This window comes from Salvelinus namaycush, chromosome 19 (assembly GCF_016432855.1).
Source record: "Salvelinus namaycush isolate Seneca chromosome 19, SaNama_1.0, whole genome shotgun sequence".
Classification (NCBI taxonomy): Eukaryota; Metazoa; Chordata; class Actinopteri; order Salmoniformes; family Salmonidae; genus Salvelinus; species Salvelinus namaycush.
Genome location: NC_052325.1, coordinates 26,396,304 through 26,540,482, shown reverse-complemented (window position 1 = coordinate 26,540,482; position 144,179 = coordinate 26,396,304). Strand labels below are relative to the sequence as shown.

The 144,179-nt window shown below is 43.7% G+C and overlaps 2 protein-coding genes across 3 annotated transcripts; one reads left to right on the top strand and one right to left on the bottom strand.

Annotated features, from left to right (window-relative positions):
• Window positions 1–25,744: 25,744 nt before the first annotated feature.
• On the top strand, window positions 25,745–33,095 carry LOC120063777 (stress-associated endoplasmic reticulum protein 2). The gene is made up of 3 exons (XM_039014072.1): window positions 25,745–25,905; window positions 32,357–32,429; window positions 32,634–33,095. The coding sequence occupies exons 1-3, from the start codon at window positions 25,822–25,824 to the stop codon at window positions 32,672–32,674; spliced, it is 198 nt and encodes a 65-aa protein (XP_038870000.1). The 5' UTR covers window positions 25,745–25,821; the 3' UTR covers window positions 32,675–33,095.
• An 8,268-nt stretch (window positions 33,096–41,363) lies between these two features.
• Window positions 41,364–129,676, bottom strand: LOC120064262 (TSC22 domain family protein 1-like). 2 transcript variants are annotated; one of them, XM_039014698.1, is made up of 3 exons: window positions 126,360–129,676; window positions 44,307–44,358; window positions 41,364–42,985 (listed from the first exon to the last, which is right to left on the bottom strand). In XM_039014698.1, exons 1-3 carry the CDS (start codon window positions 128,987–128,989, stop codon window positions 42,710–42,712), a joined length of 2,958 nt encoding a protein of 985 aa, XP_038870626.1. In that variant the 5' UTR covers window positions 128,990–129,676; the 3' UTR covers window positions 41,364–42,709. The 2 variants fall into 2 exon arrangements, with proteins under 2 accessions (XP_038870626.1, XP_038870628.1); XM_039014700.1 differs by lacking the exon at window positions 126,360–129,676 and adding an exon at window positions 44,898–45,257.
• Between the last annotated feature and the right edge of the window lie 14,503 nt (window positions 129,677–144,179).

Genomic DNA, 144,179 nt, shown 5'->3' with positions numbered 1-144,179 from the left:
TTGGCCAAGTGGGACGCTACCGTCCCACATATCCCAGAGAAGTTGAACAAATTCTTATTTACAATGACGGCCTACAGGGGAACAGTGGGTTTACTGCCTTGTTCAGAGGCAGAACAACAGATTTTTACCTTGTCAGCTCTGGGATTCGGTCCAGCAACCTTTCGGTTACAGGCCCAACGCTCTAACCACTAAGCTACCTGCCGCCCCGTGCCGTCCCATGTATGGCATTCCAGGAGCTGGCATGCAGGAGTGGGGAGGGGAGTGTCACATACCTTTGTCATGTCCCATTTACACACATTGGTGCACCGTGTATGGTTCCCCTCTCACACCCCAATGAGGAATGGCCAGTTCAAACATTTCAAACACACACACACACACATCAAGAGTGAGAGTGACAGAATCTGGTATGAGCCAGCCGGTGATCACAACCATCCTAACCATCTCATGACATCATCACGATGTAATATTGTTTCCGAAATGTTTCCGACAGAAGGCACAGTGTTGAGAGGGTCTAAGTCAGTTCTGTGTTTATGTTAGACTTGATTCAGGGAAGGTAAGCTGATCCTAGATCTGCCCCTGCATCTACAGGCAACTTATATCTAGTGCTGTCCGGCATGAAAGATCTGGTCGACTGGTCCAGCAGACAGGATGGTGTGTGTTTTTAAAACAGTCTGAGAAGTGAGGAAGTTAAGTCTTGGTTCAGTCTCTGTGTTACTGAGAATCCTTGAATGCAGGGTTAATAAGGGATATCTTTGGAATCAGCTTCCCTTTGTGTGTCCTATTTTGAAACCCCTCAGAGTCACAGTCTCTGGACTGTCTGCTTGGAGACAGAGTGAGAAACCATGAGAGTATCTAGTATCCATCTCACCTTGGCCTCATGTGCAGCAACATACACATGGCATTAGGGGTCCGAGTGTGTGCTCCATTCTGCCATAAAATATGAAATAAATAAATTGTATAATTTTGAAATAAACACATCATCTCTCCATGACAACTTCATTGGATGGACATCACCCACTACACACAAAACAGGAAGAATTTCTGCACCTCACGCGTGCAAGACAAGTGTGAATGTGTGTGTGTTTAGCCTGTCAGAGCTCGACCCAGTTCCCTTGCTGTGGGTTGGCACCAATGGTCAGCACTAACAGAGGGACAGCGGGTCATTCACCAAGGCTGGCACACACGCATGTGTGTTGTGGAAACCTGCCTGGTGTGTGTGTGTTGACCTTGGCTGCTTGTAAGAGATCCAGCTGCCTTTGAACAGGCCTCAGCATTTTACAGCAGGGCAGAGCCACGGAGGGAAGTCATTTACCAGTCTGTTTACCTAAAACACACCGACACACACAGGGACTCATTGTAATTCTATTTCTCCAATCTGATGCTAATTTTGTTATTGCTGCTATTTCTGTCTGGTAGAGAGGCTGCCTGTCTGATGTGTCTCTGAGCAAATCTAGGTATCTGATCATGGTGGGTTTGTGTGTACTGCCTCATGGCTGCAGAATGATAAGCAGGGTCTTTGAAAACACACACACGGTGACAAACTCAGACATGGTCACACACCTCCAGACGCACACATGCACACATAGAGATTCACTCAGATTTACACACACACACACACACACACACACACACACACACACACACACACACACACACACACACACACACACACACACACACACACACACACACACACACACACACACACACACACACACACACAGCGTGACAGGATACCATTGCAGAAATAATGATATTGCAGACTGCAAGAGAGGGGAGGGAGGTCTGTGTTGAGCTGTTACATATTCATAAGGTCATTAAACCTAGACCAGTTAACCCAGGAGGGCAGTGTAATATCTCAATCAAAGCTTGTTCCTTTACCAGTCATGCCAACTAGGCATATTTGATACAATAAAAGTGTTATTATTGTTAAGAGAAGGAATGTTAAACTGAACTCAGTGGTTGGATACTACTACAGGAGAGAAGGGGATGGGGTAGAGGGAGGGACAGAGATAAGGGGCGGGGTAGAGGGAGGGACAAAGATAAGGGGTGGGGTAGAGGGAGGGACAGAGAGAAGGGGGCGGGGTCGAGGGAGGGACAGAGAGAAGGGGGCGGGGTAGAGGGAGGAACAGAGAGAAGGGGGCGGGGTAGAGGGAGGGACAGAGAGAAGTGGGTGGGGTAGAGAGAGAGGGACAGAGAGAAGGGGCGGGGTAGAGGGAGGGACAGAGAGAAGTGGGCGGGGTAGAGGGAGGGACAGAGAGAAGGGGGCGGGGTAGAGAGAGAGGGACAATTCTTTCTTTCTTTCTCTCTCTTGGAGGACCTGAGCCCTAGGACCATGCCTCAGGACTACCTGGCATGATGACTCCTTGCTGTCCCCAGTCCACCTGGCCGTGCTGCTGCTCCAGTTTCAACTGTTCTGTCTGCGGCTATGGAACCCTGACCTGTTCACCGGACGTGCTACCTGTCCCAGACCTGCTGTTTTCAACTCTCTAGAGACAACAGGAGCGGTAGAGATACTCTCAATGATCGGCTATGAAAAGCCAACTGACATTTACTCCTGAGGTGCTGACTTGTTGCACCCTCGACAACTAGTGTGATTATTATTATGTGACCATGCTGGTCATTTATGAACATTTGAACATCTTGGCCATGTTCTGTTATAATCTCCACCCGGCACAGCCAGAAGAGGACTGGCCACCCCTCATAGCCTGGTTCCTCTCTAGGTTTCTTCCTAGGTTTTGGCCTTTCTAGGGAGTTTTTCCTAGCCACCGTGCTTCTACACCTGCATTGCTTGCTGTTTGGAGTTTTAGGCTGGGTTTCTGTACAGCACTTTGAGATATCAGCTGATGTAAGAAGGGCTATATAAATACATTTGATTTGATTTGATTTGACAGAGAGACGGGGCGGTAGAGGGAGGGACAGAGAGAAGGGATGGGGTAGAGAGTGGGAAAGAGAGAAGGGATGGGGTAGAGGGAGGGACAGAGAGAAGGGATGGGGTAGAGGGAGGGACAGAGAGAAGGGATGGGGTAGAGGGAGGGACAGAGAGAAGGGATGGGGTAGAGAGAGGGACAGAGAGAAGGGATGGGGTAGAGGGAGGGACAGAGAGAAGGGATGGGGTAGAGGGAGGGACAGAGAGAAGGGATGGGGTAGAGGGAGGGACAGAGAGAAGGGATGGGGTAGAGAGAGGGACAGAGAGAATGGATGAGGTAGAGGGAGGGACAGAGAGAAGGGATGGGGTAGAGGGAGGGACAGAGAGAAGGGATGGGGTAGAGGGAGGGACAGAGAGAAGGGACGGGGTAGAGGGAGGGACAGAGAGAATGGATGGGGTAGAGGGAGTGACAGAGAGAAGGGATGGGGTAGAGGGAGGGACAGAGAGAAGGGATGGGGTAGAGGGCGGGACAGAGAGAAGGGATGGGGTAGAGGGAGGGACAGAGAGAAGGGATGGGGTAGAGGGAGGGACAGAGAGAAGGGATGGGGTAGAGGGAGGGACAGAGAGAAGGGATGGGGTAGAGGGAGTGACAGAGAGAAGGGATGGGGTAGAGGGAGGAACAGACATAAGAGGCGCGGTAGAGGGAGGGACAGAGAGAAGGGATGGGGTAGAGGGAGGGACAGAGAGAATGGATGGGGTAGATAGAGGGACAGAGAGAAGGGATGGGGTAGAGGCAGGGACAGAGAGAAGGGATGGGGTAGAGGGAGGGACAGAGTGAAGGGATGGGGTAGAGGGAGGGACAGAGAGAAGGGATGGGGTAGAGAGAGGGACAGAGAGAAGGGATGGGGTAGAGAGAGGGACAGAGAGAAGGGATGGGGTAGAGAGAGGGACAGAGTGAAGGGATGGGGTAGAGGGAGGGACAGAGAGAAGGGATGGGGTAGAGGGAGGGACAGAGAGAAGGGATGGGGTAGAGGGAGGGACAGAGAGAAGGGATGGGGTAGAGGGAGGGACAGAGAGACTGGATGGGGTAGAGGGAGGGACAGAGAGAAGGGATGGGGTAGAGGGAGGGACAGAGAGAAGGGATGGGGTAGAGGGAGGGACAGAGAGAAGGGATGGGGTAGAGGGAGGGACAGAGAGAAGGGATGGGGTAGAGGGAGGGACAGAGAGAAGGGATGGGGTAGAGAGAGGGACATAGAGAAGGGATGAGGTAGAGGGAGGGACAGAGAGAAGGGATGGGGTAGAGGGAGGGACAGAGAGAAGGGATGGGGTAGAGGGAGGGACAGAGAGAAGGGATGGGGTAGAGGGAGGGACAGAGTGAAGGGATGGGGTAGAGGGAGGGACAGAGACAAGGGATGGGGTAGAGGGAGGGACAGAGAGAAGGGATGGGGTAGAGGGAGGGACAGAGAGAAGGGATAGGGTAGAGGGAGGGACAGAGAGAAGGGATGGGGTAGAGGGAGGGACAGAGAGACTGGATGGGGTAGAGGCAGGGACAGAGATAAGGGATGGGGTAGAGAGAGGGACAGAGAGAAGGGATGGGGTAGAGGGAGGGACAGAGAGAAGGGATGGGGTAGAGGGAGGGACAGAGAGACTGGATGGGGTAGAGGCAGGGACAGAGATAAGGGATGGGGTAGAGAGAGGGACAGAGAGAAGGGATGGGGTAGAGGGAGGGACAGAGAGAAGGGATGGGGTAGAGAGAGGGACAGAGAGAAGGGATGGGGTAGAGGGAGGGACAGAGAGAAGGGATAGGGTAGAGGCAGGGACAGAGAGAAGGGATGGGGTAGAGGGAGGGACAGAGAGAAGGGATGTGGTACAGGGAGGAACAGAGAGAAGGGATGGGGTAGAGAAAGGAACAGAGAGAAGGGATGGGGTAGAGAGAGGGACAGAGAGAAGGGATGGGGTAGAGAGAGGGACAGAGAGAAGGGATGGGGTAGAGGGAGGGACAGAGAGAAGGGATGGGGTAGAGGGAGGGACAGAGAGAAGGGATGGGGTAGAGGGAGGGACAGAGAGAAGGGATGGGGTAGAGGGAGGGACAGAGAGAAGGGATGGGGTAGAGAGAGGGACAGAGAGAAGGGATGGGGTAGAGAGAGGGACATAGAGAAGGGATGAGGTAGAGGGAGGGACAGAGAGAAGGGATGGGGTAGAGGGAGGGACAGAGAGAAGGGATGGGGTAGAGGGAGGGACAGAGAGAAGGGATGGGGTAGAGGGAGGGACAGAGTGAAGGGATGGGGTAGAGGGAGGGACAGAGACAAGGGATGGGGTAGAGGGAGGGACAGAGAGAAGGGATGGGGTAGAGGGAGGGACAGAGAGAAGGGATGGGGTAGAGGGAGGGACAGAGAGAAGGGATGGGGTAGAGGGAGGGACAGAGAGAAGGGATGGGGTAGAGAGAGGGACAGACAGAAGGGATGGGGTAGAGAGAGGGACAGAGAGAAGGGATGGGGTAGAGGGAGGGACAGAGAGAAGGGATGGGGTAGAGGGAGTGACAGAGAGAAGGGATGGGGTAGAGGGAGGGACAGAGAGAAGGGATGGGGTAGAGGCAGGGACAGAGAGAAGGGATGGGGTAGAGGGAGGGACATAGAGAAGGGATGGGGTAGAGGGAGGGACAGAGAGAAGGGATGGGGTAGAGGGAGGGACAGAGTGAAGGGATGGGGTAGAGGGAGGGACAGAGACAAGGGATGGGGTAGAGGGAGGGACAGAGAGAAGGGATGGGGTAGAGGGAGGGACAGAGAGAAGGGATAGGGTAGAGGGAGGGACAGAGAGAAGGGATGGGGTAGAGGGAGGGACAGAGAGACTGGATGGGGTAGAGGCAGGGACAGAGATAAGGGATGGGGTAGAGAGAGGGACAGAGAGAAGGGATGGGGTAGAGGGAGGGACAGAGAGAAGGGATGGGGTAGAGGGAGGGACAGAGAGAAGGGATGGGGTAGAGGGAGGGACAGAGAGACTGGATGGGGTAGAGGCAGGGACAGAGATAAGGGATGGGGTAGAGAGAGGGACAGAGAGAAGGGATGGGGTAGAGAGAGGGACAGAGAGAGGGGATGGGGTAGAGGGAGGGACAGAGAGAAGGGATGGGGTAGAGGGAGGGACAGAGAGAAGGGATGGGGTAGAGGGAGGGACAGAAAGAAGGGATGGGATAGAGTGAGGGACAGAAAGAAGGGATGGGGTAGAGAGAGGGACAGAGAGAAGGGATGGGGTAGAGGGAGGGACAGAGAGAAGGGATGGGGTAGAGGGAGGGACAGAGAGAAGGGATGGGGTAGAGGGAGGGACAGAGAGAAGGGATGGGGTAGAGGGAGGGACAGAGAGAAGGGATGGGGTAGAGGGAGGGACAGAGAGAAGGGATGGGGTAGAGGGAGGGACAGAGAGAAGGGATGGGGTAGAGGGAGGGACAGAAAGAAGGGATGGGATAGAGTGAGGGACAGAAAGAAGGGATGGGGTAGAGAGAGGGACAGAGAGAAGGGATGGGGTAGAGGGAGGGACAGAGAGAAGGGATGGGGTAGAGGGAGGGACAGAGAGACTGGATGGGGTAGAGGCAGGGACAGAGAGAAGGGATGGGGTAGAGAGAGGGACAGAGAGAAGGGATGGGGTAGAGGGAGGGACAGAGAGAAGGGATGGGGTAGAGGGAGGGACAGAGAGACTGGATGGGGTAGAGGCAGGGACAGAGAGAAGGGATGGGGTAGAGGGAGGGACAGAGAGAAGGGATGGGGTAGAGGGAGGGACAGAGAGAAGGGATGGGGTAGAGGGAGGGACAGAGAGAAGGGATGGGGTAGAGAGAGGGACAGAGAGAAGGGATGGGGTAGAGGGAGGGACAGAGAGAAGGGATGGGGTAGAGAGAGGGACAGAGAGAAGGGATGGGGTAGAGGGAGGGACAGAGAGAAGGGATGGGGTAGAGGGAGGGACAGAGAGACTGGATGGGGTAGAGGCAGGGACAGAGAGAAGGGATGGGGTAGAGGGAGGGACAGAGAGAAGGGATGGGGTAGAGGGAGGGACAGAGAGAAGGGATGGGGTAGAGGGAGGGACAGAGAGAAGGGATGGGGTAGAGAGAGGGACAGAGAGAAGGGATGGGGTAGAGGCAGGGACAGAGAGAAGGGATGGGGTAGAGGGAGGGACAGAGAGAAGGGATGGGGTAGAGGGAGGGACAGAGAGAAGGGATGGGGTAGAGAGAGGGACAGAGAGAAGGGATGGGGTAGAGGGAGGGACAGAGAGAAGGGATAGGGTAGAGGCAGGGACAGAGAGAAGGGATGGGGTAGAGGGAGGGACAGAGAGAAGGGATGTGGTAGAGGGAGGAACAGAGAGAAGGGATGGGGTAGAGAGAGGAACAGAGAGAAGGGATGGGGTAGAGAGAGGGACAGAGAGAAGGGATGGGGTAGAGAGAGGGACAGAGAGAAGGGATGGGGTAGAGGGAGGGACAGAGAGAAGGGATGGGGTAGAGGGAGGGACAGAGAGAAGGGATGGGGTAGAGGGAGGGACAGAGAGAAGGGATGGGGTAGAGGGAGGGACAGAGAGAAGGGATGGGGTAGAGGGAGGGACAGAGAGAAGGGATGGGGTAGAGAGAGGGACAGAGAGAATGGATAGGGTAGAGGGAGGGACAGAGAGAAGGGATGGGGTAGAGGGAGGGACAGAGAGAAGGGATGGGGTAGAGGGAGGGACAGAGAGAAGGGATGGGGTAGAGGCAGTGAAAACAACGAGAGGAATGCTGTTGTGAATACAGGTACAAAAGAGGCCATGTCTCGTCTTACTGAGGGAGGAACATCAAAGTAGCAGACAGCCTCCCAGTTTATACTGGCACACACCATGGATAGAGGGGGAGAAAGACAGGGTGAGAAACGCACACAGTAATGGCAAGCTTCATCCTTCCATACAATGCTGCGTGCAAGCGTTTCAGCATTTGAGTGTGTGTGTGTGTATGTCACATCTTGCTGAACTTAGATATCCATGTGTGTGTGTGTGTGTGTGTGTGTGTGTGTGTGTGTGTGTGTGTGTGTGTGTGTGTGTGTGTGTGTGTGTGTGTGTGTGTGTGTGTGTGTGTGTGTGTGTGTGTGTAAATCTGAGTGTAAATCTGAGTGTCTACACACACATAAAATCCGCAAAAAAGCACTGTGGTAAATACTACAGTAATGTCAGAAAAAACACTACACCTTTTTAAATATAGAAAATTCTACAGTATTTAATTTGCATACACATCCTGCCCATTTCCCTCCCCCAAATCACAAATTGTGCCACCCATAAGTGAGAAACCTACATGCCAAGTATACACCATATATTCTGTTACTTACAGGTTATAGAAAAGAGCAAAAGCACTGAACTATCTGTTCAGACCCCAGTCTATGGTCTCTGTCTCTGTCTCTGTCTCTGTCTCTGTCTCTCTCGCTCTCTATTAGCTGATTATAGTATCTGAGCCCCTGTTGCTGCTCACATGGAAGACTGTTGCTGCTGCACATATGAAGATGCTACTGATGCTAACCACTTTTTCTCACCCTCATCTCTCCTCCTCTCGCTCTCTCTCTCTTTCTCTTTCTCTCTCTTTAAGTGGAAGTTTAAAATCTGTCAGTTGTTCTGAGTAGCAGCTGAGGCAGTTTTCTCGCCTGTTATTAAATATTCATTCCAGACATGTGTGTGTGTTTTATGATCCACTGTGGTTTCACATGGATCATTACAAGCCTGTCTTTACTCAGATAAGTGAAGAGAGAGAGAAAGGGGGAGAGACAGAGGGAGAGGGAGAGACAGAGACAGAGGGAGAGACAGAGACAGAGGGAGACAGAGACAGCGAGAGAGGGAGACAGAGACAGCGAGAGAGGGAGACAGAGGGAGAGGGAGAGACAAAGGGAGAGGGAGAGGGAGAGGGAGAGGGAGAGGGAGAGGGAGACAGAGACAGAGGGAGAGGGAGACACATAGACAGAGGGAGAGGGAGAGGGAGACACATAGACAGAGGGAGAGACAGAGGGAGACAGAGACAGAGGGAGAGGGAGAGACAGAGACATAGGGAGACACAGAGACAGAGACAGAGGGAGAGACAGAGGGAGAGGGAGACAGAGGGAGAGGGAGACAGAAGGAGAGGGAGACAGGGGGAGAGACAGAGGGAGAGGGAGAGACAGAGACATAGGGAGAGACAGAGAGAGAGGGAGAGGGAGACACATAGACAGAGACAGAGGGAGAGGGAGACACATAGACAGAGACAGAGACAAAGGGAGACACAGAGACAGAGGGAGAGGGAGAGACAGAGACATAGGGAGAGACAGAGAGAGAGGGAGAGGGAGACACATAGACAGAGACAGAGGGAGAGGGAGACACATAGACAGAGACAGAGACAGAGGGAGACACAGAGACAGAGGGAGAGGGAGAGACAGAGGGAGAGGGAGAGGGAGAGGGAGACACAGAGACAGAGGGAGAGACAGAGACAGAGGGAGAGGGAGACACAGAGACAGAGACAGAGACAGAGGGAGAGGGAGAGGGAGAGGAGAGGAGAGGGAGAGGGAGAGGGAGAGGGAGAGGGAGAGGGAGAGGGAGAGGGAGAGGGAGAGGGAGACAGAGGGAGAGGGAGAGGGAGAGGGAGAGGGAGAGGGAGACATAGGGAGAGACAGAGAGAGAGAGGGAGAGGGAGAGACAGAGACATAGGGAGAGACAGAGAGAGAGAGGGAGAGGGAGACACATAGACAGAGACAGAGGGAGAGACAGAGGGAGAGGGAGAGACAGAGACAGAGACAGAGACAGAGGGAGAGGGAGAGGGAGACACAGAGGGAGAGACAGAGACAGAGACAGAGACAGAGACAGAGGGAGAGGGAGACACATAGACAGAGACAGAGACAGAGGGAGACACAGAGACAGAGGGAGAGGGAGAGACAGAGACATAGGGAGAGACAGAGAGAGAGGGAGAGGGAGACACATAGACAGAGACAGAGGGAGAGGGAGACACATAGACAGAGACAGAGACAGAGGGAGACACAGAGACAGAGGGAGAGGGAGAGGGAGAGGGAGAGGGAGAGGGAGAGGGAGAGGGAGAGGGAGAGGGAGACAGAGGGAGAGGGAGAGGGAGAGGGAGACAGAGACATAGGGAGAGACAGAGAGAGAGAGGGAGAGACAGAGACATAGGGAGAGACAGAGAGAGAGAGGGAGAGGGAGACACATAGACAGAGACAGAGGGAGAGACAGAGGGAGAGGGAGAGACAGAGAGAGAGAGGGAGAGGGAGACACATAGACAGAGACAGAGGGAGAGACAGAGGGAGAGGGAGAGGGAGACGGAGAGGGAGAGACAGAGACAGAGACAGAGGGAGAGGGAGACACAGAGGGAGAGACAGAGACAGAGACAGAGACAGAGACAGAGGGAGAGGGAGAGGGAGAGGGAGAGGGAGAGGGAGAGGGAGAGGGAGAGGGAGAGGGAGACTTACGTTCCCCAGTTTCTGTGTTGTAGTTTGTATTTGAGTGTGTGTGTTTCAGGAGATGGCTTCCTGAAATTCTCCCCAAGCAGCTGATTGGTCGGCCCCAATTGATGATTGGAGAGCTGACCCCGCCCCCTCGTCAGGACGCAGCTGTCTCGAATTACCAATGCCTTCTGAAGCTATAAAAGCCAGTGTTCTGTTGTTAAGGGGAGAGAGATTTTTGCTGAGAGAGAATGCAGAGAGAGGGAATGCAGAGAGAATTTGATTGTGATATAGGGAATTCAATTGCTGAGAACTGGGTTGGTTGTTTTTCAGGGAGCTGAGGGTTATATAGTGTTGGTTGTTTCTCAGTAAGTGATTTGGTATGTACTGTGTTAATTTGTTGCATTATCAGATAGAGCTTATTTGATGTCCTTGGTTTCTTAGTTTGTTTGAGTAATTGTTTGATATTCTGTTTCATTTGTTCCCAGGGGGGAAGGGGAAGGCACCTAGGGAGTGCTTAGGCAAGAGGCCCGTGGGCATACATATACCCGTAGTATATTCAATGTCTAGGCACACTAGGTAAGACCTGGGCGGACCACCCCCTGTATTTTGGTTAGCGCACCAGGTGGTGCTAAGTTAGGTAAGTAGTGGGTAGGCAGGTTAGATAGGGGAGGGGGGGCTTTGACATTTACTTTCTTTGCTTTGGTTCCGTCCAGCCCCTTTTCCCCATATTAGCGTGTAAAGGAATAAAATCCTAGTAAACGGTCAATTCTGCCTTTTGTCGTCCTTACTCACACCTACAGTCCATACCTCTTTCACTTCACGGGGAGTTGAGTGAGTTGTAGCAGGGTGTTACGTTCCCTCTTCACAGAGGCGTGCGTAACAGAGACAGAGACAGAGGGAGAGGGAGAGGGAGAGACAGAGACATAGGGAGAGGGAGACAGAGACAGAGGGAGACAGAGACAGAGGGAGAGACAGAGACATAGGGAAAGACAGAGAGGGAGAGGGAGACACATAGACAGAGACAGAGGGAGACAGAGACAGAGGGAGAGACAGAGACAGAGACAGAGACAAAGGGAGAGAGAGGGAGAGGGAGAGACATAGACAGAGGGAGAGGGAGAGGGAGACAGAGACAGAGACAGAGGGAGAGGGAGATACATAGACAGAGACAGAGGGAGAGACAGAGAGAGAGGGAGACACAGAGACAGAGACAGAGGGAGAGGGAGACACATAGACAGAGACAGAGACAGAGGGAGAGACAGAGAGGGAGAGACAGAGACATAGGGAGACAGAGAGAGAGGGAGACACATAGACAGAGACAGAGACAGAGAGAGAGGGAGAGGGAGACACAGAGACAGAGACAGAGGGAGAGGGAGACACATAGACAGAGACAGAGACAGAGGGAGAGACAGAGAGAGAGGGAGAGACAGAGACATAGGGAGACAGAGAGAGAGGGAGACACATAGACAGAGACAGAGACAGAGAGAGAGGGAGAGGGAGACACATAGACAGAGGGAGAGGGAGACAGAGACAGAGGGAGAGGGAGACAGAGGGAGAGGGAGAGACAGAGGGAGAGGGAGAGGGAGACACATAGACAGAGACAGAGGGAGAGACAGAGAGAGAGGGAGACACAGAGACAGAGACAGAGGGAGAGGGAGACACATAGACAGAGACAGAGGGAGAGACAGAGAGAGAGGGAGAGACAGAGACATAGGGAGACGGAGAGACAGAGAGAGAGGGAGAGGGAGACACATAGACAGAGACAGAGAGAGAGGGAGAGGGAGACACATAGACAGAGACAGAGAAAGAGGGAGACACATAGACAGAGACAGAGGGAGAGACAGAGAGAGGGAGAGGGAGACACATAGACAGAGACAGAGACAGAGAGAGAGGGAGAGGGAGACACATAGATAGAGACAGAGACACAGGGAGAGACAGAGAGAGAGGGAGAGGGAGAGACATAGACAGAGACAGAGGGAGAGACAGAGACAGAGAGAGAGAGAGAGGGAGAGGGAGAGACAGAGACAGAGGGAGACACAGAGACAGAGACAGAGACAAATGGAGAGACAGAGAGAGAGGGAGAGGGAGAGACATAGACAGAGACAGAGACAGAGGGAGAGACAGAGACAGAGGGAGACACAGAGACAGAGACAAAGGGAGAGACAGAGAGAGAGGGAGAGGGAGAGACATAGACAGAGACAGAGGGAGAGACATAGACAGAGACAGAGGGAGAGACAGACTAGCCCATCTGGTTGTGGCTCCAGAAGGAACCTGTTTGATTCAGCCTCTGACTGAGGGAAGATAGTGAATCAGTAACTAATGAATAAGTAACTGAATCTACTAGAACACTGATCTCCTCTACCCTGCTGGCCTCTGTAACGCTGACCTCAATCACCCTCCTAAACATCCCATCCCTCTCTCGCCTCTTTCTCTCTCCCCCTTGTCACCTGCCCGAGGCCTTGTTTTCTGTACCCTCCTTAGTCTTTACCCCATATTCGGTTTTTCTTTCTTTTTCCTACCCTTTTTCTCCTCGCTCATGTACCTGTGTGACTGGTATGTGAAGTGAGCTTCAGTCAAAACGTCTGGGGCCACTGGAGGGTGTGTATGCATGCCTGTGTATGATCCACATGTACCCTCTTTTAAGATTAGCCGCATTCCGCTCTGTCACCCAGACAGCCTTAACAACTCATCATCGACGGCTTCAGCTATCATAACAATAACATTCACTAGCAAACCCTCTATTAACTAGGACTGACTGTCCTGTCTGTCAGCTGCCATATGTACATGTAGAAAGCTTTGTGTTTGTGGTTGCAGCCCCAGCTCCATCTCCAGTCACAGCACTAGCTCTAGTCCAGTCAATCACCTGTAGCCAAACAAGCCCATTCCAGGTCCTAGTACAGGACATGGTGCACGTGTACCATCAGCCTGTCAGCTTTCTATTAAGCCCCTAATGGCCATAAGAGAGAATAATCCACAGTGGATAGACACCCAAGGGAGGGGTGGGAGGGGGTCTGATGGAAACACTTGGCCCACTTTCCACTTCTGACCTAAATATCTGCTGCATCTGCTTGTCTTCTCTTTACTAGCCTGCTGCGTCCCAGATGTAACTGCCAAGAGACAATGGGAGAGAGACTGTGGATTCTCTCTGGATATTTGGCTATGCCCCTTACAAAAAAAATAATGTGAATTTTTCATGTGAGAAAAAATACATGTGGTTTTCAGACACGTGTGGAGTTTCAAGTGGATTTTTCGCATGTTCATGTTTTCATGTGTACGTTTTTAACATGAGAAAAAATACATGTGGTTTTCAGACACGTGAAGTAAGGGAGCAGAAAGGTTTGTAAGGGAGCAGAAAGGTTTCTAGTTTTCAAGTTAGATGAATATTCAATCAAAGGATGGTGCCACAGTGGATGGCTGTGCCTGCAGGCACAGAGAGGTTAGAAGTGGTGGTCTAGCTCAGGATATTGTTGAGTGCCTTATGAAAAGGGATAATGACAAGTTGTGTCCTGTTGAGAAACACTGTACATGAAGAGAGCTGTAGAACTTCAAAAGTAGGCCAAAACAGTCACTAGCTTATGTCATACCTGACACACATACGTTGTTATTTTATTCATTCTCCCCTTACCTCCCTCTCTCTCTGTAGTTCTCTTCAATGCTTCCATGGGGTTAACTCAGTTCTCAATTCAGAAAAACATCGGAAAATGCACTTAATTAATAACAAAAAATGTGGCATAGTGGGATGCAGAGCCAGTGTGGCAGGTTGAACCCAGGACACGAGAGTACTGAGAGACAGAATAGAACAGCAGCACGTAAAAGCTGGAGCTGCATTTATGTCATCTCTTATTCATCACTAGAGCAGAGTAGCCTTCCATACAGGGTCTGGGGAGAGCAGCACACAGAGACATGATGAAGAAGATTAGCTCAAACAATACAGCAGGCAGAAGCTGAGAAAGCCTTTCTTCCTTCCCAATTACAATGCTGGATAGGAATTGGGAAAGTGAAGGAGAAAAAAACTACATTATTTCTCTCAGATCATCATATAGCATGTGTGTAGGTGTGTGTGTGTGTGTGTGTCTGTGTGTGTGTGTGTGTGTGTGTGTGTGTGTGTGTGTGTGTGTGTGTGTGTGTGTGTGTGTGTAGGTGTGTGTGTGTGTGTGTGTGTGTGTGTGTGTGTGTGTGTGTGTGTGTGTGTGTGTGTGTGTGTGTGTGTGTGTGTGTGTGTGTGTGTGTCTGTGTGTCTGTGTGTGTGTGTCTGTGTGTGTGTGTGTGTGTGTGTGTGTGTGTGTGTGTGTGTGTGTGTGTGTGTGTGTGTGTGTGTGTGTGTGTAGGTGTGTGTGTGTGTGTCTGTCTGTCTGTGTGTGTGTGTGTGTGTGTGTGTGTGTGTGTGTGTGTGTGTGTGTGTGTGTGTGTGTGTGTGTGTGTGTGTGTGTGTGTGTGTGTGTGTGTGTGTGTGTGACATTTAAAATGTAATCTGAGTCACTGGGGGTATTATATGATCCCCAAGCAATTACTGTAGCATTTAGCCCTGGAAAGAGGGACAGTGTGTGTGCGTGTGTGTGTGTGTGTGTGTGTGTGTGTGTGTGTGTGTGTGTGTGTGTGTGTGTGTGTGTGTGTGTGTGCGTGTGCGTGTGCGTGTGCGTGTGCGTGTGCGTGTGAGGGTGAGGGTGTGGGTGTGGGTGTGGGTGTGTGTGTGTGCGTGTGCGTGTGCGTGTGTGTGTGGGTGAGGGTGAGGGTGTGGGTGTGGGTGTGTGTGTGTGACTACTCAGAGACCTAGCTATTCTGTACATCTGACACCTTCACCCCTTACCATCCTGTCACACACAAACACACATATACACACAAGCACACACACACACCCACACCCACACACACACACACACACACACACATATCCTCCATATCTGCCTAACATTACCTGGATTCCTCTCCTGTTTCAGGCCTGTGTTTAGCTAGCAGCAGCTGCTATTTACCTTCCTCTCTGATCCTGTAGTAAAAACATAAACACTTGTTAAATCCACTTCCATCAGTGTAGATGATGGGGAGGAGACATGGATTGTGTATGTGTGCCATTCAGAGGATGAACAAGCAAGACAAAATATTAAAGTGCCTTTAAACGGGGTATGGTAGTGCAAGGCTTGTGTCAAGACCTGCAACGCTGCTGGGTTTTTCATGCTCAACAGCTTTCTATGTGTATCAAAAATGGTCCACCACCCAAAGGACACATAGCCAACTTGACACAACTGTGGGAAGCAGTGGAGTCAACATGGGCCAGCTTTCGACACCTTGTAAAGTCCATGCCCCGACAAATTGAGGCTATTCAGCGGGCAAAAGGAAGGTGTTCTTAATGTTTAGTACACTCAGTGTACATATGCTGTGCATACATATACACAGATGTCTGTAGAATGGGGGAGCAACAGCAGCATAATTAGGGGGTAAATTGTAGGTAAACTGGTCTGAAAGTGGGTCAGGTATTCTCTCTGTTTCACTGCAGAAATAGATGGTGTACTATAGAGGGTGGAGTTGTCTTACAATGACAGGGTTTTACTGTCACAAAGGATGGGGTTGAACTGTATAGTGTGTTATTAGCTCTGCATGTCAACATTCCTGTGTGCGTGTGTGTGTGTGTGTGTGTGTGTGTGTGTGTGTGTGTGTGTGTGTGTGTGTGTGTGTGTGTGTGTGTGTGTGTGTGTGTGTGTGTGTGTGTGTGTGTGTGTGTGTGTGTGTGTGTGTGTGTGTGTGTGTGTGTGTGTGTGTGCGTTGGCCTCATTCCATAGTGTTAGAGGGGTTAGAATGGGATTTAAGCAGTCATATAGTAAATAAAAGGTCTGACAGCCATCGATCAGAGACAACAAAGGCTACAGGGAACTACAGGTTGAAAGACGACTCCACTGACTACTTATAGAACTGTCACAAAATCAGGGTTGAGTTTCTGTTGGCCAACATACCATCAAGCATTAACAATGTTCAGACTGCCAATGAGATGATTTCCACAGGCAATGACTCTACTCTATTATGTGAGTCTGTTAAACCAGGTGAGAGGGTCCTACTAGCACAATAACAACACAGTATGTTGCTGTGAAATCCATCCTCATTCCCATTGATTAGAGCCCTGGGACACAGATATAATGACTTCCCGCCAAAGCATGTTGAATTCATATGGTTCAAACACACAAGGTAAACTCACAGGGGTCACATTCAGCCTCTCTGTACATGAGAGGAGTCATTGGCATGCTCCTCATTGCTGAGGTAGGCTGGGACATGCCTGAGTAGAATAACCAATATAGTAATGGATCCCCAATAGGAGCAGGCATGTAGGACCTCAATCTCCAATCTGTCTCTCTCTCTCTCTCTCTCTCTCTCTCTCTCTCTCTCTCTCTCTCTCTCTCTCTCTCTCTCTCTCTCTCTCTCTCTCTCTCTCTCTCTCTCTCTCTCTCTCTCTCTTTCTCTCTTTCTCTCTCTCTCTATTTATGTCTCTCTCTCTCTCCCTCTATCTTTATGTCTCTCTCTCTCGCTCTTTCTCGCTTTCTCTCTCATCTCTCAGTGCGGCCTTTTATCCTCTACCTTTCCTTGCTCCCTCCTCTCCTCTCCTCCCCTCTCCTCTTTCTTCCCCTCCCTCCTTTCCCCTGATCTCCTCACCTCGTCTGCTGCTCTCCTCTCCTTTAACCCTGTCCTCTGCTTTCCGTGTGTCCTTGGGCTGGGCTGGGCTGAGACTGCCCTCCACATACAGAAGCAAGGTAGACCACACACACTCACTGCATAGTCACAATAATCACACAACAACACATCTAAGTGTGTCAAAGCTGAGTTCTTCCTATTGGAGGTTGTTGCGCTGCAATTTGTCTGAATATAGGCCCAGATACTGTGGGGAAGAGGAGACAAACTGTTGTTGCAAAGTCAACTGATGCATTTGACTTAACAATGTTCAGTTGTGCAACACCAGAACAACACGATTAATAAAACAGAGTCCACATTATACACTGTGAACACAGAACACACAATTCATTGGTTGAAATTACTGGAAATCTTACATAGGCTGTAACAGACTTTTAATAGACAAAACAATGTTATTAGACGTTTATTAATTGTATATAAATAAAGTAAAGTAAATAGAATGGAATCCATCCATGGGTTGAGCTATGTCTGAAGTCCTCCCTGCCCAGGCACAGTGCTGCTGTGAAACCCTGGCTGGCCCACCCCTAGATGCAGTTGCTAGGCAACCACTCATTAGCACCATGGGTCCCATTGTAGCACTGCTGACTACACTGACATTTTATTTGTCACATGCGCCGAATACAACAGGTGTAGACCTGACCGTGAAATGCTTACTTACAAGCCCTTAACCAACAATGCAGTTCAAGAAATAGACTTAAGAAAATATTCACTAACTAAATGAAAGTAAAAAATAAAATAAAAATGAATCTAAAGGTAACACAAGAAAATGACATAACAATAATGAGGCTATATACAGGGGGTACGGTACCGAGTCAATGTGCGGGGGTACAGTTTAGTCGAGGTCATTTGGGGGGGGTCAATGTAAATAGTCTGTGTGGCCATTTGATTAATTGTTCAGCAGTCATATGGCTTGGGGATAGAAGCTGTTAAGGAGCCTTTTGGTCCTAGACTTGGTGCTCCGGTACTGCTTGCCGTGCGGTAGAAGAGAGAACAGTCTTTGACTTGGGTGACTGGCGTGTGAGGAAGCTTGGCCCCAGTGATGTACACGGCCGTACACACTACCATCTGTAGCGCCTTACGGTCAGTTGCTAAGCAGTTCCCATACGAGGCAGTGATGCAACCGGTCAGGATGCTCTCGATGGTGCAGCTGTATAACTTTCTGAAATCTATTCAGTCTCCTGAGGGGGAAAAGGTGTTGTCGTGTCCTCGTTCAAACTGTCTTGGCGTGTTTGGACCATGATAGATTGTTGGTGACGCGGACACCAAGGAACTTGAAACTCTGGACCCGCTCCACTTCAGGACTGTCGATGTTAATGGGGGCCTGTTCGTCCCCCTTTTCCTTTAGTCCACGATCAGCTCCTTTGTCTTGCTCACATTGAGGGAGAGGTTGTTGTCCTGGCACCACACGACCAGGTCTCTGACCTCCTCCCTATAGGCTGTCTTATCGTTGTCGGTGATCAGGCCTACCACTATTGTGTCAACAGCAAACTTAATGATGGTGTTGGAGTCGTGCTTGGCCACAGAGTTGTGGGTGAACAGGGAGTACAGGAGGGGACTAAGCACGCACCCCTGAGGGGCTCCCGTGTTGAGGATCAGCATGGCAGATGTGTTGTTGCCTACCCTTACCACCTGGGGCGGCCCATCAGGAAGTCCAGGATCCAGTTGCAGAGGGAGGTGTTTAGTCCCAGGGTCCTTAGCTTAGTGATGAGCTTTGTGGGCACTATGGTGTTGAACGCTGAGCTGTAGTCAGTGAACAGCATGCTCACACAGGTGTTATTTATGTCCAGTTGGGAAAGGGCAGTGTGGACTGCAATTGAGATTATGTCATCTGTGGATCTGTTGGGGTGGTATGCGAATTGGAGTGGGTCTAGGGTTTCTGGCATGATGGTGTTGAAGTGAGCCATGACCAGCCTTTCAAAGCACTTCAAGGCTACCGACGTGAGTGCTACGGGGTGGTAATCATTTAGACAGGTTACCTTTGCTTTCTTGGGCACAGGGACTATGGTGGTCTGTTTGAAACATGTAAGTATTACAACCTTGGTCAGGGAGAGGTTGAAAATGTCAGTGAAGACACTTGCCAGTTGGTCCGCGCATGCTTTGAGTACACGTCCTGGTAATCCATCTGGCCCCGTGGCTTTGTGAATGTTGACCTGTTTAAAGGTCTTGCTCACATTGGCTATGCATGGTCACACATTCGTCCGGAACAGCTGGTGCTCTCATGCATGCTTCAATGTTGCTTGCCTCGAAGCGAGCATAAATGGCATTTTGCTAATTTGGTAGGCTCGCGGCACTGGGCAGCTCGGGGCTGGGTTTCCCGTTGTAGTCTGTAATATTTTTCAAGCCTTGCCACATCGGACGAGAGTCAGAGCCGGTGTAGTAGGATTCAATCTTAGTCCTGTATTGACGCTTTGGCTGTTTGATGGTTCGTCTGAGGGCATAGCAGGATTTCTTATAAGAGTCAGATTAGTGTCCCGCTCCTTGAAAGTGGCAGCTCTAGCCTTTAGCTCGGTGCGGATGTTGCCTGTAATCCATGGTTTCTGGTTGAGAAATGTACGTTCGGTCACTGTGGGGACGACGTCGTCGATGCACTTATTGATGAAGCCAGTGACTAAGGTGGTACTCTCCTCGATGCCATTGGATGAATCGTGGAACATATTCCAGTCTGTGCTAGTAAAACAGTCCTGTAGCTCAGCATCCGTGTCATCTGACCACTTTCGTATTGAGCGAGTCACTGGTACTTCCTGATTTAGTTTTTGCTTGTAAGCAGGAATCAGGAGACACGCCTCCGCCCCTCATTTTACCAGACATAGCTGCTCTGTCCTGCCGATGCACGAATAAGCCAGACAGCTCTACATTATCGGTGTCGTCGTTCAGGCACCTCTCGTTGAAACATAAGATATTACAGTTTTTTTATGTCCCAATGGTAGGATAGTCTTAAAACTTCTTTGGGCTAGGGGGCAGTATTTTGACGTCTGGATGACAAGCGTGCCCAAAGTAAACTGCTTGTTACTAAGGCCCAGAAGCTAGGATATGCATATGATTGGTAGATTTGGATAGAAAACACTCTGACGTTTCTGAAACTGTTCAAATAATGTCTGTGAGTATAACAGAACTGATATGGCAGGCAAAAACCCGAGGAAAATCCATCCAGGAAGTGGGATTTTTTTTTATGTGAGTGGGTTTTCCATTGAATGCCTATTGACTATGTAATGGGTTAGGGCCCAGATTGCAGTTCCTATGGCTTCCACTAGATGTCAACAGTCTTTAGACATGGTTTCAGGCTTGTTTTCTGAAAAATTAAGAAGAATGAGACCTTTTGGTCAGGGGACTATGGAATCATGCAGTACAGGTTTGCGCACGTAACTGTATGCGCACTCTTCGTTGTTTTTCCTTTCTATTGAATACGCTATTGTCCGGTTTAAATATTATCGATTATTTAGATATTGACACCCTGAGGATTACTTATAAACATCGTTTGACATGTTATGACGAACTTTACCGGTACTATTAAGATGTATTCGTCTGCATGTTTTGACCGCCTTTTAGCCAGTGGATTACTGAACAAAACGCGCCAACAAAACTGAGTTTTGGGATATAAACAGGGACTTTATCGAACAAAACAACCATTTATTGTGTAACTGGGACCCTTGTGATTGCAACCAGATGAAGATCTTCAACGGTAAGTGATTAATTTTATCGCTATTTCTGACTTTCGTGACTCCTCTACTTGGTTGGAAATGTTTGTATGCTTTTGTATGCTTTTGTAAGCGGGGCACTGTCCTCAGATAATCGAATGGTATGCTTTCGCCGTAAAGCCTTTTTGAAATCTGAAAAAGCGTCTGGATTAACAAGAAGTTTATCTTTTAACCGATGTATAACACTTGTATTTTCATGAATGTTTATTATTACTATTTCTGTAATTTGAATTTGGCGCTCTGCAATTTCACCGGATGTTGGCCAGATGGGACACTAGCGTCCCACCTTGCCCAAAGAGGTTTTAATCGTAGATTGTGCAGTTTGTTTTCCAATGATTGCACGTTGGCCAATAATACGCAGGGAAGTGGTGATTTACCTACTCGTCTGCAAATTCTTACAAGGCACCCCACCCTCCTTCTCCTTTTCCTTTTCCGTCTGTTCTTCACGCTGATGATGGAGATTTGGGCCTTGTCTTGACAAAGCAGTATATCCTTCGCGTCGGACTCATTAAATAAAAATCTTCTTCCAGTTCGAGGTGTGTAATCTCTGTTCTGATATCAAGAAGCTCTTTTCGGTCATAAGAGACGGTAGCAGCAACATTATGTACAAAATAAGTTATAAACAATGCGAAAAAACAATCAAAATAGCACAGTTGGTTAAGAGCCCTTAAAACATCAGCCATCCCTTCTGGCACCATTATATCTTCTCTGCTCTCATCTTCTTCTTCTCTCTCCTCTCTTTCTCAGTACTTAAGCAAATTGTTACCTTTCCTGCCAGAACAATGTTTTTTAAATTATTATTATTTTCAGTCAATAAAGTCCTCTGAACTTGTCCTGTCCTGTCTATACAGTAGTCTATACAGTCCATATTCCCTAAAAGCACATGGAGCGGTGGGTAGCACGTTTTATTTATTTTAACTTTACTAGGCAAGTCAGTTAAGAACAAATTCTTATTATCAATGACGGCCTAGGAAAAGTGGGTTAACTGCCTTGTCAGCTCAGGGATTCGATCTGGCAACCTTTTGGTTGCTAGTCCAACACTCTAACCACTAGGCTACCTGTCACCCCAAAGGCTGTTGGTTTCAGGTGAGGATACCTAGAGAAAGGAAGGCAAGTCAGTGGTTCCAGTACCTAGCAGTCCACTGTGGGGCTTGCACATGTAGTTCCAGTGTGAATGCAGGACCACTATTTATCTCTCCTGAAAAGGAAAAAGGTTAGCACTTGCAACTTACAACAACTGTTATATTTCAAAAATGTTTCCTTCTGTTTACAAAAATACCTGTCTTTCTTCCCATACAAAATAACACAGTTCCCAAAACATGGCCCACGTCTCAATGCATAGAATATAAAACAGTCAGAATTTACAGACTCACATACTTCAGGGGGTTTGAGGTCCCAGTCCCAATGACAACGTTCTGTGGTAGTGGCTAAGATATTCTGTGGAATGGCATTAAATCTTTTGACTTGCCTGTCAGATTGCCGTCTGAAAGGGGTTGTGAGAGTCTTCTCGATTCCTAACAGTTCACGCATTCTTTGGAAGACTTCAGATTCGAAGTTGGAACCTTGGTCGCTGTGGAGTGTCTGTGGGGCTCCATAGCGACACACCCATTCAGCTGTCAGAACTTCTGCCACTGTTGCAGCTTGATAGTTGGGTAGAGGGTAGGCTTCCACCCACTTTGTGAAATAGTCTTGAACCACCAATATGTAGCGATTCTAGCGTTCTGTCTTGTTCATGGGGCAATCCTCTCCATAGGTACTCCCACGAGAACAGTGCCCATAGGTGGTTGGGGCTTCGTCAAAGGTCTGGCTTTAGCGGCACAGCTGGTACATGTACGACACCATAGTGTGACATCCTCTCTCATTCGGTACCAGTAGTATCTTGTCTGCAGCCGGGCAAGTGTGCGTTCCACGCCAAAGTGACTGGTTACTGGGCCGTCATGCATCTGCTTCATTCTGTCCGTCCGGAACACACGAGGTAGGAGTATCTGTCTGTAAAACACTGCACCTTCGATACAGTAGAAGCGCCGTAAGAGAATGCCATCCTTGACATACAGTCTCTTCCACTGGCTCCAATAGGCATTAGTCGCTGGCCCCAAAGGCGACACATCCCCCCACGATTGGCGTTCCTGTCCTTTCTCAAGCCACCTCTTGATGGGGCCCATGTCAGAGTCAGCCATCTACCCCCACTGAGTGGAGCTTCATAGAAGTAGCTTTGATCATATTACTCCAGTGCTAGCCTCTCTACACTGGCTTCCTGTTAAGGCTAGGGCTGATTTTAAAGTTTTACTGCTAACCTACAAAGCATTACATGGGTTTGCTCCTACCCATCTCTCCGATTTGGTCCTGCCATACATACCTACACATATGCTACGGTCACAAGACGCAGGCCTCCTTATTGTCCCTAGAATTTCTAAGCAAACAGCTGGAGGCAGGGCTTTCTCCCGTAGAGATCCATTTTTATGGAATGGTCTGCCTATTTATGAGAGACCCAGACTCGGTCTCAAGCTTTAAGTCTTTATTGAAGACCCATCTCTTCAGTAGGTCCTATGATTGAGTGTAGTCTGTACCAGGGGTGTAAAGGTGAAAGGAAAGGCACTCGAGCGACGAACCGCCCTTCCTGTCTATGCCTGGCCAGTTTCCCTCTCTCCACCAGGATTCTCTGCCTCTAACCTATTATGGGTGCTGAGTCACTGGTGCTCTTCCATGCCGTCCCTAGGAGGGGTGTGCCACTTGAGTGGGTTGAGTCACTGACGTGATCTTCTTGTCTGGGTTGGCACCCCCTCGGGTTCGTGCCGAGGGGGGGATCTTCCTGGGCTATACTCAGCCTTGTCTCAGGGTAGTAAGTTGGTGGTTTGAAGATATCCCTCTAATGGTGTGGGGGCTGTGCTTTGGCAAAGTGGGTGGGGTTATATCCTGCCTGGTTGGCCCTGTCCAGTTTCCACTATTCTGCCTGCAGCTATGGAACCCTGACCTGTTCACCGGACGTGCTACCTTGTCCCGTACCTGCTGTTTTCGACTCTCTCTCTCTACCGCACCTGCTGTCTCTAACTCTAAATGCTCGGCTATGAAAAGTCAACTGATATTTACTCCTGAGGTGCTGACCTGTTGCACCCTCTACAACCACTGTGATTATTATTATTATTTAAGCCTGCTGGTCATCTATGAACGTTTGAACATCTTGGCCATGTACCATTATAATCTCATCTCAGCACAGCCAGAAGAGGACTGGCCACCCCTCAGAGCCTGGGTCCTCTCTAGGTTTCTTCCTAGGTTCATGCCTTTCTAGGGAGTGTTTCCTAGCCACGTGCTTCTACACCTGCATTGCTTGCTGTATGGGGTTTTAGGCTGGGTTTATGTATAGCACTTTGTGGCATCGGCTGATGTAAAAAATAACTTTATAAATACATTTGATTGATTGATTCCACAGCGTAATCAGTTATGCTGGGGCCCGAAGTCACACTGCACTTCCTGGTGCCTGCAATGGTCATTGTTCTGGGTTTGGTCCAGTACAGTGCAGGGGCAAGTCTGGCGGCATCACGCAGAGAGGCAACGTTGCAAAGACCCTGGTGAGGCGATGCTTTTCTTCAGGCTGTGTGGGTTCCATCATCAGACGAAGGAGGTGCAAGCATGATGACACCGATTCAGTTCATCGTCACTTAGAATGGCATCATTTCAATAAATGTGACCCATCCATTTCATAATGATAAATTATTAATTGTGTATCTGTATCTGATGTTGTTATGTTATGGCTCAAATTGGCTATCGATAACGCCGCTCATCTCTCTCGTCACATCAGACTCGGCATGTTGTATGTAAAAAGGGCTTTGATGTAAAAAGGGCTTTATAAATACATTTGATTGATTGATTCCACAGTGTAATCAGCTATGCTGGGGCCGAGGCCACACTGCACTTCCTGGTGCCTGAAACAGTCATTGTTCTGGGTTTGGTCCTGTATAGTGCAGGGGCAAGTCTGGCGGCAGGGCCTCCTGAACAGGACTTTAGCATTTTCGTGGTGGCGTCCTGGACGATGTAAGTTATACTACCCAAACTTCTTGAGCCACTTCGCCAGTTGACCTTCTGGTTCCTTCATCCTGGACGAGCCCCCAGTGTTACCTTTCCTGCCTCGCCTCCTGACCGCAGTCGAGACGGCTCAGGGGAGCCTTCACTTGCTAGCTCCAGGGCCAGAGCAATTCACAGATGCTCTGGGGTAATTCCCACCTTTGTGGATCTTATCCGCTGCTAATGACGAGTTAGTCTGGAATTCCACTTAAGTGTTGACATTTATTAAACTTGTACACCATGTGAGGAAGTCTGAATGACAAAATAAAATAGTGGGCAAACGGAGCAAAAAGCGCGTAGCTCACAGTTTGGTTACATCTCCACCACCACAACAACTGGGTCAAAACTAAAGTTAAATTACTACGTTGCCCATAATGCACTTCGGTGTTTTAAAGCTGTACCCCTACTTTACCAACATAATCACATCTAAAGATATGATATCATTTTGTGAGTATTAAAAAAACAGAAGCTGTTAGTTATATGTTAGTTATAAGTGGTGAAGAGGGTTGAAATTCAGACTTAAACTATTGTGTATTTAAAATAAAAGAAACAGGTCACTTAAATGTTTCTAACCTAATTTTGCATCATTTTCTAGACCACCATAGTCACTGTCCTGTACTGTATGTAAGGTTTGTCAAATAAACACATGATGCTCTTTCTCCAGACACCCCAGGCATGTGCAGCTCAAAGGCAAGGCCCTGACAACAGCTTCTGTCTGAGAAAGGTAGAAGAACTTAATAGACCACTGATTGTGCATTGGTGACAACTGCGATGAGGATAGCCGTAAGGTGAGCCTCGAGTCCATAACAAACTGATGAGGATAGCCGTCAAATCTGACAGTTAAACGTGTTTTTCTCTGGCAAATGGCAAAACTATTAATCCATTACATTTTTCAACAATAAATAGTTTGACTAAATGGCTGATTAGCTTGAGAGGTGAGGCAGAAAAAAAATAGTTTAGCAGCGCGCGCGCGCCCAGCTCCATGGAAGCGCACTTCCGTCCACGCGCACGTCAGCAGGTGCAGACAGAGAGAAGTGAGGTCTCGTGGCTTCATCATCACTGCATCAAAATAACGCCGGTATATAATACTTTTACATCAATATAACATTCTCAGAAGATGGTAGCAAAACAAAGGATCCGTATGGCAAACGAAAAGCACAGCAAAAACATCACGCAGAGAGGCAACGTTGCAAAGACCCTGGTGAGGCGCCGCTTTTCTTCAGGCTGTGTGGGTTCCGTCGTCAGACGAAGGGGGTGCAAGCATGATGACACCGATTCAGTTCATCGTCACTTAGAATGGCATCATTTCAATAAATGTGACCCATCCATTTCATAATGATAAATTATTAATTGTGTATCTGATGTTATGTTATGGCTCAAATTGGCTATCGATAACGCCGCTCATGTCTCTCGTCACATTAGACTCGGCATGTTGTATTTCATATGACTAATTTTAAATGGTTCTGATCAATCACAAACCACAGGGCCCAATAAACGTGAGTTTAAGCCCTTCTCCATGTATTGTTATTCATGGGCCATAGGTTAACGTGTTGGTTTGTTGATCATTGATGGCTGTATGTTTCCTTTATGGTCTGGTGGTCTTCATGCTCAAACCGGAGGTTTGCCACACGGTTTACAGCCCGGGATTCTCCTGATCAATAATTTCTGCGAAATCAATGCCACGTAGATAACCGTCTAGATTGTCAATATGGATGGTGTCATCATCTGGATGTTCAGTCCATAAAGAGAGCCTGAGGTTGTTGATGAACTCTATGGTCCATCTGTATCCTGACCAGGTCCCCCCCACAGACACACACACACACACACACAGACACACACACACACATACATACATACATACATACATACATACATACATACATACATACATACGGGCACACACAAAGGATATATGACAGATAGTGATACTGATTATTATGTAACCCTGGAATGTAGGTTTCCCTTCCTGATATGAATAGGTTACACTGTCCTGTATTAGTTTAGATAGAGATACTGTACACTTGTTAAATTGTGTGCTGTAATAGCCTATAGCCTTAGGGAAATGGGAGGTGTGAGTCATTTTATTACGTTGTCATTAGGGATGCACCGATAGGACATTTTTGGCTGATACCGATGTCCGATATTTTCCTTGACAAAAAAACCCTGATATCGATACCCGACATTGAAAATTTTAGTGGCCTTTTAAGCATTCTAGTACAGTTAAATAGTTAACACACACATGGACGCAGCGGAATAAGGCACTGCATCTCAGTGCAAGAGCCTACAGTCCCTGGTTCAAATCCAGGCTGTATCACATCTGGCCGTGATTGGGAGTCCCATAGGGCGGCGCACATTTGGCCCAACTTTGTCTGGGTTTGGCCGGGGTAGGCCTTCATTGTAAATAAGAATTTGTTCTTAACTGACTTGCCTAGTTAAATAAAGGTTACGCACACACCCACACACACACCACACCGACAAAAAAGTTATTTTGTTGTCATTTACGTATGTCCCCATTACCAGTAAAACATCATCAAAACCTATTTATTTCACTTACTTGCTGTTTCGTTGTTCATTTGTTCAGTCGTTTCATTCTCAACCAGGATTTCATCATAAATGTCAAGCAGTGAAGTTTCAGCTCTGTCTGTCTGTGGCCTCTCTTCCTCGGTGCGCACTGTCACCGTGTCTGTTTCCATCTTGTCCAGCTGTGTATGTAACATTTCACGTAAACCCTGTTTCTTGTCTGCATCGAAGTAGCGGTCCTTGTACCTAGCATCCAGCATGGTGGCGACACAGTAAAGAGGCTCAGAGAGAATGCCACCGAATCGCTTGTTCACAGCCTCAAGTACTTTTGTATGTTTTAACCCCACGGTCTGTCTGCAGTTTTGTTGAGCAGGTGTTTCAATGCCATGACAGAGGATATCAGGTCTGCTGCAGACGTAGTTGATTAGCTTATTTCTCCAGTCAGTTGTTCGAATGGCGCTAGGAGTGTGTTCATGTTTCCAAGTTTCAAACATGTTCTCAAATGCCACTGAAATGGCAGCAGCGGTATGAGAACCAGCACATTCTTGAGCATGCAATATGGCTTTCCTCAGTATGAAATCCTCGTCGACCCACTGCGATGTCAGACTCAGCATGCTCATGGGGCTGACATCGCTGGTCCAAATGTCAGTCGTGAAGCTAATAACAGTTACGCCCATAGCAAGTAGCTCATAGATGTACGTTTCAACAATACTGTGTAACTCCGGTAGGGCAACATCTGAAAAATAGTGTATGCCGGGGATCGACCAGTCGGCAAAAGCCAGCATCATCCACGACAGAGGACGGTTGATTGTCAAGGGCAATGAATTCCATTATCTTGGCGTTAGTGGATTTCGCCTTTGAGTTGTCTCGCTGAAATGTTCTTACTCTTTCAAATGACTGCTGGACTTGAACTTGTTAAGTTGTTGGAAGTGTGCGCCTAGTATTTTTCTGCTTTTGTTCTGTGTAGCGCTGTATTTTTCGTGGCGTCATTACATCATCTACCTACGTTATAGAGGTATGCACGTTTGCTTTGACATCGGTTTTGCAGATCTGCGTTAAACTAGACATTGGGCCATATATCGTGGGATATATCGTGCATCCCTAATTGTCATAACTGCTGAATATAAAGTTACAGTATTTGGTTCCCAATCTATCCACCCTCTAACATTCCTTTTAAGGCTGGCTGATTTGTTCTATTGGTGCTCCTTGAGATACCTGCTTTTCTTCTGTCAACATTGAATTAGGAAACTATACCAGAAATCTTTACCTGCCGTCAACATGACTGCATTGTGTAAGGTGACACTGTATGGAATAGCTGGCTCACTGTGGGATACAGATTGTTGTCATTGTGTGTATTAGAATGAAGGAATACCTGGGGTTTACACTGTATATTCTAGATAGCTATTGTGTCATCCACAATAATACCTCACCACCATCACAAAGCACATGAGTGCTGTCCAACTGTATGACATCATCCAGACCAGACCTTGTAATAGTTTATGTTGGCGAGTCATGTGCTACAGGTCTAGACAGCCATGCTAACTCTGCATAACTCAGATTATTATTAGATCCACTCAGGCCTATTCTGGTGTGACTGTGTAAAAAACACCTACACAGTGATGAGTGCAGGGTTTATAACCTGGTCGGAAACTTGCCCTATTCAGCACTTGCTCTTGATGTAAGTCTAGAGATAATAACATTGTAAGAACCTTCCTCCCTTGGATGTTTGTTCAACCTGGTTGGTCTTCCTCCACCAAGTTCTGTTTCCTGCAGGGCCATATTCTGCCATGATTTGACCGCCCTTAAACAACGTCTGGCCTTGATCGTCATACTAACTTTAACCTTATGTCCGACCTTGTGTTTGGTGTGTGTGGCCAACATTAACCAACATTTTGGGGTTTTTAAACAACTAATTAAACAACTAATTGACTGACGTAGGTTCAATTATTTGAATTCCATTTTTATTTTATTTTTTCTATGAGCGCAATGTGCACATTGCACAGTTTCTCTAGAGATAAATCAGATCATGCCCAACTGAATTGTAGTTTCCAACAGGCCAATATTCTACATAGTTTAGCACAGAAAACGTGGTAATTAACTACAATGACCATAATCCATTGCGCGCCTACTGGCCAGTCTGTGGGCGAGTTCATCATTGCAGCCGACTTTAAAGGCGAATTGAGACTGATTGATCTACAAATCACCTTGCATCGTAAATAACTACTCAATATTATTTGTAGATTAGTCAGTCTGTCACAATTTACCCATGATACGCCACAGTTTAGAAGCTATCGAACGCGTCCCATGTGTTTCTTTTATGCCTGCTACATTCGGTTAGTGTGGGGAAGACACGGAGGGAGAGGAGATAGAAGAAAGTGGGATTGAGAGCTGTTGTTTTGCGAGGCGTCTACCTGAAAATACATGATCTAAGTGATTGATAGTTGGTATTCAGCCGTCATAAAAGTATGCCTTATTTACTTCGAATAACTCCTAAAATAGTGATTTTGTCAGACAGCGTAGGCAGCCTCTCTATAGAGATGAGATGATGACTTGGAATTAAATAATAAAGTCATCAAATAAAACACATGTAATAGAACACAACATAAATATTTTTTCAAAGTAATGTGAATAACTGATGGTCAATAAGTGACAAGGAGTAATGGTCAGATTTTCTACAGCAGTGTTGTCGCGAGTGTAGTGAGCTATTCCATTGTGTGCTGGAAAGGAAATTTAGCCAAGGAGGACTTAAACAAGCTTGACAAAATCATCAAGAAAGCCAGTGCTACAATTTGCTGCAGCCTGGAATCAATGCAGGACATGTCCATAAAAAGGCTGCAAGTAAAAACACACATGATCATGGACAATGACACACACCCACTCCACAGCAGTCTAATGACACACACCCACTCCACAGCAGTCTAATGACACACACCCACTCCACAGCAGTCTAATGACACACACCCACTCCACAGCAGTCTAATGACACACACCCACTCCATAGCACTCTAATGACACACACCCACTCCATAGCACTCTAATGACACACACCCACTCCACAGCACTCTAATGACACACACCCACTCCACAGCAGTCTAATGACACACACCCACTCCACAGCAGTCTAATGACACACCCACTCCACAGCACTCTAATGACACACACCCACTCCACAGCACTCTAATGACACACACCCACTCCACAGCAGTCTAATGACACACACCCACTCCACAGCAGTCTAATGACACACACCCACTCCACAGCAGTCTAATGACACACACCCACTCCACAGCAGTCTAATGACACACACCCACTCCACAGTACTCTAATGACACACACCCACTCCACAGCAGTCTAATGACACACACCCACTCCACAGCAGTCTAATGACACACACCCACTCCACAGCAGTCTAATGACACACACCCACTCCACAGCAGTCTAATGACACACACCCACTCCACAGCACTCTAATGACACACACCCACTCCACAGCACTCTAATGACACACACCCACTCCACAGCAGTCTAATGACACACCCACTCCACAGCAGTCTAATGACACACACCCACTCCACAGCAGTCTAATGACACACACCCACTCCACAGCAGTCTAATGACACACACCCACTCCACAGCAGTCTAATGACACACACCCACTCCACAGCAGTCTAATGACACACACCCACTCCACAGCACTCTAATGACACACACCCACTCCATAGCACTCTAATGACACACACCCACTCCATAGCACTCTAATGACACACACCCACTCCACAGCAGTCTAATGACACACACCCACTCCACAGCACTCTAATGACACACACCCACTCCACAGCAGTCTAATGACACACACCCACTCCACAGCAGTCTAATGACACACCCACTCCACAGCACTCTAATGACACACACCCACTCCACAGCACTCTAATGACACACACCCACTCCACAGCAGTCTAATGACACACACCCACTCCACAGCAGTCTAATGACACACCCACTCCACAGCACTCTAATGACACACACCCACTCCACAGCAGTCTAATGACACACACCCACTCCACAGCAGTCTAATGACACACACCCACTCCACAGCAGTCTAATGACACACACCCACTCCACAGCAGTCTAATGACACACACCCACTCCACAGCAGTCTAATGACACACACCCACTCCACAGCACTCTAATGACACACACCCACTCCACAGCAGTCTAATGACACACACCCACTCCACAGCAGTCTAATGACACACACCCACTCCACAGCAGTCTAATGACACACACCCACTCCACAGCAGTCTAATGACACACACCCACTCCACAGCAGTCTAATGACACACACCCACTCCACAGCACTCTAATGACACACACCCACTCCACAGCACTCTAATGACACACACCCACTCCACAGCAGTCTAATGACACACACCCACTCCACAGCAGTCTAATGACACACACCCACTCCACAGCAGTCTAATGACACACACCCACTCCACAGCACTCGTAACGCAACACAGGATAAGCTTCAGTAGCAGGTTCATCCTGCCCAGAAGTTCCACAGAGGTTAAGATGGCCATTTTTACCCACAGCCATGAGGCTTTATAACGAGTGTAATTGATTAACAGTTTGATGTCTTCCTATTGTGAGCGGTGTGTTTGCTTGTTTTTCCTCCTGAGTAAGATAGAAAACAGCACTTGAAATGGACTTTATTATTTTACAGATACTGAGGTGCATATACCTTCATGTGTCAATGTGTTTTTTTATGTGTCCGTCATTGTTACGTGTCCTGTCCTTGTAAGTTATTGATGATGCATGCTGTGATAAAACAATTTCCCAAGTTGGGATTAATAAATGAATACCCTACTCTACCGTCATGGACTTTTATTAATAGTTTTATTCTGTGTTGTTACAGCATTCAACCCACATAATGCATTTAATGTTTAAAACAATTATTGAAACAAATCGAAAAACCGTGCTAATTTGCAATAATCTAAACTGAACCGACCTCAAATGGCACTAATCGCTCAGCACCAAAGACAACACATATCACATAGTGAAGTTTTAATGACATTTGACCTATATGTCTCAGTGGTTGAACATTGTTGTTTTCTCTCCCCACTGCCTCTCAGCGACCTCAGGAGGAGAAGTATCCCGTGGGGCCGTGGCTCCTGGCTCTGTTCGTCTTCGTCGTCTGTGGATCAGGTAATGCCCAGATTCTGTGGAGATGTATGAGAGAGCTGTGGAAACTCATTCATTCAATCAGGAGTTCAACTTTCTGTTTCACATTAGCCTTGATATTACTCACATAGGGAACTAACCAGATTTCAGGGTCTCTTCAGTTTTCTTCTCAGTGACTTCACCTGACTGGATGTTGTTCTGTGTAACAACAGCCACTTTCTCTCTCAGCCATTTTTCAGATCATCCAGAGCATCAGGATGGGAATGTGATCCAGAGGCCCCACCAGACTCCCCTTTCCCCCTCACACCCCTTCACCAGACCTGGGGCTGCTCGCCACCCTACGTCCCTAACACCTCCAGGAGGCCTGACTCAGGACAGCTCTTTGTCCATCAGGGAAGGCCTGGGAGAGGAATGGACCACCCCCTTTTGCCCCTGCCGTCCTCGATCACGTTTACAGAGTTCCAGGGCAGGAAGATGAAAGCTTTTCTACTGACAGTTTGAACCACAACAACTGGCTGGATGAACCTTGTACAGTGTGTCTTCTAACTGCTCATATGTGTGAGTGTATGTGTGTGTGAGAGAGTGTGTGCAGTCCAAGATGTGACTGGCTGCTGACAATGTGCCATACTGCTGTGTTTCTATATTTATCTGTGTTGCGTGAGAACCTTTTTTTAAATAAATGTGACTTTGTTTGGGAAATGTCTGGTTTCAGTTCCACTTTGGCTGCTCCTATCCCAGTGCATGTTGTCCGCAAATTAAGCCTATTTACAGTGTGGTTAATTTGGGGATTCCTAGCTATTTGTTTCCTGGTGTGTGTACAGTACGTGTGTTATATACAGTGCAATCGGAAAGTATTCAGACCCCTCGACTTTTTCCACATTGTTACGTTACAGCCTTATTCTAAAATTGATTTTTTTTTTTATCCTCAGCAATCTACACATAATACCCCATAATGACAAAGCGAAAATTGGTTTTAATTCAAATAAAAAACAGAAATACCTTATTTACAAAAGTATTCAGACCCTTTACTATGAGACTCGAAATTGAGCGCAAATGCATCCTGTTTCCATTGATCATCCATGAGATGTTTCTACAACTTGATTGGAGTCAACCTGTGGTAAATTCAATTGATTGGACATTATTTGGAAGGGCACACACCTGTCTATATAAGGTCACACAGTTGACAGTGCATGTCAGAGCAAAAACCAAGCCATGAGATCGAAGGAATTGTCCGTAGAGCTCTGAGACAGGATTGTGTCGAGGCACAGATCTGGGGAAGGGTGCCGGAAAATTTCTGCAGCATTGAAGGTCCCCAAGAACACAGTGGTCTCTAAATGGAAGAAGTTTGGAACTATCAAGACTCTTCCTAGAGCTGGCCACCTGGCCAAACTGAGCAATCGGGGGAGAAGGGCCTTGGGCAGGGAGATGACCAAGAACCTGATGGTCACCCTGACAGACCTCCAGAGTTCCACTGTGGAAATGGGAGAACCTTCCAGAAAGACAACCATCTCTGCAGCACTTCACCAATCAGGCCTTTATGGTAGAGTGGCCAGACAGAAGCCATTCCTCAGTAAAAGGCACATGAAAACCCACTTAGTTTGCCAAATGGCACCTAAAGGACTCAGACCATGAGAAACAAGATTCTCTGGTCTGATAAAACCAAGATTGAACTCTTTGGCCTTAATGCCAAGCGTCACGTCTGGAGGAAACCTGGCATCATCCCTTCGGTGAAGCATGGTGGTGGCAGCATCATGCTGTGGGGATGTTTTTCAGGGACTGGGAGACTAGTCAGGATTGAGGGAAAGATTAACGGAGCAAAGTGCAAAGAGATCCTTGATGAAAACCTGCTCCAGAGCGCTCAGGACCTCAGACTGGGATGAAGGTTCACCTTCGTACAGGACAACGACCCTAAGCACACAGCTAAGACAACGCAGGAGAGGCTTTGGAACAAGTCTCTTAATGTCCTTTAGTGGCCCAGCCAGAGCCCAGACTTGAACCCAATTGAACATCTCTGGAGAGACCTGAATATAGCTGTGCAGCGACGCTCCTCATCCAACCTGACAGAGCTTGAGAGGATCTGCAGAGAAGAATGGGAGAATCTCCCCAAATACAGGTGTGCCATGCTTCTAGCATCATACGCAATTAGACTCTAGGCTATAATTGCTGCCAAAGGTGCGTCAACAAAGTACTGAGTAAAGGGTCTACTTTACTTAATGTAAATGTGATATTTCAGTTTTGTATTAATACATTTGCTAAAATGTCTAAAAACCCGTTTTTGCTTTGTCATTATGGGGTATCATGTGTAGATTTATGAGGGGGGAAAACAACAATTGAAACCATTTTAGAATAAGGCTGTAACGTAACAAAATGTGGAAAAAGTCAAGGTGTCTGAATACTTTCCGAATGCACTGTAACTTATCATCATGGAACCACACCCTTGCGGAATGCAGGTGTCTAAATTCCAGGTGCTAAATTACCATGACTAATTACCAGGATTCTAATGTCATGCCCTTTCTCCAACTAACATACAGTATCTGTATGAAACGGGTATGTCTTATTACTCAGCTTCTCAACCTTATGTCTCCTTCTGGGGTGGAAAAAGTACCGAATTGTCATACTTGAGTAAAAGTACAGATACCTTAATAAAAACAACTCAAGTAAAAGTGAGTCACCGAAGTAAAATATTACTTGAATAAAAGTTTTGAAGTATTTGGTTTTTGATACTTAAGTATATTTTAGCAATTACATTTACTTTTGATACGTAAGTTTATGTCATTGCTAAAATATACTTAAGTATCAAAGGTAAAAGTATAGGTCATTTTAAATTCCTTATATCAAGCAAGCCAGACTGCACAATTATCTTTTAATTTAAAAAAAAATTACGGATAGCCAGGGGCACACGCCAACACTCAGACATAATTTACAAAGGAAGCGTTTGTGTTTAGTGAGTCCACCAGATCAGAGGCAGTAGCGATGACCAGGGATGTCCTCTTGATAATTGTGTGAATTGGACCATTTTCCTGTCCTGATAAGCATTAAAAATGTAACTAGTACTTTTGGATGTCAGGGAAAATGAATGGAGTAAAAAGTACATTATTGTCTTTAGGAATGTAGTGAAGTAAAATTAAAAGTTGTGAAAAATATAAATAGTAAAGTACAGATACCCCAAAAATCTACTTAAGTAGTACTTTAAAGTATTTTTACTTAAGTACTTTACACAATTGGTCTCCCCAAACCATCCTACTTCAAGGCAGGTGGCAGATCTTCATTTGAATGGAATGCTGTTCAGTGAGGTGTGGAGTTATACAATCGCTGTTTGTTCACATGAATCATCAGCCTGAGCAAGGCGCTTTTCATTCCCAGTTGTTCGGAAGTTGGGGTGATTTGTGGACCATGTAATCTATGCAGCTGCTAGCTAAGGCCGACCCTGGTGAAAAGCAGGAAGCAAGGAAGAGCTCAACCAATAGCTCGCAGTATACAGGCAGTGCAGCAGTCTGTTTCATATATTCTTTCTTCAGTGTACAGTAGGATGATGTTGCTCTAGTCCAGACACTGATCTAAGGCCAGTTTTACATTTTCCCTCCATAATGGTTAAAGGGTGACTTCCTGATTTGGCCTCGTTTTAGATTTGGTTCATGCTAGTGGCCATGACTGAATTCAAACACGAGTTAGTTTCGGGGTGTGGTTTGATGCGGGTGTCTTGTGTGTGTTCGCAGCTGGGAATAGTTAACCAAATCATTTCGCCAATTAGCTTCAACCAGGCTGGTGTGCGACCGTGGAAAAGTTGGTGTGACTTTGGCAGGGTTGGGTAGGTTACTTTCTAAATGTAATCCGTTACAGTTACTAGTTACCTGTACAAAATTGTAATCAGTAACGTAGCATTTGGATTACCCAAAATCAGTAACAATCTGATTACATTTAGTTACTTTTAGATTACTTTCCACATAAGAAGCACTAGAAGAAGACAAATATGTATGTTACCAAGTGAACAACATCTATTGCAGGATAAATCAATGTTAAAGTTTACATAGCTGGCCATATATGGATGATACATTTTAATTTATGGGTTGGTTATATAGACTTCTTCTAACCCATCGCTTTCTACTACATATAATAATACGATTAAATGATATCTTTACAATAAAAACCTAAGATCTTCAAGACTAGGATTTGGAATATGGAAGCATAGATAGGCCAAATTATTTTACCTGAGCATAACCCCAAAACGAAGGACTTATTAGCCAGCTCTACTCTTGTTTATGATTTTGTTGTCATAGAGGACTGATTGGGCTCATTGCTTAGAGTTCAAAAATAAATGCTGCGCTTATGGAATGGCATGCGCTGAGCACTACGGAAATTTTATATGTGAAATAATGATTTTACATGTGAAAAATGAATGACATATGCTGCATTTGCTATAGGCCTATTGTTGACCTTTTTGTTGGTGACACTTTGATATCTTGATAATATGCAGCTATTTAAAGGGCAAATCCAGATGGAGCAATAACAAAATGGGCATCCCGCCTCTGAGGGATGGCCCTGGAGAAATGTAACCACTCTCAGATTAATAGACAGAGCTATGGATGCAAGGACTGACCATCCATGATATCAAAATGATTGTTTTAACCATGTTATGCTACACAGTGTTTGTTTACATTTACAATGTTTACAAACATTGGAGAAAAACAAGGTTATATTTTGGGTTCTCGTGGAGTGTGACAGTTCAACTAAGCATGATGCATTTATAAATTATATTCTTCAAGAATCAATGGATATATATATAATTTATAAGTCCAAAAATGGATGTAGCAACTACAGATTGCCCCTTTAAGTCTATAAAAAGTGTGCAATTTTGAGTATGTGTCCATTAGGCCTATGGATTCATTTATTTTATCAGCATGAATTAGATTGAGCAATAAAAGCCCCACTTTTATTCCATAGGCTGGGATCCGCACTGTCATGACGTTGGCCTGGGGGTAGGTTTATGACAGTCATAAATACCTCTTTCCCCCCTCCCCCGTTCCTCTTCCCTACTGATGTGACATAAGAAAACCCCTTGGTTAACATAGAGATTCTGGGAACATCAGAAGTTGGGGGGAAATGAACGATATTCTGGTAATCCGACCAACTGAACATATGCGGTGGTACTTAAGGTATATTATGTCAGTTCGGTTGCCCTCTGACACATTCTCATCAATGATAGAATGACATAAACTCTACTGTGGAAAGTCTAAACATCAGAGGTATCGGATTCACATGGAATTGTTGTTTAATTCAAATGTTTGAATATGAAATTATTTGTGAAGAGATGAAATGTAATTTTAGCTTCCAAATGAGAGATTTGGGTTTTCATAAGTTTGGGCCTCTGCTCAACCAGTGGCCCGGCCCTGTGAAGAGACATGGGTAATAAACTTTTCAGACACACCCCTCTCCCTCCACTATATAAAGCCATTGACAAAAATATAACTTTCTGTTCCGGGTACATTAGGATGACGATCCGATGTCAGAATGGTTCAGATAATAACTACAGAACTAAGCCAACATCAGCATGGACTTTGGTTGTGAATGGTATGAACTTTGAACTCGTATTCACTACAGAAGTGATACCTCCTAGCCGTTGAGTTAGCAACAGCTGCTACAAACGCAGGTTAGGAAGGACAGTCAGAGTATCCCGTCTACTACACAACGACGTTACTACGACAGTGACCACCAGAGACATTCTTCAAAGGACAGAGGACTCGGTTTGGTAACCCGGTCTTCCATCTACCACCAACCTACTGAAGCGCAGCTCAGAGTAAATATTTATTGCATTTTCCTTTTCCAAATGGGCGGTAATTTAGAATGCATAAGATACTGTATTTACGAGAGCACAGCTTCGCCTCTGTTCCAGTCTCCCGCTCTTTCACTAAAATCCCGCCCCTTTCCTTTGTGTAACAAGCTGTCATATCTGTTCCGCCCGCTAGGGACGTTTTCCTTTATGACGGCAATTTGTAATCAAGTTATGATTTAATTGTGTATGTGTGATTCTGTGTGATTAGTTAGGTATTTAGTAAATAAATAATTAAACCCAATTTTGTATTGCTGATTCAACTTGTTAGCCAGGATTCTTGCAGATAACCAAGAATTTACAACTTTCAGAATATGAGACTGAAGTAAGATGACGATTAATATTGACGGCTATGGATGTAAAATATTACTAAATCTTTAAGAGTTTATTCGGAAGATAACAGCTCTATAAATATTCTTTCGTGGTGTCCCTCTCTAGTTAATTACATTTACATGATTAGTTCAATCAGGTGATATTAATTACGGAGAAATTATTTTATAGAATAGCATGTCATAGCAATGAATCTGGCATAGCCAAAGACACGACTGCACTATGCTGGTTTCAAAAACAACGATTGATAGGCAGATTAAACTTCTTGAATTCAACCATTATTGGGTTCAAATACACATTTAGATGTGTGAACAGCCATCCACAACAACCACAATCCCTAAGGCGCAAATAGTTAAATGAGAGAGCAGCAGTGTGATTCACATCAATGCGCTATGTGGTTACAGTTGAAGTCGGAAGTTTACATACACTTAGGTTGGAGTCATTAAAACTCATTTTTCAACCACTCCACAAATTTCTTGTTAACAAACTATAGTTTTGGCAAGTCAATTAGGACATCTACTTTGTGCATGACACAAGTAATTTTTCCAACAATTGTTTACAGACAGATTATTTAACTTGGCTTTAGAAGATCCTGATTTGAGTCAATTGGAGGTGTACCTGTGGATGTACTTCAAGGCTGACCTTCAAACTCAGTGCCTCTTTGCTTGACATCATGGGAAAATCTAAATTAATCAGCCAAGACCTCATAAAAAAAATTGTAGACCTCCACAAGTCTGGTTCATCCTTGGGAGCAATTTCTAAACACCTGAAGGTACCAAGTTCATCTGTACAAACAACAGTACGCAAGTATAAACACCATGGGACCACTCAGGAAGGAGACGCGTTCTGTCTCCTAGAGATGAACGTACTTTGGTGCGAAAAGTGCAAATCAATCCCAGAACAGCAGCAAAGGACCTTGTGAAGATGCTGGAGGAAACGGGTACAAAAGTATCTATATCCACAGTAAAACGAGTCCTATATCGACATAACTTGAAAGACCGTTCAGCAAGGAAGAAGCCACTGCTCCAAAACCGCCATAAAAAAAGCCAGACTACGTTTTGCAACTGCACATGGGGACAAAGATCATACTTTTTGGAGAAATGTCCTCTGGTCTGATGAAACAAAAATAGAACTGTTTGGCCATAATGACCATCGTTATGTTTGGAGGAAAAAGGGAGATGCTTGCAAGCCGAAGAACACCATCCCAACCGTGAAGCACGGGGGTGGCAGCATCATGTTGTGGGGGAGCTTTGCTGCAGGAGGGACTCGTGCACTTTACAAAATAGATGGCATTATGAGGCAGGAAAATTATGTGGATATATTGAAGCAACATCTCAAGACCTCAGTCAGGAAGTTAAAGCTTGGTCGCAAATGGGTCTTCCAAATGAACAATGCATACTTCCAAAGTTGTGGCAAAATGGCTTAAGGACAACAAAGTCAAGGTATTGGAGTGGCCATCACAAAGTCCTGACATCAATCCTATAGGAAATTAGTGGGAAGAACTTAAGGGTGTGTGAGCAAGGAAACCTTCAAACCTGACTCAGTTACACCAGCTCTGTCAGGAGAAACGGGCCAAAATTCACCCAACTTATTGTGGGAAGCTTGTGGATGGCTACCCGAAACGTTTGACCCAAGTTAAACAATTTAAAGGCAATGCTACCAAATACTAATTGAGTGTATGTAAACTTCTGAACCCATGGGAATGGGATGAAATAAATGAAATCTGAAATAAATCATTCTCTCCACTATTATTCTGACATTTCACATTCTTAAAATAAAGTGGTGATCCTAACTGACCTAAGACAGGGAATCTTTACTGGGATAAAATGTCAGGAATTGTGAAAAACAGTTTAAATGTATTTGGCTAAGGTGTATGTAAACTTCCGACTTCAACTATTTATCCGTATCGCAGTAGACTACACCACTGCATAATCTTTGGATGCTGACAGCAGTCACACAATTGGAAGATATAGCTTGGACTGTAGCCTACAAAAGCCTATTCGTTCTCTTTTCCCGCAAATGATCATAGTAGTCTCTGACTTGTGGTCAGACACGCAAACATCCTTTCTGAATTTAAAAGTAATCCTCTCAGTACTCATCTAGGTTTTCAAAAGTATCTGGAATCTGATTACAATATTTTTTGCTGGTAACAGATTACAGTTCCTGTTTTTTTGTAAACCTTTACATGTAATCCGTTACATGTAATCCGTTACATGTAAGGGTTTACAAATAAACAGTAACTGTTATCCATTACCAGCAAAAATATCCAACCCTGGACTTTGGATAGCCCCTCTCTAGGGATAGTTAGGGACCGTCAATACATTACACAATGTAAAATGGGACAATATTTTCATGTTGCACATCTTTTAGTTGTTTCACTAAACACTTTCAATATTTGGATAAGAATTTCTACAATTTATAGTTGGTTTGATATTTTTAAGTCATTGAAATTTGGCGATTTTGACCTTTTAAAATATTGTCCCATGTAAATTGTGTAATTTACTGCTGGTTCCTAACTAGCCCCATAGGGATATCGAATGTCCAACCAAATTGACCATGGGCATTTCCATCGGCTGCGCTCCTAATTGATTACGTGGGTGCTGCAAGCTGTGGGCAGGAATAAAATACTCACAAAAAAATGACTTTTTTTTTTCATCCTCTCGCAAATCTCACGAGACAGACTTTGACAAAATATATCCTACAGATTAAATAAGGTAAATTATTTAAACTACATATGTAAATTAAGGTTATCTATTTAACTATAGAAGCATGAATCGCAAGAAGAGACATGAACAAGTGGATTCTGATTCCTTTAACATTTTTATTGAAAGTTGTGAAGTGCAACTGTAATTGTGTTATGTATGTTTACAATACCTCATCTGGTTTGAGGAAACATGCACAGACCATGAGCTTACAACTTATACATAGAAAGCAAAAAATCAATTTGTTTTTCTTTATGATATTCAGAGTATGGTGTTTGTTAAGTTAAAGAGTTGATCAGGAAGTACTTCACTGTCAAAAAATGAAATCAATTGAAATAAAACTTCACGAGGGGTGCAATACTTCAAGTGAACAATGGTTTACAGTAACCGTTAATGTTGTAACCCAGGATATGAATAGTGGATACAGTCATCTGTCTGTTAAATAACCTCCACAGCTCGCCATACTCCTGAATTACAGCATTATAAAGAGACTGCACAAATCTTCAGGCCAGCCCATTACTAGCTCCCTCTTCATTTGTACTTCACCTACATAGCATCTGGTCTTCTCTCCTTATATCACTATATTACACAGTACTTACACTAAATATACAGAGATATACATCATGTAGAAAGGCCATCAACTCATCTTTGAAAATGCAGCTTAGCCTAACATCTCAACCCCTTAGCTTCATTACATGAATAGAGAATCCACCAAAATAACAGGGTGCAGGGCTGAGGGGCTCAAACTTAAATACAGGGAAAAACCCTCATTATCATCATCCCTCCTTTAATAAGCAAATGTAGGCTACAACTCCCTTCAACCTCACAGTTAAAATGATGACGTCAATGAAAGTGTTGTGTTCTCCCTCTAGACCTCCTCTCCTCTCGCCCCATGCCAGATGGGGACTATTACACGATGATAAATCCTCAGAGATTATTGAAGTTGTCACAATGAGAGATGCTCTATTCTCTGTCTGTCCCTCTCTGTATCGCACAGAAAAAAAGAGAACAGCTGCATTTATTTACATTATTAGGATTCAGCGAAGCACGGTGACTCCCATCACTATTTCCCTCCATTTTTACCACTGAAGTCGACATCACCTAAAATCCATTGATACAGGCACAGTGATTCTTTGAGTCATGTTCACTTTTACTTCCATGTATTTTTGGACAATGTTCATTCTCCTATAACAGCCTCCTTTTCTCCTCTCCTAGGTAGATTGTCTTTGATAGTGTGTTTTAAAGCGCCTTGAAACGACGACACCACCCGTCGCCGCTCCCAGAGTTAAATATGTGCAAATTCTTGTCTTAACAGCGTAGCCTCCTGCAGTGGAGGCCTGGTTGTTCTGCAGTGTTAGAACAGAATATGTCTGAGGACAGTCAGTCAGACCCTGGTTGGTTGATAGGTTGCGTCATTCACCCCTCTCCCGGGGTAGGCGGTGATGCTATGCGGAGGGTCCAAAGTTGTGTGAGGTTGGCTGCAGTTGGGTTGGGGGTAGGGCTGGTGCCTGGGTCTGGGCCGGTGGCTGTGTGGAGGTGGGAGGGGAGCCCGCCTGGGTCTGGGCCTGGAACTGAGCCATCTGCTCTGGGCTGGCCAGGGTCTTTAGAAGGCTGTTCTCCTGCTCAAGCTGAGAGTTCCTCTCAATCAGCTCCTTGATCTGCTCCTTCAGAACCTCCACTTCCTCCCTCACTGCATACATCAGGTGGCTCTTCACCAGGTCCTAAAGGCACAGAGAGGAACAGAGAACACAGAGTTTAACATGGCAATAATTACACACACAAAAAAATACAAAGGCCCTGTATGGCTCAGTTGGTAGGGAATGTCACTTTATAACACCAGGATTATGGGTTTGATTCCTGGGGCCACCCATACATGAAATGCATAATGTGACCATAATTACAAACTCACATTTTTTTTTTTAGTTTGTGTTTTTTTTTTCAAATGACCTAAAACCTATATCATACTCTTGATATGATGATAAAAATGTAAGCATAGCATTACTACTGCCCTTTCTATGAGAATTACTATGTAATACAACATATTGTGTATTATTGTAGCTAGCTTCTGTGGTCTGTTTTAATATAAGAAGTGAGTCTGATGTTAACACAATCTGTTGAACATGTGGTGAAAATCAAAAGAAAGATTCTGTAGATTATAAAACAAATAGTCCTAGGGTCTAAACCTCCCCTTCCTCTAAGCCAGGACGCAACGTCACCAAACACACAAAATGGCCGGCCCACATATAGGCTTTAGCCAATCGGAGCCCGCGATATTTATACCCAGGCGTCAAAGACTTTGTTTGCCTAGCAACAACGGCATGCCAAGCACGGGATGGCGTGAGAGAGAGAGCGTCCTCAGCAGGCGGGGATCCAGGGACAATAAAACACTAGAACCATGAAGAACTGAAAATAAGTCTGCACGCACGCACGCTCATCTCCCTGTGTCAACGAGTTTATTCAAATAAATGGTAGCTTCAGGTAGAAATCGAAACTGAATGTTTTACAGAACTGAATCCTTGCTAAAGATTACCAAAATTTAAATAAAGTGATTGTGCTACCACGGTAAACTGGATGGTAAAAGTGCATGTCATCTTGATACGACTTTCAATGATGATACCTGGCTAACGTTAATGCCCCCATAGATACACTTTGGCAAACGACGTATTAAACTGACGTCAAGGCACATAACACCATATGCTGCTACATAGTTGCCAGAGCATCAAGGTATTCACGAGCCATCCACTATGTAACAGCGTCAAAAAATTGGTTACAAAGAAACGAGGAAATCAAGAGCGACATGTTTTAACTGCAGTAGTACGCATATTGTAAAGAGAATCAGCAATACGTCTGTATTTTGCGTGACTTCCCAGTTCTGGTCGGTTACTGGTTATGTAATCCATTCATTAAACTGATTGATGCAACGTTTTCTTCTGAACTGATCATTCTCCGCATGTGTTCTTCGAAAAACGTTATATATGCATGTGATTTATGTAGTATAGATAGCAGACAAGAAAGTTGAGTTAATATAATATATCAACTTACCATAGCCTGTTCGATTTTGTTGTCTATGGCCACCACACTGGCTCCTGACGAACTGGAAGAATGAAAAGAAAAAAGTCTTAACACACTGCATCGGTAAGAATGAATGATTAAAAGGTAGGCATACTGTCGATGTTGCAGATCTAATACCAGCCATTTCAATACACAGTGGAATACAGTATAAATATCCTTATACAGGTGACCACTTCCGCTAAAGACCATTCTGGAGCAAAGTGTTCAGGGTGTACTGAAATGACCGTAGACAATATTCCTCCTAAATAATACAAATATGTTATTTCATTGTCATCCATGTAAAAATTAACAATGGGTGATGTGTACATTTAAGGTACAGCATCTCCCGAGGCAACAGTAAGCGAAGCCAACCCGGTAATGCATCAGGACGACAAGTCACATTCTCTCTCTTACTGAACCCAATAAAAAAATGGCAGCATCATTAGGCTATACTTGTATTTCAATGATAAAGTTCTCTATAATAGATTGACTCAGTGTATAAACGAGGGTTTCTTTCAGCATACAGACTATAAACTGCCCACACTAGGCATCCTCCTTGCAGCAAGTCACTGCTATATTTACCTATTGTCGAGCCTGACAGGCGAACTATCCGCGCTCAGCAACGAAGATAAAAACGAAATAGAAAAATTCCTTAGCTGGCAAACACCGAGATCCATCGCCACTGTTGTATAGCACGGAGTATTCATGCTATATCACAGATAAACTAAGCTTTAACCAACGGAAAACTCGACGATTATCGTGTATCACATTCTCTACTTCCGTGGTTCGGAGAGGCGGTATTAGGCACTTTGTGTCCCGTCAGAAAATCATCCTATCCCGGGGAGTCTGTACATCTACCGCTGCACGACAAAGAATCTCCAAGGTCAGTTCATCTCAGCTCCGCAGAAAATCTGCAGCCTGAGATATTTGCATAATTTATCTAAGAAAAACAGGGCTCCGATGCACCCCATTGGTGGAGGGATACTGATATTAGCATAATATATGTAGGAACGCCCCTACCTGCGGCTCAGCCGATACATTATCATAAATTATTCAGAGATGCGCCCTCACCCGCAGAAACTGGGAAAAACCGGATGAGATGAGAAACACAACAGTCCCTCCAAGACACAAAGGGATGTTTACTTGTCAAGAATTAGGCTACCAACAATTGGCTGAATACCATGAATTACTGGCAGCCACAACACGAGAAAGGTGACAATGAACGGATGTATTTTGTGCATTTACAACAACCAAAATGACTGTAAACCCGATGAAAGTGGATATTATAAACAAAAACTAAGAACTCATTTACATATAGTAGAAAATAACATTTCAAGACCTTTGGAGGTGCAAAAACAAAAAAAGACTTCAATGTTAACACACCACCCCCTGGCGGTTACTATGAGAACAAGAGTCCCACACAAGACAAGGATCAAGTCAAATTGTGTCACATGTGCTGAACCCAACAGGTGTAGACTTTACTGTGAAATGGTTACTCATGAGCCCTTTCCCAACAATGCAGAGTTCAAATGTATGAAAAAGATAACACTCCAGTGACAGTCCACACAGGGTTTACTCCAACCAATTAACAAAATACCAATAACAACAAGTAAACAGATTCATTCAGATCTCTTCCAGCACAAGTTGTGTATGTCTGCCTGGTACACAGGATTGCCAGACTGACTACAGATGAGTCAGACACTAACTCAATTCACGTGAGGGAAGCCCTCCATCCATCATGCCTCAAATTACTGAGACAAGCCAGAGACGCATGTGCTACATTTTTTAGTGCTTCAGAAATTAGGAGAAGAGATGTCGTGCGTCAGTCTCCAAACAAAAACAATGTAGCCTCACAAAATACCTGTTGACTGTGAGCAAAACACTAAGAAGTGGGTAAGTGACTTGACTGGCAAGATGGATAGTGGATAACTTTATTAATGTTCTGGAGAAAAAAGTAGAAACTGAACCAGTGTTTTCCAAACATCTCATTGAGCACCCCGAGCCTGTACACTTATTTTCTGTATTCCAGAACTAGCAAAGTTGATCCAAAGTGGTCACCTAATCGTCAATCACATCATTCGATAAATTAGCCATGTACAGTACATCACAGGGTTTTTTTCTGGAACAAAAAGCTTAGGTGGCGGGTGTGGCAGGCTGAATTTTACAGAACATCTCTCCATGGAGCTGAGATGAATTGTTTACGTTTTAAAGCAAATTACCTGCAATTCTACACATTTTGCCATACAGCTGAGAGAAAATGTTGCAATTTTAAAACATTTCATGCAATTCTACAAATGGAGCTGAGAGAACATTTAGCAGTTTTAAATCAAATTTCTGTTTCTCTGCTCACTTCCTCATATTTACAGACTCAGAAACTATGTTATAGGCTAGTGCCTGTGGCTTCTCCCTGACCCCAAGCTATAGCTAGCCTTTAGATATTTTCAGTCTAAAGTAAGAGATGTCCATTAACTCAATTAAGGGGTTGGTTTTAAATAGCACTTGTTCAGATGCGCCAAGCACTTTTTATTGTATGGGGCAAAGAAACACACCTCAGTGTAGCAAGCAACTGGGTGATGTCATGGTAGCCATAATACAACTGGTTGTTTGGATCCTGGATGCTGATTGGACAAGCAGCGTTTCAAGCCGTGGTGTATTGGCCATCACAGGCACCTATGCCTGCTAACAGTTCCATCTGAAAATGATCACTGCGCCTCCATAAGAATATCATGTTAATGTTGCTGTCTGAATCATCTCTTGTATTTATCTCAACTTGCACATTATTTCCCCTTGCTTCCAGCCTAGCTTTTAGTTTGGTACAGCGGAGGTAATATAAGCCTCACTATCTGCCTGTCCGACCTCGGAAACAATGTTTCACTTTTGAATTTAGATCTCTGTAGTACCATACAGAGTGAACGGTGCCAGACAACTTTTTCTGAGCCATTCGAAATTACACATCGTCATTATCATGGGACATATCCAAATAAATGCCAACAGAAAAAAAACTCAAACGGAAATGCAGCTAGTGCATACCGACATCCCAGGTTAAATTTGACCTGACTGAGTTAGCGGAATTTGGCTGGCTAGCTAGCAAGTGACAAGAACGATATCCAGCCTGCATACCATTTTGTTTAGAACGGACGACCAGTCTTTTTGCACATCAACTATGCAAAAATAATCAGCGACTGGGTCGCATCTGTAGCAACCTGACCGAAAGAACTAAGGACCAGATTTTTGTCCATACTATATCTTCTGGTGAAAGAATTAAACATTATTAGCTAATTTACTTATCAAAATACCATTTTAATGAAAATACGCAATTCACTGTTATTTAATATGTTGGTAACAGTTCAATTAAAGCAATAAGACTATCACGTTGGGCTGAATAACGCCAATTACCTGTGATTGTATTGATGATACAGCATTGCCTCGTGCCTTATTGCTTAATTTTACGCCAGAGAAAGCTCATCACACATCAGCCATCATAGGATAATATCTGTTCAGTGCTGCTGATACAGTGGATTCTTAACTACACCAAACTATAGAAATATACACTCAGTGGCCAGTTTATTAGGTACACCACCCCGTTCACGAAAATGGTTTCTACAGACAGTGAGTCACGTGGACGTGGCTTGCTATATAAAGTTGGCCGACAGGCATTGAGGCAATTCAGTTATTGTTCAATTGAACGTTAGAATGGGCAAAACGAGTGACCTAAGCAACTTTGAGCGTTGTATGATTGTTGGTGCCAGGCGGGCCGAATCCAGCATCTCTCAGAAACGGCCGGTCTCCTGGGCTTTTCACACACAACAGTGTCTAGGATTTACAAACAAAAAATATCCCGTCAGCGGCAGTCCTGTGGGCAAAAACAGCTAGTTGATGAGAGGTCGAAGGAGAATGGCAAGAATCGTGCAAGCCACAAACAGGCAAATAACGGCACAGTATAACAGTAGTGTGCAGAACGGCATCTCAGGAAACACAACTCGTCAGTCTTTGTCATTGATGGGCTATTGCGGCAGACGACCACACTGGGTTCAACTCCTATCAGCTAAAAACAAGAAGAAGCTGCTCCAGTGGGCACGTGATCACCAACACTGGACAATTGAGGAGTGGAAAAACATTGCCTGGTCCGACGAATCCCGGTTCTTGTTGCGTCAGGACTTGACGTAAGCAGTATGATTCCATGGCCCCATCCTGCCTGGTGTCAATGGTACAGGCTGGTGGCAGTGGCATGGGGAATGTTTTCCTGGCGCACGTTAGGTCCCTGGATACCAATTGAGCAACATGTCCATGCCCCAAAGAATTCAGGCTGTGTTGGAGGCAAAGGTGGGTTCGACCTGGTACTAGATGGGTGTACCTCAAACTGGCCACTGAGTGCAAGTCAAATAAATATACGTTTTCTTGTTATATAACTTCAGTACTAGGATGTGCAGAATACACATGGACACGCCTTGCTCGTCACAGAAGTTACAGTAAAGGCCTAAAGGTTGTCTTTAAATATGAAATTTGTGGTAATCCATCTACAGTAACTGTCAGTAAAATAGCCTGGAGTTAGTCAAAGAAAAAGCTTCTCTTTGTTTGCTAAAAGTTTTGGCTGAGAAAATGATTGAGTGAACCATACAACTGTAGTGTAGAAATCCTAGTTTCTATATTCATTTGAATGTAATCCAAACTATAAAATGAGAATGATGTGGATGAGCATTATGGCTGGCCTACATATGTGCAGCAGAAAAGGCTTTCAAGGCTTGAGTATTGCCATCTTAACACTACTGGGGGGGAAGAAAAATTAAGTATTTTTTCCAACAATGGTTTACAGACAGACCTTTTCACTTACAATTCCAGTGGGTCAGAAGTTGACTGTCCCTTTAAACAGCTTGAAAAATTCCAGAAAATGATGTCATGGCTTTAGAAGCTTCTGAAAGGCTAATTTACATAATTTGAGTCAAATGGAGGTGTACCTGTGGATGTATTTCAAGGCCTACCTTCAAACTCAGTGCCTCTTTGCTTGACATCATGGGAAAATCAAAAGACATCAGCCAAGACCTCAGAAAAAAATTGTAGACCTCCACAAGTCTGGTTCATCCTTGTGAGCAACTTCCAAACGCCTGAAGGTACCACGTTCATCTGTACAAACAATAGTACACAAGTATAAACACCATGGGACCACGCAGCCGTCACACCGCTCAGGAAGTAAACGCGTTCTGTCTCCTAGAGATTAATGTACTTTGGTGCGAAAAGTGCAAATCAATCCCAGAACAACAGCAAAAGACCTTGTGAAGATGCTGGAAAAAACAGGTACAAAAGTATCTATATCCACAGTAAAATGAGTCCTATATCGACATAACCTGAAAGGCCGCTCAGCAAGGAAGGAGCCACTGCTCCAAAACCCCCATAAAAAAAGCCAAACTACGGTTTGCTACTGCACATGGGGACAAAGATCGTAATTTTTGGGAGAAATGTCCTCAGGTCTGATGAAACAAAAATAGAACTGTTTGGCCATAATGACCATCGTTATGTTTGGAGGAAAAAGCGGGAGTCTTGCAAGCCGAAGAACACCATCCCAACCGTGAAGCACAGGGGTGGCAGCATCATGTTGTGGGGGTGCTTTGCTGCAGGAGGGACTCGTGCACTTCACAAAATAGATGGCATTATGAGGCAGGAAAATTATGTGGATATATTGAAGCAACATCTCAAGACATCAGTCAGGAAGTTAAAGCTTGGTCGCAAATGGGTCTTCCAAATGGACAATGACCCCAAGCATACTTCCAAAGCTGTGGCAAATTGGCTTAAGGAGAACAAAGTCAAGGTATTGGAGTGGCCATAACAAAGCCCTGACCTCAAACCTATAGAACATTTGTGGGCAGAACTGAAAAAGTGTGTGCGAGTACACTGACTCAGTTACACCAGCTCTGTCAGGAGGAATAGGCCAACATTCACCCAACTTATTGTGGGAAGCTTGTGGAAGGCTACCCGAAACGTTTGACACAAGCTGAACAATTTAAAGGCAATGCTACCAAATACTAATTGAGTGTATGTAAACTGACCCACTGGGAATGTGATGAAAGAAATAAAAGCTGAAATAAATCACTCTACTATTATTCTGACATTTCACATTCTTAAAATAAAGTGGTGATCCTAACTGACCCAAAACAGGGAATTTTTACTGGGATTAAATGTCAGGAATTGTGAAAACTGAGTTGACATGTATTTGTCTAAGGTGTATGTAAACTTCAGACTTCAACTGTACCTCAAAAACACACATTACCCCTACATGCAGCCATAACACTTCTCATACATAGATTCCATTCACACCTCAACCCAACCCACCTCTTACATTCCACACACAAGAAATCTGACCTCGCTGTGTATAGGCGGAGCTGGGGTGATTTATTGATGCCCTCTTTTACACACCCTACCTGGGAGGAAAGGAGGGAGAGAGTAAAGGTGGGGTACAGGGAGGGAAAGGTATTGCTGCTATTGAAGAATGGTCAATCCTTCCAGCAGGGTGTAGGGATTAATACCAGAGACACAGAGTTACAGGCACACTAGAGCCAGAGTCTTGCACACAGAGAATAGAATGTAGGGTCGTATGGTTTCATAGGAAAGACAAAGGCTCAAGTGTGTTTGGGCATGCACAGAAGTGGTGCAATATCATCACAGGATATAAAAAGGTCCAATACAGCAATTTTGATCTCAACATCAAATAATTTCAGGGTAACAATTAAGTACATTACTGTGATTTTCTTTTTTACCATACTAATTGAAAACAAAAATAGCTTTTTAGCAAAGATACATTTTTAAGCAATAATGTTAGTAGAAATTTCTGGGAGTGGTCTGGAGGAGAAAAGTGAAAACTAGCTGTTGTTGGCAGAGGGGTTTGGAACGCTCTTTGTTATTTGGTCTATTAACTAATTTACCCTCGCCAAAACTCCATCCCACCATAGTACATTATCATTTTAACAGTATTATTTCAACCCCAGTGTGGAAATATATATAAAGAACACAGGACAATCAAGTTTTTTTACTGCACTAAGATCCAATACTAAATGTACAAAACAGGCTACTACATAGTAAGGCCACCATTTCATCCAGTTATTCACAGATCTATCACATCACATTTTATTTGTCACATGTGCCGAATACAACAGGTGTAGACCTTACAGTGAAATGCTTACTTACAATCCCTTAACCAACAACGCAGTTAAGAAAATACCTAAAACAAATATTTAAAGACAGCAGTAATATAACAATAGTGGGGCTATATACAGTGGGTACTGGTACAGAGTTGATGTGTGGGGGCACCGGTGTCGAGCTAATTGAGGTAATAAACTCAGCAAAAAAAGAAACGTCCCTTTTTCAGGACCCTGTCTTTCAAAGATAATTAGTAAAAATCCAAATAACTTCACAGATCTTCATTGTAAAGGGTTTAAACACAGTTTCCCATGCTTGTTCAATGAACCATAAACAATTAATGAACATGTACCTCTAACGGTTGTTAAGACACTAACAGCATACAGACGGTAGGCAATTAAGGTCACAGTTATGAAAACGTAGGACACTGAAAAGCCTTTCTACTGACTCTGAAAAACACCAAAAGAAAGATGCCCAGGGTCCCTGTTCATCTGCGTGAACGTGCCTTAGGAATGCTGCAAGGAAGCATGAGGAATGCAGATGTGGCCAGGGCAATAAATTGCAATGTCCGTACTGTGAGACGCCAAAGACAGCGCTACAGAGAGGCAGGACGGACAGCTGATAGTCCTCACAGTGGCAGACCACATGTAACAACACCTGCACAGGATCGGTACATCCAAACATCACACCTGCGGGACAGGTACAGGATGGCAACAACAACTGCCCAAGTTACACCAGGAATGTACAATCCCTCCATCAGTGCTCAGACTGTCCGCAATAGGCTGAGAGGCGCTAGATTGAGGGCTTGTAGGCCTGTTGTAAGGCAGGTCCCCACCAGACATCACCAGCAACAATGTCACCTATGGGCACAAACCCACCGTCGCTGGACCAGACAGGACTGGCAAAAACTGCTGTTCACTGTTGAGTCACGGTTTTGTCTCACCAGGGGTGATGGTCGGATTCGCGTTTATCATCAAAGGACTGAGCGTTACACCGAGGCCTGTACTCTGGAGCGGGATCGATTTGGAGGTGGAGGGTCCGTCATGGTCTGGGGCAGTGTGTCAAAGCGTCATCGGACTGAGCCTGTTGTCATTGCAGGCAATATCTATGCTGTGCGTTACAGGGAAGACATCCTCCTCCCTCATGTGGTACCCTTCCTGCAGGCTCATCCTGACATGACCCTCCAGCATGACAATGCCACCAGCCATACTGCTCGTTCTGTGCGTGATTTCCTGCAAGGCAGGAATGTCAGTGTTCTGCCATGGCCAGCAAAGAGCCCAGATTTCAATCCCATTGAGCACGTCTGGGACCTGTTGGATCGGAGGGTGAGGGCTAGGGCCATTCCCCCCAGAAATGTCCAGAAACTTGCAGGTGCCTTGGTGGAAGAGTGGGGTAACATCTCACAGCAAGAACTGGTAAATCTGGTGCAGTCCATGAGGAGGAGATGCACTGCAGTACTTAATGCAGCTGGTGGCCACACCAGATACTGACTGTTACTTTTGATTTTGACCCCCCCTTTGTTCAGGGACACATTATTCCATTTCTGTTAGTCACATGTCTGTGGAACTTGTTCAGTTTATGTCTCAGGTGTTGAATCTTGTTATGTTCATACAAATATTTACACGTTAAGTTTGCTGAAAATAAACACAGTTGATAGTGAGAGGACGTTTCTTTTTTGCTGAGTATATGTACATGTAGGTAGAGCTATTAAAGTGACTATGCCTAGGTAATAACAGAGTAGCAGCAGCATAGGGGGAGGGGGGCAATGCAAATAGTCTGGGTAGCCATTTGACTAGATGTTCAGGAGTCTTATGGCTTGGGGGTAGAAGCTGTTTAGAAGCCTCTTGTCCCTAGACTTGGCGCTCCGATACCGCTTGCCGTGCGGTAGCAGAGAGAACAGTCTATGTCTAGGGTGGCTGGAGTCTGACAATTTTTAGGGCCTTCCTCTGACACTGCCTGGTATAGAGGTCCTGGATGGCAGGAAGCTTGGCCCCGGTGATGTACTGGGCCGTACGCACTAATCTCTGTAGTGCCTTGCGGTCGGAGGCCGAGCAGTTGCCATACCAGGCAGTGATGCAACCCGTCAGGATACTCTCGATGGTGCAGCTGTAAAACCTTTTGAGGATCTGAGGACCCATGCCAAATCTTTTCAGTCTCCTGAGGGGAATAGATTTTGTCGTGCCCTCTTCAGTCATAGGAAAGGCGTCCATCTTTACACACAATTTAACAAAACCTTATCTAGTTCAGCAGAACTTGGCTTGTGGTTAGCCTGAGGTGCCCAGTACTGTACTGAGTCCATCCAACAGTGATCCTAATTACAGCAGCACTGTTCCCACTGAGGCCCTGCAGCTCAGTAAGAGGCTCAATGCGCTGTTCTCTCTTCCTGTCCTCTTTGACTGGAGGTGGCTTTAACCTATTACACAGACCCAAATATATACCTGGGAAGTGCTCAGCCTGACCTCAGTCCACACACACACAGCGACCAAAGCTACTTCGCCCTGAGCTATACTGGGCTCCATTCATAAAGCACTAGGGCCATACTAGGACAGGCTTCCAGGAAGCTGTGCTTAACCAATGTTCTGTTCACTGACCTGTAGGTCCCCAGCCAATGACAAGCAACATATAATGGAGGTCGGCTGTAACTACCTGGTCCCAGCATTTTCCAATCACAGAAGTGCTTTTTTCTACCTGGGGCAGCAGTTAGCCTAGTGGTTAGAGCATTGTGCCGGAAAGGTTGCTGGATCGAATCCCAGAGCAGACGAGGTAAAAATCTGTCATTCTGCCCCTGAACAAGGCAGTTAACTCACTGTTCCCTGGTAGGTCGTCACTGTAAATAAGAATTTGTTCTTAACTGACTTGCCAGATCAGATCCTTAAATAAAGGTAAAAAATACAGTTGAAGTCAGAAGTTTACATACACTTAGGTTGGAGTCATTAAAACTTGTTTTTCGACCACTCCACAAATTTCTTATTAACAAACTATAGTTTTGGCAAGTCGGTTAAGACATCTTCTTTGTGCATGACAAGTAATTTTTCCAACAATTGTTTACAGACAGATTATTTCACTTATAATTCACTATATCACAATTCCAGTGGGTCAGACGTTTACATACACTAAGTTGGCTGTGCCTTTAAACAGCTTGGAAAATTCCAGAAAATTATGGCATGGCTTTAGAAGCTTCTGATAGGCTAATTGACATAATTTCAGTCAATTGGAGGTGTACCAGTGGATGTATTTCAAGGCCTACCTTCAAACTCAGTGCCTCTTTGCTTGACATCATGGGAAAATCAAAAGTAAACAGCCAAGACCTCAGAAAAAATATTGTAGACCTCCACAAGTCTCATCCTTGGGAGCAATTTCCAAACGCCTGAAGGTACCACTTTCATCTCTACAAACAATAGTACGCAAGTATAAACACCATGGGACCACGCAGCCGTCATACCGCTCAGGAAGGAGACTCGTTCGATCTCCTCGTACTTTGGTGTGTGAAAAGTGCAAATCAATCCCAGAACAGCAGCAAAGGACCTTGTGAAGTTGCTGGAGGAAACGGGTACAAAAATATCTATATCCACAGTAAAACGAGTCCTATATCAACATAGCCTGAAAGGCCGCCCAGCAAGGAAGAAGCCACTACTCCAAAACCGCCATAAAAAAAGCCAGACTACGGTTTGCAACTGCACATGGGGACAAAGATCATACTTTTTGGAGAAATGTCCTCAGGTCTGATGAAACAAAAAATAGAACTGTTTGGCCATAATGACCATCGTTATGTTTGGAGGAAAAAGCGAGAGGCTTGCAAGCCGATGAACACCATCCCAACTGTGAAGCACGGGGGTGGCAGCATCATGCTGTGGGGGTGCTTTGCTGCAGGAGGGACTGGTGCACTTCAAAATAGATGGCATCATGAGGCAGGAAAATTATGTGGATATATTGAAGCAACATCTCAAGACATCAGTCAGGAAGTTAAAGTTTGGTCGCAAATGGGTCTTCCAAATGGACAATGACCCCAAGCATACTTTGAAGTTGTGGCAAAATGGCTTAAGGACAACAAAGTGAAGGTATTGGAGTGGCCATCACAAAGCCCTGACCTCAATCCCATAGAAAATTTGTGGGCAGAACTGAAAAAGTGTGTGCGAGCTAGGAGGCCTACAAACCTGACTCAGTTACACCAGCTCTGTCAGGAGGAATGGGCCAAAATTCACCCAACTTATTGTGGGAAGCTTGTGGAAGGCTCCCCAAAACATTTGACCCAAGTTAAACAATTTAAAGGCAATGCTACCAAATACTAATTGAGTGTATGTAAACTTCTGACCCACTGGGAATGTGAAATAAATAAAAGCTGAAATAAATCATTCTCTCCACTATTATTCTGACATTTCACATTCTTAAAATAAAGTGGTGATCCTAATTGACATTAGACAGGGAATGTTTACTGGGATTAAATGTCAGGAATTGTGAAAAACTGAGTTTAAATGTATTTGTCTAAGGTGTATGTAAACTTCCGACTTCAACTGTGTATAAAATAAACCCTACCCTTAACTCCAAGAATATATATAATAGAAAAATTACAAACAGTTAATGTCTCAGACATGGCTTACTTACTAACTTCGTTAATGTACTCGCACACCAATTCTGACAATATTGCTTCTCTTGTCCATTCAATGTGATGGTGGCATGGTAGATGATGTTAAACACATATCTAAGATAAGCTAACCTACATTTTGACGATGTACTTTGTGCCATATTGCTGTATCATACATGGTTAGGTAGAAGACCTACTGAAGACACAGTAAGGATCTGATCTGGCCCCAATCCAATACACTCACCTACATCATGCATGCAACAACTACATACTGACCAATACCATGCAACCAGCAGGCAACAACTAAGCAACCATCAAACTGTCAACTGACAAAGTGACAACATCAGTCCCCTAAACCATGCAACTACTAAAACAACTGAACATGCACACAACTATCAACACACAAAAGCATACACAATATCTGCCCTGCTTAAGTTCATTTTGTTCTGTAAAAAACAAGACAAACAATTAACCCTTACCCTACATAATATCTTTACTATGTACCATACAGTTTTTCCATAACATTATCATAGTCCATTTTTTTTTTTAAATACTGACACGCGCACATTCCAATTCTACAACTGTATTAAATCTAAATCACCATCCATGTTTCAAATGAAATAAGTAATACCAATCGTTAAACCAATGGTTAGACTGACAAAGCCAAGAGCAATAGAGACAATGCAGCTTAGTGTCTTCCTTCCATTGGCTTGTTTCCAGACTCCTGTACAGTTGGAGCAGACAGACAGAGTCTATACCTCTTCAGTTACAGTATTAAGAGACTAACCCTGTTGTTAGCAGACACAGTAGACAAAGAGACTAGGTAAGTATTGTCAACAGTAGACTAAGTGAGCATTGTTTAGCTCCAGTATGAGTCTTCGTTTACCTCTTGAGGTGTTGCTCCAGTTCCCTGAACAGCAGCTTCATGGCCATCTCGTCCCGGCTTTGCACCCGGACCACCAGCTCTCTCATCGGGCTGTCCGTCAACTCTCCTCCAATAGAATCAGATATATTCCTATTTTCTAGTCCCTTGGTCCCTTTCTCTCTCTTAAAATCACTGTATATTCCTTCTCTGAGTTCCACCAGTCTGGAGAGCATTGGTGCAGATGTGGGGACAAGCCAGGGCTGCGTATGTATGTCTCTAGCCTCTGTGTGCTTCTCCAAGGCAGGCGAACTAGCGACTGATTGAGCAAAAACAAGAGTAGGGCACCTGTGACATCACAGTACTGCGTGCAGTCATGTGACCTAGTGTTACATAAACCATCAAAACAGATTAGCTTCTTCCCTGATGAGCACTTCTCCTCCTCCTATCCTCCCCTTTCCCTCTCTCCTTCCCTCCCTGGTGAGCCCTGGGTCTACTACCCTCCAACAGACAAGAGGTGGATACCATTCTCACGCTACTCCACCGTCCTCCAAACATTCACCTCTTCTCACTCGCCCTCTCCCTTCCTCCAGGGTGGTTTTGGACCCCCCTCTGTGTTTAGGAGACCCCTGGCCTCCCCCCCCACCCCCCCCAAAGGCAGGGTATGTCAGGAGGGCCGAGTCTGGCCCCTGTATTTGAGCCAGGTCTTATCCTGTCACTTCTCATCAACAGGGTGAGCTAATGGGGGGCTTAACGCCTGCACACACAGAAAGAGTACAACACACACACACACGCGTCTGCAAACTTAGTCAGCCAGCAGCCTGGGTTAGGGGAACAACAACACAGACAAGGACAAAGCAGAGGGATTTACCTGTTCAAATACACTGAGGCCTGAGTCAGAGTGGGCTTTCTATTGTTCAGATGTCCAACTGGGGCAGTTTACATTAGCCTGAAGAATACAGACTTGACACATGATGGGACATCAACCTCTTTCACACGCAACTGACTACACACACTTAATAAGCCATCTAATAACTTATACCATATTGATTAAGACACATTTTATGTCTACAAGTGCTGTGATTGATTGGTAAACTCAAGTGAAGGCCCACAGATGGTGATGGGGTGGAACACAGTATGTTATAGAGCAACATACTGTATTGTAATTGTGTTGCTGATTATGCCTGGTTAAATTAACCCTGAGGGGATTGATCCAGTCATATTCTATTGTTTGGTACATTTGGGATTTGGGAAATAGTGGGCTAAAGATGCTACCCCTGATCTGCCAGTCTGATCCTTACCATCTGTGTGTGTGTGTGTGTGTGTGTATATATGTCAACCCAACGTGTATGAATGTGTAGCCTACTTCTTACACAACGACCAGTTTATAAATAGCAAGTCCTAAACCATTCACTGACTATGATGGTGATGCCATTTATTTTGTGAAAGAGATTTGGAGAATGTCCATCAGCTTCTACATGAAATAGAGGTAGAAAGGGAGAAGGAGAGAGACAGGTGCCATTTGAATATTTGGAATGAGAGCAGCAGGTCACACAACAGAGTTGAGTCCTGCTCTCTCCAGCTCTCTCTCAACAAAGAAGAATGGACCAGATACACCGCATCAGCACGTTACACCATCTCAGAGAGGCGGAGAGAGATAGATGTGTATGAAGTACATGGATCCTGTTCCCCGTGCGATGTGTTGGGCTGACCGCACCAGCCTCTGGAGAGCACGGCAGTTGCGGACGGTGCAATTGTTGTATCAGGCGGTGATACAGCCTGACAGGATGCTCTGAATGGTGTAAAAATTTGTGAGGGTCCTAGGGGACAAGCTGAACTTCTTCAGCCTCCTGAGGTTGAAGAGGCGCTGTTGCATGAAGGCACCATTTCAGGTTGTCAGTAATGTGCACACAGAGGAATCTGAAGCTTGGACCCTCTCCACTGCGGCCCCGTCAATGTGGATGGGGTGTGCTCTCTCTGCTATCACCTGTAGTCCACAATCAGCCCCTTCATTTTGTTGACGTTGAGGGAGGTTATTTTCCTGGCACCCTTCCGCCAGGGCTCTCACCTTCCCGTCTCATCATTTTTGGTAATCAGGCCTACCACTATTGTCTCGCCATCACCCACTGATTAACTTGTCATTTTTGCAGATTGAAAATGTTTTGAGATATTGACTTACTGTAATACTATTTATATTTAGGAATTAGCATGGAATTTAGCCAATTCATATAATGCACCTTTGGATTTTACCCTGGTCTCGAAAGCGAATGGTTAGAACGTTTGTAAAGTTAAGAGAGCTTGTTCCGTGAAAGCAAATTTATAGCTGTCCTTTACAAAATTACCCTGTACATGTAAAAATGACCAAATACACAAACTGTTTAAAGCAAAATTACCAAAACTATTTTCTTACTGTGAACCTGAACAACCTAAATAAAATCTGAATGAGTAAAAACGGTCAATTCCTAATATAATAATCTGTTTTCTGACCGATGCATGCTTAATTTGGATTGGTTTGGGCTCCCACAGACATCTCTTAAACATTTGAACCGGGGACAAACCGGGTAAAATGTTACATTCCTAGTTTATAGTAATTCCCATATGTAACATGTGGTCAAGTGGATCCAATAGTTCATGAAAAGGTTCAGATGGCGTTTTACAGCCCACCATTCAACAAATATCCCCAAACATTACTAAGATACGTACAGGTTTACTAAGCTGAGTTCTCAAAGGTGCTCTGCTATGTGTATGTATGGTCTGATAGGGATCACTGGATAGTAGTGATGGGGGGGAGAAATCGATAGTTACATGTCGTCATATTATTTCGGGATGATATATCGATATCTTACTCCAAGTATCGATTATATTTTTAAAAAAAGGTACAAATAATAAACTTGCTACTGTAGGTTTATTTATTTAACCCTTATTTTACCAGGTAAGTTGACTGAGAACACATTCTCATTTACAGCAACGACCAGGGGAATAGTTACAGGGGAGAGGGGCGATGAATGAGCTGATTGTAAGCTGGGGATGATTAGGTAGCGTAAGCTATTCGGCTGTACATGTGCAAAAACGCCAGTATGTTTCATCCTATAGCATGTACTTCATCTTCTTTTTAAATATTAAGCCAACATGTTTGCAGCACTTTTATTTACTTCACTAATCAAAACTCGTTTCTCATGCTCTCTCGTCAAACATATAGTGAACAATATGTTTGAAACATCAAATCGCAATATCGAGTCGCAATACATACGGAATCGAGAGAATCGCAGTAAATATTGTATTGGCACCTACAGCTGAAGTCGGAAGTTTACATACACCTTAGCCAACTACATTTCAACTCAGTTTTTCACAATTCCTGACATTTAATCCTAGTAAGAATGTACTGTCTTAGGTCAGTTTGGATCACCACTTTATTTTAAGAATGTGAAATGTCAGAATAATAGTAGAGAGAATGATTTATTTCAGCTTTTATTTTTAACATCACATTGCAAGTGGGTCAGAAGTTTACATACACTCAATTAGTATTTGGTAGCATTGCCTTTAAATTGTTTAATTTGGGTCAAGTATTTTGGGTAGCCTTCCACAAGCTTCCCACAATAAGTTGGGTGAATTTTGGCCCATTCCTCCTGGCAGAGCTGGTGTAACTGAGTCAGGTTTTGTAGGCCTCCTTGCTCGCACACCCTTTTTCAGTTCTGCCCACAACTTTTCTATGGGATTGAGGTCAGGGCTTTGTGATGGCCACTCCAATACCTTTACTTTGTTGTCCTTAAGCCATTTTGCCACAACTTCAAAGTATGCTTGGGGTCATTGTCCATTTGGAAGACTCCCCTTTCTCCTCCACACATAACGATGGTTATTATGGCCAAACAGTTCTATTTTTGTTTCATCAGACCTTAGGACATTTCTCCAAAAAGTACGATCTTTTTCCCCATGTGCAGTTGCAAACCGTAGTCTGGCTTTTTCATGGCAATTTTGGAGCAGTGGCTTCTTCCTTGCTGAGCGACCTTTCAGGTTATGTCGATATAGGACTTGTTTTACTGTGGATATAGATACTTTTGTACCCGTTTCCTCCAGCATCTTCACAAGGTCCTTTGCTGTTGTTCTGGGATTGATTTGCACTTTTCACACACCAAAGTACGTTCATCTCTAGGAGACAGAACGCGTTTACTTCCTGAGCGGTGTGACGGCTGCGTGGTCCCATGGTGTTTATACTTGTGTACTATTGTTTGTACAGATGAACGTGGTACCTTCTGGCGTTTGGAAATTGCTCCCAAGGATGAACCAGACTTGTGGAGGTCTTGGCTCATTTCTTTTGATTTTCCCATGATGTCAAGCAAAGAGGCACTGAGTTTGAAGGTAGGCTTTGAAATACATCCACAGGTACACCTCCAAATTACTCAAATGATGTAAATTTGGCTATCAGAAGCTTCTAAAGCCATGACATCATTTTCTGGAATTTTTCAAGCTGTTTAAAGGCACAGTCAACTTAGTGTATGTAAACGTCTGACCCATTGGAATTGTGATACAGTGAATTATAAGTGAAATAATCTCTGTAAACAACTGTTGTAAAAATTACTTGTGTCATGCACAAAGAAGATGTCTTAACCGACTTGCCAAAACTATAGTTTGTTAACAAGAAATTTGTGGAGTGATTGAAAAACAAGTTTTAATGACTCCAACCTAAGTGTATGTAAACTTCCGACTTCAACTGTAAGCATCGTGACAATATTGTATCGTGAGGTCCCTAGCAATTCTCAGCCCAATGAGAGGTGTCTGACAAAGCGTGTGCTGATCCACACAGCGGCCATTACATAGATGTGTGTGAGAAAAACAAAGGCCACAGGTATGACTAATGTAAAGTGAAACCAGGCATTAGCAGGTCTAACACACACAAAACACTCCCACACATCATTCTGGGGCACGATGCACCGCTCAAAGACATTTTGAATACGCTCAAAGAGAAAGCTGCAGAAAGACTAGAGATTCTTACATGAACCATGAAAAGAGGGGCAAAAGACAGAATACAGAGAAAGCAGAGAGAGGGGACAGAAAGGGAGATGGAATGAGAGGGGGACAGAAAGAGGGAGAAAGAGAGCGAGAGTCAGTCGTGCCTGCGGCTGTAACAGTAGTCTCCCTCATCAGTCTTTGTGTGGAGTCACTGGGCTGTTGATGAGAAGTGACACATGGGGGGGGGGGGGGGGGGTGATGTTAGAAGCCTTTACTGGAGCCTAGAACCAACTGATGTTCCCCTCCACACGCAACCATCAACACGGCTGGACCACTCTAGTGTGTGTTTGTGCGTGTGTGCGGTCACTGCGGTGTGAACTGGGGCTTATCCCCAGAGACAATAGCAGAGCTGTCCAATTTGGGGCGATGGGAGAGAAAGAGGGGGCAATGAGGATAGAGGAAAGCGAAAGAAGGAAGAGAGGAGGGGGATCTGTACATTGGCCTGGAACATGATGTTCTAGCTCCAGACGGCTAGTCAAGCCAGAACATTACTTCCACTCCAGCAGTTGAGTGAACTGGGAGGGCTGAGCTGGATGTATGATACTGTACACTTACTGTACAATCACATGACTATGTGCTGTTTGGGTCAGTCACATAGTCATGTTATAGTGCGTTATGTGGACCCCCGGCATGATAGTCTTAATCAAACATGATTGGTTGGCACTTTCACACTATTAACCTCAGGAGACACACACACACTTATCTTCAGGACACTTACTGTCCGAACATACCCAAACACAGATGGGACAGATGGGTGGTTTGATTGTTTCCAAACAGACCAGGACTTCACACTACCAGATAACAGATCATAATCCACCATCTAGTACATACTGTACACTATCAATAGTTTTTATTTCCTGGAACATAAAAGCTGAAAAGTCATCAAAAAAGAACAGTATTTGTAAGTGATGTAACATAGCACAGGTCCTCATCAATATACTGTCAGTAATCAACTGATAGGATTCACACATTCACAGACCAATGCGCCACACACAGGCTCTCTCACACACACATCCCTTACATTCATATTGCCATAAGAGGGTTAATCGGAGGGCAGACGTGTACAGTTCATGTAGAGTGTAAACCAGCCAACAGCTTTACCCACATCCACTGAAATGCAATAGAGACACGCGTCAAATGTCCTATAAATTGGGAACATTGTGTTCCTGCATAAGGAATGTTTCTCTGTTAAATGAGGTGTGTGTGTTAATGCATGTGTGTTCATGCGTGTGGCTGTTCATGTTTGTGTGATGTGCTGTGTACTCCTGTGCAGCTCATGTTCTACTGAACAAGAGTAATCCCTCTTGGTAACAGAGAGCAGCTTCAGAGCATAAATACTGCACTAAAACACACAACCCCTCCCCCACTCACATACACAAGAGAGAAGACAGAATAGTGAAGTTAGCGAAGTACACTGACTGTAAAGTCCAAAGTCTGATATTTCAGAGAAGTGAGGCCAGTCCTTACAGAAAGTTCTAGTGTTGATCTGTAATCTCTTCAACTAGAACGTCCCCATTCTAACCCCTATTGTCCCAACACTTACTAAACTACCAGATTTACACTACCGTTCAAAAGTTTGAGGTCGCTTGCCAATGTCCATGTTTTTTAAATAAAAGCAAATTTTTGGCCCATTAAAACAACATCAAATTGATCAGAAATACAGTGTAGAGGCCTCCCGGGTGGCGCAGTGGTCAAGGGCACTGCATCGCAGCGCTAGCTGTGCCACCAGAGACTCTGGGTTCGTGCCCAGGCTCTGTCGCAGCCGGCCGCGACCGGGAGGTCCGTGGGGCGACGCACAATTGGCCTAGCGTCGTCCGGGTTAGGGAGGGTTTGGCCGGTAAGGATATCCTTGTCTCATCGCGCTCCAGCGACTCCTATGGCGGGCCGGGCGCAGTGCGCGCTAACCAAGGTAGCTAGGTGCACGGTGTTTCCTCCGACACATTGGTGCGGCTGGCTTCCGGGTTGGAGGCGCGCTGTGTTAAGAAGCAGTGCGGCTTGGTTGGGTTGTGTTTCGGAGGACGCATGGCTTTCGACCTTCGTCTCTCCCGAGCCCGTACGGGAGTTGTAGCGATGAGACAAGATATTAATTACTAACAATTGGATACCACGAAATTGGGGAGAAAAGGGGGTAAACTTCAAAAAAAATATATTAAAAAAATACAGTGTAGACATTGTTAATGTTGTAAATGACTATTGTAGCTGGAAACGGCTGATTTTCTTTATGGAATATCTAGAGTCGGAAGTTTACATACGTTTACACACAAGCCAAATACATTTAAACTCAGTTTTTCACAATTCCTGACATTTAATCCTAGTAAACATTCCCAGTCTTAGGTCAGTTAGGATCACCACTTTATTTTAAGAATGTGAAATGTCAGAATAATAGTAGACAGAATTATTTATTTCAGCTTTTATTTCTTTCATCACGTTCCCAGTGGGTCAGAAGTTTACATACACTCAATTAGTATTTGGTGGAATTGCCTTTAAATTGTTTAACTTGGGTCAAACGTTTTGGGGAGACTTCCACAAGCTTCCCACAATAAGTTGGGTGAATTTTGGCCCATTCCGCCTGACAGAGCTGGTGTAACCGAGTCAGGTTTGTATTCCTTCTTGCTCGCACACGCTTTTTCCAGTTCTGCCCACAAATGTTCTATAGGATTGAGGTCAGGGCTTTGTGATGGCCACTCCAATACCTTGACTTTGTTGTCCTTAAGCCATGTTGCCACAACTTTGGAAGTATGCTTGGGGTCAATGTCCATTTGGAAGACCCATTTGCGGCCAAGCTTTAACTTCCTGACTGATGTCTTGAGATGTTGCTTCAATATTTCCACATACTTTTCCTACGTCATGATGCCATCTATTTTTTGAAGTGCCCACAACATGATGCTGCCACCCCCGTGCTTCACAGTTGGGATGGTGTTCTTCGGCTTGCAAGCCTCCCGCTTTTTCCTCCAAACATATTGATGGTCATTATGACTAAACGGTTCTATTTTTGTTTCATCAGACCTGAGGACATTTCTCCAAAAAGTACGATCTTTGTCCCCATGTGCAGTTGCAAACCGTAGTCTGGCTTTTTTTATGGCGGTTTTGGAGCAGTGGCTCCTTCCTTGCTGAGCAGCCTTTCAGGTTATGTCGATATAGGACTCGTTTTACTGTGGATATAGATACTTTTGTACCCGTTTCCTCCAGCATCTTCACAAGGTCCTTTGCTGTTGTTCTGGGATTGATTTGCACTTTTCGCACCGAAGTACGTTCATCTCTAGGAGACAGAATGCGTTTACTTCCTGAGCGGTATAACAGCTGCGTGGTCCCATGGTGTTTATACTTGCGTACTATTGTTTGTACAGATGAACGTGGTACCTTTAGGTGTTTGGAAATTGCTCCCAAGGATGACCCAGACTTGTGGTCTACAATTCTTTTCTGAGGTCTTGGCTGATTTCTTTTGATTTTCCCATTATGTCAAGCAAAGAGGCACTGAGTTTGAAGGTAGGCCTTGAAATACATCCACAGGTACACCTCCAATTGACTCAAGTGATGTCAATTAGCCTATCAGAAGCTTCTAAAGCCATGACATCATTTTCTGGAATGTTCCAAGCTGTTTAAAGGCACAGTCAATTTAGTGTATGTAAACTTCTGACCCACTGGAATTGTGATACAGTGAATTATAAGTGAAATAATCTGTCTGTAAACAATTGCTGGAAAAATTACTTGTGTCATGCACGAAGTAGATGTCCTAAACGACTTGCCAAAACTATAGTTTGTTAACTTTTTGTCAATAGGGGGTGCTGTTAGCACTTTTTTTTTTGACGTTGCCAAATTAAACTGCCTAGTACTCAATTCTTGCTCGTACAATATGCATATTATTGTTATTATTGGATAGAAAACACTCTCTAGTTTCTATAGACGTTGGAATTATGTCTCTGAGTGGAACAGAACTCATTCTACAGCACTTTTCCTGACAGGGAGTGAGATTTCAGAAATCTTGGCCTCTGGTCCCAGGTCAGTTTTAATGTCCCTGTGAATGCTATGAGGATACAAACACTGCCCATGCCTTCCTCTAGATGTCAGTAAGAGGTGACAATTTGAATGGAGTCGATTGCGCAATCAGGGCCTGTATAAAAGACCACAAGGCGGAAGTAGCTTTCTTTTCTTCCTGCGCCTGACGCACGATGGACGTCGGGACTGGCCTCCTTCCAAGCTTTGGTTTAGGCACTTCTATATCGCCGGTCATGTTTTTACTCGTTATAGGTGTTAAAAACATCATAAGGTAGTTAATTTAAACCGTTTTATAGCAATTTATATCCGTTTAGTGCGATTTTGAGGCATTTCTTTGTGGCGCACTTTGAAGAGCTGGGCACGTTTCCAGTACCGGTCGAACGTTAGTGGCCATTTCGACGGGACAAGAGGACATCTTTCGACCAAAAGACGATTAGACCCGAGAAAGGACACATTGCCCAAGATTCTGATGGAAGATCAGCTCATAGTAAGAACTATTTATGATGATAAATCGTTGTTCTGTTGAAAAATGTTAAACGCATAAGCCGCCATTTCTTTTGGGTAGCTTCGCTTTGGCGAACCCTGTATTGCACAGTAAGGATAATTTTAGAAATGTAATTCAGCGATTGCATTAAGAACTAATTTGTCTTTCGATTGCTGTCCACCCTATATTTTTTAGTAAAGTTTATGATTAGTTATTCATTAGACTAGATCACTGTCCAAAATGGCGCCCGACATTTTCGGCCCAGGTTGGCTACTATTCTCATTGTATAACCACGGTTTTTTGTGGCTAAATATGCACATTTTCGAACAAACTCTATATGTATGTTGTAATATGATGTTACAGGAGTGTCATCGGAAGAATTCTGAGAAGGTTAGTGAAAAAATTAATATATTTTGGCGATGATAACGATATCGCTCTCTTTGGCTTGAATCAATGCTCGGGTAACGTTTGCATATGTGGTATGCTAATATAACGATTTATTGTGTTTTCGCTGTAAAACACTTAGAAAATCTGAAATATTGTCTGAATTCACAAGATCTGTGTCTTTCCATTGCTATGCGCTGTGTATTTTTAAGAAATGTTTTATGATGAGTAAATTGGTAATACACGTTGCTCTCTGTAGTAATTCTAGTCGCTTTGGTGAGATTTGTGATGGTGGCTGCAATGGCAAACTATGATTTATACCTGAAATATGCACATTTTTCTAACAAAACCTATGCTATACAATAAATATGTTATCAGACTATCATCTGATGAAGTTTTTTCTTGGTTAGTGGCTATTTATATCTTTATTTGGTCGAATTGGTGATAGCACCTGATGGAGTAAGAAACTGATGGAGTTAGAAAAGTGGTGTCTTTTGCTAACGTGGTTAGCTAATAGATTTACATATTTTGTCTTCCCTGTAAAACATTTTAAAAATCTGAAATGGTGGCTTTATTCACAAGATCTGTATCTTTCATTTGTTGTCTTGGACTTGTGATTTAATGATATTTAGATGCTACTATTTAATTGTGACGCTATGCTAGCGATGCTAATCAGTGGGGGGGGGGGGGGTGCTCCCGGATCCGGGTACAGATGCCCATTATCAGCAACCATCACTCCTGTGTGCCAATGGCACGTTGTGTTAGCTAATCCAAGTTCATTTTTAAAGGCTAATTGATCATTAGAAAACCCTTTTGCAATTATGTTAGCACAGCTGAAAACTGTTGCGCTAAATAAAGAAGCAATAAAACCAGCCATCTTTAGACTAGTTGAGTATCTGGAGCGTAAGCATTTGTGGGTTCGAATACAGGCTCAAAATGGCCAAAAACAAATAACTTTCTTCTGAAACTCATCAGTCTATTCTTGTTCTGAGAAAAGAAGGCTATTCCATGTGAGAAATTGCTGAGAAACTGAAGATCTGGTACACCGCTGTGTACTTCTCCCTTCACAGAACAGCGCAAACTGGCGCTAACCAGAATAGAAGAGTGGGAGGCCCCGGTGAACAACTGAGCAAGAGGACAAGTACACTAGAGTGTCACGCTTGAAAAACAGACACCTCGCAAGTCCTCAACTGGCAGCTTCAATAAATAGTACCCGCAAAATACCAGTCTCAACGTCAAGTGATGAGGCGACTCCGGGATGCTGGCCTTTTTTATTCAGATTTCCTCTGTCCAGTGTCTGTGTTATTTTGCCCATCTTAATCTTTTATTGGCCAGTCTGAGATATGGCTTTTTCTTTGCAACTCTGCCTAGAAGGCCAGCATCCCGGAGTCGCCTCTTCACTGTTGACGTTGAGACTGGTGTCTTGCGGGTACTATTTATTGAAGCTGCCAGTTGAGAACTTGCGAGGTGTCTGTTTTTCAAGCGTGACACTCTAATGTACTTGTCCTCTTGCTCAGTTGTGCACCAGGGCCTCCCACTCCTCTTTCTATTCTGGTTAGAGCCAGTTTGCGTTATAAGATACAACAGCCAAAGAGCTTTCCAACCTACAGCTCCATGACACAGCAGAGAGCTGAGAGCAGAGGGTAGAGAGGACCTAGCTTCTGTCCACTGCCAGCTTACCAGCCAGCCCTACCCATCCATACCCTCTCACAGAGACATGAACTGCTGGGGCTCAGTGATATACACCCTTATGGCTCTATCAGACTATACTCATGCACACACAGACAGAACACATGAGCTACTGCCCAGAGCCACAAACACACGTCCTATAATGTGCAGATAAAAAGCCACAGCATGCAGAGCATCTCTCCTGAGAGGATTTGAATATGGCTTTTTCATCACTGCTTCTCTGACATGCTACAGTATAGCCTAATAATGAGTAACTATCTGCACATTATAGGACAGGGACTTGACATGAAGTGGGTTAACTAAGGGCCTAATGCTAGTAGCAAATAGTGTACAGTAATGAAACAAGCGGTGGTCCATGTTATATAATAATAGCGCTTAGCTCCCTGAACGAGTTTACTGATTACGAGCTCCAATACCCCCGTCTCCATAGGTGTCTGTCATCCCAGAATATAGGAGAAATTACATCATTTCCAAATTAGAGTCATTACTTCTCCCTCAAATCCTCCGGTATTCCCTGTGTGTATCTGTACGTGTAAACCTATAGAGTAGTTGTTAGTGTGACAACTGCTACACTTTCACTTAAGCACCAACTAACACACTTGAATAGCCCTTTCAGGAAATTGGATGATTGATGCTAACTATAAAAGGTGTGTAGTACAGACCTCTAACCATTATCCTTTCTCTCCGTTTCTGGTCTTGAGTTAAAGACATCAGTTGACCAACACCTGAGCTTTGCTTATCTGCCGCTTCAGAGAAGTTGATCATGGAAGTTCATTCTGTGCGGATATACAGCTAAACCCTGGCCTGTAGGACTACAGGCCCTGACCTCTCTCCTTCCCGTGTGTGCTGTTGTATCTTATAAGATGTTCAGAGAGAGAGGAAGAAGCGAGTGGAATAACTAGAGAGACTGCATCAGGCCAAAGGCAGTGACGACAGAGGGCTAACATAAGCACCGCTTAATCCTACAGAAAACACATAGCTCAGTGGCTGCAGATCCATACATGGACTGGGATATACACACCTTGAGTGTGTACAGTGTATTCGGGAAGTATTCAGACCACTTGACTTTTTCCACATTTTGTTACGTTACATACTTATTCCCCCCTCATCAATCTACACACAATACCCCATAAGGACAAATCAAAAACAGGTTTTTAGAAATGTTTAACCAATTATTCAAAATAAACTGAAATACCACATTTACATAAGTATTCAGACCCTTTACTCAGTACTTTGTTGAAGCACCTTTGGCAGCGATTACACCCTAGAGTCTTCTTGGGTATGACATTACAAGCTTGGCACACCTGTATATGAGGAGTTTCTCCCATTATTCTCTGCAGATCCGCTCAAGCTCTGTCAGGTTAGATGGGGAGCACTGCTGCACAGCTATTTTCAGGTCTCTCCAGAGATGTTCAATCGGGTTCAAGTCCGGGCTCTGCCTGGGACACTCAAGGACGTTCAGAGACTAGTCCCGAAGACACACCTGCGTTGTCTTAGCTGTGTGCTTCGGGTCATTGTCCTGTTGGAAGGTGAACCTTTGCCCCAGTCTGAGGTCCTGAGCACTCTGGAGGAGGTTTTCATCAAGGATCTCTGTACTTTGCGCCGTTCATCTCAGTCCCTGCCGCTGAAAAACATCCCCACAGCATGATGCTGCCACCATCATGCTTCACCGTAGGGATGGTGCCAGGTTTCCTCCAGACGTGACGCTTGGCATTCAGGCCAAAGAGCTAAAACTTGGTTTCATCAGACCAGAGAATCTTGTTTCTCATGGTCAGAGTCCTTTAGGTGTCTTTTGGGAAACTCCAAGGAGGCTGTCATGTGCCTTTTACTGAGGACTGGCTTCTGTCTGATTGGTGGAGTGCTGCAGAGAAGGTTGTCCTTCTGGAAGTTTCTCCCATCTTCACCAAGCAACTCTGGAGCTCTGTCAAAGTGACCATCGGGTTCTTGGTCACCTCCCTGACCAAGGCCCTTCTCCCCTGATTGCTTAGTTTGGCCGGGCGGCCAGCTCTAGGAAGAGTCTTGGTGGTTCCAAACTACTTCCATTTAAGAATGATGGAGGCCACTGTGTTCTTGGGGACCTTCAATGCTGCAGAACATTTTTGGTACCCTTCTCTAGATCTGTGCCGACAATCCTGTCTCGGAGCTCTACGGACAATTCCTTCGACCTCATTGCTTGGTTTTTGCTGACATGCACTGTCAACTGTGGGATCTTATATAGACAGGTGTGTGCCTTTCCAAATCATGTCCAATCAATTGAATTTACCACAGGTGGACTCCAACCAAGTTGTAGAAACATCAAGGATGATCAATGGAAACAGGATGCACCTGAGCTCAATTTTGAGTCTCATAGTAAAGGGTCTGAATACTTATGTAAATAAGTTCATGTTTAAAAAAATAAATAATAATTGTTAATTTCAAAACAGCGGTTTTCGCTTTGTCATTATGGGGTATTGTGTGTAGATTGATGAGGACATTTTTATTTAATCCATTTTAGAATAAAGGCTCCAACGTAACAAAATGTGGCAAAAGTCAAGGGGTCTGAATACTTCCCGAATGCACTATTTTTGGACCACTAACACAGAGGAGAGTGAGTCCATCTCCGGATATGCTACTTTCACAGAAACCTTCAGAAAGGTCTTCCTGTGCTAGTTAACTCAGACACTGACCTGTGTCCTGGGCAGTAACACACTCACAGATACAACCTCTAGCCTGGATACTACTGTTGAGGCCAATGGAGACGCTGTGCGCATTTGAGAGTTTGTTTATATTATGATATTGAAAGCCCAGAGGTCAGAGGGACAAAGAAAGAGAGAGGAACAGAGAAAGAGAAAGCTAGAAGGATGGAGCGAGAGATATAGCTGTGGTGCGGGGGCAGATGCAGAGCAGAACAGGTTTGAACCGGTCAGCTGTGACTGACTGTTCTAAAGGACAGGCCCTATTACAGCATCACAACACTGCAGGCCAGTTAGGATGCTTTAACCAGATGCCCGCAGCAGTAAGTATTAGCACAGGGCTGGATGGGGCTAGTGGCCATTTAGGGCCTACCATCTAATGCCATCACTGGTCAACCCTGCCAAACTACAGTCAAGTGGTCAGAGTGAAGTCTTAACATTACTGGCTCATTTCACCAATTTGGTGTCTTTTGAGGAGTGTAAAAAAAAAGTTAGATTTTAACATTGTCATGAGCTGTGTTCGAATACCCATACTGTATTCTACATACTTGATGAGTATATACACTACATACTATTAGTTCATTTTAGTATACTGTAAACAAACGGTATCCTTTCAGTTGAGTGTAGTAGCGCTTCGTCTGTCAACTGGAAGTTGATGCTGTTGCTATGCAACTTCTTGCTAGCTTGTTACCATAACAAATTACTAGCTAGACATCTTACGACTTCATTAACAATGTCCATTGAGAACGCACAACAAATATACCACTTAGCTAAGCTAAGAATTACGTGACTATTCAACTGAATAAACTTTGGGCAGTTAGATAGCATATAGTTAAACTGGCAAGTTTGATGTATTAGTAGCTAACATACCAAGCAACTGCTGTAATGACATGCTATGCGGTTTGTAAGGCTAGCGTAGCTAACAAATTGTCAGTCAACATAATGTAACTTACTTCAAAAGTCATTAGTTTATTTCATTGCTCAACATTTTCTTAACATTTGTCATAATTAGTTAAAGCAATGAATTTGTATCCGCTCTCATCGGACTTCAGCTGCATATTTACCTCAATTTTCTTCAAATCCGAAAATATTGCGAAGCTACGCTCATTGCCTTAAGAATTGCATTATGAGCCCTAAAAGCACGGAAATATAGTGCCCACTGCTTGTATATGTAGTACGACATCCGGGAACATACTTACTATATCCATACTATGACCAATAAGCATACTACATACTCAATTTAGGTGACAAATAGTAAGGTTAGTGCAGTTAGCATGATTATACAAACACAGCTATGGTCAAAAAATTTAATTGTTCAAACATTTCTAGCCTGTATCTACGGGCAACAGATTTGACGTGTTATGCTCGACCCGCTCAGTTTTCCGCCACAAAATTGCCGAAAAGCATAGAACCAGCTCACCTGCTTTAACTCAATGATTAGACTATAATATGTTCGATGTTTCTTTCCAATTTCCTTTTTAAAAATGTATAGTTTCACCATATTAAAACGAGAGTTCAGTTCACGTAACAGGGTTGACCTTAAAATAAGGGACAGACATAAATGAATCACTAATCACATTAAATAAATAATAATCTTCAGAAATGACTGTCAAAGCAACAAAATAACTAAGGCTTTACAGTGACGGTCAAATTTAGAGACATTTTGGGATTAAGTGGATTAAAATATTTTTAGAAGTGACAGGGTTGATGGAGGGACATGTGAAAATGCTGCAATTTTTGCCCTTTAGCAAGCCTTTATTCATATATTGAATATTGAACTTTCCATGTGGTCTATATTAAAGGGCACTATTTAATATAACAGGCTTTTGGAATGCAGTATTGGTGCACAATTTCTATTTATAATATCAAAGGGACACAAAAGGCACTCATTTGTGAAACGACCCTACTAACTACATATTTCACTGTTTAATGTAATGGCATAAGGGAACTCACCTACAGGTGGGCAGCAAAAGGGCAGGCCAGGAGAGAACATGGGGGGAAGAAAGACAAAACAGATTAACATACAGTATAGTACATACATACATCCACACGATTCAAAGTTCAACAAGGGTGTGACTGTCACAAGTCACTTCTGAACAGCATTTGGTATACAGTGCATTCAGAAAGTATTCAGACCCCTTCCCTTTTCCCACATTTTGTTACGTTACAGCCTTGTTCTAAAATGGATTCAATGTAATTTTTCCCTCATCAAGCTACAGGTTTTTAGGAATGTTTGCAACATTAAAAATTAAAAACAGAAATACCTTATTTACATAAGTATTCAGACCCTTTGCAAAGGCTCAGAAACTTTCCAGTAAATTTCTGGAATTTTTCCCAGAATTTTTTGATGGGAAGTTAAGCCTGGGATTTTGCTTAAATTCATCAAAAAGTTTACTTATAATAGTGAAACCTTTTTGAGGGATACACATAAGGCAATTCTAGGTTGTGGCATATTTTGGTGAAACTATCCCAAATTCAATGGAATTGCAACCCTCTGCATGCACAGTGCATTCTTCCATCACATGTACATATTCTCAAGATCTTGCACAATAATGAGATGCTATTGAGCCCACACTACTACACTGTCTGAGCCAAGGACTACATGCTTTCTGGCAAGTTTTGATTACAATACTGGGTGGGGTGAATATATTTTATATGACATACATGATTCTTTGTTAACTAGTAAATAGCAGCCTACAGCAAAGTGTGTTTAAATCATTTCTAACTTAACAATTTCTGCTAGTTAGTTTTTGCTACCATGTGGGTTTTCACTTGCATGAGCCTGCTAACTGAGGAGTGTTAATTCACCTGTTTCCATACATGTTTAATTTTAAAACATCTTACAAAAGGAGTTGTTTAATCTGACTGTTTAACTAATTTATCTGTACATGGAATTCTGTTTTTTTTAAACTTATTTTTCTTCTAATCTTTACAGGAAATGCCACGTGCACAATCTGATGTGTGGAGACATTTCACTGCAGCTAATGTAGAAGGAAAAGCAGTGTACATTTGCAAATACTGTGCCAAATCATATGTGAAGAACGCAACAAAGATGCAGAATCATCTGGCCAAGAGCATAGTTCCCTCAGAGGTCACAACAGGCAACCTGACAAAATTCCCTCTACTTCTATTCTAGATGAAAATGATGAATTGGACACCTTATCGATAGCAACAGCTCATGGTCCTCCTGGAATCAGAAGTTTTTTTTTACTCAATGGAGGAACGTAGTCAGAGAAATGCTGATGAATGTCTTGCTCGAGCTGTGTATGCAACTGGTTCACCTGTGATGCTCACAAGCAATGTGTATTGGAAGAGATTTCTAAATGTTCTTCGCCCAGCACACACCCCTCCAACCAGACATGCTTTATCTACTCATTTACTGGATGCAGAGTTCAACAGAGATCAAGTGAAGGTCAAGCAAATCAGAGAAAGCAGACTATTGCAATCATCTCTGACTGGTGGTCGAATGTTCGTGGGCAAGGAATATTTAACTACATCTCCACCCCTCAACCAGTATTCTACAAGAACACAGACACAAGGGACAACAGACAGCGGTTTCCACATTGCAGATGAGCTGAAGGCAGTCAATGACCTTGGACCACAGAAGGTATTTGCACTGGTGACAGACAATGCTGCGAACATGAAGGCTGCTTGGTCTAAAGTGGAGGAGTCCTACCCTCACATCACATCCATTGGCTGTGCTGCTCATGCATTGAATCTGCTCCAAGGACATCATGGCACAGAAAACAATGTATACACACTACAAGAGAGCCAAGGAAAGGGTTAGGTATGTGAATGGTCATCAAGTTAAAGCAACAATCTACCTCACCAAGCAAAGTGAGAAGAATAAGAGCACCACATTGAAGCTGGCCAGCAACACCCGTTAGGGGTGGTGTCATCATGTTTGACAGTCTCCTGGAGGGGAAGGAGTCTCTCCAAGAAATGAGGGTCCTTCAGGATGATGTATTTTTGAGAGAGTGGTAAGCAGCCTCAAACTCCTGAAACTTATAGCAGTAGCCATTGCACAGATTGAGGGAGACAATGCCATCATGTCTGATGTTCAGACTCTGCTTGCAGATGTAAGGGAAGAAATCCGTACTGCCCTGTCCACTTCACTGTTGCTCCAAGCAGAGGAAACTGCAGTTCTGAAATACATCAAAAAGCGCAAAGACTTCTGCCTGAAGCCCATACATGCCGCAGCGTACATGTTTGACACCAAGTATGCTGGCCCGAGCATCCTGTTTGGTGCAGAGATCAACACGGCCTATGGTGTCATCACTACCATGTCTCACCACCTTGGTCTACATGAGGACAAGGTTCTTGGCAGTCTGGTGAAGTACACTTCCAAGCAAGGGCTTTGGGATGGAGATGCAAAATGGCAGTCATGCCAACATATATCATCAGCCACCTGGTGGAAGGGGCTTTGTGGATCTGAGGCTCTTTCCCCTGTTGCCTCCATCATCCTCCAAATCCCACCAACATCAGCTGCCTCAGAGCGCAACTGGTCCTTGTTTGGGAACACATACACCAAAGCATGCAACAGGCTGACCAATACAAGGGTTGAAAAATTGGTGGCCATCCGGGCAAATTTGAGGCTTTTGGAGCATGACAACGAGCCATCCGCAACAAGGTTGGAAAGTGACAGTGAAGATGAGGCCTCAGAGTCTGATGTTCAAGAGGTGGACATTGAGGAGGTCCAGAAGACATGGAAGTCAGAGAGGAAGACAACCAAAGCTTTAGTTTCTAGACTATCATTTTACAGATGTTAAAAACGTTCAGATGGACCATTGGGGATCATTCAATATTCCCTTTCTTTTGTTATTCAGTGAAATCGTCCCATGTGAATAGTCAACTCATTTAAATAAAGTTCAATTCGTAACTAAATTGTTTTTTATTTAATCATTTGCAATTATGTCTACTTATGATAAGGTAAACGGCTTATGTTTGTCTCCATATGAAATGGTACATATATCCAATGCAAAAAACATCTACATTTAGATGGTATTAATAACAATTTGCATATATTTCCATTAATTCCCATATATTCACGGTAATTCCCATATATTCCCGTTAATTCCCACAGAAAGTTTCCACTTCTGAATATTCACCAAAATGTGCAACTCTAGCTATGAGACTCAAAATTTAGCTCAGGTGCAACCCGCTTCCATTGATCATCTTTGAGATGTTTCTACAACTTGGAGTCCACCTGTCGTAAAAACTTATTTTTGCTTTGTCATTATGGGGTATTGTGTGTAGATTGGTGAGGGGGAAAAAACAATTTAATCAATTTTAGAGTAAGACTAACGTAACAAAACGTGGAAAAAGACAAGGGGTCTGAATACCTTCCGAATGCACTGTAGGTTTACAGTGAATGTAGGCTCTCTGTATGTGTGTGTGTGTGTGTGTGTGTGTGTGTGTGTGTGTGTGTGTGTGTGTGTGTGTGTCTGTGTAAGTAATACACAGGTAAATAGTGGGGTTAGTCAAGGTGAAGGTTAGGGCAGGAACAGTGACTAGGCCAAAAGGGAGGGTATAGCAAAACAATTATTGGTAGAGCCTGTGTGTAGGCTACATTATACGGTTACACAATAGAAAATATCTTCTTAATAAATGCCCATAGTAGTATAGATACCCGTGCCACAAGTCACCCCACACACGCACACCCTCTTGCTCCCTCTCTCGGTTTCTCTATAGTCACCAAGCCTGCTGACACATTCAACCCAGAGCCATAGGGCCTATCCTCACCCAGCCTAATCTAAATCAACACTACACCATAGCCATAAACAGGCCTATACCTCTAGGCCATGACTAGGTAAGGCTATGTGTTCCATACATTCAGAGGCCGTGGTGTGGTTGTCATTGTTACTCAAAGTAACATCATTAGGTAACTGTCCACTGGTCTCCTCCCACTTCACACCAGTACAGCAAATCTCTAACCATACTTAAAGAAATACATCTATGCACACATGACCAAGTCGCTTAAAAGCATCTGCTAAATGGCATACATAATTATTTATTTTTTATAAACCACTTCAACAGACCCAGTGGGGAATATTTACACAGAATAAGTCTACGTTTCTCTCTCTCCCTCCCCAAAACCAGCAGACAAACTCAACACATCAGGGAGATTCTCCAGTGAACAGCAGAGGGAGGAGGCTGATTAAAGGAATGCCACTGACATCTGGTGGACGTTAGAGGTAACAGCACAGTTTAGAGTTTTCCGATGACAGCAATATACACTGCTCAAAAAAATAAAGGGAACACTTAAACAACACAATGTAACTCCAAGTCAATCACACTTCTATGAAATCAAACTGTCCACTTAGGAAGCAACACTGATTGACAATAAATTTCACATGCTGTTGTGCAAATGGAATAGACAAAAGGTGGAAATTATAGGCAATTAGCAAGACACCCCCAAAAAAGGAGTGATTCTGCAGGTGGTGACCACAGACCACTTCTCAGTTCCTATGCTTCCTGGCTGATGTTTTGGTCACTTTTGAATGCTGGCTGTGCTCTCACTATAGTGGTAGCATGAAACGGAGTCTACAACCCACACAAGTGGCTCAGGTAGTGCAGTTCATCCAGGATGGCACATCAATGCGAGCTGTGGCAAAAAGGTTTGCTGTGTCTGTCAGCGTAGTGTCCAGAGCATGGAGGCGCTACCAGGAGACAGGCCAGTACATCAGGAGACGTGGAGGAGGCCGTAGGAGGGCAACAACCCAGCAGCAGGACCGCTATCTCCGCCTTTGTGCAAGGAGGTGCACTGCCAGAGCCCTGCAAAATGACCTCCAGCAGGCCACAAATGGGAACTTTTTGGTAAAAACTCAACTCGTCATGTTTGGAGGACAAAGAATGCTGAGTTGCATCCAAAGAACACCATACCTACTGTGAAGCATGGGGGTGGAAACATCATGCTTTGGGGCTGTTTTTCTGCAAAGGGACCAGGACGACTGATCCGTGTAAAGGAAAGAATGAATGGGGCCATGTATCGTGAGATTTTGAGTGTGAACCTCCTTCCATCAGCAAGGGCATTGAAGATGAAATGTGGCTGGGTCTTTCAGCATGACAATGATCCCAAACACACCGCCCGGGCAACGAAGGAGTGGCTTCGTAAGAAGCATTTCAAGGTCCTGGAGTGGCCTAGCCAGTCTCCAGATCTCAACCCCATAGAAAATCTTTGGAGGGAGTTGAAAGTCCGTGTTGCCCAGCAACAGCCCCAAAACATCACTGCTCTAGAGGAGATCTGCATGGAGGAATGGGCCAAAATACCAGCAATAGTGTGTGAAAACCTTGTGAAGACTTACAGAAAACGTTTGACCTCTGTCATTGCCAACAAAGGGTATATAACAAAGTATTGAGAAACTTTTGTTATTGACCAAATACTTATTTTCCACCATAATTTGCAAATAAATTCATTAAAAATCTTACAATGTGATTTTCTGGATTTTTTCCCCCTCATTTTGTCTGTCATAGTTGAAGTGTACCTATGATGAAAATTACAGGCCTCTCTCATCTTTTTAAGTGGGAGAACTTGCACAATTGGTGGCTGACTAAATACTTTTTTGCCCCACTGTATGTTTTTTTTAAAGGCAGTAAATTAAGCTGAATGAACTACTTCGCTGCCAGACAAGGCTCCGCTGATAGCCAGGTGCAGCAGTGGTAAGATGTTGGGACTGCTGTTGGGACAGCTTTATGTAGGCCTTAACAGTTTGTGGGCACCGTTTGGCACCGTTCTAGTGCAATTCATGTATTGTTTAGTGTTGTGTAGTGGCTTTGCTGGCATGCATCCCCCATTTTTTTGTTTTGTTTGCCCCACCAAGATGTACATGCTAAAATCGCCAATGGATTGAATAGCGTCAATGAAAGCGATGTGCACGCTTCAATGGGGCAGAAGTCTGTGTGTTGAGCGATTGTTGCTAGCTATCTGGCCACCCAGAATGCCAAGAAGTTGCCATATGGGGAATCGTAGGTGGCTTGTTTCAACTAGTTTTATCTTGTTTTCAGGTGTTTTGAATGATGTCACATTATGCCAATATGGCTCAGATTTGATAGCTAGCTAATCAACAACTGTAATGTATTTGAGACAACAAGTGCTCAGCATATTTATGTTTTCAATAAACATTGGAGACAAAACAGTTTACATGTTGTCAACAATCTGAGCCAACCTCATGTTTTGCCCCATAGTTGCGAACGCGTCATTTTTATTGCTAAACAACCAACCCGTCTGTATGAATGGACAATGCCACAATTTATTTCTGTGAAGACTCAATAGCGCATTGAAGCTAAATTAAGTTGGTTACGGTGTGTCAAGGAGACATAACATGCGCAGTTTGAGCTACACCAGGAAGTGACGTTGCAGGCTAGCTCAGTGCCCCCCTCTCATTGAGTAGTTGAAGGTCGACCAGGGTACTGCAGACTGCCATTAGCAATAAATTATCCTTTTAACTTCTTCTGTGTACGATTTTAAAATAAAATTGGTTCAAGGACATACATCTGGTGAATTGGAAGCAATTATTGATACCATGATTGTCTTAAAAACAAAAAATGTACATGAAGAGTGCCATTTTTCCATTCACTATACTGCGGGATTCTGTTCTCTGCTAACAATGCCTGCAGTATCGCGGTTGGCCTTGTACACCCGTGGCTTCAATGAGAGGGGGCAGTCGTTCTCCCCTAGATGACAATGACACACACGATGGTTGTCCTGCCAACATCAACTTGATCTCAAGCCCAAGATTTCTGCCAATGATAAAAACCGAGGTTTTAGAGGACAATGGAAAACAAAATAATCATAACAGTTATGTAGGATAACATTACCAATTTACATAAATGACCAGGGTAACAATTCCAATCACTTGTACAAACAGTAATAGCGCTTGAACAACAGTCACTGATTCATTCAGTTGGTGAGACATTTATGGCTTCAAGCTTTGACTAGGAACATTAGATGAGTCACAATGCAGAACGGTTTGAGAACCACTAACTTGAGCCAACAATGCATTTTGCTTGCTTAGGAAAAAAAACTAATCCTGACAGCCAAATAACCACTAGATGTCGCCAGAGACTACCAAACACACACTTTTCAGTAGAGAAGTGACTCATGGCTGAAATGAGACCCATTACCTTGGTCTCTCCTCAGTCCTGCCTTGTCATAGATCCATTACCTTCCGAGTCTCTGAGTCCTGTCGAGTCTGCGGATAATACTGACCTTGTACCTAAAAGCTCTACTGACCCTGCAGACCCAGTCCACTCTACACATTAGCAAAATGCTCCTCTCTCCAAACAGACATTTTGTGAACGATTTTACATTTTACCCACCCTTTATCAAATCAATGTCACATGCTTTGTAAACAGCAGGTGTAGACTAAAAGTGAAATGTTCACTTACACGGGGCCTTCCCAACAGTGCAGAGAAATATATATACATTGAACAAAAATATGAACGCAACATGCAACAATTTCAAAGACTTTACTGAGTTACAGTGCCTTGCAAAAGTATTCACCCCCCTTGGCATTTTTCCTATTTTGTTGCATTGCAACTTGTAATTTAAATTGATTTTTATTTAGATTTCATGTAATGGACATACACAAAACAATAGTCCAAATTGGTGAAGGGAAATGAAAAAAATTACTTGTTTCACAGAATTAAATTAAATTAAAAAAAGTGGTGCGTGCATATGTATTCACCCCCTTCGCTATGAAGCCCCTAAATAAGATCTGGTGCAACGAATTACCTTCAGAAGTCAGATAATTAGTTAAATAAAGTCCACCTGCGTGCAATCTAAGTGTCACATGATCTGTCACATGATCTCAGTATATACACACCTGTTCTGAAAGGCCCCAGTCTGCAACACTACTAAGCAAGGGGCACGACCACGCACCATGAAGACCAAGGAGCTCTCCAAACAGGTCAGGGACAAAATTGTGGAGAAGTACAGACCAGGGTTGCATTAAAAAAAATATCCAAAACTTTGAACATCCCACAGAGCACCATTAAATCCATTATTAAAAAATGGAAAGAATATGGCACCACAACAAACCTGCCAGAGAGGGCCGCCCACAAACTCACAGACCAGGCAAGGAGGGCATTAATCAGAGAGGCAACAAAGAGACCAAAGCTAACCCTGAAGGTGCTGCAAAGCTCCACAGCAGAGATCGGAGTATCTGTCGATAGGATCACTTTAAACCGTACACTCCACAGAGCTGGGGTTTACGGAAGAATGACCAGAAAAATGCCATTGATTAATGAAAAAAATAAGCAAACACGTTTGGTGTTCGCCAAAAGGCATGTGGGAGACTCCCCAAACATATGGAAGAAGGTACACTGGTTAGATGAGACTAAAAGCTTTTTGGCCATCAAGGAAAACGCTATGTCTGGTGCAAAGACAACACCTCATCACACTGAGAACACCATCCCCACAGTGAAACATGGTGGTGGCAGCATCACGCTGTGTGGATGTTTTTTTTCCCATCGGCAGTGACTGGTCAGAATTTAAGGAATGATTGATGGCGCTAAATCCGGGGAAATACTTGAGGGAAACCAGTTTCAGTCTTCCAGAGATTTGAGACTGGGACAGAGGTTCACCTTCCAGCAGGACAATGACTCTAAGCATACTACTAAAGAAACAATCAAGTGGTTTAAGGGGAAACATTTAAATGTCTTGGAATGGCCTAGTCAAAGCCCAGACCTCAATCCAATTGAGAATCTTTGGTATGACTTAAAGATTGCTGTACACCAGCGGAACCCATCCAACTTGAAGGAGCTGGAGCAGTTTTGCCTTGAAGAATGGGAAAAAATCCCAGTGGCTAGATGTGCCAAGCTTAGAGAGACATAACCCAAGAGACTTGCAGCTGTAATTGCTGCAAAAGGTGGCTCTACAAAGTATTGACTTTGGGGGGTGAATAGTTAAGCACGCTAAAGTTCTGCTTTTTTGTCTTATTTCTTGTTTGTTTTACAAAAAATATTTTGCATCTTCAAAGTGGTAGGCATGTTGTGTAAATCAAATGATACAACCCCCCCCACAAAAAATCTATTTTAATTCCAGGTTCTAAGGCAACAAAATATAGGAAAAATGCTAAGGGAGGATGAATACTTTCGCAAGCCACTGTACAGTACATATATTAGGAAATCAGTCAATTGAAATAAATTCATTAGGTTGTAATCTATGGATTTCACATGACTGGGAATAGATATGCATCTGTTGGTCACAGATACCTTTAAAAAAAATGGGCCTCAGGATCTCATCACGGTATCTCTGTGCATTCAAACTGCCATCGATAAAATGCAATTGTGTTTGTTGTCCATAGATTTTGCCTGCCCATACCATAATCCCACTGGCACCATGGGGCATTCTATTCACAACGTTGACATCAACAAACCGCTGGCTCACAACGCCATACATGTGGTCTGCGGTTGTGAAGGCGGTTGGACGTACTTACAAAATCGACAATGGAGACGGCTTATGGTAGAGAAATGAACATTCAATTCTCTGGCAACAGCTCTGGTGGACATTCCTGCAGTCAGCATGCCAATTGCACGCTCACTCAACTTGAGACATCTGTGGCATTGTGTTGTGTGACAAAACTGCACATTTTAGAGGCCTTTTATTGTCCCAAGCACAAGGTGCACCTGTGTAATGATCATGCAGTTTAATCATCTTCTTGATATGCCACATCTGTCAGTTGGATGGATTATATTAGCAAAGAAGAAATGCTCACTAACAGGGATGTAAACAAATTTCTGCACAATTTCTGTGATCTTATTTCAGCTCATCAAACATGGGACCAACACTTTACATGTTGCGTTTATATTTTAGTTCAGTGTAAAAATAGAAAAATAATAAAATGTGGAAGAAATACACAATGAGTAATGTGAACTTGGTAATATAAAAGGGGTATCAGCACCGAGTGCAGGGGCCTGAAGTCCTCAACTGGCAGCTTCATTAAATAGTACCCGCAAAACACCAGTCCTAACGTCAACAGTGAAGAGGCGACTCCGGGACGCTGACCTTCTAGGCAGAGTTCCTCTGTCCAGTGTCTGTGTTATTTCGCCCATCTTAATATTTTATTTTTATTGGCCAGTCTGAGATATGGCTTTTTCTTTGCAACTCTGCCTAGAAGGCCAGCATCCCGGAGTCGCCTCTTCACTGTTGACATTGAGACGGGTGTTTTGCTGGTACTATTTAATGAAGCTGCCAATGTGAGGTGTCTGTTTCTCAAACTAGACACTCTAATGTACTTGTCCTCTTGCTCAGTTGTGCACCGGGGCCTCCCACTCCTCTTTCTATTCTGGTTAGAGCCTGTTTGTGCTGTTCTGTGAAGGGAGTAGTACACAGCTCTGTACGAGATCTTCAGTTTCTTGGCAATTTCTCGCATGGAATAGCCTTCATTTCTCAGAACAATAATAGACTGACTAATTTCAGAAGTTATTTGTTTCTGGCCATTTTGAGCCTGTAATTGAACCCACAAATGCTGACGCTCCAGATACTCAACTAGTCTAAAGAAGGCCAGTTTTATTTCTTCTTTAATGAGCACAAGTTTTCAGCTGTGCTAACAATTGCAAAAGGGTTTTCTAACAATTAAATTAGCCTTTTAAAATGATCAACTTGGATTAGCTAACACAACGTGCCATTAGAACACAGGAGTGATGGTTGCTGATAAATGGGCCTCTGTACACCTATGTAGATATTCCATAGAAAATGTGCAGTTTCCAGCTACAATAGTCATTTACAACATTAAATGTCGACACTATTTCTGATGTTATTTTAAATGGACAAAAAAAGGTGCTTTTCTTTTAAAAAACAATGACATTTCTAAGTGACTTTTGAACGGTAGTGTACATATAGGTAGGGGTAAAGTGACTACGCAGCAGGATAGATAATAAGCAGTAGCGCATGTAATGAGTGAAAAGAGTTATAGTAACAGAGACCTAGCAAGAGTCGGCAAGGTAATGCATCACCGTGCCTTTATAAAACTCACTAAATAGTTCATTAGAGTTGTTTGTACTTAGTACTTAGTGTACAAAACATTAGGAACACCTTCCTAATATTGAGTTGCACCCCCCGTTTTGCCCTCAGAACAGCCTCATTTCGTCAGGGCATGGACTTCACAAGGTATAAAAAGCATTCCACAGGGATGCTGACCCATGTTGACTCCACTGCTTCCCACAGTTGTGTCAAGTTGGCTGGATGTCCTTTGGGTGCCTGGGTGGTGGACCATTCTTGATAAACATGGGAAACATGACCGTGAGAAACCCAGCAGCGTTGCAGTTCTTGACACTCAACCAGTGCACATGGCACCTACTACCATACCCCATTCAAAAGGCACTTAAATATTTTGTCTTGCCCATTCACCCTCTGAACGGCACACACACAATCCATGTCTAAAATGTCTCAAAGATTAAAAATCCTTCTTTAACCTGTCTCATCCCCTTCATCTACACTGATTGAAGTGGATTTTACAAATGACATCAATAAGGGATCATAGCTTTGACCTGGATTCACCTGGTCAGTCAATGTCATGGAAAGAGCAGGTGTTCTTAATGTTTTGTGTACTCAGTGTAGGTGATGCATGAACGTTTTGAGGAACTATAATTTCACTGACTATTCATGTGCGCATGAGTAAGTACAGGATGATGTAATGTAACCTGAACTAGCTGGTTCCAAAACAAAAATAAAGTAATAAGGCTGTGACAATATCAGTGTCACAATATTGTTTCCATGGCAAAAATGAAAACACGAAGCAGATCTCACTCTTTTGCTCTTTAAAAACCTGCTGTATGTAAAATAGTGTGTGATACAGCTTGGGAAATAAATAAAAGGATGACATGTTTGGTTCCGCGATTGCTGGTACCGTCCCGGCCCTAAAAAGTCTAATGTTAAAACGTCTCCTTGTTCTGAACACAACACATCCATCCGAGACATGAGAGGGGGAATCCGAGACATGAGAGGGGGAATCCGAGACATGAGAGGGGGAATCCGAGACATGAGAGGGGGAATCCGAGACATGAGAGGGGGAATCCGAGACATGAGAGGGGGAATCCGAGACATGAGAGGGGGAATCCGAGACATGAGAGGGGGAATCCGAGACATGAGAGGGGGAATCCGAGACATGAGAGTGGGAATCCGAGACATGAGAGTGGGAATCCGAGACATGAGAGTGGGAATCCGAGACATGAGAGTGGGAATCCGAGACATGAGAGGGGGAATCCGAGACATGAGAGGGGGAATCCGAGACATGAGAGGGGGAATCCTGCTCCTCTACTACATACACCTCTCTCTTACCACAGGGCTTTGTGGGTGTAGCTAGGTGGGTGTGTGTCCAATCCATGCAGATTTAGAAAATAACCCAGTGCCTTCAGTTTGCTCTATGCCTGTGGGTGTGTTCTGTCAGCTGAAAAGACATGTACAAACAAAACCCATTCTCACTCACACCACTAAGAATGAACCAGGTTGGGACATATGATTTCTGACAATGGATCTGTGTAATATTAGGACTTTAACGAGCTCTGACTGAGGTCAGCACGACTCACTGCCAATGACGTCAGTGTGTGGTTGAGACTAAACAGTAGCTTTAAGAAAACAACCTGTATCGTGGTTATTGCAGGACATAGCCTACATACACCCTGTTCCTAGTCATGTGTATCTGATGCAACACTAAACAGTTGTGAAAGAGCAGCTGAGGTGATGTATATTTTATATCTGTTGATATCTTCACCCCCCCATCAATACTGCATGATACTGGCACTGGAGCGCTGAATGTCAGTGTGTCTGCGTACGTATGTGTACGATGTGGCACAAGAGACTGGGTACCATGCAAACTAGTCATCATAACAATAAACTGAGAGTAAAATAACAGAACTAACATGTGGTTTTATACATTCTAAATATGAAGAGCTCCAGGACCTGGGTACAGCCAGATAACACCTGCTATGGAACCAGAAACGATGACAATTGATTGAAAAGTTCCTATCTCAATTTATGACCCAGCGCACACACACACACCACTGCAGTGCAAAGATCAGAATGACTGTCATGCCTTCTGTTATTCAGAAGCGGTCACCACCCTCTTAATTTAGATAATAACTCAAAGCAGTTGCGGTTGCAGCGGTGGAAAGCACCTGAGTGAAAGAACAAATAAAAAGGTAATTACAGGATGTGAGGAAGTATGGGAGAAACAAACTCGGCAGAGAGCCCAGATAAGCAGATACGGTAAGATGTACCCGGGGCAACGCTACAGTAAATGGCACCTGTCAGAGAGACCTATGCCGGCATAGACAGACAGAACAGCCCTGTCATCATCATCATCAGAGGCTGGTTAAACCTGCTGACTCACTGAACAGGCTTCTGAAGGGTTGGAGTTTAGATAGGGGTCAGATGGCTGACAAACCCCAGGCGATTGAAGATATACTGTAGAAGAATAGAAGCTGCCGCACTTTTAAACTTTGAACATGCCATGGCAGAACACACATAGGTTTCCCTGCCTTCTTATGAGGACAAGCAGCCAACAAATCCCTGAAGCACCTCTTCACTCCCCCTCTCCGTAACAATGTATTTGAGACAACAAGTGATCATTATGCAAATGTATTTATGGTTTCAATACAGATTTGGAGAGGAAATAGTTTACATGTTGTCAACAGTCCTTTAATTCTAAGCCAACCGCGCCTGTTTTTCTCCACTGTTGTGCACGCATCGGTTTTGTTGCTAAACAACCCACCCGTCTATACACTATGCATAAACATAATCCAGGAGATTTTCCATTCTGCATGAAGCGTGATTGGGACATTGAGAGGTGGTGCTGCTGCCTCTGTGTGTGTGTGTGTGTAGAGGCTTGTTGAGGGTGATGCAGTCACTCTTGGCTGGAGAATGGCTGTGCTAGGGGCTTTAGGCCAGCCAGTCAGACAGACAGACAGTCTGTCCCACTGCCATCTTACCTCATTCAGACAGGCTGAAAAAACTCATGACTAGCTATCCCTCATATAGTGCACAAAATGTTTTGCCCTATATGGCTCTGGTCAAAAGTAGTGCACTATATGTGGAATAGGGTGTCATTGGAGACACAGACAAAGGGGTATGGAGCAGTGCTGGCCAGCCAGGGAGAAAGAGTGGGTAGTCAGTGGTGTGGTGAAGGGTGAGGACCTGGCAGGCACAGCACTGATACTAAAACAATGACTGAATGCTAAGCTAAGGGCTAGAACAAGGGCTACTCAGTGCTGAAGGCAAGAACAAGGGATGAGCATGCTACAGAGAGGTAAGCTAAAGGCTAATGTAGAGATGGTTGCGCTGTATGATAATGCTGACATGCTAAAAATACGTGTTTTAAGAGATTTTAAATATGTCCAGTTTTGGCCCCCTTCAGGTTCTCTAGCAGCCTTTTCCAGAGCCCCTCAGGTTCTCTTGCAGCCTATTCCAGAGGCTGGGGGCACAGTAACTAAAGGATGCTTCTCCATGCCTCCTTGTCCTAGGCTTTGGGATAGTTAAAAGGCCAGAGAAACGGCTGCACCTTGGCAATGTTCCTCAGATGGTAAAAATATATTTTGGTCACATTCCTAATGTGGGATTCGAAATGGAATTCGGAATCTAAAATAACGACTAGGTTTTTTACCTGGTGTTTTGTCTTTATTACCCGTGAATTAAAACGTGCGACCAGATTCTATCTCTGTGCTTTGCCTCCAACAGTAAGTACCGCGTCTGGTTTTGATTTAGCTAGAGGAAGTTGTGAGCCATCCAAGTATTTAAATCACTAATACAGTCTAATAATTTATACGTGGTGCTAAAATCCTCTGGTGACAAGAAATGTAAAGTTGTGTATCGTCTGCGTAGCAGTGAAAATCAATGCTGTGCTTTCTGATAACGGAGGCAAGGGGTAACATATAAACTGAACAGTACCGGACCCAAAATCAAACCTTGTGGAACGCCACGTGATTTTTATTTTCTCTGAGTAATGTTCACCAAGGGTGACAGGAAACTCTCGACCGGTTATAGGTCCTAAACCAATTTAGAACTGGACCAGAAGGGCCTCTGTGCTCTCCAGTCTGTCCAGAAGGACATGGTCAACAGTGTTGAATGCAGCCCTTAAATCCAAGAGCACAAGGACAGAGAGCTGTTAGGCCTCTGTGTTGGCTCAAAGATCATTTACCACTTTAAGAGCTGAATAATCTAGATTACTTTTCTTCTGGAAGGTGTTTCACCTTAGAAGGTTTTAGTGCAGTGGGGAACGTGCCTGTGAAAAAGGAGTGATTAACAGTAGCTTGCACTTCTTCAGATATGCAATTAAAAGCTGTTAAAGTGGGTGAAGGGGATAGAAATGAAAAAGGCAGGCTTAATTTGTGATATCACCTTGCTGAGCATGTCTGTGTCAACCAGGGAAAATAAATCCATAGTGCCTTTGCGTGGTAGGCTAGGGCAGGTCTTGGTTGACTGATACCCAGCCGAATGTTTGTCATCTTACCCAGCCGAATGTTTGTCATCTTATCTCTGAAATATGCTGCAAAATTATTACATTTAGATGTGGAGGAAAGTTCACATAGGTTTGCGGGGGAAGGATTTATCAGGACATCAATGGTCGAGAAGAGCACTAATTGAGTGAAAAATGAGCCCGTCTGGCATTTCTAATTGCCTTGTTATACAGTACCATTCATAAGTATGGACACATCTACTCATTCCAGGGTTTTTCTTTATTTTTACGATTTTCTACATTGTAGAATAATAGTGAAGACATCAAAACTATGAAATAACACATATGCCGCGTCCTCAGAGCATGCGCAGACCAGGTGGCTGGTGTGTTTAAGGACATATTCAATCAATCCTTATCCCAGTCTGCTGTTCCCACATGCTTCAAGAGGGCCACCATTGTTCCTGTTCCCAAGAAAGCTAAGGTAACTGAGCTAAACGACTACCGCCCCGTAGCAGTCACTTCCGTCATCATGAAGTGCTTTGAGAGACTAGTCAAGGACCATATCACCTCCACCCTACCTGACACCCTAGACCCACTCCAATTTGCTTACCGCCCCAATAGGTCCACAGACGACGCAATCACAACCACACTGCCCTAACCCATCTGGACAAGAGGAATACCTATGTGAGAATGCTGTTCATCGACTACAGCTCAGCATTTAACACCCTAGTACCCTCCAAGCTCGAGACCCTGGGTCTCGAACCCGCCCTGTGCAACTGGGTCCTGGACTTCCTGACGGGCCGCCCCCAGGTGGTGAGGGTAGGTAACAACATCTCCACGCCGCTGATCCTCAACACTGGGGCCCCACATGGGTGCGTTCTGAGCCCTCTCCTGTACTCCCTGTTCACCCACGACTGCATGGCCATGCACGCCTCCAACTCAATCATCAAGTTTGCAGACGACACTACAGTGGTAGGCTTGATTACCAACAACGACGAGACGGCCTACAGGGAGGAGGTGAGGGCCCACGGAGTGTGGTGTCAGGAAAATAACCTCACACTCAACGTCAACAAAACAAAGGATATGATTGTGGACTTCAGGAAACAGCAGAGGGAGCACCCCCCTATCCACATCGACGGAACAGTAGTGGAGAAGGTGGAAAGTTTTAAGTTCCTCGGCGTACACATCACGGACAAACTGAATTGTTCCACCCACACAGACAGCGTGGTGAAGAAGGCGCAGCAGCGCCACTTCAACCTCAGGAGGCTGAAGAAATTCGGCTTGTCACCAAAAGCACTCACAAACTTTTACAGATGCACAATCGGGAGCATCCTGTCGGGCTGTATCACCGCCTGGTACGGCAACTGCTCCGCCCACAACCGTAAGGCTCTCCAGAGGGTAGTGAGGCGAGGTCAGTACAGGTGCATCAAAGCAGGGACCGAGAGACTGAAAAACAGCTTCTATCTCAAGGCCATCAGACTGTTAAACAGCCACCACTAACATTGAGTGGCTGCTGCCATACATGTAAAAAATGTATCACTAGCCACTTTAAACAATGCCACTTAATATAATGTTTACATACCCTACATTACTCATCTCATATGTATATGTATATACTGTACTGTATATCATCCACTGCATCTTGCCATCTTTATGTAATACATGTATCACTAGCCACTTTAAACTATGCCACTTTATGTTTACATACCCTACATTACTCATCTCATATGTATAGGCTGTACATTATACCATCTACTGCATCTTGCCTATGCCGTTTTGTACCATCACTCATTCATATATCTTTATGTACATATTCTTCATCCCTTTACACTTGTGTGTATAAGGTTGCTGTTGTGAAATTGTTAGGTTAGATTACTCGTTGGTTATTACTGCATTGTCGGAACTAAAAGTACAAGCATTTCGCTACACTCGCATTAACATCTGCTAACCATGTGTATGTGACAAATAAAATTTGATTTGATATGCAATCATGGAGTAATCAAAAAAGTGTTATAAAAATATATTTAATATTCTTCAAAGTAGACACCCATTGCCTTGACAGCTTGACATTCTCAACCAGCTTCATGAGGTAGTCACCTGGAATGCATTTGCGTTTGACCAAGGTAGGGGGGGTATACAGAAGATAGCCCTATTTGGTAAAAGACCAAGTCCATATTATGGCAATAACAGCTCAAATAAGCAAAGAGAAACGACAGTCCATTACTTTAAGACATGAAGGTCAGTCAATACTAGAGGTCGACCGATTAATCGGAATGGCCGATTAATTAGGGCCGATATCAAGATTCATAATCAATTATTTAACAAGGCAATTATTTAACTAGGCAAGTCAGTTAAGAACACATTCTTATTTTCAATGACGGCCTAGGAACGGTGGGTTAACTGCCTTGTTCAGGGGCAGAACGACAGATTTTTTATCTTGTCAGCTCGGGGATTCAATCTTGCAACCTTATGGTTAACTAGTCCAACGCTCTAACCACCTGCCTCTCATTGCACTCCACGAGGAGCCTGCCTGTTACGCGAATGCAGTAAGAAGCCAAGGTAAGTTGCTAGCTAGCACTAAACTTTTCTTATAAAAAACAATCAATCATAATCACTAGTTAACTACACATGGTTGATGATATTACTAGTTTATCTAGCGTGTCCTGCGTTGCATATAATCGATGCGGTGCGCATTCGCGAAAAAGGTACCTGACCATAAACATCAATGCCTTTCTTAAAATCAATACACAAGTATATATTTTTTAAAACCTGCATATTTAGTTAATATTGCCTGCTAACATGAATTTCTTTGTGTCACTTCTCTTGCAACAGAGTCAAGGGTATATGCTGCAGTTTGGGCCGCCTGGCTCGTTGAGAAGTGTGTGAAGACTATTTCTTCCTAACAAAGACAGCCAACTTCGCCAAACGGGGGATGATTTAACAAAAAAATCTTTAACGAAAAAAGCACAATCATTGCACGACTGTACCTAACCATAAACATCAATGCCTTTCTTAAAATCAATACACAGAAGTATATATTTTTAAACCTGCATATTTAGCTAAAAGAAATCCAGGTTAGCAGGCAATATTAACCAGGTGAAATTGTGTCACTTCTCTTGCGTTCATTGCACGCAGAGTCTGGGTATATGCAACAGTTTGGGCCGCCTGGCTTGTTGCGAACCAATTTGCCAGAATTTTACGTAATTATGACATAACATTGAAGGTTGTGCAATGTAACAGGAATATTTAGACTTATGGATGCCACCCGTTAGATAAAATACGGAACGGTTCCGTATTTCACTGAAAGAATAAATGTTTTGTTTTCGAGATGATAGTTTCCGGATTCGACCATATTAATGACCTACGGCTCATATTTCTGTGTGTTATTATGTTATAATTAAGTCTATGATTTGATAGAGCAGTCTGACTGAGCGATGGTAGGCACCAGCAGGCTCGTAAGCATTCATTCAAACAGCACTTTCGTGTATTTTCCAGCAGCTCTGCTGTTTATGACTTCAAGCCTATCAACTCCCGAGATTAGGCTGATGTAACCGATGTGAAATGGCTAGCTAGTTAGCGGGGTGCGCGCTAATAGCGTTTTAAACGTCACTCGCTCTGAGACTTGGAGTAGTTGTTCCCCTTGCTCTGCATGGGTAACGCTGCTTCGAGGGTGGCTGTTGTCGATGTGTTCCTGGTTCGAGCCACGGTAGGAGCGAGGAGAGGAACGGAAGCTATACTGTTACACTGGCAATACTAAAGTGCCTATAAGAACATCCAATAGTCAAAGGTATATGAAATACAAATGGTAGAGAGAGAAATAGTCCTATCATTCCTATAATAACTACAACCTAAAACTTCTTACCTGGGAATATTGAAAATGAACCACCAGCTTTCATATGTTCTCATGTTCTGAGCAAGGAACTTAAACGTTAGCTTTTTACATGGCACATATTGCACTTTTACTTTCTTCTCCAACACTTTGTTTTTGCCTTATTTAAATCAAATTGAACATGTTTCATTATTTATTTGAGGCTAAATTGATTTTATTGATGTATTAAGTTAAAATAAGTGTTCAATCAGTATTGTTGTAATTGTCATTATTACAAATTAAAAAAAATATATATATTTTTTATTGACCGAATAATCGGTATCGGCTTTTTTTGGTCCTCCAATAATCGGTATCGGTATTGAAAAACCATAAATCGGTCGACCTCGAGTCAATACGGAAAAAGTGCAGTTGCTAAAACCATCAAGCGCTATGATGAAACTGGCTCTCGTGAGGACCGCCACAGGAAAGGAAGACCCAGAGTTACCACAAGCATTTCGCTACACTCGCATTAACATCTGCTAACCATGTGTATGTGACAAAGAAAATTTGATTTGATTTGCTGCAGAGGATACATTCATTAGATTAACTAGCCTCAGAAATTTCAGCCCAAATAAATGCGTCAGAGTTCAAGTAACAGACACATCAACTGTTCAGTGGAGACTGCGTGAATCAGGCCATGGTCAAATTGCTGCAAAGAAACCACTACTAAAAGGACACCAATAAGAAGAAGAGACTTGCTTTGGCCAAGAAACAAGAGCAATGGACATTAGACCAGTGGAAATCTGTCCTTTGGCCTGAGTCCAAATGAGTCCAAATGAGATTTTTGGTTCCAACCGCCGTGTTTTTGTAAAATGGCGAGTAGGTGAACGGATGATCTCCGCATGTGTGGTTCCCGCCGTGAAGCATGGAGGTGTGATGGTGATTTGCTGGTGAGACTGTCTGTGATTTATTTAGATACCACAGCATTCTGCAGCGATACGCCATCTCATCTGGTTTGCAATTCGCGAGACTATCATTTGTTTAACAACAGGACAATGACCCAACACACCTCCAGGCTGTGTAAGGGCTATTTGACCAAGAAGGAGAGTGATGGAGTGCTGCATCAAATGACCTGGCCTCCACAATCACCTGACCTCAACCAAATTGAGATGGTTAGGGATGAGTTGGACCGCAGAGGGAAGGAAAAGCAGCCAACAAGTGCTCAGCATATGTGGGAACTCCTTCAAGACTGTTGGAAAAGCATTACAGGTGATGCTGGTTTAGAGAATGCCAAGAGTGTGCGAAGCTGTCATCAAGGCAAAGGGTGGCTACTTTGAAGAATCTAAAATCGAATGTATTAAACCCTTGTTTTGGTTAGTACATGATTCCACGTGTGTTATTTCATAGTTTGATGTCTTCACTATTATTCTACAATGTAAAATGAGTAGGTGTGTCCAAACCTTCGACTGGTACTGTATATGCCACGTTGCTTTCTCAGAATATCATAATGGACCTGTAACTGACTTTCTCCACTTCCACTCTGCTTTTCTGCAATTTCTCTTTGATTGATTAGTTTCCTCACTCATCCAAGGAGTCTCCGTTTGGATGTGTCCTTTTTCAACTTTACTGGAACTATGGTATCAACAGTTACCTTTAATTCCTATTAAAGTTAACTAAATCATCACAAGAGGAAGGCAGAATAGGTCATGGAGTATTGTTCATACACTCAATACAATATGTAGTACCTTCAGAGGTAAGATAGTGTTTCTTAATAATGTGTTCAGTAATACCCTGTGCTGTGGGCTACAAGCTAGTAAAAAAGACAGTGGTGATCAGATAAAGCAACATCAACAATAGAGGATATATCAGTAGAAAGCCCCTTGGTAATAGCCAGGTCCAGATTATGGCTGCGGTTATGGTTGGGCCCAATAACATGTTGGATAAAGTCCATGGAGCTCAAAAGATTCATAAATCCAATGGCCTTGGAGTTAGTCTCTTTGTCAACATTAATATTAAAAATCGCCCAACAATGATTTCATCATAGTTCTCAAGGACAATAGCCAATAGTTCAGAGAAATCAATAAAGTTTGCAGTGCTTTGGTGGCCTATACAAGGTTATGGCCAGCAATGGCTGATATTTAAACAGTAAAGCAAGATGCTCAAAAGATCAAAAGTCGCCAAATGTAAAGCCCTTAAAGCAGAGAACACTAGTAAAAATAGAGGGTGCCCCCCCCTCCCCACCCTTTTTCAACGTTTCTGTTAGAGTATGAACAGCTGTAGTCCGGGGGCGAGGCTTCAATAAGAGCGGCACTACAGTCTGAAGACAGCCATGTTTCAGTTAAAAACACACAATCAACTTTGCGCTCAGTAATGAGGTCATTCACGAGAATGGTTTAACTAGTGATTGCTCTAACATTTGACAGTGCCATATTCAATGAGTGGGCCCCACTTTACTTCTGTGGTATCTGCCTCGAGGTAACCAATAGAATAACAACCAAATAATTAACGTTACAACCACGTTTTTTGACCGTCTTCAATCTATCAGAATGGTAAGAGATGAGTTTGTATAAACTCACTAGGAACATAAATTAGGTCACTCACAATAACCATAGTCTAGGTTGGAACTGTTGCTGTTAAAATACAAGTACATTTGATTCTTAACTGGAATAAACTGATTGAAGCAAGATTTCTATAGGAGTTGATATGGTTTCCAAGTCCTCTGTTGCTTATTCTGACAAAGAACTGTAGCACTATCAAACAGTTTGTGATGTTGCTGGTCTCTTTTAAAAAGTGCTGGTTGCTCCCACAGCAAATCAAAGTTGACACAAAAAGATACATTCCTATCATTCCAAAGTTTCTTTAGGTACTCGTTTAAGGCAAAGAGTCAGCTAAAGCGTTCCGAACCCCTTCGGGTAGCATGAGAGGGGGCCAGAAAAAATTATTCCTTGTGCTAGCGAGCGTCGTTAAAAAATATGTTTGTAGTCCACCCTCAGATCGTCTAAAACAAAGGTTGTTAAAACCCGTGTGAGTGACGATGGTGTCAATATTGGAGTAGTTGGTCAGAACTGTGGGCAATAACACGTGCTCCTGGGTCGGTCCACAGACAGTAAGCAGGCCAAAAGGGTGCCACTGGGCGGCCGGCGGCTGGTATACACCTAGGAGCCGTGCTGACTTCCGGGGATGGTAGGTTTGTCTCAAGCCAGGCAAGGCTGTTTGATAGCTGGACCGGATCTTCTTGGATAAATGGGTGGCCAAGACTGCCTCCCTGATCTCCTACGGCTTGCGAGTGTCCAGTCTCCAAGCTTAACATCTAAGCGTTTGATTGGGACAGATCAACACCGCTGGACTCAAAAGCTTTGCTATAGGAGGAATTTAACACTGATATTGGGTTTGCCTGGGTTACGGCACGGTCGGTGTACTTAGAAAGCAGGTTTTCCTTTTCTCTCAGCCGAGCTAACAGCCGGAGGATCTCTCCCTAAGATGCTTGATGGTGGTGCATTTAGGGCAGACAAATCCCTGTCCATTTTCCAGTTCCACCTTATCTGCATCTTGTGATTGTGTGGAAATCATCTCACACCTGAAGCATTTGTGCCCAGCCATGGATAAAAACACTGGTGGGCTAGGACAGATAGCTGTTAGCCATCATGAAAATGGAGCAGGCTAACACTAACTGCTACTTAACAGGAATCCCGGACACAATCCTGCGTTCCCAGCTGTAAAGGCGGACCACGTCGCAGAACCAGTAGCAATACAAACTTCAGCTATGATTAAAAACCATTAAATGAAAACTATTTCATAAAAACAACAAACCGAGTGTAGACAGTACACTGTTCTGTTGCTTGATGACGTGGTAGCTAATATCTAAATGGCAGCTAAAACCCAAACAGGTCTTCAAGAATGTGTGACTACGTACTACCGATTTGAAGCAGCTCATTTAGGAGGGAAAATATGGGAGTTTGCAAATTCAGAATAACTTTCTTGGACTATAGGTTAGGCAATGAGAGACAAGAGTGGGAGAGGAAGAAAGAGGGGGATAAAATCATTTTGTGCAAGACCAAGCCATTGTCTCCCAGTGACCTAATTTCATATGGCTGGGCCAGGCTGGGCCGGGCAGGGCAGGACAGGCCGTTAAGGAGGGCTCCCTGGCTTGGTTAGACTGGGCCTGTCCAGCCAGTGACACGAGGAGAAATGTCATTGTGCCTGCTCACTAGAGCAGCAGAGCCACATGAGCACTCATTTAAGGCTGCAGCACATTCACAGAGACAGAGACGGGGGGGGGGGGGGGGGGGGGGGGGGGGTTCAGGCAGATCGAGACAGTGTGTGATGTGCAAAGTCATTAATTGCAGGTGTGTGTGTGCCTGTGTGTGTACATTCCTGGTCCTAACTGGACAGCGTATTGGTCACAGGAATTTAAGGCATGATTCAGCACATTACAGCATGTTCGGAAAGCTGACAGACTAGTAGAGTCCATCAACACCTCTCAATACTAATATAGGGAGAGAAAGAGCGACAGACAGCGAGACAGAGGGCATGGGAGACAGAGGGCATGGGAGACAGAGCTCTGTCTCCATGACAGAGGGAGAGAGCGACCGCACGGCAGAGCGGACCACCACAGACGCGATGACAGAGAGCGACCACGACAGAGTGAGAGCGCAACAACCAGACAGAACGAGACAGAACCAGAGCGCAACAGAAGGAGAGACCGAGACAGAGAGCGAGACCGAGAGAGGGGACAGAGCGAATGACTGACACCTGAGCTTTATTCACAATAACTGAAGTTTAAATGAAACACTGCTCAAATTAGAAGAGCTCCAATACAATGTGATCAAACCCCATCAAGGAGGAAAAAGGCTAGGCCTAAAAGGAGGAGCTGTGCCTGTTGAAAAGCTTGACTCTAAAATGGTGTCCCACATCTACTTGATATAAAGGTGGTTCCTCCTACTCCTATCTGTTGGTGAAGGAGGGTGTTATGCTATCTAAAGCTCTAAGGCCTCTGAGATGAAAGGTCAACTACAAACACAGGCCATTATTGTCCATTATAACCCATTAGCAATAACAAGGCCTACACACGCGCACACCAATTGATCCCCTTAATGGCTAGAATAAAAACAGAAATCATCAAAAGAGAGAGAGATAAAACATCAGAAAGCAAAGGCACATCTGCACCTGGATCAAATAGTGGTAATAATTGTCTACTAATACGATGCAACACACAGACACACACGTTGCTGCTCTGCTGTGTTCTCTGGGCTGTGTTGTATAGGAGAAGAGGGAGAGACGACGAGAGAGAGAGGCTTCAGCATAATAAATGTTGTTTACATTGAAGCGCTTTCCAAAGAGAGAGGCTGGCTAGGTCTGATTCTATTAACAGAGCCCTGCAGCAGCACAGACAGTGGAGTATTATAACAGTACTTAGGGCTAAGACACACCAATGGCGTTTCCTGGCCGAGAGTACTTAGTAGGGTTGGGCGGTATGCACATTTTCATACCGTTTCTGTACCATACCGGGGTATACGGTTTTACCGAATGTGCAGACAAGGGGCACCATTTATTTATTTTTTTAAATTGTGGAGACGCACAAAACTAGGCAACAGGGATTTCGATCCAGGTGGTGGTTTAATGCACAGAATTAAGAATTAGAATACTAATTTAATAGGATCTCTGCTAATTTCTCTGCTGTAATCAAGAAGCTTGACCTTGACATCTAGCCACTTAGCCAGCAAGTTAGCACAAGGGTTATTAAACTAATTCAGCCTGGGACCCAAATTAGAAATTCTGTGTTTTCCTGGGACCCAAGCTTAGGAAAATAAGCAACTATACATAAATACCAGTACATTTCATTGCACTTATGCCTAAATTCAAAAAGGCACTCGCACATCTGAGCAATCATTTTGAACAATCATGGTAACAGTTGAACAAGATGAAGGAAAAAGGAAACCGCACACTGCTCGATTGTATCACTGATCTTTAATAAGCGTACGTATCGGCCTCACGGCCTTAGCACTTATTTGTTTTTCCTTCGCCTCCAACCCCTTTCGATGCGTGGAACGGATGTGGGTGGGGCTAGGTCTACATAAGGTTGCTAATTTTAAAAAACTCAAAAGCTGTGACGAAGGCTGTGAGGCCGATGCGTAAACTTATTAAAGATCAGTGATACTATCAAGAGCAGTGTGCTGTTTCCTTTTTCCTTCATCTTGCACTTATGCCTGAAATGAATACAATATAGACAAAAACAAATAACAATGAAATTAAATATCCATATAAATATATATTCATGTTTATTTTCCCCCATTAAAAACACTAACATATCTGTCTAGCATGGAACTGTTGCTGTTAAAATACAATAAATAATTTTCGTTCTGAACTGGAATAAACTGATTGATCACATCACACAGATGAATAACAGCACACACAGGCTTTTTGATAGTGCAACCCTAAGTAACAGTCTAGGTGAAAAATTATCAGGCCTATTGTACAGCTTACTGTAAAAATTATTGTTGAAAGAAAGTCTAGGTTGGAACTGTTGCTGTTAAAATACAACACATATTTTCTATTCTGAACTGGAATAAACTGAAAGATCACATCACACAGATGTAGACCAGACACACACGACACACAGTCCTAATGAGAGGTGTGTGGCTGGTTGAAGTTTTCAACAAGCATGTCTATTCTGAGCTCTGTTTTTGACAGTGCAACAGTGACTCGCATAGGTATGTGGTGCCAAACTGGATCAGAACATCTACTGCTTTCTCAGTCAGGAGACCGCTTCCTGCTGTAGATGAGCAACCCAGAACTGTGTGAGTGGGTTTGCCTCAAAAAGCATCTTGCTTCAATCAGTTTATTCCAGTTAAGAATCAAATGTACTTGTATTTTAACAGCAACAGTTCCAACCTAGACTAACTTAACAATAATTTTTACAGTAAGATCTACAGTAGGCCTGATCATTTTTCATCTATACTGTTACTAAGGGTTGCACAGTAGCTAGCTTGCTTTGGCTAATGTTAGCTATTAGCTGTGTACAAGGCCAGGGGATTGTTTGAAAGAAGAACTCACTTCAACTACTATGAGAGTTAGTTAGTACTCCCTTATTTCTGCTTATCATCACCTGTTAAAACGACAACGCCTTGCTAGCTGACTTACTTTTCCACTGTCGAAGCACTACCCCGAACAAAACACATTGTGGGCGCTCCTCGTTATAAGTTTGTATGAAAGAAAGAAACTCATCGCTGTATTTGCGGTTCATGACAATTGAGCTCAGTCAGAACTTGTGGCTAGCATGAGTCCATTTGATGACAGCGGTGAGTGATGGCGAGTGGGAATGATATGTCAGTGGCTGACACCGCATCATCTGCGCCTGAATGACAGCGCTGCATGTATATGTTGCGGAGTGATCTTCAAGAAAACTGCAGAAAAAAAGATCCGGTAAGTCACTCGCGCAGCTGCCAAACTGAGCAGAGACCGCTGCTGAGCAGAGAGCGCACTGGACAGAGAGCGCTGAGCGCTGATGCACTTGGCCAAATCAATTCCAGTAATAAATGAAATAATTATGAATTTACTCTGACACGTCGCAATCCATTTTGGGTCGCGACCCATACTTTAAGAAAAAGGCTGAGTTGGCAAACCAAATGCATAGCTGGAGCCCTGAGCTGGATATAATTTATAGATTTCTTATAGTTATAATTACCTTATTGATATAGGCAGGTGCGTAGCACGCAACCCCGTGAGGCGGGGGTGACCCCAACCCATTAAAAAAATAATATCAATATCTCTCTAACACACACACAGAACAAAAATAGAAACAACATAGTCAAATCTTTGAAATTGTTCTGAGTCACAGTAGATAAGGAAATATGTCAATTGAAATAAATGTATTAGGCCCTAATCTATGGATTTTGTATTACTTTGAATACAGATATGCATCTGTTGGTCACAGATACCTTAAATTAAAACCAGCTTATGGTAGAGAAATTAACATTCAATTCTCTGGCAACAGCTCTGGTGGACATTCCTGCAGTTAGCATGTCAATGGCACACTCCCTCTAAACTTGAGACATCTGTGGCATTGTGTTGTGTGACAAAACTGCACATTATAGAGTGGCCTTTTATTGTCCCCAGCACAAGGTGCACCTATGTAATTAGCGTGCTGTTTAATCGGCTTCTTGATATGCCACACGTGTCAGGTGGGTGAATTATCTTGGCAAAGGAGAAATGCTCACTAACAGGGATGTAAACAAATACAGTACCAGTCAAAAGTTTGGACACACCTACTCATTCAACGGATTTTCTTTATTTTTACTATTTTCTACACTGTAGAATAATAGTGAAGACATCAAAATTATGAAAATAACACATATGGAATCATGTACTATCCAAACAAATGTTAAACAAATAAAAAAATATATATATTTCTTCAAAGTAGCCACCCTTTGCCTTGACAGCTTTGCGCACTCTTATAATAAGAATGGTCCACCAACCAAAAGACATCCCACTAACTTGATACATCTGTGGGAAGCATTGGAGTCAACATGGGCCAGAATCCTTGTGGAATACTTAACACCCTGTAGAGTCCATGCCCAGACGAGCTAACATGCTGTGTAGACCGGGCACGCGCGCCCGTACGCATGCGCCATCGCACGCATGTTGTTTTGTCCATCCACACCAGATGCAATCAGGACACGCAGATTGAAATATCAAAACTAACTCTGAACCAACTATATTAATTTGGGGACAAGTCAAAACGATGAAACATTCATGGCTATTTATCTAGCTTGCTGTTGCTATCTAATTTGTCCTGGGATATAAACATCGGGTCGTTATTTTACCTGAAATGCACAAGGTCCTCTACTCCGACAATTAATCCACAGATAAAACAGTAAACCTAGTTAGTTTCTAGTAATCTCTCCTTATTCAAATCTTAATCTTTGGACTTTATATGGCGGTCGGCAACCAACTTTAAGGTGCATTACCACCAACAACTGGACTAGAGTGTGAACCTCAGTTCAACTTTCAATCAGCCACGTGGGTATATGCTCCTAAAAATCAATGAGGAGATGGGAGAGGCGGGACTTGCAGCGTCAAATATATAACCAAGTACCATTTTAGCACCTGGCTACGCAGATGCTCATTGACACGTGCAAGCAGTTTGGATGCAATGATTGAATAACGTGTGTTTAGAAAGAGAGGATATCTAATAATAGGTTACTTTGAAGCAAGGTAAGACATGCCACATAATATGTATGAAAACATGCAGGTTTCAAACAAATAAGTATACATTTTCAAAATGCATAGCCTACTGCCAGCAGCTCATTGCAAAGTGGTGCGTGACGCATTGATGAAGACTGCCTTCTGCTGCCATTTGAGATGCTGCAGCAGCTCTATCACTGTCTGACAGATTTTCCACTCAAAGGCTCTGTTTGCTGTATGGGTGTGAAATAAGATACACTGTAGCCTACACACATGCCAATTTAATTCCACTAAATTATGCAAATTAACCTATAGACTGATAAGCATGACCAAACAAATGTATTTACATCGACTGGTATTTCCATCAATTAATAGGCAAAAAAGCATTATTTTGCAATGGGATTTTTTTCTTCTCCCGGACAATTGGCCGGCGGCAATTTAATTTGTTGGCCATTTTATTTTTTAATAGGCCAAAAGCCGGCTATTACTGGCAAACAGAAACTGGTAGAATACTTACAGAGAGCAACACGTATGCTGCATGAAGATAAATAACCCAAAACTATTTCCCAACTAGGACCATAAATATAGCATGAGGGAGTCTCTAGCCACTACACCCTGTATTACCAAGCACAATGTGCATGCTGCTATGGTAGCTTAGTAGGAGGCCTATAATCAATGTTTGCAGACCATGACAAGTTTTTTAGTATCCAATAAAGCAGAGGAAATAATTAGTATAAAGCCAGGGATCTAAACACAAGAGGTAAACACATAAATCAGCTTATAAAATCCAATACTGCGGTCCACACAGCTGGGACAAGACAGTCAGGACAGGTGACAGTGAGAGACTGCTGATGCCATTTTGGGTCCCAGATCATGTTTCAGTCCTGATAAAGCAGTCATTTGTCTTAGAGCGCTCCAGGAACAAAGACACACACAGCCAGACACAGACCATGGGTTGTGTTAGCCTAACTCAGGATTCTGTGTTTTCAAGCTGAAAAGGAAAGATAAATCGCAGGAAAAAAAGATCTTGCTGCGTTTGATAAACGCAGATCTAAAATGCTTCTCATTGTAAATTCGACTCTGCTTCAGTCTCCAAATCAAGTCATACATGTAAAAGGACACATTTTGTGCTTCAGTTGCACATTTCCACTCAGATGAAATATATTTTCTCTCATCATTGGATCACCAGACAGCGCTCGGACTAGGCTAGTTTTCTCCGGTAGCAAGATAAAATGCAAGATTAACTTCAAGGAAACATTAGGACATGGAGCAGGCTACATTCTTTCTATGATGGCCATGCACTGTTTTTGCGAAGAACGCCAAATAGCATTGGACTTCTGTTGTCATCTTATGAAAACGATTATCTGCCAAATGCGTTTCACTAATGTATTAGAAAAACTAGTTGCATACCCCTTATCACTCTATTGAAGCAACAAAAAAACACTTGACTTTCAATATGAAACGCAGGTGAAATGTTATTCTGATGGTCTGCATTTTGAAAATGTTGATTTCTGAAAGCTAATGGCGCGCACGAACACACACCTCAGAGCAGCGGGAACAAAAGACACCAGGAAGAGATGGACCCAATGACATCATTGAAAAGCAAAGGCTCCTGGGAGAGCAGAGACAGGAAGCTCTTTTCAGACCCACAGAGTGTCTGTAGCGGAGGTGAAAACATGGACACACATTCAGACACACACACAGTCACATTTGCATCATTGGGAGATGACTTCAACCCCCTCTGAGTGAAACAAATGTGAATATGACTGAAGACATTCCCACTGACTAAAAAAAGATGGCGCTGCAGAGATGGTTAGCTGCCGTCTTACAGGCTTCCTAAACAATTCTGCTATTTTGTGTTTTTTACGCTGATCAACTTTTTTGTACATAATATTTCCACTATAATTTTCTATGACCAAAAACAGCTTCTGGACATCAGATCAGCGATCGCTAACCTCGATTTGGTTTCTACTTCAATGATTCGGCAGTTGAGGATGTACTGCTCATCCTGGACCAGGCCCTAATCCCTAGGACTCGAAAGAGATGGAGCGAGAGAGGCAAACTGACGAGACTACTTTGAGTAAAAAAATTGCCTCCACCGTCTGTTCTACTGGCGAACATACAATCACTAGAGAACAAACTTGACGAGCTCCGTTCAAGACTATCCTATTAACAGGACCGTAAGGAACTGTAATATCCAATGTTTCTCAGAGTCATGGCTGAACACAGAAATGGATAATACACATCTAGCTGGTTTTTCTATGTCTCGTCAAGACTGAACGGCAGCTTCGGGTAAGGTGTGTATCTCGTTAACAAAAGCTGGTGCGCAATCTCTAAAATTAAAGGTCTCACAGTTTTGCTCGCCTGAATTAGAATACGTCACGATAAACTGCAGACCATAATATTTACAGAGAAATACATTTTTCATAGCCGTCTATTTACCACCACAAACAGATACTGGTACCTAGACTACTCAACGAGCTGTATACGGCCGTAAGCAAACAAGAAAAAGGATATCCAGAACCACCGCTCCTGGTGGCCGGTGATTTTAAAGCAGGGTGTTACGAACCCCCTTTTCCCAGCAGTCTAGGGGGGGGGAGACCCGTAACATATCTCATGCAAATCACAACAGTGAGAACGGAAAGAAACCCACAGACAATCTAAACCTACCGTCAAACACTTTAGGTTTATTGTCAAACACACGGTAATGGGGTGTGGGAAAAAGAAATAATAAATATCCAAAAACCCCTAAGCTAGTCTTACTGGGTACAGAACAGCTAGCTAACTAACCAATAAAATACAGTGGGTGGGTCCGCCCAGTTCTAACTAGGGTATTTAGACAAAGTTTTCCTTCGGGTAATGTATGCCCAAGGGCGACTTGGCTGGTTATCCCCTTTTCCCACCAACAATAATACACCACAGCAGTACATACTCACATGATAACAGACAATGTGAGATGTATCCACACAAACAAACTAAACTGTGGGGTATGAAAGAATGTGGTCTTCAGCAAATTAAAAGAGCGAGAGAGCGAGAGACTCTGGGAAAACAACTGACTGGGTTTTTAAACCAAGGGAAAGGGGATGTGATTGGGTAAGGGAAACAGGAGGAGGTGTGTCTTCAGATTGATGCGACTGATGACTGCCACATGTTACTAGGACAGAGGAGAAATACAAATACCCCCCAGGATACCTGTATCCATAACACAGGGAAACTGAAACCTGTCTTACCTCACTTTTATCAGCATGTCACCTGTGCAAAGAGTCGAAAAATACTCTAGATCACTTTTAATCCACACACAGAAATGCATACAAAGCTCTCCCTCGCCCTCCATTTGGCAAATCCGACCATAAATCTATGCTCCTGATTACTGCTTACAAACAAAAAAATCAAACCGGAAGTACCAGTGACGCGATCAATATGGAAGTGGTCCGATGAAGCGGATGTTAAGCTTTAGGACTGTTTCGCAAGCAGAGACTGGAATATGTACAGGGATTCATCAGATAACTGACTGATTTGGTAAACTCCTCAATGTTATCGGTGCCTCGACCTACAGTGACCGTACGTACAGTTGAAGTCGGAAGTTAACATAAACTAGTTTTAATGACTCCCAACCTAAGTGTTTCAACCACTCAACAAATTTCTTGTTAACAAACTATAGTTTTGCAAGTCATTTAGGACATCGAATTTGTGCATGACACAAGTAATTTATCCAACAATTGTTTACAAACAGATTTTCACTTGTAACTCACTGTATCACAATTCCAGTGGGTCAGAAGTTTACATACACTAAATTGACTGTGCCTTTAAACAGCTTGGAACATTCCAGAAAATGATGTCATGACTTTAGAAGCATCTGATAGGCTAATTTACAACATTTGAGGCAATTGGAGGGTTACCTGTGGATGAATTTCAAGTCCTACCTTCAAACTCAGTGACTCATTGCTTGACATCATGGGAAAATCAAAAGAAATCAGCCAAGACCTCAGAAAAAATGTTTGTTGACCTCCACAGTTCTGGTTCATCCTTGGGAGCAATTTCCAAACGCCTGAAGGTACCACGTTCATCTGTACAAACAATAGTACGCAAGTATAAACAACATGGGAACACGCAGCCATCATACCGCTCAAGAAGGAGACATGTTCTGCCTCCTAGAGATGAACATACTTGGGTGCGAAAAGTGCAAATCAATCCCAGAACAAAGGACCTTGTGAAGATGCTGGAGGAAACGGGTACAAAAGTATCTATATCCACAGTAAAACGAGTCCTATATCGACATAACCTGAAAGGCCGCTCAGCAAGGCAGAAGCCACTACTCCAAAACCGCCATAAAAAGAGCCAGCCTACGGTTTGGGGACAAAGATTGTAATTTTTGGAGAAATGTCCTCTGGTCTGATGAAACAAAAATAGAACTGTTTGGCCATAATGACCATCGTTATGTTTGGAGGAAAAAGTGGGAGTCTTGCAAGCCGAAGAACACCATCCCAACCGTGAAGCACGGGGGTGGCAGCATCATGTTGTGGGGGTGCTTTGCTGCAGGAGGGACTGGTGCACTTCACAAAATAGATGGCATCATGATGAAAGAAAATTGTGGATATATTGAAGCAACATCTCAAGACATCAGTCAGGAAGTTAAAGCTTGGTCGCAAATGGATCTTCCAAAGGGACAATGACCCAAAGCATACTTCCAAAGTTGTGGCAAAATGGCTTAAGGACAACAAAGTCAAGGTATTGGAGTGGCCATCACAAAGCCCTGACCTCAATCCTATAGAAAATTTGTGGGCAGAACTGAAAAAGCATGTGCAAGCAAGGAGGCCTACAAACCTGACTCAGTTATATCAGCTCTGTCAGGAGGAATGGGCCAAAATTCACACAACTTACTGTGGGAAGCTTGTGGAAGGCTACCTGAAACATTTGACCCAAGTTAAACAATTTAAAGGCAATGCTACCAAATACTAATTGAGTGTATGTAAACTTCTGATCTCCCAAGGATGAACCAGACTTGTGGAGGTCTTGGCTGATTTCTTTTGATTTTCCGATGATGTCAAGCAAAGAGGCACTGAGTTTGAAGGTAGGCCTTGAAATACATCCACAGGTACACCTCCAATTGACTCAAATGATGTCAATTAGCCTATCAGAAGCTTCTAAAGCCATGACATCATCTTCTGGAATTTTCCAAGCTGTTTAAAGGCACAGTCAACGTAGTGTATTTAAACTTCTGACCCACTGGAATTGGGATACAGTGTATTATAAGTGAAATAATCTCTCTAAACAATTGTTGGGAAAATTACTTGTGTCATGCACAAAGTATATGTCCTAAGCGACTTGCCAAAACTATAGTTTGTTAACAAGAAATTTGTGGAGTGGTTGAAAAAACGAGTTTTAATGACTCCAACCTAAGTGTATGTAAACTTCTGACTTCAACTGTATATGTACATATCTACCTCAATTACCTCGTACAGCAACTCGTTACTGCTACCTCTTGTATACATGTTTTTCTTACTCTGTATTCATTCCTTGTGTTATTATTTTTTTCTTCCATCACTGTTAGTCTACACTTGTTTACAAAGCATATGACAAATACATTTTCATTTGCTGGATTAGCATTCTAAAAAGGGAAACAGATGAGGCTGTGGCCTCAGTCAGACAATTACTGCTGGGTCAGATCATCTATTCTTATCTGTTGAATGACAGAGTGGAAGTGATTCAGAGCTAGGTGGTAGGTGAAGCCGCAAAGCATTCACCCACCAACTAGTAGGCTAATAGAAGCATATTTCAGTTAGTGGCCATCTGATGACATGCTCCCCACTTCACTCCAGTCTGTTCCAAGTTCTCAGTACTGGACTAAACTGGTCCAAACTGGGCTGACCCGAGCCACTTTCTCTCTGTCCCTGGTGTTAATTTGGGACCTAATCTAGATGATCTCCACACAATGACAGCCTCACACAGACTCACTCCTATGGCTCCCTGCCCTACTGCCACATCACATTCACAACAGAGACAACACAGATAAGCATCTCCCTATTCACCACCATAGTCCCCTCCAAATTTGTCACCAAGCTTGGGACCCTGGGACTGAACCCCTTTATCTGACACTGGATCCTGGACTTCCTGGCAGGTCGGACACAGGTGGTAAGAGTAGGTAACAACACCTCTACCATGCTGACCCTTAACACGGGGGCCCCTCAGGGGTGTGTGCTTAGTCACCTGCTATACTCCCTGTTCACCCAGGACTGTGTGCTGTGTGCTGACGACGATGAATAAGCCTACAGGGAGGAGGTCAGAGACTTAGCAGTGTGGTGCCAGGACAACAACCTCTCCCTCAACGTCATTAAGACCAAGGAGCTGATCGTGGACTATAGGAGAAAGAGGTTAGAGCACGCACCCATCTACATCAACTGGGATGTTGTGGAGAAGGTAGAGAGCTTCAAGTTTCTTAGTGTCCACATTGCTAAGGACTTAACATGGTCCACACACCCCCACACAGTCACGAAGAAGGCACGGCAGCGCCTCTTCCTCCTCAGGAGGATGAAAAGATTTGGCCCTCGGATCCTCAAAAAGTTCTACAGCTGCACCATCGAGAGCATCATGACTGGCTGCATCACCGCTTCGTATGGCAAATTCACTGCCCTAGACCACAAAGCATTACAGAGGGGTGAGGACAGCCCAGTAGATCACTGGGGCTGAGTTCCCTGGCATCCAGAACCTCTATACCAGGCAATGTCCAAAAATGTCTAAAGACTCCAGCCACCCAAGCCAGACTGTTCACTCTGCTATTGCCCGGGAAACAGTACAGAAGCGTCGGCTCTCGGACCAACTGGCTCCGAGACAGCTTCTACCCCCAAGCCATAAACTGATAGTCAATTAACGGAACCCAAACTATCTGCACTGACCATCTTGCACTGGAACTACGCACACTCACTAGACCAGGGGTCTCCAACCTTCTCTAGCATGGAAGTTACTTTTTTTATTTTCATGAAACGTCGCACGCTACCTATTTGTATCTAGCTTTCAAATAGGCACATTGTTTTCTTCTCCTCTACATCTCTTCCCAGGTCCTTAATGTACAAGAGAAAGTAGCGCACTGTTCTGTCAATATACCTAGTAAAAGAATGGGTTTCTACTTTACCTTCTATAACGGTATTTTAAATGTTTGGTTTGTTAAATGTAATACGCCGTGTGTAACGTCCATTTTTATAGTTTACGCTACTTGAGTCATCCTCTCCGCTCTCTCTTTCCAAGCAGCTTTCCACACAGACCTAGTCCCACCTCATCACTCAAGGAGCGCATGTTGTTGCTTGACCACAAGACGCTTTAGTTCAGTCTGCATGGTCAATGCAGCACATGCAAGAATGTTGATGACAACGATGTTGTTTCCACTTTGATCTTAATATAATGCGACAAGCGTTCTATAATTACAATATTAGTTTGTGTTTCTTACATCTGCAAACAGCTAGATTGTATTTTCTTAGCAAGTTAAGCTAAATCGTGTTAGCCACTAATGCTAATCGCTGGCTAGCTAATAAAAGTACTGAGCCAGAGCAAACGTAGCTAGCTAATACAGCCTGACACCAGTACTGGTGGAGGCCTAAATCAGCATGTTGTTTGTGCAAGAGTATCTTCTAAATCAAAGAGGAATAGGCAAAGCATGAATAAAGATTTAATGTAGCCAAAGACTATAGGGTCCCATAGGAAACACTTAACATCACTAAGGTTCCTACCCTGTCACAATAACTCATCCATGGTATTTTCATTTCTTCTCATGTCAAACACTATATTCAAAGTGCCAACTATTATTTATATTCTAACTATAGAATTATAATAAACATTATATTTCCATGATTCCAAAAGTTCACCCAAGTGTTTTTTTAATCTAAATCGCAATTGCAACATTTGGTTAAAAATAAGGCCTAGTATTTTTGCCCATATTGTGACAGTGTGGAAATTATCTCAAATGAGTGCAGGAAATGCAGAAATTGATGGAAATGCAGGAAATGATTTAAGGTTGAAGTTGAATTTAACAGTATAAAACAAGCTGAATGGAGAAAGATCCATTGAAATAATTTAGAATATATATATATATTGTGACAGTGTGGAAATGATCTCAAATGAGTGTAGGAAATGCAGAAATTGATGGAAATGCACACTGTCACAATATGTGCCTCATAGAGCAAATGTAGAACTTTAATTAATCAAAAACATAAAATACTGTCAAATTTGAAAAACACCATATATTTTGGCCATATCGCCAAAAATTATATTACATTTTTACTGAACATATTTTGGGAAAATATATATGGTTTAAGATTTTGTTTTTCACTCTTAAAATTACAATTGTTCATAGTGAAACAATGAAATTGGATTTTCTGATTTCATGTCAACGCTTACATTTTTGGGGGGGTCTGGAAGAAAACCAATACATTCAGATTTTTTAAGTAATTCCATGATTAAGTGTAATTACATGACCCTCCAGCATGACAATGCCACCAGCCATACTGCCCATTATGTGCATGATTTCCTGCAAGACAGGAAAGTCAGTGTTCTGCCATGGCCAGCGAAGAGCCCGGATCTCAATTGCATTGAGCACGTCTGGGGCCTGTTGGATCGGAGGGCGAGTGCCATTCCCCCCAGAATTGTCCGGGAACTTGCAGGTGCCTTGGTGGAAGAGTGGGGTAACATTTCACAGCGGGAACCAGCAAATCTGGTGCAGTCTATGAGGAGGAGAAGCACTGCACGTACTTAATACAGCTGGTGGCCACACCAAATACTGACTGTTACTTTTGATTTTGACCCCCCTTTTGTTCAGGGACACATTATCCATTTCTGTTTGTCACATGTCTGTGGAACTTGTTCAGTTTATGTCTCAGTTGTTGAATCTTATGTTCATACAAATATTACACATGTTAAGTTTGCTGAAAATAAACAGAGTTGACAGTGAGGATGTTTCTTTTCTTGCTGAGTTTACATACCACTTTCAGTCTACAACATCTTCCATTAACCACCTCTTAATGTAGTATTAAGAGTCACACACATCATGCAACACTCACAAATCTACATAGTGGCTCAGAGGAAGAGAAAGAGAGCGAGAGGAGAGATCCCCACATGAAGACAAGACACTAACAGTGGACTGTAGATGAGCAACAGTGAGGTTAGAGCAGGCCATTAAAACAAACATTACAAGCTGCCTGCCCTGTCCTGCCTGGCTGTCTAGCGGTCATTAATCTGTTGGACCGGACAAAGACCGAATGGCCTGGCTCTGCTCATTAGAACAAAGAGGAGTCCTGGCCTATGACAGTGTTGCTGGCTGCTCTACGACAGTAATTTATAGTCTACATGGAGAAACACTTGCATCACTGAGGTCTTCTTCAGGTGACCTTTTCTTCTTATGCCTTAATTGGTTTTCACAGCACCATTAGCCTACATCATGACTGCTCAAACATCTTCCTGGAGATCTACTGTCCTTGAGGTTCAGTCCAACCCTAATTTAACACACCTGATTCAGCTAGTTAAGATCTTGTTGATCTGCTAATTAGTAGAATCAGGTGTGTTAAATTAGGGTTGAACTGAAAACCCACAGGACAGTAGATCTCCAGGAAGAGGTTTGGGCAGCTCTGGTCTACATGGAAGAGGAGTGACATGTCCTTTACAAAACAATGACTGCCACTTGTATCAGTCATGGTAAACTAGAAGAAACTTCAAAATAGCCCAACCTAACAACACCGCAATTCACTGTGAGAGGTTATCATCATTATGTCCAACAGAGTTAGGGCTATGAATGTTGTGGAAAAAATCCTGGTCCTAATAAAGTGATGCATATCAGTGAAATTGAGGAATCTGCCGGCACAAGAACAATCCAATGTGTCTATTATTGGCTAAGGACAAGAGCTGTGGGTACTTGCAGGGTTTGAAACCAAAAAGATGATAACGCGATGAAACCTTGTGTTTTGAATGGGGTCCAACTAAGAAAAAAACATCAGCAATATGACTCCATATGCCTTGCATTTGACGGTGGTAAAAATCAGGCCACTATGAGCATTACGAGGACAAGAGGGAAAACGGTGGAAGGCATGGTGTCAATTAGCCTAGTACAATCAAGGCAGAACAGTCATTCAGAACAGTCATCTAGTAAAATAGAGGCAGAACAGTCCTAGTAGGCAGTCATTTGCTCTCTCTCTCTCTCCTAACACTAACACCCTGGTTGAGTGTGCAGCAAATGTAATGAGGTTACCACTGAGTTAGGGTTGAACAATATTATAGTAGTTTCAGATATCAAAGATGATTGACAGCCATCGTCGATGGTGACGACATTGTGATGTGACAGATGATGAATAGCCTATTTCAACTTGACTGGCACCATGCAGTAAAGCGCAGAATGCAACAGAACAATGTACACAGAGCTAAGATTTTCACCAAAGCAGCGCAAAATTTCCAGTCAGAAAATGTGTTCTGTTTTTTCTCTCAATGTCAGATGTTCTGGGCCATATAGTTGGAACCTTTTTTTTGTTTGTTTTGTGGACGCTCAAGTGTCTACTTATTTTAAAAGTCAAATTTTGTATTTTATCTCCATTGGATACGAATATGACTTCAGTTGTTATGCATGCTGACTTTCTCCGGCCGTGATACTTCATGATCAAACAATACATTTATCTAACGGCGAGCTAAGCGCGCTCAGAAAGTTTTAAGTCGCTTTTGAATAACCTAAAAACATGATAGCCTAGTGGTTAGAGCGTTGGGCCAGTAAGCGAAAGTTTTCTGGAACGAATCCCTGAGATGACAAGGTAAAAATCTGTTGTTCTGCCCCTGAGCAAGGCAGTTAAGCCCACTGTTCCCCGGGCACTGAAGACGTGGATGTCGATTAAGGAAGCCACCCACACTTCTCTGATTCAGAGGGGTTGGGTTAAATGCGGAAGACACGTTCCAGTTGAAGGCATTCAGTTGTACAACTGACTAGGTATCCCCCTTTCCCTTAATAATAAGAGAAGTAGAACAAACCCCAGAAAGATAGAAAAATCGAACGAGTAGTTTGAACAAACCTTACAGTTGAGCAAAGCACAGTCTACCATACAAGAAATTATGTATGCATCTCTCTTGTCGTTGCAAACCAAATGGCCAAAAACCATACTAAATAAAATAGCTTATCAAAAGCATTAAGACAAGGTAAAGTTAAGAGCATTTCCCAAATAGTCTATTCTAATAGTGTTTAGTGTCTTCAAGTTGCAGCTTTCAAATGGGAACAATTGTGAAAGTCAGAGTCTATAGGCGATTCTCTATCACAGCTTTATTTTGAATGACAAATATCACATGCAACAAGATGTGAAATTGAGCAAAAAATATCAAGATGGAAAAATATATGGACAAGTAAAAGCTGAGAAAAGCTTATGAAGCAAAGCTTAGACTATAATAAAAATGACAAAATTAGGCATTTCAAATAATTAGACTCTGGAGTGTCCACTATAAAAAAACATGTAATAGGTTTCAGCTATATGGCCCAGATCAACAGACATTGAGAGAGAAAAAAAACATTTCTTAACATTCGCAAGGCCGCGGGCCAAACGGAATACCAGGATGGGTACTTGAAGCATGTGCTGACAAGCTTGCAAGTGTCTTCACTGACAACCTATCCTTGACCCGGTCTGTAATACCAATTTGTTCAAAGCAGACCACCATAGTCCCCGTGACCAAGAACGCCAAGGTAACCTGCCTAATGACTATCACCTCATAGCAATCACATTTTTTGCCATGAAATTCTTTGAAAGGCTTGTCATGGCTCACAACACCATCATCCTAGACACCCTGAACCCACTCCAATTCCCATACCACCCCAACAGAGCCACAGATGACTCACTCACTCCACATGCTTTCACCCACCTGGAATACCTATGCAAGAACACTGCTCATTGACTACAGCTCAGCATTCAACACCATAGTCCCCTCCAAGTTCATCACTTGCTTAGTCCCTTCCTGTACTCCCTGTTCACCCACGACAGCATGACAACACAGGACTCCAACGCCATCATCAAGTTTGCTGACGATGCGACGGTGGTAGGACTGATCACCGACGACGAGGCAGCATATAAAAATTTTAAAAAGTGGTCAGAGACCTAGCAGTTGTGCCAGGACAACAACCTTTCCCTCAATGTCAGCTAGACAAAGGAGCTGATCGTGGACTATAGGAAACGGAGGGGCGAGCACACATCCATCCACATCGATGGGGCTGTAGTGGAGCGGGTCGAGAGCTTCAAGCGTCCACATCACTAATGTCCAAACACACCTACAAAATTGTGAAGAGGGCACAACAGTGCCTCTTCCCCCTCAGAAGGCTGGAAAGATTTGGTATGGACCCTCAGATCATCAACACTTCTACAGCTGCATCATTGAGAGCATCTTGACTTGCTGAATCACCACGGCAACTGCAAGGCACACGACCGCAAGGCGCTACAGAGGGTGGTGAGTACGGCCCAGTAAATCACTGGGGCCGAGCTCCCTGCCATTCAGGACCTCTATACCAGGTGCTGTCAGAGTATGTCAATGACTCCAGTAGTGCTGGGCGATACGGCCTGAAAATCATATCTAAATTTGTTCAAATTTATGAGTAATTCACAATATATACAGTGCCTTCTGGAAGTATTCACACCCCTGAAATGTTCCACATTTTGTTGTGTTACAGCATGAATTTAAAATTGATTAAAATAGATCCCTTTGAGCATGGTGACGTGATTAATTACACTTTGTATGGTGTATCAATACACCCAGTTACTACAAAGACACAGGCGTCCTTCCTAACTTATTTGCCGGAGAGGAAGGAAACCGCACATTGATTTCACCATGAGGCTAATCGTGACTCACTTTAAAACAGTTAGAGTTTAATGGCTGTGATAGGAGAAAACTGAGGACAGATCAACAACATTGCAGTTACTCCACAATATTAACCTAATTGACAGAGTGAAAAGAAGGAGGCCTATACAGAATAGATATATTCCAAAACATACATCCTGTTTGCAACAAGGCACTAAAGTAATACTGCCAACATGTGGTAAAACAATTACCTTTTTGTCCTGAGTACAAAGTGTTATGTTTGGGGCCAGTACCTCTCCACATTTTCAAGCATAGTGGTGGCTGCATTATGACATGGGTATGCTTGCATTTGTTAACGACAGGAGAGTTTCAGGATAAAAAAGAAACAGAATGGAGCTAAGTACAAGCAAAATCCTAGAAGTTAACCTGGTTCAGTCTGCCTTCAACCAGACACTGGGAGATGAATTCACCTTTCAGCAGGACAATAACCTAAAACACAAGGCCAAATCTAGACTGGAGTTGCTTACCAAGAAGACAGAAAATCTTCCTGAGTGACAGAGCTTGATGAACTTAGAAAATAATAAATGGGCAAATATTGTACAATCCAGGTGTGGAAAGCTCTTAAGACAATTAGCCAGAAAGAGTCACAGCTGTAGTCGCTGCCAAAGGTGATTCTAACATGTATTAATTCAGGGGTGTGAAAACTTATGTAAATTAGATTTCTTTACTACATTTCAAATAAATTAGCAAACATTAAAAAAAAATAAAAAAAAAAAAAAATCTATTTGTCCTTATGTGGTATTGTGTTTAGATGGGTGAGCAAAATAATTGTATCCATTTTGAATTCAGGCTGTATCAACAAAATGTGGAATAAGACAAGGGTTATGAATACTTTCTGGATCTAGATTTTTAACGTTCGCTCCAAATAAGCTTTGTTGCACAATTAAAAAGGTCAATACACTGCATTTCAAACAGTCAGAAATAATGTAATGAATTCAGGGCTTGTAAAATTATAACTAGGCTAAATATAACCCTTCAACCATAAGACCCACTAATCATTTAATGATTATCAAAATAGCTTAACCTGCTTTTTTGCAATAATCACTGATCTTACTTTTAAGTCTATGAAAAGGACAATTTTTGTTACAAATTTAACCAGAACCATGCACATCCACTAATGATGACCAACGTCTTGTAGCAGGCATAGAAAATTAACACAGGTCTCAAACAATCTCTCAAGCACAAGCTAACGTGCTAGTGATGGGCCAGCCAATCTTTATATTTAAAGTCAAGCCAACTTTGATATATTCGCTTGCTAACAAGGTAGAACAGTTGAACTGTTATGAATAGGCTTACATCCTCCTGTCGGTCTCCAACTGTTCGAACAACATAGCCTGTTCACTTTGTTTAGATTGTTGAAATCAAGTGGCCTACCTGGATAAGAAGATGCTTATTTCTCAGAATTAGAACAGATTTCCAATTCTTGATATAAATTAGTATTTTTTTATATTAGAAACTGAGTACATTTTCCACAAACATGTTCATTCATACTCTCGTTTTGGTATGTCTGCTCTACATAAAAAGGGTATCATTAGAAAGGTTAACTTCTCTATTACAGTAAAATAATGTCTCTGTTTCAGTGTCCATATGACTGTTTCTGTTGGACCAAACCTCAAAAGCAAATAGAGTTTAAACTGCTTGTTGTCAGAGAGGAAGAAGTGATCTTTCGTCGTGGTTGTTGTGCGAATTAATTCAATATAATCGCCCAGCCCTAGACTCCAGCCACCCATGCCATAGACTTCTCTCTGCTACCGCACGGCAAGCGGTACTAATGTACCAAGTCTGGAACCAACAGGACCCTGAACAGCTTCTAACCCCCAAGCCATAAGACTGCTAAACAAGACTGCTAAATAGCTAATCAAATGGCTATCTGGGATACCTGCATTGAAACACATAACATGCGCGCACATGCATACTGACGCCACACACACATTCACCACATACGCTGCTTCTACTTCTATTATCTACAGTGCATTCGGAAAGTATTCAGACCTTGACTTATTCCACATTTTATTACATTACAGCCTTACTCTGAAATTATTCTTTTTTATTTCCCCCTCATCAATTTACACACAATACCCCATAATGACGAAGCAAAAACACGTTTTACACATTTTTGCAAATGTATAAAAATGTAAAAAAAATAAAAAGTGAAATATCACATTCACATAAGTATTCAGACCCTTTGCTCAGTACTTTGATGAAGCACCTTTGGCAGGGATTACAGCCTCGATCTTCTTTGGTATGACACTACAAGCATGGCACACCTGTATTTGGAGAGTTTCTCCCATTGCTCTCTGCAGATCTTCTCAAGCTCTGTCAGGTTGGATGGGGAGCATTGCTGCAGAGCTATTTTCAGGTCTCTCCAGACATGTTAGATCGGGTTCAAATTCGGGCTCTGGCTGCGCCACTCAAGGACATTCAGATACTTGTTCAGAAGCCACTCCTGCATTGTCTTGGCTGTGTGCTTAGGGTCATTGTCCTGTTGGAAGGTCAACCTTCACCCCAGTCTGAGGTCCACTTTGGAGCAGGTCTTCAAGGATTTCTCTGTACTTTGCTCCGGTCATCTTTGCCTCAATCCAGACTAGTCTCCCTGTCCCTGCCGCTGAAAAACCTCCCCACAGCATGATGCTGCCACCACCATGCTACACCGTAGGGATGGTGCCAGGTTGCCTCCAGACATGACGCTTGGCATTCGGGCCAAAGAGTTCAATCTTGGTTTCATCAGACCAGAGAATCTTGTTTCTCATGGTCTGAGAGTCTTTAGGTGCCTTTTGTCAAACTCCAAACGGGCTGACGTTCCATAAACGCCTGATTGGTGGAGTGCTGCAGAGATGGTTGTCCTTCTGGAAGGTTCTCCCATTTCCACAGAGGACCTCTGAAGCTCTGTCAGAGTGAATATCGTGTTCTTGGTCACCTTCCTGACCAAGGCCCTTCTCCCCCGATTGCGCAGTTTGGCCGGGCGGCCAACTCTAGGAAGAGTCTTGGTGGTTCTAAACTTCTTCCATTTAAGAATGATCAAGGCCACTGTTCTTACGGATCTTCAATGCTGCACTGTCAACTGTGTAACCTTATATAGACAGGTGTGTGCCTTTCCAAATAATGTCCAATCAATTGAACTTACCACAGGTGGACTCCAATTAAGTTGTAGAAACATCTCAAAGATGATCAATGGAAACAGGATGCACCCGAGTTAAATTGAGTCTCATAGCAAAGGGTCTGAATATTTACGTAAATAAGGTATGTTTTTTTGTCTAAAAACATGTTGTCATTATGGGGTATTGTGGGTATATTTCTGAGAAAAACAGAATGTGGAAAAAGTAAAGCCGTCAGACGCCTTGACTTTTTCCACATTTTCTTACGTTACAGCCTTATTCTAAAATGGATTTAAGAAAACAATTACACACAAAACCCCATAATGAACCTGTTTTTGCTTTTCTATACATTTTTGCAAATGTGTTTAAAAACATTTGTCATTATGGGGTATTATGTTATTGATTTTTTTTAAATCCTAATCAATATACACATGCCATTTTGACATAACTTTTTGTTTTTATACATTTGCAAAAAGGCGTCTGAATACTTTCTGAAGGCACCGTATGAACATAGGTACCTCAATTATCTCGTACTCCTGCACATCGACTCTGTACTGGTACTCCTTGTCTATAGCCATGTTTTTACTCGTTATTGCTATTCGTTATTCACTGTGTATTTATTCCTTGTGTCAATATTTCAATTATTATTATATTTATTTTTATTTATTTTTTAAAAATGTTATCCCCTTTTCTCCCCAATTTTCGTGGTATCCAATCGCTAGTAATTACCATCTTGTCTCATCGCGACAACTCCGTACGGGCTCGAAAGCCATGCGTCCTCCGAAGCACAACCCAACCAAGCCGCACTGCTTCTTATCACAGCGCGCCTCCAACCCGGAAGCCAGCCGCACCAATGTGTCGGAGGAAACACCGTGCACCTGGCCCCCTTGGTTAGCGCGCACTGCGCCCGGCCCGCCACAGGAGTCGCTTGAGCGCGATGAGACAAGGATATCCCTACCGGCCAAAACCTCCCTAACCCGGACGACGCTAGGCCAATTGTGCGTCGCCCCACGGACCTCCCGGTCGCGGCCGGCTGCGACAGAGCCTGGGCGCGAACCCAGAGACTCTGCTGGTGCAGCTAGCACTGCGATGCAGTGCCCTAAACCACTGCGCCACCCGGGAGGCCCAATTATTATTTTTATCTTTACTTTCAACTCGTAAGTAAGCATTTCACTGTTAGTCTACACCTGTTGTTTACGAAGCATGTGACAAAAATGTTTTGTTGATTAAAGGCCAACTCTACACAGCCTATTTCCATAGCCTACTATTAGTAATATAGGCTACAACCTACCTACCACGTATAGAATTAGGCAATAAGGCCTGATAAGAGAGGAAATGCAAATCATTGAATAATTATCCAGTTCTGGGGAAATCAGAGTTGTTTGCCTGCACCCGGGACCTTGATGATTTACAACCCATCACACAGCCAGTTAGGCTTCTTGACTGTCACTTGCAGGTCAGCACACACAGACACACACCTCTTTCGTGCCACAGCTCCAAAAGAAGGAAGGCTAATAAAAAAAGATTTGGCTCCAAAATATATTTTGTCATGATTTTTCTAGTCCCGCCCGTAGCATGTGAGCTTGTGCTATCGGTCCTTTTAAGATGTATTTTTCTGTTTCGTTTTTAACCAAACAAATATTGGGCGATACCTTCATATATCAATGTTTTATGGGTACTTAAATCACAATGGGACAAAGTTTGACATCGCCCAACCCTACACTGAGTGAGCATTCATTCCTTCCCGCTGCCTGCGCTGGTTGGTTGTGCTGATTAACTCTGACAGCGGAGCTGCCTGGGCTGTTTAGGCGTGTCACTGACAGAGCCAGTCATCATTATCAACAACATCATCCTACTGACATCTGTTACAGTAAGCTCTGTCAAGTACTGAAAAAAAACTAGGCCTATACATCTAAACAACATCAATGACCATCCTACCCCCATTTGCAGAAAATGTAATTGTATTTATTGGTCAAAAACTCCTTGATTATCCTGGAGGTGACTAAGGCTAAACTCAATACAAGTCAATGTAAAGTTATTAATTATTTACAGAAGGTAAACCGCTGGTTAGGAGGCTAATTCACCAAGACAATCTGCTCATTTGTGAAAAGGGCTTTGGGCTGCGAGCTCAAATGCTGCGTTTATTAAAGACTATAATCCACATTATCCTCCTAGATTACACATTCCTCAGAGTACACCATCATGTGACAGCAGTAGCCATCCCTCAGGTCCAATATAGCTACGGCTGGGGAGGTGAGCCGCAGCCCAGGTGTTTCTAACAGTAGCAAAGACCTCCATATGACCACGTCTAGCTGGCTGTAGAATACTCAAAACGATTAAGACAAAGGTATTGTTGGTCCAAAACCCTGGTTCACTACACTTCTCTACAAAGTTGGCGTGCTCTAAACTGATCACAGAAGTACCATATTCCAGAACCATCACCTAAACTCCGGCTCTAGACAAAGTAAAAAAAGTTTAAGAACCTAAAATCTGTTAAATTTCAGCTGCAAAGCACATAAAAAATAATTCCACACTAATCTCAAACACGGACTTCTAAACGTATTAAAGAGTGAAATTCCATTTACTTTCCCTCCCACTCATACCGCTGCCACTGACCAATGGTCTGAGTGACCACCTTTTAATTCAATGGTCTTCTAGATAAAGCAGTCTGCTAGTGTGCAAAGCTTTACATTCAAATCAACAACATTACATTATTTAACATAACATAAGTAGCAAGTTTCCCTCCAGTATTGCATCCACCTGCATTATCCTACCTCTAACAGATCATTAAATGGCTTGTATCAGATCATTAAATGTTCATGGACCCTAAACCACCTTTTCCCTGCAGTAAGACATCAAAGTGCTGAGTGTGTATGGCAATCAAACCTCTCCTTGTTTCCTCTCATCTGCACTGATTGGAAAGGGTGAAAACAATATTGTGGTAGCAGAAAGTGGTCTGTGCAGCAGACAAGGATGGATCTGTCTGTGATGTCTGTCAAAAGCTGACACGACTGGGGCACTATGAGTGTGTAAGCACGTGTGTGTGTGTGTGTGTGTGTGTGTGTGTGTGTGTGTGTGTATGTATATATATATATATATATATATATATATATATATATATATATATATATAAAAATAGAAATATACATACATACACTAAATGCAGTCTGAAGTAGTCAAATTGTCACCTCCAGCTGAGCACTGCACTGTCTAGTGTCTAAGGTGAAGGAGGGGCAGATTAGCATAAAGCTCTCTCAGACAATGGGTGCGCACACACAATGTTTTCTCTACCATCTCATTCACCCACACACGGTGCTGCCGTGGCGACCTGGATTCCCCCAATCCAAACTAGCTCAACCACCACAGCACAAGTCCTAGCAACCACAGACACACAGCAGGTTGCACCATTCCACTACGAAGTACCCAATGATGTACAGTACATTCAGAAAGTATTCAGACCCCTTGACTTTGTCCACTTTGTTACGTTACAGCTAGAGGTCGACCGATTAATCGGAATGGACGATTAATTAGGGCCGATTTCAAGTTTTCATAACAATCGGAAATCTGTATTTTTGGACTGCGATTTTGCAGATTTTTTTTAAAAACATTTTTATTTAACTAGGCAAGTCAGTTAAGAACACATTCTTATTTTCAATGACGGCCTAGGAACGGTGGGTTAACTGCCTTGTTCAGGGGCAGAACGACAGATTTTTACCATGTCAGCTCAGGGATTCAATCTTGCAACCTTACGGTTAACTAGTCCAACGCTCTAACCACCTGCCTCACGAGGAGCCTGCCTGTTACGGCAACACAGTAAGAAGCCAAGGTAAGTTGCTAGCTAGCATTAAACTTTTCTTATAAAAAACAATCAATCATAATCACTAGTTAACTACACATGGTTGATGATATTACTAGTTTATCTAGCGTGTCCTGCGTTGCATATAAACGATGCGGTGCGCATTCGCGAAAAAGGACTGTCGTTGCTCCAACGTGTACCTAACCATAAACATCAATGCCTTTCTTAAAATCAATACACAGAAGTATATATTTTTAAACCTGTATATTTAGCTAAAAGAAATCCAGGTTAGCAGGCAATATTAACCAGGTGAAATTGTGTCACTTCTCTTGCGTTCATTGCACGCAGAGTCAGGGTATATGCAACAGTTTGGGCAGGCTGGCTCATTGCGAACTAATTTGCCAAAATTTTACGTAATTATGACATAACATTGAAGGTTGTGCAATGTAACAGGAATATTTAGACTTATGGATGCCACCCGTTAGATAAAATACGGAACGGTTCCGTATTTCACTGAAAGAATAAACGTTTTGTTTGAGATGATAGTTTCCGGATTCGGCCATATTAATGACCTAAGGCTCATATTTCTGTGTGTTATTATGTTATAATTAAGTCTATGATTTGATAGAGCAGTCTGACTGAGCACTGGTAGGCACCAGCATGCTCGTAAGCATTCATTCAAACAGCACTTTCGTGCGTTTTGCCAGCAGCTCTTCGCAATGCTTCAAGCATTGCGCTGTTTATGACTTCAAGCCTATCAACTCCCGAGATTAGGCTGGTGTCACCGATGTGAAATGGATAGCTAGTTAGCGGGGTGCGCGCTAATAGCGTTTCAAATGTCACTCACTCTGAAACTTGGAGTAGTTGTTCCCCTTGCTCTGCATGGGTAACGCTGCTTCGAGGGTGGCTGTTGTCGATGTGTTCTTGGTTCGAAGCCCAGGTGGCGTCGAGGAGCAGGATGGAAGCTATACTGTTACACTGGCAATACTAAAGTGCCTATAAGAATATCCAATAGTCAAAGGTATATGAAATACAAATTGTAGAGAGAGAAATAGTCCTATCATTCCTATAATAACTACAACCTAAAACTTCTTACCTGGGAATATTGAAGACGCATGTTAAAATGAACCACCAGCTTTCATATGTTCTCATGTTCTGAGCAAGGAACTTAAACGTTAGCTTTTTTACATGGCACATATTGCACTTTTACTTTCTTCTCCAACACTTATTTAAACCAAATTGAACATGTTTCATTATTTATTTGAGGCTAAATTGATTTTATTGATGTATAATATTAAGTTAAAATAAGTGTTGATTCAGTATTGTTGTAATTGTCATTATTACAAATAAATAAATTAAAAATTAAAATCGTCCGATTACTCGGTATCGGCTTTTTTTGGTCCTCCAATAATCGGTATCGGTGTTGAAAAATCATAATCGGTCGACCTCTAGTTACAGCCTTATTCTAAAATGTATACAAAAAAAAATCCCCTTCAAACTACACACAATACCACATAATGACAAAGCGAAAACAGGTTTAGAAAATTTGGCACATTTATTAAAAATATAAAACAAATAACTTTACATAAGTATTCAGACCCTTTGCTGAGACTCAAAATTGAGCTCAGGTGCATCCTGTTTCCATTGATCATCCTTGAGATGTTTCTACAACTTGATTGGAGTCCACCTGTGGTAAATTAAATTGATTGGACATTATTTGGAAAGGCACACAGCTGTTTATATAAAAGGTCCCACAGTTGACAGTGCATGTCAGAGCAAAAACCAAGGCATGAGGTCGAAAGGAATTGTCCATAGAGCTCCAAGACAGGATTGTGTCCAAGCACAGCTCTGGGGATAGGTACCAAAAAATGTCTGCAGCATTGAAGTTCCCCAAGAACACAGTGGCCTCCATCGTTCTTAAATGGAAGAAGTTTGGAACCACCAAGACTCTTCCTAGAGCTGGCCGCCAACCATCTCTGCAGCACTCCACCATTCAGGCCATTATGGTAGACCGGCCAGACGGAAGCCATTTCTCAGTAAAAAGGCACATGACAGCCCGCTTGGAGTTTGCCAAAAGGCACCTAAAGGACAAGATTCTCTGGACTAGAGGTCGACCGATTAATCGGAACGGCCGAGTAATCGGGGCCGATTTCAAGTTTTCATTACAATCGGAAATCGGTATTTTTGGGCGCCGTTTTTTTTTTTTTTTTTACACCTTTATTTAATCTTTATTTAACTAGGCAAGTCAGTTAAGAACACATTCTTATTTTCAATGACGGCCTAGGAACGTTCTGCCTCATTCAGGGGCAGAACGACAGATTTTTAACCTTGTCAGCTCGGGGGATCCAATCTTGCAACCTTACAGTTAACTAGTCCAATGCTCTAACACCGATTACATTGCACTCCACGAGGAGCCTGCCTGTGCCGCGAATGCAGTAAGCTAAGGTAAATTGCTAGCTAGCATTAAACTTATCTTATAAAAAACAATCAATCAATGACTGTCATTGCTCCAATGTGTACTTAACCATAAACATCAATGCCTTTCTTAAAATCAATACACAGAAGTATATATTTTTAAACCTGCATATTTATCTAAAAGAAATCCAGGTTAGCAGGCAATATTAACCAGGTGAAATTGTGTCATTTCTCTTGCGTTCATTGCACGCAGAGTCAGGGTATATGCAACAGTTTGGGCCGCCTGGCTCTTTGCGAAATAATTTGCCAGAATTTTACGTAATTATGACATAACATTGAAGGTTGTGCAATGTAACAGGAATATTTAGACTCATGGATGCCACCCGTTAGATAAAATACGGAACGGAATAAACGTTTTGTTTTCGAGGTGATAGTTTCCGGATTAGTCAAAGGTATATGGTTTAGAGAGAAATAGTCGACGCGTTATAATTCCTGTAATAACTTGCGGCTGAACTTGAAAGGGGTTCCTTCGTTATTTTACCGTTCATGTCTTACATAGAGAATGTCTTGATCTACTTCAAATAAGGTCTGTGTTTCGTGCAGGCTTAAACCGCCTCGACGTTTTGATACCCGTGTAAATCTCACTAGGATAAGGTGACGTTTGTCAACATATTTTCATAAATCCACTACATTTTTTTCCCCTTCGCTTATATTTAGCCAATATTGATCAGAGTTACCGTGTCCTATGGATATCTACACAGTTATAAAATTGGCACGTTGATGTAAGCCTACACGAAACAGACCTTATTTTAAGTGAATCTAAAAATATCCTACGGAATAAATGAAGGAATCGCTTTTCAGATTTTGCTAGAAGGTGTCATGGGAATTATGACTCAAACTTTGGTTGTCAATTCTTACCATGCCCATTATTAAAATAGGATTTCCTGCATATAGAAATGACAGTTTTTGTTTTCAACATTCATCACAGGTAACTTAAACTGTATTTTTATTCAAACAGTTGAGAGTATTTGTCTCCTAAGCAGACTCTTCAGTATCATTGTCACTTCAGAGCTGTGTGTGTGTGTGTGTGTATTTATGTATTATATTAAGTTAAAATAAGTGTTCATTGTTCATTCAGTATTGTTGCAATTGTCATTTTTACAAAAATGTGTGTGTGTGTGTGTGTGTGTGTATGATATATGTATGATATATATATATAAAATATATTTTTAAAAACGGCCGATTAATCGGTATCGGCTTTTTTTGTCCTCCAATAATCGGTATCGGCGTTGAAAAATCATAATCGGTCGACCTCTACTCTGGACTGATGAAACCAAGACAATGCCAAGCATCACGTCTGGAGGAAATCTGGCACCATCCCTACGGTGAAGCATTGTGGTGGCAGCATCATGCTGTGGGGATGTTTTTCAGGGGCAGGGACTGGGAGACTAGTCAGGATCGAGGGAAAGATTAACAGAGAAAAGTACAGAGAGATCCTTGATGAAAACCTGCTCCAGAGCACTCAGGACCTCAGACTGGGGCGAAGGTTAACCTTCCAACAGGACAACAACCCTAAGCACACAGCCAAGACAACACAGGAGGGGCTTCGGGACAAGTCTCAATGTCCTTGAATGGCCAAGCCAGAGACCTGAAAATTGCTGTGCAGCGACACTCCCCATCCAACCTGACAGAGCTTGAGAAGATCTGCAGAGAGGAATGGGAGAAACTCCCCAAATACAGGTGTGCCAAGCTTGTAGCGTCATACCCAAGAAGTAGAGGCTGTAATCGCTGCCAAAGGTGCTTCAAAGTACTGAGTAAAGGCTCTGAATACTTAATTTAATCAATTTTAGAATAAGGCTGTAACATAACATTTTGGGGAAAAAGTCAAAGGGTCTGAATACTTTCCGAAAGTACTGTATATAAACCCTGGATTGTCAAAGCCATGTATTGGCCATTGAGAGGCTTTGAAACCACCGGTCAGCCATATTGACACTCCCCAGTAGGAATTAATGGAATTCTACAGTATTTCAGTTCAACATTTAAAGGACAAAATTACATGTATTTAAGTATTTGTTGTTGTATTGGGGACAGTAAAATAAACAAAATACTTAAGGAAAATGTTATTATATATTATGTGTTTTATTTGATGTTTAGCTCACGTTTTATCATTTTAAAGCATGCATTAAGGTGTCTGTAATAGAACACATGTGGCAAAAACTAAAGTAGACAATTGCATTTCTGTCTGTCTTTTTTTTTTTTTTACAAACGGTGGGGGAGTGCCAAGATGGAGGCACGTGGCTTCAACACAGCGAGCACAATCAGTCATCTAGTATAAATATACATAATTGGGAGTACCCTGGTTGCCCGATTCCTCTCTAAAAAGTGCACTCACTGCTACAAGGCTAGAATGCAATGTCATGATCAGAACACTGTGTTTTAAGGCCAACACTGACTAAACATTTTATGGTCTGAATGCCATTCAGCACATCAGAAACAACATTAGGGAACAAACTGTTTGCTGCGGATAAATGAGAAAACATGGGACCATCTCTTTAGTTATATTGTCTGTATCAGCAGGCCTACTACTGTAGTGGATTAATGGATATGTTTAAGAAATATTGTTCTATACCCCAAAATCAAATCAAGCAATCAATTAATCAAAAACCTATACTAAAGGTTTATATTTGGGACTCACCCGTCATCGTCTCCGTCCACAGCTTTGAAGAGTCCGGCAGAAGCGGTTAAGGCACTGACCGCGGTGGCGGCAGGGTTACTTTCAGTCCCCAGCCCTGTGCCTATCTCAGAGCCACCCTCCCCAGCCAGCTTGGGCAGGGCCTGTGCCAGCAAGGCAGACTGGTGCTGGAAGAGCAGGCGCTGGGCATCCTCCAGCTGGGTGGTGGTGAAGGAGGGCAGGCTGGCATACAGGGCACTGGCCTGGGTAGCCACAGCCTGGGGCATGCTGACCCTGGGTGGCTGGGACTGGAGTTGAGATTGGGCCAGTCCACTGCTGTTCTGGGGCTGGGGGTCGTTCTGGGGGTTAGAATGAGGCACAATGGAGGCTAGGCAGCCCTGGTTAGGGGGGACAGGCAGCTGGGTGGCAAGTCCTTGGGCTTGGCCAGGGAGTGACTGCTGCTGTTGTTGATGGTCCAGGGAGAGAGGGTGTCCTTGTGGCTGCTGCCCAAACCCGGGCACTCCTGGGCCCATCTGAGGCATTAGCCCCGTTCCTGCTGCAGAGGCCTGGAGAGAGGTCTGCTGGGGCTGCTGTTGAAGACCCTGGGGTTGGAGTATGGAGCCAACCACCTGCTGCTGCGGGACTCCCATCTGCCCAGGTCCAGGCAGGGCCTGTGGGAGAGCAGGTTGGGGTAGGCCTGCCTGGGGATGAGGGTAGTCTGGATGCATACCTCCAACCTGGCTCAGCCTGTGCACTGGGGCTGCATGGGAAGGGACAGAAGGCTGCTGGGGAAGAGCATAGCTCATCTGCTGCTGATGCATCCCCACTAGTCCCTGAGCTGAGGCTGGGGCTTGGATAGAGGCTGCCTGGGCGTAAGTGAGCGGCTGTTGGGGCATGGGAGTGGTAGGGTGGCCTAGGGTGGTCTTGAGGCCAGCCATGTTGATGGGGGCAGGCTGATGAGCACTGGCGGGGACTGAGGGAGCCACAGTGGTCAGCAGGTGAGGCTGGGACACCCCAATGGGGAGGCTGGGGTGGGAGGTCTGGAAGGCCTTAGGGGGGTTGGAGTAGTCCTGGTACTGGGGCTGGAGTAATGGGGTGCCTCCGGCCTCTCCACTGCCAACATTATCTGTGTAGTGACTCAGTGTGCTGACTGTGCTGTTCACTGAACTCCCACTGATGCCCTCTCTCTCCGACCCCCCTGTCACAATCTCAGGCCCGCACGGTCGCATGCTCTCCACACCCCGTCCACTAGGAAGAGAAACCTCAGAGAACGAGGGGGCAGGGGCTGAACCTGGGGTCTCCTTGTCATAGTACTCAGTACATGTCCATCTGCCCTTTTTAAAAGGCTCCGAGCTGGAGTCAAGCTTGACCACTCTGAAACGGGAGCTGGTGGTGGCAGGAGCTAGTGTTGGGGCTGGCTGGGAGGAGGGGACTGAGGCTGAAGCCATGCCAGAGCTCTTCCCTGGCTGGGGCATGGCAGCTCCTCCACCCTGGGTGCCACTGGAGGGCCCCAACACCACGGAGGCAGTGGCAGCAGCAGAATTCATAGTGATGCTCGAGTTCACAGTTCCAGAGCTTTGATTTTGTATCAAATTGATATTGGGGTTGGTGTTGCCAAAGTTACTCCCCATCAAACCTCCAACCCCACCACTGCTACTCATCACACTAGGGGGGAAGCCACCACCACTGCTGCTAGCGCTGGTGCTAACACCCCCCATCACAGGCACATTGGAAGAGATGTACATATCCACAATACTAATATTGCTGGTCAGGGGATTAGCTATGCTAATGGTAGCACCAGCAGTAGAGTCATGCATTCCAGGGAGAGGGACAACTGCTACAGGCTGAGCAGCAACACTGGCAGAACCCACTGAAACATTCTCCAGAAGGACCCCCATGGCAGAAGGCATCTTTGAGCCACCACCAGCTCCTCCAGACGTGGGGGTTGAGTGGGGGGCTGAGGAAGGAGGCTGAGCCAGGGCCTGGTGAGGATGATTATGTTGCCCCTGCTGATGGTGGTAGTGGTGATGATGGTGGTGGTGCACATTCCCGTTAACCATCCCTCCGTGCTGGGGTCCCTGGATTAAGGAGTGGGGGGGCTGGTTGGGGGAGACTGCCCCGGGTGTGACCGCCTCATGGAAGTTATTCAGTGTCTCCTCCGAGGAACTCCTCTCACCTCCAGCCATGTCATTGGCCTTAGAGAGGGAGACATCCAGGATCTCTGAAGAGGAAAGATCCTCCGTATGAGACTCATCCAGATCATCATAGCTCTCTGTGTCTTCTGCTATGCTGTTGTTGGTGCTCAAAGAAATCTGGGCTGGGGTCACGCTAGTGATCTGGAAGCCGCTTTTCTTCTTCACCTGTGACCCAGAGGACAGAGCCTGGGGCTGTGGCTGGGAGTGCAGGTTCAGGCTGTGGGGAGGGTGCTGAGGCCCGGGGGAGGATGATCCAACAAGGGGTTGAGACTGCATCAGGAGGGAGGATTGGTAGTCTTCAGCGGGGACGTGGCTGTTGCTAACAGCCGAACTAGCTGGTGTTGACATGGGGCCACTCCCGGCGCCAGTGTTAATGTTACTACCCCTTCTAGGAAAATTCGCCGGGTGCGCCATCTTTCTGACGCTGCCAGAGTCTCCTGCAGAATCAGGATGGTGCATTTTGAAAGATTCCAGGGGGTAGCGGCTAGCCTCTGATTGTAACGTTAGACGAGACTATGTTTTGGTGCCGCCGTTTTGACAAAGATTAGGTCAAAAGACTGATATTTAACAATATAATATCAGCTGACAATAAATAAATCCGTCTTAAATACAAGGTTCGATTATTTAGCTTTTATGGGTATATAAACGTCCCCTCTCGTGACGGAGAATGCTCGCGTTTGACAGTCGATTGGCGAGCAGAAATGCTAACAAGCTAGTTAGCTGGGCTAACGTCAGCTGATGGGCTTGTTATCCAGTCACATACGCGTATGTTCTCACACACAAACCAGCATTTCGTCGTTTAATATCTTATCTCAATAGGTAGCTATCTAAAATAAATTGCTATAATAACACAAAGAGAGTATGCAGTACACATCCAAAGCGAGAGCTGAGATAGAAGTGTAACGTTAGCTCGCTCCATCACTATCCACACACTGTGGAGAGTCGCATTATTTAATTTCTCAGAAGCAAAAAAATGTAACAAGCAATCTTTTACCGATATAAGGTTATCCTTAGGAGAATATATCCACTTAAATGTCTCGCAAAACAGTTTAATCCATTCAGACAAGTCTTTGTTATAGTCCAATGTTTGCTGTATCACTCCCTGTTCCAAGAGCTATCTACAGCCAGTCCGCCTTCTTGCACTGTGACTCGAGTTGAAGGAGTGTGACGAGACCGAAGGGGGAGGAGAGAACTTGCTAACATGGCGACCGCGCATGCTCACTGACGCCCAGACTAGCCAGACATAAAGCAGTCTGGGGATAAGAGGGTGGGGGAGAACAGGGGAGAGACAGGCAGGCAACTCGCTTCAGAAGACCTAGAATAGATCATGTTCCGGAAAATACCGATGGACACAGACGATGGGACTAAATGACTCTTGCAGAATATTCCAATTATCCTTGGGCAACTTTACTGGATAAAATTTTATGTGGTTAACATAATTTCAAATAGGCTTATGAGATGGATAGGGAAATGTGTTATTATCCGTGTCATCATGCCAATCACATTATTTCCATGAACAGTAGACAAGAGTATCAACATGAGGTGATCAATCACTCAATGTATATATGTGTTCCATCAGCCATGTATAGTTATGCAGTTATCATAGACTTGTTTTCCCTTTAATGTCTGACCAAAAGAACAAAAGGAAATGTTTTGGTCTGAACAACACAAACAACAAGATCAGTTGTGTTTTTACTGTGAAACAAAAGGCATGCAGAGAGGTTCTGGACTATTCTGCAGACAGAATGGAGCTACCAGACACATGTGTTCACTGCATTGAGGATTATTCTACATGCAGGGCTGCAACCTGGTCTCAGAGCATTTAGTATTATTCTGTACGTAAATCCGTGAAAGACCATTTAGTATGATATTCAAATGTATTTATATAGTCCTTCTTACATCAGCTGATATCTCAAAGTGATGTACAGAAACCCAGCCTAAAACTCCAAACAGCCAGCAATGCAGGTGTAGAAGCACGGTGGCTAGGAAAAACTCCCTAGAAAGGCCAAAACCTAGGAAGAAACCTAGAGAGGAGCCACACTATGAGGGGTGGCCAGTCCTCTTCTGGCTGTGCCAGGTGGAGATTATAACAGAACATGGCTAAGATGTTCAAATGTTCATAAATGACCAGCATGGTCAAATAATAATAATCACAGTAGTTGTTGAGGGTGCAACAAGTCAGCACCTCAGGAGTAAATGTCAGTTGGCTTTTCATAGCCAATCATTAAGAGTATCTCTACCGCTCCTGCTGTCTCTAGAGAGTTGAAAACAGCAGGTCTGAGACAGGTAGCACGTCCGGTGAACAGGTCAGGGTTCCATAGCCGCAGGCAGAACAGTTGAAACTGGAGCAGCAGCATGACCAGGTGGACTGGGGACAGCAAGGAGTCATCAGGCCAGGTAGTCTTGAGGCATGGTCCTAGGGCTCAGGTCCTCCGAGAGAGAGAAAGAAAGAGAGAAAGAGAATTAGAGAGAGCATACTTAAATTCACACAGGACACCGGATAAGACAGGAGAAGTACTCCAGATATAACAGACTGACCCTAGCCCCCCGACACAAACTACTGCAGCATAAATACTGGAGGCTGATACAGGAGGGGTCAGGAGACACTGTGGCCCCATCCGATGATACCCCCGGACAGGGCCAAACAGGCATGATATAACCCCACCCACTTTGCCAAAGCACAGCCCCCACACCACTAGAGGGATATCTTCAACCACCAACTTACCATCCTGAGACAAGGCCGAGTATAGCCCACAAGGATCACCGCCACGGCACAACCCAAGGGGGGGCACCAACCCAGACAGGAAGATCACGTCAGTGACTCAACCCACTCAAGTGATGCACCCCTCCTAGAGACGGCATGGAAGAGCACCAGTAAGCCAGTGACTCAGGCCCTGTAATAGGGTTAGAGGCAGAGAATCGCAGTGGAGGGGAACCAGCCAGGCAGAGACAGCAAGGGCGGTTGTTGCTCCAGAGCCTTTCCGTTCACCTTCACACTCCTGGGCCAGACTACACTCAATCATATGACCCACTGAAGAGATGAGTCTTCAGTAAAGACATAAAGGTTGAGACCGAGTCTGCGTCTCTCACATGGGTAGGCAGACCATTCCATAAAAATGGAGCTCTATAGGAGGAAGCCCTGCCTCCAGCTGTTTGCTTAGAAATTCTAGGGGAAATTAGGAGGCCTGCGTCTTGTGACCGTAGCGTACGTATAGGTACAGTGTGGCAAAAAAGTATTTAGTCAGCCACCAATTGTGCAAGTTCTCCCACTTAAAAAGATGAGAGAGGCCTGTAATTTTCATCATAGGTACACTTCAACTATGACAGACAAAATGAGAAAAACAAATCCAGAAAATCACATTGTAGGATTTTTAATGAATTTATTTGCAAATTATGGTGGAAAATAAGTATTTGGTCACCTACAAACAAGCAAGATTTCTGGCTCTCACAGACCTGTAACTTCTTCTTTAAGAGGCTCCTCTGTCCTCCACTCGTTACCTGTATTAATGGCACCTGTTTGAACTTGTTATCAGTATAAAAGACACCTGTCCACAACCTCAAACAGTCACACTCCAAACTCCACTATGGCCAAGACCAAAGAGCTGTCAAAGGACACCAGAAACAAAATTGTAGACCTGCACCAGGCTGGGAAGACTGAATCTGCAATAGGTAAGCAGCTTGGTTTGAAGAAATCAACTGTGGGAGCAATTATTAGGAAATGGAAGACATACAAGACCACTGATAATCCCCCTCGATCTGGGGCTCCACGCAAGATCTCACCCCGTGGGGTCAAAATGATCACAAGAACGGTGAGCAAAAATCCCAGAACCACACGGGGGGACCTAAGTGAATGACCTGCAGAGAGCTGGGACCAAAGTAACAAAGCCTACCATCAGTAACACACTACGCCGCCAGGGACTCAAATCCTGCAGTGCCAGAAGTGTCCCCCTGCTTAAGCCAGTACATGTCCAGACCCGTCTGAAGTTTGCTAGAGAGCATTTAGATGATCCAGAAGAAGATTGGGAGAATGTCATATGGTCAGATGAAACCAAAATAGAACTTTTTGGTAAAAACTCAACTCGTCGTGTTTGGAGGACAAAGAATGCTGAGTTGCATCCAAAGAACACCATACCTACTGTGAAGCATGGGGGTGGAAACATCATGCTTTGGGGCTGTTTTTCTGCAAAGGGACCAGGACGACTGATCCGTGTAAAGGAAAGAATGAATGGGGCCATGTATCGTGAGATTTTGAGTGAAAACCTCCTTCCATCAGCAAGGGCATTGAAGATGAAACGTGGCTGGGTCTTTCAGCATGACAATGATCCCAAACACACCGCCCGGGCAACGAAGGAGTGGCTTCGTAAGAAGTTGAAAGTCCGTGTTGCCCAGCAACAGCCCCAAAACATCACTGCTCTAGAGGACATCTGCATGGAGGAATGGGCCAAAATACCAGCAACAGTGTGTGAAAACCTTGTGAAGACTTACAGAAAACATTTGACCTCTGTCATTGCCAACAAAGGGTATATAAAAGTATTGAGATAAACTTTTGTTATTGACCAAATACTTATTTTCCACCATAATTTGCAAATAAATTAATTAAAAATCCTACAATGTGATTTTCTGGATTTTCTTTTCTCATTTTGTCTGTCATAGTTGAAGTGTACCTATGATGAAAATTACAGGCCTCTCTCATCTTTTTAAGTGGGAGAACTTGCACAATTGGTGGCTGACTAAATACTTTTTTGCCCCACTGTATGTACGGCAGGACCAAATCGGAAAGATAGGTAGGAGCAAGCCCATGTAATGCTTTGTAGGTTAGCAGTAAAACCTTGAAATCAGTCCTTGCCTTAACAGGGAGCCAGTGTAGGGAGGCTAGCACTGGAGTAATATGATCACATTTTATGGTTCTAGTCAGGATTCTAGCAGCCGTATTTAGCACTAACTGAAGTTTTTTTAGTGCTTTATCCGGGTAGCCGGGAAGTATAGCATTGCAGGAGTCTAACCTAGAAGTAACAAAAGCATGGATACATTTTTCTGCATCATTTTTGGACAGAAAGTTTCTGATTTTTGCAATGTTACGTAGATGGAAAAACGCTGTCCTTGAAACAGTTTTGATATGTTCCTGAAAAGAGAGATCAGGGTCCAGAGTAACGCCGAGGTCCTTCACAGTTTTATTTGAGACGACTGTACAACTATCAAGATTAATTGTCAGATTCAACAGAATATCTCTTTGTTTCTTGGGACCTAGAACAAGCATCTCTGTTTTGTCCGAGTTTAAAAGTAGATGTTTGCAGCCATCCACTTCCTTATGTCTGAAACACAGGCTTCTAGCGAGGGCAATTTTGGGGCTTCACCATGTTTCATTTAAATGTACAGCTGTGTGTCATCCGCATAGCAGTGAAAGTTAACATTATGTTCTCGAATGACATCCCCAAGAGGTAAAATATATAGTGAAAACAATAGTGGTCCTAAAACGGAACCTTGAGGAACACCAAAATGTACAGTTGATTTGTCAGAGGACAAACCATTCACAGAGACAAACTGATTTCTTTCCGACAGATAAGATCTAAACCAGGCCAGAACTTGTCCGTGTAGATCAATTTGGGTTTCCAATCTCTCCAAAAGAATGTGGTGATCGATGGTATCAAAAGCAGCACTAAGGTCTAGGAGCACGAGGACAGATGCAGAGCCTCGGTCTGACGCCATTAAAAGGTCCTTTACCACCTTCACAAGTGCAGTCTCAGTGCTATGATGGGGTCTAAAACCAGACTGAAGCATTTCGTATACATTGTTTGTCTTCAGGAAGGCAGTGAGTTGCTGCGCAACAGCTGTTTCAAAAACATTTGAGAGGAATGGAAGATTCGATATAGGCCAATAGTTTTTTATATTTTCTGTGTCAAGGTTTGGCTTTTTCAAGAGAGGCTTTATTACTGCCACTTTTAGTGAGTTTGGTACACATCCGGTGGATAGAGAGACGTTTATTATGTTCAACATAGGAGTGCCAAACACAGGAAGCAGCTCTTTCAGTAGTTTAGTTGGAATAGGGTCCAGTATGCAGCTTGAAGGTTTAGAGGCCATGATTATTTTCCTCATTGTATCAAGAGATATAGTACTAAAACACTTGAGTGTCTCCCTTGATCCTAGGTCCTGGCAGAGTTGTGCAGACTCAGGACAATTGAGCTTTGGAGGAATACGCCGATTTAAAGAGAAGTCCGTAATTTGCTTTCTAATGATCATGATCTTTTCCTCAAAGAAGTTAATGAATTTATTACTGCTGAAGTGAAAGCCATCCTCTCTTGGGGAATGCTGATTTTTAGTTAGCTTTGCGACAGTATCAAAAATAAATTTCGGATTGTTCTTATTTTCCTCAATTAAGTTGGAAAAATAGGATGATCGGGCAGCTCTTCGATACTGCACGGTACTGTCTTTCCAAGCTAGTCGGAAGACTTCCAGTTTGGTGTGGCGCCATTTCCGTTCCAATTTTCTGGAAGCTTGCTTCAGAGCTCGGGTATTTTCTGTATACCAGGGAGCTAGTTTCTTATGACAAATGTTTTGAGTTTTTAGGGGTGCAACTGCATCTAGGGTATTGCATAAGGTTAAATTGAGTTCCTCAGTTAGGCGGTTAACTGATTTTTGTCCTCTGACGTCCTTGGGTAGATATGTTAAGTTTCGTATGGTATGTATTCATTTGTGGATGTCCATCACCCATTTCGTATAATATATTACGAATTACAATTCGTATGATATGTTACAAATTTGCAAAAGTACTATATGTTACAAATTTTGAAAAAGTATCATGTTATGAATTCTAGCCAGATTGCTAACGTTAGCTAGGCTAGGGGTTAGGTGTAAGGTTAGGGTTAAGTTTAGGAGATAGGTTAAAGCAGAGGTGGGCAACTCCAGTCCTCGGGGGCCTGATTGGTGTCACACCTTTTCTCCATCCCTAGCAAACACAGCTGATTAATCAAATTGCATTCTAAACTGAAGATCATGATTAGGCTATTATTGGAGTCAGGTGTGTTAGCTGGGGCTGGGGCAAAACTGTGACACCAATCAGGCCCTCAAGGACTGGAATTCCCCACCCCTGTGTTAAAAGGTTTTAAGGTTAGGGGAAGGGTTAGCTAAAAGGGTTAAGGTTAGCTAACATGTAGTTGCAAAAGTCGCAAGTAGTTGCAAAGTCGCAAAAAAGTAATAAGTAATTGAAAAGGTGCTAATTAGCTAAAATGCTACATTTGTCCGTGATGAGACTCACACTCGTAACCATCTCTTATTTTTGTATATATATATTTTTTAAATTTAACCTTTATTTAACTAGGCAAGTCAGTTAAGAATAAATTCTTATTTACAATGACAGCCTTCCCCGGCCAATGCTGGGCCAATTGTGCACCACCCTATGGGACTCCCACCCACGGCCGGATGTGATACAGCCTGGATTCGAACCAGGGACTGTAGTGACGCCTCTTGCACTGAGATGCAGTGCCTTAGACCGCTACGCCACTCGGGAGCCCAGCGGGAGCTTATGTAACAAAACCAAACGTAACATATACTAATTTGAGCATCTCGGCTTTACATTTACTATGTTACGTGTAGTCTATGAGACCAGGCTGAGGTATTGTGTGTGTGTGTGTGTGTTGTGTAGGTACTCCAGGTCAACAACCCCTCCCATTGCCAGGAAGTGTGTTCTGGTTGTGTGTGTATTTGTGCCTGCGTGTGTGTGTGCGTGTGTGCGTGTGTACGTGTTTGTGTGTGTATGTGTGCCTCAACCTCCCTGCGTTCCTGTGCTTTCTGCTTTATCAGAACAGACCCACCTGTTGTTGTGAATGTCTTAGTGAATAACAGCAGATAGTCTGATCCCATCTGGATGTGCTTTGTTTGGCAACCCTCTCTGACTATTGTTTCGTCAAGACATTCTCCTCTCCTCCTATTCCTTCTCCTCTCCTCCTCCTATTCTCTTACCTCTCACCTCCTCCCATCCCTAACTCCTTGACTCAGTCACAGCCACCAACTAGTTAATTAAAACACCAGAAGGCCTTTCGGATTGTTACACTGTGGGATGCTTTATGGAGCATATGAGCGAGTTGTCGAGAGAGATACTGTATGTGTTTGGAGGAGAGAGAAGAGAGAGGAAGATTAAGTGAGTGAATGAAATAATGAGAGAATCAGAGAAATGCAATATGGGGGAGATAGCGAGACAGAGACAAAGAGAGAGAGAGAGAGAGGGAGAGAACATGTGCCCATTGTGGGTGATTGGCAGGCAGGCAGGCAACAGCAGGCTATGACCAAACCGTGCAGGCAGACAGACTGTGTCCATCCATACAAATGACGGAGGGTTAGAGAGAGCCAGTGAGAGGCGAGTGCAATGTAAGCGTCTGGTGCAGTCAGCAGCTTTAAATCACACTGGCACTCCACAACAAAACACACTGAGCACTATTGTCCTGCCCTAACAATAATGCTCAATGTATACACCTGGCACGGCTTTCATTTTGTAAACACTCATTTCTCTGATAGGAATGGCAAAGGTGTTCCTGTGCTGTACATGTATGATCTCTCTGTGATGTATTACTCAACATGCAACACAACAGTAGGTCTACTGTAAATTGGGCACCTCTGTAACCCAGGTTTTTAACCTTCACAGGACAGTCAGTCAATCAACACGTTGCTGGACACAAGAAATAACACCTCAATGTGTTCAAAGGCAAACCAATAGGCTATACTGCATTTCACAGCTCTTGATATTAGGGAGGCTGTTGTGGATGTAGTTCAGTTCAGCATACTGGTGAACAGAAGAGGAATTCCTGAAACAACAGGGGCTTAGGGTCGGGAGAAGAGCGGGCAATGCCCAGTGATACGGGCTAGAGTGTCAGTGCCAGTCCCAGGCCCTCTGTCTAGACCTTGTGTGCACTCAACCTCTCGTGTGTGTGTGTGTGTGTGTGTGTGTGTGTGTGTGTGTGTGTGTGTGTGTGTGTGTGTGTGTGTGTGTGTGTGTGTGTGTGTGTGTGTGTGTGTGTGTGTGTGAGAGTGAGAGTGAGAGTGAGAGAGAATGGGAACCAATGGCTTATTTGTTGAACAGTCCGCCTACCAGAAAATGTGTCTGTTGTACTCAGTACTTTAAATACCCTATGGCCCCGCATATTCATTCATTACTTTTTCTTCTCACGTAGGCTATAGCCCTGACTAGTGTAGTATATAGAGCCCCACTGCTACAGTGCTACAGAATATACTAAAATATTTGTTATCTTTATCAATTCTTTAGTTGAATAGCACAGGGGCGGACTGGGACAAAAATTCAGCATTTTATCTACACCATCCCATATCACTGTGTGCACCGTCAACTCATATCACCTCCATACCCCCGGTGGGCCACCAGCCAAACACAAACACCCCATCCCCACACATACACCCTGACCCTATACGCCTTTAGACACGGGCAGTAGTGCTGACACATAAAATTACTGTACAGTGTTTCTCAACCATTTCTGTACAAGTGACTGGTGAGAGGGACCTCCACTTTTTTATCTAGCTCATGTTTAAAACTAATACAATATGTAAAAACACCACTGGAGATACAGCTCACAACTATAACTGTTCCTCTGCTCTAGACAGTTTGTCTGCCTCCCTGTTGTGCTGTCTGTCTCATCATATTCTCTGCTGTCACTATGTACTTCTTCTTGTTCTCTGCCTGTCTGCTTAAGCCTTATACGTTATCAACGTCAAGCTAACGACTTAGGCTATATTGCAAATTAGTGCCTGTCATATATGTTCCCCTGAATCAACACCTTCCATGAGTGTTAATTACTATTACAAGGCTCCAGACTAACATTTTCCACTGGTATCACCAACTTTTACACTTGGTGGTACCAGCCCATGATTTGGTCAGACCCAAATCATGAGTAATTCATAGTGCTTTAAAGGGCCAATGCATCTGTTTTTATCTCAATATCAAATCATTACACAGTATTATTCCAACCTCGTAGTGTGGAGGGGGGTTTCTACTAAGCTAACATATGGAATTTTAAAGATGGTCATACCATGGATCATTTAGCTATTTGGTTTGGAATTTTAGGACCAATGTAGGTATGAAAAAATATATATTTACTACTATAGCACATAGAAACACATTGAATAACACATTCATAAATGAAAAAACAGACAGTCCCAAAAAAATCAGAAGGAATTGAAAATGTATGAAATAATTATTTTTCTCAACCATCTACACACAATACCCTATAATGGCAATGTGAAAACATGTTTTTAGAAAATTTTGCAAATGTATTGAAAAGGAAAGAAAGATCTAATTCACATAAGTATTCACACCCATGAGTCAATACTTTGTAAGCACCGTTGGCAGCGATTACTGCTATTGAGTCTCTAAGAGCTTTCCACACCTGGATTGTACAATATTTGCCCATTGTTCTTTTCAAGCTTCTTCAAGCTCTGTCAAATTGGTTGCTGATCATTGCTTGACAACCATTTTCAGATCTTGACATAGATTTAAGTAAAAATTGTAACTCGGCCACTCAGGAACATTCACTGTCTTCTTGGTAAGCAACTCCAGTGTAGATTTGACCTTGTGTTTAAGGTTATTGTCCTGCTGAAAGGTGAATTCATCGCCCAGTGTCTGGTGGAAAGAAGACTGAATCAGGTTTCCCTCTAGGATTTTACCTGTGCTTAGCTCCATTCCATTTATTTTTTATCCTGAAAAACTCTCCTGTCCTTAACGATTACAAGCATACCCATAATATACTGTATTATGTGACTTGTTAAGCAAAGTTATTTATTTACTTATTTCAGCTTGCCATAACAAAAGGGGTTGAATACATATTGACTCAAGACATTTCAGCTTTTAATTTTTAATTAATTTGTAAACATTTTGAAAAACAGAATTCCACTTTGACATTATGGGGTACTGTGTGTAGGCCAGTGACCAAAATCTCAATTCAATCCATTTTAAATTCAGGCTGTAACACAACAAAATGTGAAACATGTCAAGGGGTGTGAATACTTTCTGAAGTCACTGTATTTAATCCTTTTGTTTTGTTGGCACTAAAACTACCTCTATACTTCCATTCATTATTTCTAAACCAGTACCAGGTTACCTTCAGACGAGTCCCGTGAGAGTTGTGGGGTCGTGGAGCAAAATGGAGAATACAATCGTATTTGTGAGAGTCTCCCGTGTCCAAAGTGGGTTCATATTAAACTTTTGTACTTTCTCTCCCCAATTTACCATCTAATTGGTAGTTACAGTCTTGTCCCATCGTTGCAAAGCCAGCCGCACCAATGTGTCGGAGGAATCACCATACAACTGGCAACCGTATCAGCGTGCATGCGCCCGGCCCGCCACAGGAGTCACTAGAACGCGATGGGTCAAGGCCAAACTCTCCCCTAACCCGGACGACGCTGTTCCAATTGTGCGCCTCCTCATTGGTCTCCCGGTCGCGGCCGGCTGCAACACATCCCAGGATCGAACCCGGGTCTATAGTGACATCTCAATTACTGCGATGCACTGCCTTAGAACGCTGCGCCACTCGGGAGGCCAAGGTCATATTATAGTGAACAAAAATGTAAACGCATCATATAAAGTGTTGGTCCCATGTTTCATGAGCTGAAATAAAAGATCACAGAAATTTCCTATATGCACAAACATCTTATTTCTCTTTGTAAACAAATTTGTTTCAATCCCTGTTAGTGAGCATTTCTCCTTTGCCAAGAAAATCCATCCACCTGACAGGTGTGGCATATCAAGAAGCTGATTAAACAGCATGATCATTACACAGGTGCACCTTGCGCTGGGGACAATAAAAGGCTACTCGAAAACGTTCAGTTTTGTTACACAGCACAATGCCACAGACATCTCTAGTTTTGATGGAGCGTCCAATTGACATGCTGACTACAGGAATGTCCAGAAGAGCTGTTGCCAGATAATTTCATGTTATTTTCTCTACCATAAGCCAATGTCATTTTAGAGAATTTGGCAGTACATCCAACCGGCCTCACAACTGCAAACCACGTGTAACCACGCAAGCCGCAGGACCTCCACATCCAGCTTCATCACCTGCGGGATCATCTGAGACCAGCCACCCAGACAGCTGATGAAGCTGAGGAGTATTTATGTCTGTAATAAAGCCCTTTTGTGGGGGAAAACGAATTCTGATTGACTGGGCCTGGCTCCCTAGTGGGTGGACCTGGCTCCCCAGTGGGTGGGCCTATGCCCTCCCAGGCATAGGCCATGGCTGCGCCCCTAACCAGTCATGTGAAATCCATAGATTAGGGCCTAAGGAATTTCTTTAACTTCTTATGGCTGGGGGCAGTATTGAGTAGCTTGGATGAATAAGGTGCCCAGAGTAAACTGCCTGCTACTCAGTCCCAGAAGCTAAGATATGCATATTATTAGTATATTTTGATAGAAAACACTCTGAAGTTTCGAAGACTGTTTGAATGATGTCTGTGAGTATAACAGAACTCATATGGCAGGCAAAAACCTGAGAAAAAAATCCAACCCGGAAGTGGGAAATCGGAGGTTTGTAATTTTTTAACTCTTGGCCTATCGAATACACAGTGGGATATTGGTCATGTTGCACTTCCTATGGCTTCCACTAGATGTCAACAGTCTTTAGAACCTTGTTTGATGCTTCTACTGTGAAGTGGGGGCGAATGAGAGGGGAAGGAGTCAGGGCTCTGGCAGAGTGCCATGAGCTGACCACGCTCGTTCACGTGAGAGCGAGCTCTGTTCCATTGCATTTCTACAGACAAAGGAATTCTCCAGTTGGAACATTATTGAAGATTTATGTTAAAAACATCCTAAAGATTGATTCTATACTTCGTTTGACATGTTTCTACGACCTGTAATATAACTTTTTGGACTTTTCGTCCGTACTTTCCGCTGGAAAGTACTTTCCGCTTGCACGCACGCCGTGAGTTTGGATTTGTTTACCAAATGCACTAACAAAAGGAGGTATTTGGACATAAATTATTAACTTTATGGAACTGGGATTCCTGGGAGTGCATTCTGATGAAGATCATCAAAGGTAAGTAAATATTTACAATGCTATTTCTGACTTCTGTTGACTCCAACATGGCGGATATCTGTTTGGCTTGATTTGTTGTCTGAGCGCCGTACTCAGATTATTGCATGGTTTGCTTTTTCGGGAAAGCTTTTTTGAAATCTGACACAGCGGTTGCATTAAGGAGAAGTTTATCTAAAGTTCCATGTATAACACTTGTATTTTCATCAACATTTATGGTGAGTATTTCTGTAAAATGATGTGGCTCTCTGCAACATCACCGGATGTTTTTGGAACTACTGAACATAACGCGCCAATGTATACTGAGATTTTTTGATATAAATATGAACTTTATCGAACAAAACATCCATGTATTGTGTAACATGAAGTCCTATGAGTGTCATCTGATGAAGATCATCAAAGGTTAGTGATTAATGTATCTCTATTTCTGCTTTTTGTGACTCCTCTCTTTAGCTGGAAAAATGGCTGTGTTTTTCTGTGAATAGGCACTCACCTAATCGTTTGTGGTGCTTTCGCCGTAAAGCCTATTTGAAATTGGACACTCAGTAAAATCATTGAAATTGTTGCATGTTGCGTTTATATTTTTGTTCAGTATAGTATGTAGGCCAAACTGTTTGGATGCTACCGACGTTTTCTAACAAACTTTCCATTGCAGATGCGGAAGGCCGACATAGGCAGATGCAGTGGTTTGAGACAAAGATATCTCTAGTTAAACTGAAGGATTTTGATGGGGATTTTTGTATTATGTTAATAAAATTAATGCACAGGTGCGTCAATAGACTCCTAAGGATTATATCCCTTTGAGCATGGTGAAGTTATTAATTACGCCTTAGATGGTGTATCGATACACCTAGTCACTACAAAGAAGCAGGCGTTTTTTCTAACTTAGTTGCCGGAGAGGAAGAAAACCGCTCAGGGATTTCAGCCTGAGGCCAATGGTGATTTTGAAACAGTTAAAGAGTTTAATGGCTGTGATAGGAGAAAACTCAGGATGGATCAACAACATTGTAGTTACTCCACAATACAAACCTAAATGACTGAGTGAAAAGCCTTACAGTGCATTTTGAAAGTATTCAGATCCCTTGACTTTTTCCACATTTTGTTACATTACAACTTTATTCTAAAATTGATTAAATGTTTTTCCCCTCATAAATCTACACACAACAAATACCCCATCATGACAAAGCAAAAACATGTTTTTAGAAATGTTAGCAAATTCATAAAAAAACAACTGAAATGTCACAGTTACATAAGTATTCAGACCCTTTACTCAGTACTTTGTTGAAGCACCTTTGGAAGTGATTACAGTCTTCTTGGGTATGACTCTACAAGCTTGGCACACCTGTATTTGGAGAGTTTCTCCCATTCTTCTCTGCAGATCTGCTCAAGTTCTGTCAGGTTAGATGGGGAGTGTCACTGCACAGCTATTTTCAGGTCTCTCCAGAGATGTTCGATCAGGTTCAAATCCGGGCTCTGGTTGGACCACTCAAGGACATTCAGAGGATTCATCAGACCAGAGAATCTTGTTTCTCATGTTCTAAGAGTCCTTCAGGTGCCTTTTAGCAAACTCCAAGAGGGCTACCTTTTACTGATGCCAGGACAACAACCCCTCCCTCAACGCGATCAAGACAAAGGAGATGATTGTGGACTACAGGAAAAGGAGGACCGAGCACGCCCCCATTCTCATCGACGCGGCTGTAGTGGAACAGGTTGAGAGCTTCAAGTTCCTTGGTGTTCACATCACCAACAAACTATCATTGTCCAAACACACTAAGACAGTCATGAAGAGGGCACGACAAAGCGTATTCCTCCTCAGGAGACTGAAAAGATTTGGCATGGGTTCTCAGATCCTCAAAAGGTTCTACAGCTGCACCATCGAGAGCATCCTGACTGGTTGCAGCACTGCCTGGTATGGCAACTGCTTGGTCTCCGACCACAAGGCACTACAGAGGGTAGTGCGTACGGCCCAGTACATCACTGGGACCAAGCTTCCTGCCATCCAGGACCTCTATATCAGGCGGTGTCAGAGGAAGGCCCTAAAAAAAAGTCTGCATGGCAAGCGGTACCAGAGCGCCAAGTCTAGGTCCAAAAGGCTTCTTAACAGCTTCTACCCCTAAGCCATAAGACTCCTGAACAGCTAATCAACTGGCTACCCAGACCCCTCTTTTACGCTGTTGCTACTCTCTGTTTATAATCTATGCTATAATCTAATCTTATGCTTATGCTCATGCTCTCAATTACCTCAACTAACTGGTGCCCCCGCACATTGACTCTGTATCGGTACCCCCTGTATATAGTCCTGCTTGTTATTTTACTGCTGCTGTTTAATTATTTTTTTACTTTTATTTTCTATTTTCTACTTAACATTTATTAAAAAAAAATAATCTTAACTTGGTTAAGGGCTTGTAAGTAAGCATTTCACTGTAAGGTCTACACCTGTTGTATTCGTCGCATGTGACACATGTGATTTGATTTGGATTTTAGAATAAGGTTGTAATGTATCAAAATGTGGAAAAAGTCAAGGGGTCAGAATACTTTCCCAAATGCACTGTAAATAAGGTATTTCTGTTTTTGTTTTTCAATGTGCAAACAGTTCTAAAAACCTGTTTTCACTTTGTCATTATGGG

What these genes read in the sequence shown, in the direction of transcription:
- LOC120064262 (XM_039014698.1), bottom strand. Translation starts at nt 128,989, where the DNA reads ATGCACCATCCTGATTCTGCAGGAGACTCTGGCAGCGTCAGAAAGATG. An exon ending in GTGGACGGAGACGATGACGG is followed by an intron (nt 44,359 to 126,359) that starts GTGAGTCCCAAA and finishes TCATTCTTCCAG; the next exon opens with TTCGTCAGGAGCCAGTGTGG. An exon ending in ACAAAATCGAACAGGCTATG is followed by an intron (nt 42,986 to 44,306) that starts GTAAGTTGATAT and finishes CTGTGCCTTTAG; the next exon opens with GACCTGGTGAAGAGCCACCT.
- LOC120063777 (XM_039014072.1), top strand. Translation starts at nt 25,822, where the DNA reads ATGGTAGCAAAACAAAGGATCCGTATGGCAAACGAAAAGCACAGCAAA. An exon ending in GCAACGTTGCAAAGACCCTG is followed by an intron (nt 25,906 to 32,356) that starts GTGAGGCGCCGC and finishes ACTGCCTCTCAG; the next exon opens with CGACCTCAGGAGGAGAAGTA. An exon ending in CTTCGTCGTCTGTGGATCAG is followed by an intron (nt 32,430 to 32,633) that starts GTAATGCCCAGA and finishes TTTCTCTCTCAG; the next exon opens with CCATTTTTCAGATCATCCAG.